The sequence below is a fragment of the Poromitra crassiceps genome (assembly GCF_964638095.1).
Source record: "Poromitra crassiceps genome assembly, chromosome: 2".
NCBI lineage: Eukaryota > Metazoa > Chordata > Actinopteri > Beryciformes > Melamphaidae > Poromitra > Poromitra crassiceps.
Genome location: NC_139624.1, coordinates 59,712,957 through 59,846,383, shown reverse-complemented (window position 1 = coordinate 59,846,383; position 133,427 = coordinate 59,712,957). Strand labels below are relative to the sequence as shown.

Here is a 133,427-nt window from a genome sequence, read left to right as displayed (position 1 = left end):
CATCAGGTTGTCTGATATGTCTGAAAGAAAATGGGCTAAGCACCTATTTAAAAATGTTAGTTTAATTTCCAGTTTTGACATACACACAGTGTAAGCGTGTGTGTGTGTGTGTGTGTGTGTGTGTGTGTGTGTGTGTGTGTGTGTGTGTGTGTGTGTGTGTGTGTGTGTGTGTGTGTGTGTGTGTGTGCGTGTGTGTGTGTGTGTGTGTGTGTTCCCTGCAGTATAAGTGCTGTGGCCTTATGAATGGCTTCCAGGACTGGAACTCCTCCATCCCAGACTCCTGCTTCTGTGACAAGGAGATGGCAGCACTGCATGTGTGAGTTGCTCTCCTTTGAGCCAGCGCCATTGAGTACACGAGGTTAACAGATACAGAGAGAAAAAATCACACCAAGGTGTTGAAGTAAGCGGTGCAGGTTTTGCAGGTCGAACCCGTGCTTGCATCTGTGCGTGTGTTTATGCGTGCGCCTGTGTGTGTGTGTGTGTGTGTGTGTGTGTGTGTGTGCGTCTTTCATCTCTGACCGGCTTGGAGCCGCAGCACCTTCTGACTCCACTCTTACTTCCTCCTTGTACGTTTGAACCGGGGGAGAGGCCTAGCCTAAATCTCATCCACACATCCCGTGCTCACACACCCAGTCACTTATAAAAGCAGCTGCCCCGCTTAAAATTTGTATTTAAAAAAATATAATACTAAATGATGTTCAGAGGATCTATAAAGAATGAAACTAAAGTAGACTAGTCAAAAAGTCATTGTGAAATTCACTCTGGGAACTAAATCATTATCCATCACATATCTCTGTCATCACAGCTTTCGCATGGGGGGGGGGGGGATAAAAAAGAAAGAAAGAAATATATATATATATATATAAATTAGAGATGCGCGGGCCGCAGTTATAACCTCGCTGACCGTGGATATCCCGCGGTCGGGGCGGATCATAAAAATAAACATTCTGATTAATAGCGGTCTGATTAATAGTGGATGGGTTGCGGGCGGGTGAAATGATGTATCATTATTGAGGAAAAGTAATATTAAAGCCCCATTCAGCAACTTTTCCAAGTTTTGCTATTGGAGAAACTGCGCCCTCTGCGTGCAACAGTATCGATATCGATATCGCCGTTCAACGTCAACAAAACACAGCGGCAGAAAGCTCTATGTACATGTTGTGACATCGGGTACTCACCACGTGATGAAATAATAATCCATAGTTACATGAAACGTCATTTTCGTAGCAAATCCAGACCGAGTTACTTCCTTGTTTTACTGAACACAACGCTCCCGCTGTACTGCGCACATCTTGCCTCCGGGACGCAGGCACCAAACTGCTTAGTCCCAGGAGAGGCCTTTGGAGGGCGGTGACCAATAGAGGTGACAATTCTCCCTGTTACAAGTCACTCTACCATCCTCAATGACTAAAAAGCTGTTATATTAAGGTGAAAAAGTTGCTGACTGGGGCTTTAACTAGAATATCTAAATTTCAAGATTCAAGATTCAAGATTTTTATTGTCACTCCGTGGTACAAATATCACGTGTGAAATGATTGTGCTGTGGACTCCGTTTACAACATAGTACAAATATAACAGGGCATATGAGTGCAAAAACAACAAGAGACACAACAAGCAATAAGGCAGTAGAGTGATACGACAAGTCAGAGACAGTGGCATATTCACTGCACATAGGTGCACATGTCATGTGCATACTTTAGACATGCTTAAACATTTTAAATTCGATGTATTTGATGTACAGGTGCAAATAGCATATACCTAATTAAACATACAATTAAACATTAGACATACATAATGGTAGCAGCTACAGTACGGTACATTACAGCTACTACACTATTTGTGTATGTTAAGGAGTCTCGTGGCCTGCGGGAAGAAACTGTCCCTCAAGCGATTTGTGCGTGCTTTTGGGACCCTGTATCTCCTCCCTGAGGGTAAGGGAGAACAGGCTGTTGTGGGGATGGTTTGTGTCTTTGATGATCTTCAGGGACCTCCTGAGGCACCGCTGGTTATACAGTTCCTGCAGTTCTGGCAGCTCACATCCTGTTACGTGCTGGGCCGTGCGTCTCTTCGTAGCGCCCTGCGGTCCATGGTGGTACAGTTCCCAGGTGGTGAAGCAGCCAGTCAGCAGGCTTTCAATGGTGCCTCTGTAGAAGTCCCTAAGGATTTCTGGCCTTAGCCCAAATTTCTTCAGGCGCCTGAGTCCGTGTAGTCGCTGTTGGGCCTTTTTGACAACAGTGGCGGTGTGACCGGCCAATGTCAGGTCCTGGTGGATGTTGACTCCCAGGTACTTGAAGCTGTCCACCCTTTCCACCACTGTGCGGGGGGGGGGGGGGAGGAGGGGTGGTGGGGGGACGGAGAGGAGGAGGGATGATGGGGGGAGATGTGGTGGGGGGGGGGGGGGGAGAGGAGGGGGGGAGTGGGGGTGGTGGGGGGGAGGAGAGAATGGGGTGATGGGGGGGAGGAGAGGAGGGGGGGTGATGGAGGGGAGGAGAGGAGGAGGGGTGATGGGGGAGAGGTGGTGGAGGGGGGGAGGAGAGGAGGTGGAGGGGGGGGTGATGGGGAGGAGAGGTGGTGGAGAGGGGGGGTGAGGTGGGGGGGTGGTGGGGGGGAGAGGGGTAGGAGAGGAGGGGGGGAGGAGGGGGGGGGCGCTCTGGCAGAGGGGTCAAACCTAGCGTAGAATGCGTTGAGTTCGTCCGGCAGGGAGGGTGATGTGTTGGGGTATTGCTGTTTCTCCCCCTTGAAGTCAGTGGCAGCATGGAGTCTTCTCCATAGATGCCTGGGGTTATTAGAGTCCAGTTTGGACTCTAGCATATTGCCATATTCTCTCCGTGCTCTTTTTATAGTGGTTCGGAGGGCATATCTTGTCTGCTTGTATTCCTCTGGTGTTCCAGAGTTGAAGGCGGTGGTCCTGGCGTGGAGGGCTGCCCGGACATCACTGTTGATCCATGGTTTCTGGTTTGGCATTAGTTTGATTATTTTTTGGGGGATTATATCCTCTGTGCATTTTTGTATGAAGCCTGTTACCGTTTCTGCATATTCGTCCAGGTCTCCTGCAGCCTTGAACTCTTCCCATGCTGTTTGGTCGAAGCAGTCCCTCAGGATGTCATCTGATTGGTCTGACCAGCAGTGGGCGGTTCGGAATGCCGGGGGGTGTTGCTTGAGCTTTTGATGGTACCTGGGAACTAGCAGGATGGAGGCGTGGTCTGATCTGCTGAAGGGGGGGCGGGGTGTGTAGCCTTGTAACAGTATCGGATGTTCGAGTAGCACTGGTCCAGTGTGCGTTTTCCCCGTGTGTGGAAATTGATGTGCTGGTGGAGTGTAGGCAGAATAGGTAGAATGTAGGGTTCAGTGTCTTGCCCAAGGACACTTCGACATGCGGAGTGGAGGAGGCGGGGCTCGAACCACCAACCTTCTGATTAGTGGACGATGGTGTTGGAGTCGAGACCACCTAACCCGAGACCGAGACAAGATCAAGACCGGGGGTAGGCGAGACCGAGACAAGACCAAGCCGAGGGGGGGCGAGACCGAGACAAGTCCAAGACCGAGGGTGGGCGAGACCAAGACCAAGACCAAGAAGACCAGATAAATGCGAGACCATTTTCAAGACCATTTACCATTTAACCTTTACACCATTGCTCTGCTAACAACGAAATAAATCAGTATTTAGGACTTATAGTAAAATATAAATGGCTGTACAGTATATACTCAGTGACAGAATGCAATCCTTTGATCTGAAACACTTTAATTCCATATCACTGACCTTCTGAAAGGCTCAACACAGTGGACAGAATGAAGCATAAAAACACCTTCCTGCTGCTAAATTATGATGGACGACATCTCTCGAGCCACCTTGTTGACCTGTATTGTCTTCTTTTGTGCATGAACTTCACCTTCACGTGAGGGGAGTGGCTACAGCATTAGAAGCTTTCAACCTGCAAGGTTATTGGTTGCGATGGAAGGGGGGATTTTTACACCCAATCACAGTAAAAAAAGATACCCAGGCAAGTAATGATGTCACTGCAGTTGTGGTCTCGGCTGGTCTTGAAATAAAATCCTGAGTCCGGCTTGCCCGAGACCGAGACAAGACCGAGACCGATGGAAGGCAAGTCCGAGACGAGACCGAGACCATCAAAATGTGGTCTTGAGACCGGTCTCGAGGCCAAGACCGGTCTCGAGTACTCCAACACTAGTGGACGACCCGCTCTACCTCCTGAGCCGCAGCCGCCACCATCAGGTCAATATGTGTCATTTCTTAGATCACAGCAATCAGTAAAAGACTGCGGTCACGCCATCCGCACATTGAGGGAGCGTAGTCGCGCTATCTGCACGTAAAATCCATTGAGCGTCTACTTCGCTCTGCACGGTAAAGAGTGGGTAACCTCGCGTCACCAGGCTCTTCTCGGCGAGAAAGAGCCTGGCTCCCGCCCACAATTGATTTTGTCACCCTACTGGTCCCGCCTAGAGCCCGCCCTAGACCGGATGGCAGCGTTTCTAGCTCGTCAACTTTCACGTTAACTTGACAATTTGACCCAAGTATCAGAATCCTCTTTCACCGTTTTGACCGGTGTGTCAGGCGGTGGTGGCGGAGATGCCATATTGCATAAACGTTTTGTTTTATGTAACGCTAGCTTTGTTTTGATCAGACTCTAGTTTAGGTAACATCACCGCGTCAAGCTAACGGCAACAAAGACGTTGTTAGGCGCATTGCCATCCGGTGTTAATTCTGGGTCCGGGGTTTACGCCCCCACGACAAAAAGCGGGGTGGAAGGTGCCCAGACTAAAGAGTGGGTGAGCCCCTCATGGTGCCTTCAGGTACGCCTCGTACACCCAGAAAAGGCTACTAATGGCCACAGATATTGTTGTAAACAGCACAGATAATGTTTTTCTTATCACTTTCCCCTGTTGAAATGCATACATCTGTCATTAAGGCTACTTTATTGTTCTTCAAGACAACATTTTTAATAATTAACTGTCAATGAGGTTGTTTGTGGTGCCATTTGTCTGTCTGTATGTCTGTTTATTTGAATTAGACAAAATCTAATATGCACATTTTCATGAAACTTGGTGGAAGGGTGAAGCATGGACAAAGGAAGAAGGCATTACATTTAGGTACAGATCTATGTCAGACTGACCTCATGGTGGCGCTATAATAGCCCTCTTTACATAGGCTGATTTTCAAAAGGCCATGAAAACTTCAAATCAATTTGTTTCCTGCAAACTCCACCAGATTCTTGCTCAGTACTCCCCAGTCTACCTACCTGGTGATTTTCAAGTGGTTTTACTGCAGCATTTTGGAATAATCCAATGACAGTCATATAGCTACATTATGCATAATATGACACATTGGCTCATTATCAAAAGGCCATGAACACTTCAAATCAATTTGTTTCCTGCAAACTCCACCAGATTCTTGCTCAGTACTCCCCAGTCTAGCTACCTGGTGATTTTCAAGTGGTTTTACTGCAGCATTTTGGAATAATCCAATGACAGTCATATAGCTACATTATGCATAATATGACACATTGGCTCATTATCAAAAGGCCATGAACACTTCAAATCAATTTGTTTCCTGCAAACTCCACCAGATTCTTGCTCAGTACTCCCCAGTCTACCTACCTGGTGATTTTCAAGTGGTTTTACTGCAGCATTTTGGAATAATCCAATGACAGTCATATAGCTACATTATGCATAACCTGACATAGACTGATTATCAAAAGGCCATGAACACTTCAAATCAATTTGTTTCCTGCAAACTCCACCAGATTCTTGCTCAGTACTCCCCAGTCTACCTACCTGGTGATTTTCAAGTGGCTTTACTGCAGCATTTTGGAATAATCCAGTGGCAAAGTCATATAGCTCCATTACGCGTAATATGACACATTGGCTCATTATCAAAAGGCCATGAACACTTCAAATCAATTTGTTTCCTGCAAACTCCACCAGATTCTTGCTCAGTACTCCCCAGTCTAGCTACCTGGTGATTTTCAAGTGGTTTTACTGCAGCATTTGGGAATAATCCAATTACAGTCATATAGCTACATTATGCATAATATGACACATTGGCTCATTATCAAAAGGCCATGAACACTTCAAATCAATTTGTTTCCTGCAAACTCCACCAGATTCTTGCTCAGTACTCCCCAGTCTACCTACCTGGTGATTTTCAAGTGGTTTTACTGCAGCATTTTGGAATAATCCAATGACAGTCATATAGCTACATTATGCATAATATGACACATAGACTGATTATCAAAAGGCCATGAGGCTGCTTGAGAGAGACCATTCCACACCAAGTTCCCTGAAATGGGCAAATGCAGTTTAATTTCAAATGTCATTTGGGTCAGTCATCCATGTCATATTATGCATAATGTAGCTATATGACTTTGACATTGGATTATTCCAAAATGCTGCAGTAAAACCACTTGAAAATCACCAGGTAGGTAGACTGGGGAGTACTGAGCAAGAATCTGGTGGAGTTTGCAGGAAACAAATTGATTTGAAGTGTTCATGGCCTTTTGATAATGAGCCAATGTGTCATATTATGCATAATGTAGCTATATGACTGTCATTGGATTATTCCAAAATGCTGCAGTAAAACCACTTGAAAATCACCAGGTAGCTAGACTGGGGAGTACTGAGCAAGAATCTGGTGGAGTTTGCAGGAAACAAATTGATTTGAAGTGTTCATGGCCTTTTGATAATCAGTCTATGTCAGGTTATGCATAATGTAGCTATATGACTGTCATTGGATTATTCCAAAATGCTGCAGTAAAACCACTTGAAAATCACCAGGTAGGTAGACTGGGGAGTACTGAGCAAGAATCTGGTGGAGTTTGCAGGAAACAAATTGATTTGAAGTGTTCATGGCCTTTTGATAATCAGTCTATGTCAGATTATGCATAATGGAGCTATATGACTTTGTCATTGGATTATTCCAAAATGCTGCAGTAAAACCACTTGAAAATCACCAGGTAGGTAGACTGGGGAGTACTGAGCAAGAATCTGGTGGAGTTTGCAGGAAACAAATTGATTTGAAGTGTTCATGGCCTTTTGATAATCAGTCTATGTGTCATATTATGCATAATGTAGCTATATGACTGTCATTGGATTATTCCAAAATGCTGGAGTAAAACCACTTGCAAATCATCAGGTAGGTAGAGTGGGGAGTACTGAGCAAGAATCTGGTGGAGTTTGCAGAAAACAAATTGTATGTTTTCATGGACATTTTAATATCAGCCTATGTAAAGAGGGCTATTATAGCGCCACCATGAGGTCAGTCTGACATAGATCCGTACCTAAATGTAATGCCTTCTTCCTTTGTCCATGCTTCACCCTTCCACCAAGTTTCATGAAAATGTGCATATTAGTTTTTGTCTTGAAGAACAATAAAGTAGCCTTAATGACAGATGTATGCATTTCAACAGGGGAAAATGATAAGAAAAACACTATCTGTGCTGTTTACAACAAGCTATGTGGCCATTAGTATCTGTTTCTGAGTGTACGAGGCGTACCTGAAGGCACCATGAGGGCTTCGCCCACTCTTTACCGTACGAAGCGAAGTAGACGCTCAATTAATTTTACGTGCAGATAGCGCGACTACACTTCCCCAAAGTGCGGATGGCGTGACCGCAGTAGTAAAAGTGGGGCGAGCCAAGGAAAACTGGGAAAAAATAATTTTGATTGTAGAAGCTACAGTTCCAAAGTTATGGACCAAAACGTAAAGATGGCTGTTATAGCGCCACCGTCAGATCAATCAGTGTAATTTTTTAGGCCAGCGTAGAAGAGTACTCTATGAACAAAAGGATATATATACGACTGTGTATTGTACAATGTTATGAAGGTCCGTTTCATTTTAGGTTGACTTCTTCAACACTACGTTGTCCTCCGATGGACAAGCCCGACAGCTGGTTTATGAAAAGGTAAAATACAACTGCCCGTTTATTAATCTGACTTGAAATATCATGCAATATCCCTCATAAGAATAGAAAGAGATGAACTGTGTGTGTGTGTGTGTGTGTGTGTGTGTGTGTGTGTGTGTGTGTGCGTGCGTGCGTGCGTATGTAGCCATGTCTTCCTGTAGTCTTGTCCCTTATGGATGAACACAGTTCCACATTTTGGACGGTCATGTTATTTTGGGTAAGCAATGTTATTTTTAATATAAGGCAGATAATTTCACTTGCATCCCTTGATTTAAGCCCCCCCATCCTCCCATTTTCTCCCCAATTGTACTTGGTCCTGCTGTCCTGGTCAATGCTCCACCCCCTCTGCCGATCTGGGGAGAGCCGAAGACTAGCTCATGCTTCCTATGGTACATGTGCAGTCCCCAGCCGCTTCTTTTCACCTGACAGCGAGGCATTTCACTGGCAGGATGTAGCGCGTTGGAGGATCACGCTATCTACCTCTAAACTACCCAGACGCCCCAATTTAACGCGTTTATCGCGTCCTTACATAGATAATGAATTGCAGAAAGAGCTGGCAGCTCAAATGAGCGCGTTGTGTGAACGCCACCTTAGTAATTTGTTCCAGTGCACTGCATCATATCAGTTGTTCTGATATTGTTTTCCTCCCCTCTTCAGATCGTCCTTTGTGGCTCCATCGCTGCCTGCTTCTCGCTATTATTGACCATAACATTTGCAGCAGGCTGCGTAAGTACTGTAGGCCTACCAGTGATCGTGATAACACATTTAGTTACTAGTCCGGCATTTACATAGAGTGTATGGTCAACCAACAAACCTAAACTCATACTGTATCTAATGTAATGCCTGTCTAACTGGGACTGGTAAATTGATGTAAATTCCATGCACATTAATGCCTATTTAACTTAGCCTGTAAATTTCATGTACATTCAATGTAAACTCTTATCTAACTCTGACTGTAAATTCATGTAAATCCACTGCCTATTTAACGTATATTTAACTCAGTCTGTAAATCTCATGTAAATCCAACATAAATTCATATTTATCATCCACAGAACACTTCACCACTCATGTACATATTGTATATATTGACTCGATTTGATTGCACTTGCAACCTTGCGATTGCCGTTAGTTATCTTTCTACTTCTTATCCCTGTATATTGATGTAACCGCTACGCTGCATACAGACACTTTTCTCGTATGTAACTTGCATACTGTGGCAATAAAAGTGATTCTGATTCTGATTCTGATTCTAAAAAAAAATAATTTAATCGTTTTTCCCTGTTCCCAGGGTGTATGTGTGTACTTCGTTTGTGTAATGGAAATAGTATCGCATCTCACTAGGGACAGCTTCAAATCTCATGCAATAAATCCCTGCTCTTCACTCTGGTATCATGAATAATCTCCCCAATGCCCCAGGGCAGAGACAAGGACTCTGTCCTGTGAGTGAGCATCATCCTTCCGATGAGACGTTAAATCGAGGTCCTGACTCTGGTCATTACAGATCCCATCGTCACTCTTCACAAGAGTAGGGGTGTAACCCCGGTGCCCTGGCTAAAATCCAACACAGGCCTTCCTTCATCATGGCCACCTAATCATCCCTCCATACTTAATTGGCACTTTCAGTGCTCAACTCTCCACCGTGATAGCTGATGTGGTGAGCATCGTGGCTGTCGTGCATCACCCAGGTGTTGGTGGATGACAATGTGTAGTCATACACACACACCGCACGATATCAATTATTAGTACTAGAAATTCTCATTTCTAGGGTGGAGGACCACTTCTAGATCATGGAGGACGAGGGAGCTATTAGGACGTGTAGATGTTTTGTGTCACTTTTGTGTTTTGTGTCACTTGAATGTGTATGTGTGGTAGATACAATCACAGGTATATCAACATAATATGCTATGCTCTGCTGTGGAGGGTTGTGGGGTAGGCTAGGCGCCTATTCTCTCTTTCTATCCGTTATATCGTGTACAATGGTTGAATGATAGCAGTGAGATGTAGGCAAGGCACATTGGGGCTGGTCAGCTGTGGATATTGTTGAATAAAGATCACCTATATTTAAAATAAAACTATGAACTATTCTGCACTTACTCAAAGTTTCTGGTGTTTGTTTTTCCTACTTGGCCAAATCTGTGGTTCTCCAGACTGTAAATGTCATTCCCACTCCAGTGTCTGGTATTAGTCCACTTTGGACATATCTAGTTTACGTTCTTCCAACAAAGTCTGACAAACGTGTGGCCCTCTGATGGGAAATGCTGGTGTGTTCATAGGTGGTTGCCTAGCAACCCCACTGATTTCCCATCATCCACTTCAACTAATCTACTTAACATGGCAGGAACCTCTGGCTGACTGCAGCCCGTGTAAACAGCAGCAAATCAAGCAGTGTGTTTGTGTGAGGGAGAGAGAGCAGAGGGGAATTTGGTTAGCGGTAAATGTGATGTATGTATGTCATCTAGGCTGAAGAAGCGTGGATGAAGGGACACGAACATTTCCCCCCATGCTGTCCAGACCTTTATGCCAGTTCAAAACTTTGCAAAAGCTGAGAAAATATCAAAAGTAACTTCTATGTTTTTCTTCCAGACTTTTCATACTTGTGTCACAAGCCTATAGTACTTGTGTCATAGACCTATAGTCTTAGTGGCTGACAAGCCACAACACCAGTTAAAGGACATGTAGCATATTAGTTCTGTAATGAATGATGCTTAAACACTTGCTGCATGGAATCCAATGTTAAAACTATATTAGGTCATTAAATGACCTAATATAGTTTAATCAAGAATACATTTTATTCTTGATTCCAGTTTAGTCATAGCAACACCAGGCACTCGTTTATCCCATCGACATAGAAAAGATAGATTATATTATAGATTATTATAGATCAAAAGATCATATTATATCTCAATGGTTTATCCCCACTGCAGCAAGATTGTTCAATTTCTTACACAATTAGTCAGAACCAGATCTGTGCGAGTACTTTGTGTTTACTACCGTGTGTCAACATGATGTCACCCATGTCAGCCAACAAAATTTCCCTTATGAGGTAAAATATTTGAATGGATAATATGAAGCCTGCTTATTGCTGCTCTGTCTGTAAGTGCAGCTGCTGTCTTGGTCAGGCGTTCCAGCAGATATCCTTGATCTCAGTATTAAACCAGGTTAAATCAAAGTTAAATGAATAAATACAAACTTTGAACAATGCTGTGTTTACTATTGTGTGTTAATAGTACTCTGACATCGTCATCATATAAAAGGGAGCAAGTGGGCTCTGTCTGTCCCACATTTGTGTCCCACTGATGACATCACAATGTATGACATCATTGACAAAAATCATCTTATGACATCACTGATGTCATAGGCACTGATCATTGAGTTATGGCACTGATGCACAATGTCTATGACATCAGTGACATCATTATTGACCAAAATCATCTTATGACATCACTGATGATGTCATAGGCATTGTGACATCATCAGTCACTCGAGCAATTGTGATGTTTTTATAAAAGGGAGAAGCAACGGCCTCTGAGCAATTGTGCGCTGTGCATGCCAATAGAGCAGGCGAAACCGCACAGCATCCAACCTGCAGGCGAGGCCGCGCAGTGGGCGAGCTGCATATACTGTATATGCGAGGTGCAGGGCCAGCTCGACGAGCTGCAGGGCGGGCAAAGCCGTAGCGAGCCCGCGCAGCGGGTGAGCCTAGGAATCAAGTACGTGAGATGCCTAGTGCCATACAAGTGTGTAATGGTGTGTACACAAAGCTGATTAGCTGTGGCTCCAACCACCTGCCACTGATTACAATCAGCTGTCATTAATTAATTAGTCATATGTAAATGATTATAGTCAGGTGTGGAGAGGATTTTGAAAAAAGGATTTCGGTGTGCAGATCCTAGCACTCTGATACCTTAAAAGCTTAGAAGCTGATCGATCAAATCATTACCTCCGCCAAGGAGGTTTATATGTTTTCAGTCCAGTTTGTCTGTTAGCAGGATTACAGGAAAACTACTGGGCCGATTTTCATTAAACTTGGTGGGAGGGTGTAGCAGGGGCCAAGGAAGAATCTATTAAATTTAGCCGTGGATCCGATCCGGGGCGGGGCTATGGAAAAGGGGCTGTAGCTAGGGATAGGAAGGTCATAGAGTCGGGTTTGAGGGGTGGGTAGGGGGAGTGGCTAGGTGTATCTAGGTGGTGGGAAGGGGTGTGGTCAGGAGAGGGGTGGGGCTAGGGAAAAGGGGCTGTAGCTAGGGATAGGAAGGTCATAGAGTTTGAAGGGTGGGTAGAAGTGGCTCAGTGTATCTGGGCCCGTATTTATCAAGCGTCTCAGAGTGCCATTTTAGTCGTAAGTGCTGAGAATTTGTGAAATTTAGTCCTACTCTCACACTTAAGAATAAAAGCTTTTTATCAACCTTCTTAAGACTAGAAAACACTCCTACTCCCCTAGCTATTTAGGAGTCCTCAGGAGGTGTCCTAAGTGGTTAGGAGTTGCCAGCAGGGCAATGTTGACATCATGGCATTCAGGAGACAGAGACGTGCGCGAATCTTCAGAGAGCGGAAGGATGTACTTGATCCTCCCTCCAATTCGGCTTTCTTTTGGATTTCATGTTTGCTCATCATACAGCCTATAGAACCTGGCTATATAGGGTAGTCAATTGACAGCACACCAGTTTCGAGTCAGTTGTGGGATTAGGTAAATTGGGTGGATTAGGAAACATTTAGCCTATTCTTGAGTCATTTTCAATGTAGGCTATCTTGTATTATTTTGTTGATAATTTCTTCTGAAATTATTGGTGAATATATGCTACACTCCCATTGTGCATTTCACTGTTGAATCATCTCTATTTAGGATATTCATGCATAAGGGATTCCATTCAGCGATTGGCCATTCCTGTGTACTTGGAATTGCGTCATCAACATTTCCCTTTACGGCACACACACCTGTCGTAAATCAGCTCTGAGATTGACACTTAGGATTCAGTCCTACACCTCGCTGAAAGAGGGAGTGAGATGCATAATAACTGACTTTTAAGTGCAGCTTTTGGCTGGGAATTTTTTTGCTCATAAGTGTACTCTTAGCAGTGTTCTTAGGAGTAATTCTAGGAAGCTTGATAAATACGGGCCCTGTTCTGGATGGTGAGGGGGTGTGGTTAGGAAAGGGGGCGGGGCTAAGGAAAACCAGCCATAGCTAGGGATAGGAAGGTCGGGGTTGAGGGGTGGGTAGGGCGAGCAGCTGGGTCAAAGTTCTGATCCGACTTACAAAAGGTCTGCACTCTATGAGTGCACTTCTAGTTACTTTTATTACTTTGAAAGAATCCTCCACATCCTATGCTCCAACCAGTTTACCCATGCACATTAGCAACGACCAATAAGTGAAGTCACATCCGATAACAGAAATAAATCCTCCATCAAACATTTCAAGTTTGATTTGAATGCTTCTGCCAAACCTTTTACACTCAAGAAACAACTGAAATGTGACAGCTGATTGGTGCTTAAATAAAATAAGTCTGCCTAAATAAAGTCTCCAAATGCAACATTGTATTTGGAACTAATGTAATGTCAAACACATAAATACTTGTAAAAAATACATCTAAAATAAATACATTGTTGACATTTAGCTATAGTATTTGTCCAGATCGACTTACGAGTACAGTAGAAAAAGCTTCAATTCCTAGATCGTCAACAAGCAACCAATAATAAAGACTGCAAGTGTCAATGCCACAGTGTCCAGACAAAGAAGAAGACCTGAGCCCTTATCGTTACGTCAGTGTACTTGTGCTTTGATTAAGTTACTTTTAAATCAAATAGATAATAATAATAATAATAATAATAATAATAATAAAACATGTTATTCAGAGGAGTTCAACATCTTGTGTGACTGCCTGCTATGGCTGTAGCCTCAACCCCACGGAGCTTCCAGGCTTTTGTTTCATGGCTCTATATTGAATAAATTGCAAAGACACTGGTGGACACACACAGATACAGTATCACTAACTGTCTGTGTGGATGTAAAGGTAATCAAAGTATCTACTGAGACATCCAGATTTATCGTCAGAGTGAATCTGGTCCTGTTCTCTCAAGCATAAACATCTGTAGTCTGCATCCATTAGACAGTGTCTGTGTAAACGTCTCTAGGTTGTTTCTGCTGCACGTTGTTGGTCCTTCTCCATCCAGCCCGTGTTGAGAAACGCTACACAGGAGAAACGGTCTCCAGCTGTATCTACAGTGATGGACAGCTTCCCGATTCTGAAGAAACAGTCAGAGAGGTTACATTGTAGAAATAAAACTATGCATGTGACTTAAAATCTTTAGGTGTAACTGTTTGTAAAGCACTCTCCAAATGGTAATTACAATGAGGTTTACAGATAATCACTGCTTTTTCCTGTCTTGTGGTAACCAGGGAGAAAGTAAGCGATCTATATCCAGGTGTCAAACGTGACGATCTATTACACTATCTAACATGATGGTTAACACACTGTGGAAATGTGTCGTCGTTCTTCTCACCCATGACATCCATGGATTCCTCAGCCAGGAAGTCAGCGTTTATGTACTTGCTGCCAAATATCCGCACCAGCTGGTCGAAGAACTTGCATTCCTGCTTCTCTCCTCTGGAAATATGAGGCAGAATGTCAGACCTTGTCACAAGGTGATAACACCATTTCAGCACAAATTAAATGTGTGCAAGAGTAGTGGATTACATGTAGTGAGATAACGGTAATTGCATTACAATGACTTCGAAAGATCATTGACTGAGAAACAGTTACTTTTCAAAATACAGAATATAGTGTTAGAATTATACAGAAACATGTTTAATGGGGACATTTAGATTCTAATACATAATTTTACACATCTTGGGATACTAGTTGATGATGGTTATACATGATGTAAAAACACCATGCTATTCACACAGTAAAGTGCAATACACTTATGTGTTGTTTTATATTATTGCGCCCCCCCCCCCCCCCCCCCCCCCCCCCCCCCCGTTTTCCAATTCTGTTAGCCATCTTAACACATTCACTGCCAGCCATTTTTTTTTTTACTGTAGGTAGCTTCTGCCAAGCCGTTTTTTGAGGATTCTGGCTCATTTTACAAGAGCCGAGGATAATTTTCTGCTTGGACTTTGTGAATACGAAGTTCACAAAAGTACTAATAGAATGTGTGCTTTCTCTGTCTAAAAGAGTTAGTTTGTAGAGTTAGTAGTTATGTAGATATTAGCCGTTGAGTACAGCATGGTTTGAGCGTCTGAGACAGGAAGCTGAGATAATCGCAGTTTTGTGAAATTCAATCAAACAGGCAGAACAGTCACTTTAACCATTTATTTTTGGCATCAGTGAGAGATCAGACATCTGAACAATATAGTTCTGAACACCCTCTCCTTTAAACTCCTCCCTCCGTGGGCGTGTCTGGTGGCGTTTGTCACAAGCCAGTTTCTCCTGCCTGTCTGAGCAGTGAGCAGCCTCCCTCTCTGGCGGCCCCTCGTCGGCGAGTGTGGCGAGTGTGGACTGTGGATGGGACTCAATCGTTTCTTGGATTTTCGGTTGAGAGCTTTGATGAAGCTTTGTGCGATTCTAGGCTTTATGCTGCCCACCCAGTCTATTTTTGGAACCCCCCACCGTTGTGCGCCGGTGTGCAGCAGCGTGAAAGCGTTTTCGCCTACAGTATGAGAATGAGGCTCGTTCGTTTCTGGGTTTTCGGAATGCGTGCGATTCTGGCCTTTCTGCGGGTGTTTCAAAGTGTGTTTCACCCATAATCTATTATGCAAATTTGCAATCCCCCACGCCAGCACCGCTCTCCGCTCTCGGTGTGCTGCTGCTGGCGCGGCCGCTCTCGGGCGAGTCTGGTGACTGATGACTGTAAAATCGCCAAGCCATTTCCTTGAGAATGGCTTGCTCCCGCGGCTGTTTTTGGTTGGCTTTCTCTCTGTCGGGAGAGCACTGTCGCCACTTAGTTGGTCGGTAAAATAGATTATACACATTCAATACTTCCAATATTTTTATAGGAGACGGGGGGAGCGTTAATCCACGCCCGACCGTCAAAATTTTTTTTTTTTTTTTTTAAGACGAGATATCTCGTCTTTGGCACTCAACGGTTGGATTCTGTAAGACGAGATATCTCGTCATTGGCAGTCAACGTGTTAATTATACCAGCTGATAACAACCATTCACAAATGCTGATTTAAATAGCAATGGTCATGCAAAGCTAAACTTAAACCAATGCTTCAATATTCTGTAATCAGCTGATGTCTTGAGTGAACACCAACAAAAGGACAATAAGTAAAAAAAAATAAAAGGAATCATTTACACCAGCCAAAATGGTTTAAAGAGCTGGCTGTTCAGCTTGCACGTTGGCTACATTAATCTGACTAATTAAGCGGCGACTCTTCCCAGAGTGACTTATGATGAGTGAGCAGGTTATCAGAGCTTTTACTTTTTTCCTTCTACGAACTGGCGGAAGTTGGCCTTCAGCCTCTTGATCCTGGTCTGACACTGTTCAGGTGTCCTCAGGAAGCCCTGGTTGGCCATGGTCTGGGAGATCTGGATGAAGATGTGTTTGTTCTTGGTGCAGCCCCTCAAGTCCTCCTGGATGTCCTCGCTCCCCCAAATGTCCAGCAGGACCTCAGTCTCCCCGTCGCTCCAGGGCAATTTGGAGCCGTCAGCCACCCACTGATTAGCTGAGTAAACAGAATTATTAGAATAAGAAGAAAAGCTATAGAGGCAGTTATACGGACTTATAGAATTGCTTGACAGCTATTTAGAGACTAATCTGAATTTGATGACATTTACTGGATGTAATGTTGAGCTAAAGTAATAAACAGAGGATATGATTATTTGTCCATTTTTGTTAGGGGGGAAATAGTCTCAACACCTGACCCATGAGAGTTCTTACACTGATAGACTTCAGTATGTTACTGCATGCTGTAGATCTCTCACTGGGTCTGGGACACTCCTCTCACCAAAGTGGGGATGTAATATTGGCCAGTGATTGGTGAGTGGTGGATTCACCATTCACCAATCAGTAACGACTTTGCGATTAGGGAGGCCCACCCACTAATTTATGTAGTATGCGGGAGGCGCACTGGCGCAGCCCATTTTTTGAACCACTCTCTCATTGGTGCTACGACCTGTCACCTTTAGTCGCCTTATGTCTTGTATTTCTGCCAACACTTTCCATGAACTTGGTGATCTTGTGCTGTAACCACCAGTCCAGACAACAGGATGGGAAGCACATGGAGATAAAACTGGGGGATCACAGAATGTGTCTGAAAACTAGCTTATGACAGAGATTTCTGTGGTTAAACTAAACTGTAATTGCAAAAAAAAATTGCAACTGACAGAAGGGCTTATTATTTTTGGAAACTTCATTGTGTTGTGAATCTTTTATAAAGTGGAGTTCATGGAAAGTGTCACTGTATTAGATATTTAATGTCCTAGGGATCCAGTGGGGTACAGATTCCAGTTTTGTTTTGGTTCACCTTTCTTTTGGCCAAGCACAGGTGTGCAGTCAGCATCCTCCTCTGTGGGGGAGGCATCTCCGGCGGAGTCATCTACTTTCAGCTCCCTCTTGAAGATCTCCTCCATCTCATCAAAGAATTTAAACTCCTCCCTGAACGTGAACAACACCTCGCTTAGCCAATGATGCACTACATATCTACAACAAGGTTCCTGCACATTTTTGCTAAACAGATTCCATGACTTTTCTGATTGTTCTATTACATATAATACATTTTCAATAACCAATGTTTGTCAGAGACTATCATCACATACATGCACATTACACGCATTGCTGAATAGCTGATAAGATAACAAGTTCCCAGGTCTTACTTTGGCTAGCTTCTTTTTTATTATTTGTTCAAGTCATCATCTGTATACCTTCCTGCTGCCATAATAATTAATTATTATTCTTATTCTTATTATTAATAATAATAATAACAATAATATTTATTTATTTATAAGGTAGAACACTCATAGTGCTGTCATCACTGACTTGTCATGGAGGAAGCCAGATTTCAGGCGCTTTATGCGGCTGTAGCACTGCTCTGTGGTCCTGATGAATCCTCGAGTGCTCATCTTCTCGGAGACGTACTCGAACACGTGGCGGTTCTTTAGGCAGCCTCTCAGGCTGACCTGGACGCTGTCTTCACCCCAGATCTCCAGCAGGACCCGGGTCTCCCGGTCCGACCAGGGCATCTTTCTGCTTGACTCAGCCAGCAGGTGACTGGTCGAGGCCTGGTCGTCTAGAAGGAGGAACAGTGGCTTTATTTCAGGGTATTCACCTGTAACCACACAATAATACTCTGTACATACTTGGCAAAAATAAATAATAATTTAACAAGGGTGTGACAACACAAATGGCATTTACAACGTGCCGTTGTCTTATAGATATATAGATGGTCCCCAATCATTCAGTGTGCTCTATCATGGTTTTAGGATTTGTGTTTGCTTGTGTCTGTGTAAACGGTATTACAGTGCTTCTGTGCAGACTGCATTTTAAATGAGGTTGATCTGATATTGACATACACACGTCAGGATCCTTGTCCATAGGGGGCAGCATGGTGCCGTCACAACCACTGCTGTCTACATCAGCGTACAGCGAGCCCTCGCCAAGCACAGGATCCAGGAGCTGGAAGTATCTAAACAGGATGGGCTGTCCTCCGCTTCTGGAAGACACGCATAAGCACTTATTTAGGAAAATGGTGGGCAGGGAATGGGATGTGACCAGGACACATAAAATAGTTAAGTATGACAACAGTTTTGCTGTTGTCTATCACTGATTGATATTTAACACAAGAGATGGCTGTCTGGTGGGTGTTTCCGCGGAAGCAACCTCTGGTGCACAGGAGGTGATGTGAGCAGCAGAGCCAGCAGAGGTTTGTTTGAAATAAACAGGAGAAGGATAGTTGGCATGAGCAGTTATAGCATAGCCACCATGGCTGAATGGATCCACAGGTCATCCACAGAAAAAGACGCCACAGTGGAAACTGACTGACAAGCAATCTCTGGGAAGTGCAGTGGAGAAACACCACAGCAAAGAAACACTTAGCCACAAAGATGGAGACAAAAATGTTATTATTTCATAATCATATTACCATTTTAATTGTAATTAAATTAGAGATGTGTTCCCAAGTGTGTCATCAGCTATGACTGACTGTTGTCCTTCCACTGACGACTCTGGAGGAAGTGATTACTTTTTTATAGAAATAAATTAATGGTGGCTAGAGTTTTGCAATCTGTCAATCATTCTATTTACCTCCGGCTGTTGCAGAAACGCCTGTATGTCTTCCTTAACCTTTTGACCCTGGAGTGGCACTGCTCCGTTGTCCTCAGATATCCCAGCGAAGACATCTTGTCTGAAATGTCGGCGAAGATGTGTCCATTTCGGACACAGGTTTTCAGGCTGTGCTGCACCTCATCCGCAGCCCACAGCTCGATGAGAGCGACGGTCTCCTGCTCCGTCCAAGCCGTGTATTTTGTCCCGTCTGCACCTGCTTCAGGAGGCAAACTGGGTAAATATCCCAACAACTGGTTGAAGTGGACATCCGGGTAGTGTAGCAGGAGATTCCCTGCCTATTCCCTGCCTACAACACGAGGGTCACAGGTTCGCGGCCCTGTGTTAACTCCGGCTTGGTCGGGTGTCCATACAGGCACGATTGGCTGTGTCTACGGGTGGGAAGCTGGATTAGGGGTATGTGTCCTGGTCGCTGCACATGGTGCTAGTCTATGGCTCTCCCCAGATCGGCAGAGGGTGCAGCAGAGACCGGGGCAGCAGGGGGGAAATTGGCCATGTACAATTGGGGAGAAAATGGGGGGGAAATCGGAAAAAATAAAAATAAATAAAAATAAAAGTGGTTGAAGCAACATTTGGAAGAGAGAAGACATTCTACCTGTGATTGAGTGTGGGGTGGTGACTTGATGTATTTCTCTAGGTAAGGACTGTTGTTTGTATGAATGAAAGAACGAGGACTCTACCTGTGTCCTGGTCTGCTTGGTCGTCTTTTTCATCATACTCATCAATAGAAACAGCCTCCTGTCCCAGTATTCCTTCCAGCTGGTTATAGAATTTATACTCAACTTTGTTTCTTCCAGACCTAAAATGAGACAACATAACAATAAATCATTATTTAAAATTTAAGAGAGATTGGGTTAGTGCAAATATTTTCAACCTAAGCACACAGACAGGCAGGTGGATAGACAGATCGATCTCACTTCTTCCTGTCATAGCACTGGCGAAAGTTGTTCCTTAGTGACTTGACTTTCCAGCGGCATTGCTCCGGGGTTTTAGAGTAACCGAGGTCGTGCATCTTCTCTGATATGTCGGCGTAAACGTGTCCGTTGTGGACGAAGCCCCTCAGTGCCCTCTGAACGTCTTCGTCGCCCCAGATGTCAATCAGTGCTAGCGTCTCCTCATCTGACCAGGAGCCAGGCGCTGCCTTTTCCGAGGACGCGCTGATTTCTGCTTCACAAAGGCAAATGTATTTATTTCAGTAGTGATTTTGGAATGTGTGAAATATGTGTGATCTGATGTAATGGTTAGGGTGGGTCAATGTTAAAATTCAACTAAATCAGTTACAATTATACAACAGGTAGTTTCAGCCAGGAAATCTGGCACTTGAATTTCCATCGATATATGCTATCTGTGCTTTTAAAAGTTCAATTAGTTGCTATAGAGACACTGCATGAAATAGGCCACGCCCATCACAGGGGAAAGGCTCCGTTCATTTCCACTCACCAGCGTCATTTTCCTTGAATTAAACATAGCTAAAAGCTGTTGTGTTAAAAGCTGCGCAGACAACAAATGTAAAAAATCGCCAGTTAAAGTTGTTTTGTACTCCTGAGCAAAACAAGGAAGCCATTGAGAATTGGCGAGAAGAAAAATGTGGATCTAACTGTCAAGGAAGTAAGTTGGAGTGTTCATCTTCCGTATATACGATCTTTTTCTGCAACACGTAACCATGCACGTGACATAGGAGAACGCCAGGATTGGAGGGGGGCTTTCTGTTTTCCCCCGTCTTGGGCGTGGTTTCTGAATGATGACGCGTTACGCAGTGTCTCTATGCTATCTCTTGTGGTATCCAGGGAGGTTTTTGCTTTCCCTTGTTGTTGTTTTTGTACCCTACAATGAAATTGGGGGGAAGGACTATGGATCAACCACAGTCCATCCATCTGTACATCATGCACAAACACTGATCAGATTTTGGCAAAACGTCAGGGAGCGATGCGACACATCTGTTACTGATTTGCCAACCATAGACTGTATAAAAATATGGATGCAGCCACCGTGATGTCACCCATTGGTTTGTGGACTCCGTTTTGAAGCCTCAAGTTTGACATTTTGACCATCGCCATCTTGGATGAGAAGAGCTGCAGCGCCGCCTGTTATTGGTCCGTGATCGGTGAGCTGCGCGATCACTGTGCAAGTGACCTGTCAATCACACTCGAAACCGTAGTCTGCTAGCGTACAGTTTATTCTACATCGGATCATAATTTACTAAATGAACTGTAGTGCTGGACTGAAGGAGACTTGAAACTAGCGATTGAGACCATCAACTCATTAGGAAAGTGTTTACTGAGGTAATAAATTAAGTGAGAAGTAGGGTCATTTTCCCATTGACTTCCATACAATCAGATTTCTTTTTTACCATAAACGGGTGAGTTATATAAAAATTCATCCCCGCACATGAACAGTGAAATTAGCTATACGAGGGATCAGCCGAGCAGCATTTTGGTAAACAAACCGCGTCACTGGGTGGCAACGGCAATGGAACCCTATGGAGCCCAAGTGGCGCGAGGCGTGAGTGTCTGACTCTAGCCGGCTAACTCTTGTTTACATTTTAAAAACTGCGATAGTTCAAACAACTTTAACACGACATGCATATATTATACATCAAACTCTTGAGCTAATTCTGCACTCACTCAGAATGTCAAAATATAAGCGATGTGATGTATAGTTTTTGAGATATTAACGTTTGTTTGGAACAACTCATACTGCCGCGGGGTTCCGCATTTCTGGGTGGCAAGTGACGTCACGCTGATTCGTCCTATAGAGACCAAAACCATTTATTGACCCAGGCTGTAAAGATGTAAAGTTGGGTATTTTAACATGGGAGTGAAATGGGAATGACTCGCTTTTGGAGCCAGCCTCAAGTCGCCATTCGAGGAACTGCAGCTTTTGGCAATTCCACGTTGGTTTCATTTTCCGAAGATGAAGGTTGCTGCTTGGAGACAACATGTTTATTGCTGCCTTGTTTTTTCCTCATTCTTCTGTAAATCTACACTACTTTGAAGAAAACCTTTCAGACAGTAGAAGCCACTACAGTCATAATGACTGCCACACTAAGCACTGCACTGAGCAATACATGACCTGTTTCATTTACTGAGTCACCACTGGAATCCTCTGATATCTCAATGGAGTCCGTCACCACAGTGGAAGTTGAAGGCTGCTTTTCCAGGATTTGTTCCAGCAGATCGTAGAACTTGAAGTCGACTCTATCAGTTCCAGTTGAGCTAAAGACAGTAAGGACAGAGTTTGATGAGTCTCACGAGTCTCACGTGCGTGTGCGTGTACGCAGGCACACGCACGCACGCACGCACGCACGCACACACACACACACACACACACACACACACACACACACACACACACACACACACACACACACACACACACACACACACACACACACACACACACACAACATTGGCAAAAACTGGACAAACCTGCAATGCAAAATGTCTCCACAAGGGTATACACAAGATGAATGTTTGTGTGCAGTGTTTACCTCATGTTTTCCTGACACTGCCGATAGCTAGCTTTCAGACGTTTGATCCTGGTATGGCATTGCTCTGCACTGCGGGAAAAGCCACCGGCACTGAGTTTCTCTGATATGTCAGAGAAGATGTGACCGTTGTGGGGGCAGCGCTTCAGGTTCTTCTGGACCTGAGTGGAGGTGAACATCATATTCATAGCGGCAAGGCTATGCAGCTAAACCCTAGTAAATGTTTAGTTGTCCCATGTAAATTTTTCCCCGCCATCCACTCCTCCTAGCCCCCCTGGTTCTGAATGACCACCATCTAGAAGTGGTGTCCTCAGTCAAGGTCCTTGGCCTATGGATCCAAGGGAACTTGAAGTGGGACCAGCAGGTCAACCAAATGCTTTCCACTGCCAACCGTAAGCTGCACGTCTTGCGTAGGCTTAAACGTTTTGGTGTAGGCAGAGCTGATCTAGTGAACATTATTTAAACGTACATCTGGCCCACCATAGAGTATAGTGCTCCAGTGTGCTCCAGACTACCAATCCAATCAACTGGAGAAAATCCTTTCCTGTGTCTGAGCCTGTTCATTTGTTTTGTTCGTGTATTGTTCTAAGTAAAATTGAAAAAGAAATATTCAAGCATAGCTTATCTTATTTCTAATTTCTAAATCAATCACAGTTAAAACATGTTCATTTTCTATCATCTCCACCACACTGTTGGCTGCTATGTTATGTAATGTAGGCCTACTTCGCAAAAACTTTTCAAATAACAATGCCCTATGGCAAAAGACAAAAAAATTACATATATCAATATATCAATCAAAATAACATGTATTACAGTCATATTAGGCCTATACTAACATTTGATGTTACAGTTCAACGTCCTCCTGTTCTGTCATGTCAACAACATCAATTGATTGATTGTCTTTTGCCATATGGCATGATTGAAGTACTGTAAAGGCTTGATGTTCAAATAGAAAAACCACCCCTCCACTGGCACTGCTGGCTGAGCATTCAGACGGACGGTGCGTCTCTCTGGCTCGCTCGCTCTCGACCGCACACTGCCTGCAGTCACAGCATGCCGTATCCATACAGGAGCATTCTGCATCATTGTGCGCTTCAGCAAGAGCATCGTGTCTACGCTCCTATTGGCTAGTGTGTGTGCTCCTAGTGTGTGCTTGTTAGGCATTCTTGTGCAGTTCATCCGAGCGGGGCTGTGGCCCCCGGCCAGTCAGAGCTGTGAACTTGCGTGAAGCCCCGTCATGCTGTGACGGTGCCTACAGCAAACAGCCCTGCTGCACTCAGACAGACAGACAGAGACAGGGCAGAGCAGAGCAGAGCAGCAGAGCGGCTCGCTGCTCCTCTGCTTACTCACTCGTTCAGTTAATAAAGTTGATTAATATTGGACGTCACGTGTCTAAATTGCACCAAATCCGACACTGCAAATTGCAGTAACGTTAGAATGCAGAAAGTTAACTGGTTATTTTATGGGGGCATTTAAAGCCCCCGTCATCCCAATTCCAAGGGCAATTATATATACCGTAAATTCCGGACTATAAGCCGCGGCTTTTTTCCCGTTTTTTGGCCTTTTTTGGCCCCTGCGGCTTATATAACGGTGCGGCTTATCTATGGATTTTTTCAGCAAACGGCCACTCGGGAACCTCCAAAATCTATGGATGTTGGTATGAGGCAGAACGAGAGCAAGACAGACATCACGAGAGCGAGACCCTGATTGGATGATGTTGCAAAAAATGTGCCTCGCGACCTGATTGGAGCACTGTGCCACTACGCTCTCTCAGCCACTACGGTAAAACACCCTCCCTCCTCCCTCGCTCCGGGGGGAAAATGGCAGCGATTGAGCCTGAAAGACAGTCTGAATGAAATTGAATGTAACATTCCCAATTCTATGTATTACATTCTAAAAAACTAACGGCAACATTTTGGAAGGCTAAGCCACACAACTAGCTCGTTGTAATCTAACATCATGCTTCAAAAGATGGAGAACTGGCTGTGTTACGACGATGGCGGCGAGAAGAAGAAGGAAAGAAGGAAATCGAGCAGCAGCACGTAACCTTGGCATCAGGGTGTTGACACAGAGAGCAGACGGCCGAGGTGCCGTTCAGATCCGACTGAAGGCTCAAGTTTGCCAGTGGATCCTGACAGCGTGGAGGAGTGTCAAAACATCCACGATCACCAACGGGTTCCGAAAGGCTGGACTGCTGCGTGATGAAGAGGAGGACGCCGCCACAGCTGAGGGCCTTCAGAGGCTGTTCGATTCCGACAGTGACGAAGAGGAGTTCGTTGGTTTTGAGAGCGACAACGAAGGAGAGAGGAGAGTGGCTGACGAAGCCACCCTGAGCCTGTTCGTTTCCGACACTGAAGATGAGGACTTTGGTGGTTTTAGTACGCAGGAAGAAGACGAAGATGAGGATTAATGACTTGACTTTTCTGGTTACAGCCGTGTACTGCACCTTAGCCTAAAAGATGAAGACGAGGATTAATGACTTTTCTGGTAGGCTGATTACCGTATATTTTAAGCAGCCGTGTTACTGCAACTTTAGGCTTACGCGCTTACTGTCGTGTTACAGGCACTTTATTTTGCACTTTAAAAAAAACACATTTAATTTAGCCATTGATATTGCCTCGTCAAGCGCTGTAAGCTTTGTTTTTTGTTATGGTACTACTGTAGGCTATAATGTAGATCAGTGGTTTTCAACCTTTTTCATGCCAAGGACCCCTAAATTTACACAGCACAGTACATGTTCTGTAGCTACTATTGTACTAAATGGTAACACTTGAATACGTTATGCAAATATGCAACTTGTTTTGTTGAAATGTTAATAAATGGGAGCTTCCCCAAACAGCCATCTCTTTCCCGACAATCCCCTCTGTGCACGAACCCTTACATATGGTAATTAAACATCAAAACACCCGCGGCTTATAGTCCGGTGCGGCTTATATATGTAAAAAACAGTCAACTCTGCAGGTGCGGCTTATACACCGGTGCGCCTTATAGTCCGGAATTTACGGTATATATTTTGCTGGCATTTTGCCCTGAACCCCCGCTAATTTCCGACCCTGGCAAGCACCCACATCCTCCATTTTGGAATGGACTTCTTTTCCACCTTTATTTTCAACAACGTTAACATTAACTTTAACGTTAACTGTGTTACTTCAGTTTAGATTGTTTAGATCGAATACCGATACCGAGTATTTAATTAGGGGTCGACAAAGTGTTTTTGTTACGCCTTGTGGTTAATTAAAAGATAACTTAAATATGGGTTTTAGTCATTTTCTTTAGGTACTCCGTTTTCACAAGACCACACAAATTTCACATAATGGGTATCACCTGTTCTCTTGATGCCTTATAAAACAAAAGTTTCCCATTAAATATGGAAATAAGGTTTCCCATTAAATAAAGAAGTATGCTATGAATCAACCATTTAAACCACATATCTGTGCATCTCTTTTATATTTGTTCTGCTGGTCTATTTTCATTCGAACATTAAACTAGAGGTTCCTTGTGTTCTCATGTTCATTATGTTGGGTCTAATAGTTAGATTACTACTTTAATGTTTATTGTAAAAACGAACTTTATCATGCTTTTATTTTGAAGGCAAAACCAATAAACCGTAAGTGAAATTGGGAAAATGATTGCTAAATTCACGGACATTAACGTTACACTTTTAAAACGTTAAACTTTAAGGCAGCATGGATTACGGGACAAATAGCACGTATTACAACGATCTGGTAAGCCTTTGCTTGTTCCACAGCACTGTTGTCTGCTAGAAGAGCAACTAATGTTAACCTGTAAGTTGAACAGAAAGTGTTTTAGCTTGTTGCAGGCTACGCGGCTAACTGCAGAGCTAATCAGTCAGACAGTGAATAGGCGAGCAATGCGGTTCAGGCTGTAGCTCTCTCACCTGATTACTGAGCTGATAGCTTTTCATTTCTCCTCACAAAGTGCTCCAGGCAGAGATGCAAACAAACAGGCTGTTATAGTGAAGCTTGTCTGCATGCATTAACAGCTGTGTGAGCCTGACGCTGGCTTGCTACTTTGAGGTTAATGTCACATTGCATGCTGTAGCTGTAGGTGTAAAGTGGTATCGGGCGTGTGGCTGTGTCAGCATCGGACGAGTATGAGTACAGCAAAATAGGCCAGTATCGGCTCCGATACCAATACCAGTATCGGTATCGGGACATCCCTAGGGTTAACCCATACAGTTGTCCCAGGCCCTGGATCAGGGGGCCTAAAAAAATGATCTTATGATGATGATTTTCTTGTAATACATTTACTTGTGAAGATCATCTAGTCCTGGGCACGGGGAAAGCTGACGGCGCCCCTGCTCACAGCTGCACTTTGCGTTTGAGCCAATGACCTAAATAATATGGACAAACCCATCCACTATTTTTTGGACTCACATTTTGTGTGTTCACAAGTGTTGTCTGTCGTCATCTTGGGGTCCTTGCGCAGCTCACATGAGATGGGGGGTTTCCCAGAGCCGCAGCTCCTCCTGCTATTGGTCTGTGATCGACAAGCTGCGCAATCACTGGACAGGCAACCTGTCAATCACACGTGATTTCTATTCGCACATAGGATAAGCAATAACCACGCCCTGTGGCACCGGGATTGGCCAGGAGCATTGAAGCTTGGGACTAAAGCACCTGGGGTTTTTCATCTTTTAAAATAAAGAAGTTTAAAAAACTATTGCTTGTTACATGTTCAGTGCTGTACCTTTTTTCTGGGTAAGAATTGAGCTTGAAATTAACAATATGATACATTATATTATATGAGCTATGAACGTGAACACAACACCGTTTATTGCATGTTTTTGTAGATTGTGTAGCCTACATTGTGTAGATTACAATTATTATGCTTATTATTATTATTACTATGCTAAGGAAGGTAGGTGACCATAATTCATTTCAATGTCCGCTCTCAATGTTCGCTCTCGAAATCGCTGTCCGTTCTCAAGAGCTATTCAGTTGGTTCATGAAATCGCTGGGCTGCGTGCCCTCCAGTGTTGCTCCTGAGTCCTGGCCAATCCCGGCGCCACAGGGCGTGGTTATTGCTTATCCTATGTGCGAATAGAAATCACGCGTCAATCACCCCCTTTTCTATCATCTATTTTACTCCAAACGGGCGAGTTATATAAGAAATGACCCCCCTACAGTTGTTATGAAAAGGTGAAATTAGCTATAGACCAAAACCGTGTTTTGGACCAGGCTGTAAAGATGCTTAATCGCTGTTACAAGTGGGGCATTTAACATGGGGGTGAACGGTAACGACAAGACTTCTGAGTCCTGCCTCAAGTGGCCATTTGAGGAATTATAGCTTTCAGGGTTACTTCCGTCCGTGTACTCGTGGGAAAACTTCAGAGCTTGCCCACTGGTTTGAGCACGAGAAAAACATGTCCTGTGTGAGTACAGCCAATAGTGTTTTATACCACATCAAAGGAAAATGTAGAGTTCAAGAGTTTTCATAAATCAGATTGCAAGTGATGTTGTTCACATAGTCACAGTATGATGTTCTGCTGTACCTGGTGCTCTCCCCAGATCTCCAGAAGGATGAGAGTCTCTCTGTCTGACCAGGGAACCTTCTTCCTCTCTTCCTGAACACCCACAGTAGGCTCTGATAAGGAAAATGTTCAGAAGAGTTAATTACACATTTTAGACTTCACCTCAGTTGACACTTTTAACATAATCTATGCACCAGCCACTGACTGTTCTACTCCTGCTGTTGATATTACATTCAGTTTTATTTTGTCCATACTGCTCTTGTTTTACTCTTGTTAGGAATGTGTCATGACAAAAATGGTTTTTGTTTCACTATGTGAAGTTGAACAACAATAACATCGAACTGAATCATTATTGTGACAACCCAATTGCTATTATAATACTGTGGTCAAATGAAATGCTTATTGTCACTAAAGGAGCTAAATACAATTCAGAATTTACTTGGCCATTTAAAGTGAGGGTATGTTAACATGTTCTAGATGAGCATGACAGAAAATAACGCTTTTTGGAACTTTCTAAGCTCATGCGAAAATACCAGAACCTTGAGTTACACTGATGTGGGTTTTTGAGTTTTTATCCTCTGACTAATGCTGGAGGATTGAAGGATTGAATCCAATATTTTGTGCCAATAATCAGTATCTCCAAATTTGAACTCCATCATATAGTAGGCGGAGGATAACACTAGCTGACCAATATCCCATTGCTTAATAAAGGCAAACAGCTACAGTAGAGTACAACAGCCTAACTCTATCTTGAACCCAATGGTCACTATCTAAACAAAGTCATTAGTGGCTAATTAGCAACAACTTTGCAGTAAGGGCTACAATTCTCAATGGCTTCCTTAATTGTCGATTTTTTACATTAATGTATGCGCAGCCCACCACACAACAGCTTTTAGCTATGTTTAATTCAAGGAAACTGACGCTGGTGTATGGATGTGAATGGAGTGCTTTCCCCCGTGATGAGCATGGCCTATTTCACGCAGTGTCTCTATAGATTGGGGCTGATAGAAAGTGCTCTTGAATAAAGACACACAATAGCAGCTTCATGGACATGGTGTTGCTCTGTGGCTGACCTGACTGTGACCTCCTCATGGAGGTTTATGCACCCCCATCCCGGACATACCAATCTCCTGATGAGAAAAGGCTAAAAAGTCTTCGTCTGTTGGCTCTCCTGGTCCGGGATCCAAGTCCAAGTCGTTGTTGCTCTCTGCCAACAGCTCCAGTGAAGGCAGGTCCTTAATTAAAATTCTTGCCAGTTCATCGTAAAACTTGCACTCAGCTCGCTCCTGTCCCTTCATGCTAAGGTTTGGGGATGAGAGGAAGAAAAGAGGCTCAAGAGTAAAAACAAACCAACAAAAACTTGGTGAATACCACAGTCCTGTGTTCCTGTGTTTTAAGGTTCAAAAGCTGAAAAATGATTTAATCTTTTAGGGGGTTAATAGTAGTTATACCCAGTTGATTTGAACAAGCACTGCTCCTACCAACTTACTAACAACAGACTGGTACCAATTTCTCAGAAACAAACAATATGTGGTGAAAACATTTCGAAAATCACAAGAGATGATTTGATTAGAGATCAACAGGGCCGGATCTAGAGGGGGGCAGGGGTGGGCTATGCCCACCCAAAAATGAATCTTGCCTAAATCTTGCCCAAATTAATCTTTTTTTAAATCCCCCTTTTTGAATTCCAGGCGACCCTACTTAGGGTCGCGACCCGAAGGTTGGAGACCACTGGGTTAGTTAGTTTAGGGCACCTAACAGTAGTTATAGCTTTAATTTGATTTGAGAAATAAGCTCATCCAATGAAAATAATATTATGGAGTTGATTATTTTAAACTATGGATGAAGGATTGTTATTTATTTTTTAGGGTAACAAAGTTAATCTGCTTTCAAAGTTTTAATTTCAGTTTGAGTTTGAATAAGACTAAAAGTCTTGTAAATATAGGTTTGAAGGCTAAATGGCAAATAGTTTTTAGCTATGGTTAAGTCTCACTGCACTAGTCTTTAATTTGATTTGAGAAATAAGGTCATCCAATGAAAATAACTGTTATGGAGTTGATTATTGAAATTATGGATGAAGGATGTTATGGTAAATCAATCTGCTTTCAAAGTTGTTTTATTTTCACTTTTAAGACTAAAAGTCTTGTGAATATAATAACAGTTTTGTAAATAGTTTGTTTGTTAGTTAGTTTGTATGTACAGTTAGTTTGCAAATAGTTTTAATAATAGGAGTTTTGTCAACATTGGCCTGTCCCCTGAGTGAAAGTTCATACTTAGGTTACCCACAGCACAATGTGGACACCTAGTGGAACAGTTTAGTGTTAGAATATAATGCAACTTAATCCCCATCCCCAAACCAAGAACCTTTGGGCAACCTACCGCCAAAGATGCAACAGGCTAAAAACGGACCTGGTACCAGCTACTGTATGGCATACTAGCTTGTCGGCAATAATGTTCCAAAGTTAGGCACATTTTTGGCGATTTTCTTTTTGGTATGGCTATTTTCATTGCCCCCCCCCCCCCCCCAAATTTTCAATTGCCCACCCAGTAACCTCACCCTAGATCCAGGCCTGGAAATCAATATGGTACAGTATGCGTATGAACCTCTTGAACGTCCCTTTCATACAACCGCTGTAAAAAGACATACTTGTTCTCGTGGCACTGCCTGAAATTCGATTTCAGCCTCTTCACCCTTGTTTGGCACTGCTCTGCTGTTCGGGAGAAGCCCTGGGCAGCCATCTTGTTGGATATGATGGAAAAAATGTGTCCGGTTCTGTGCATGCCCCTCAACTCCTGTTGTATCTTGTCTTCACCCCAAATGTTGATGAAGGTCAGAGTCTCCAAGTCTGTCCATGGAACGCTTCTAGTTCCTTCAATGACAAATACAAGTACAATACAATAAAATGTAGTGGAATCTATGCAGACAGATTGAGACATACATAATGTGTGATCTAAGCAGGGCTTCCCAACCTTTTTTGTACCATGGACCGGTTTAAAATTGACAATATTGCTGTGGACTGCTGGGGGGGATTGGATGAAAAGCATAGCTCATATTTGGATACAGTATCAAATACACAGGAAGATGATGTGTCTCCCACACACCACACAGCCTGTTTATTTTTTATCTTTCTCTCTCATGTCGGATTATGTGATTATTATTATTATGTGATTACGTGATTATGTTTCTTCAAATTGATAGCCTACATATCATTGTGGATTGCCATCGGGCACCGGTCCGGGGCCCGGTGGTTGGGAACCACTGATTTAAAAAGTCTGCTCTTCTCTTTGAGTTTGCCATCAAATAAACTAAACTAAAACAAAACAAAAACTCTGACTCTACCAGCCAGGTTTGTGGCAACTTCACATGTCTAATGCCTTTGCTGTAACTGTGCTTTCATTAATTAAGAAGAATAAAACCACGAAACCGTACCAATGTCCTCTTGACCTGTGTGGCCAAGGAACTGCCAATCTTCTGCCCCGTCTTGGGATTCATCCTCATCGATGACCTCTTCCACATCATAGGTGACCTCAGAAACAGCGGAGGGAGCAGCGGTGCCAAGCACTCGCTCCAGCTGCTCATAAAACTTACACTCCAGTCTGGGGTTCCCTCTGGTGTTGGATCAGAGAAAAGGCAAGGGGCGGTTTGTGAGGAAATGACCAGTCAAAAGTTTGGACAAACACATTTTTTCTTTATTTTATTTTGTTATATTTTTCCCACATTTTAGAATAATAGTAAATGCATCAAAACTATGAAATAATGCAAATGGAAGTATGCAGTGACCAAAAAAGTGTGGAATAAAAACGTAATAAAAATCATATATTTTAGATTCTCTAAAGTAGCCGCCCGAGGCTTTTGGAAAAAAATTCAGACATAGGAATCAACTTCACTATTTACATTTGTCTAAGAAACAGATTTCAAGCATTTAAGCATAAGCCTTTAGATCAAAATGGCTTTAAGATAATGACAAACCCAACAATCAGGTGTGTTCATATGTTTGACTGGTCGTGTACAAGAGTGACTTGCTATTCTACAAATCATTTGCTTACAAATTGCGGCATTTTTTGTCAAGTTCAAGGGAAATGCAAGCCTAGGATGTCACTAAGTTGCGCTGCAATGGACAAGAGAGACAGACAGGCAGGAAGACAGAGAGACAGACAGGCAGGAAGACAGAGAGACAGACAGGCAGGAAGACAGAGAGACAGACAGGCAGGAAGACAGAGAGACAGACAGGCAGGAAGACAGAGAGACAGACAGGCAGGAAGACAGAGAGACAGACAGGCAGGAAGACAGAGAGACAGACAGGCAGGAAGACAGAGAGACAGACACTCACTTGTTTTTCTGGAGAGACTGGCGGAAACATTTCTTCAGCCGTTTGATCCTGGTCTGGCACTGCTCCACAGTTCTCATGTAGCCCCTCTCCGCCATCTTCTGCGAGATCAGGGTGAAGATGTGGCGGTTTTTCAAGCAGCCTTTCAAAACCCGCTGCACCGAGTCCTTCCCCCAAATGTCCAGCAGGTTGAGGGTCTCATCATCCGACCAGGGGACTTTACTGTCTGTTACAACTGGGTAAGACGCTCCCTGCGGTTCTAAGATGAGACAAGGAGAGTTACTTAATAAATAGATAAAGGCCCAACGTTAAACCTACGCACGCACGCACGCACACACACACACACACACACACACACACACACACACACACACGTCTGTACATACCTGTATATTCTCCCCATATGGATATTAGAGGAGACTCACTTGAACTCTCAACATCCACTGAAGAATCGCTGTAAAGGTGAAACATGCATACGCCCATGCACGCGTGCGTGTGTGTACACACACACACACACACACACACACACACACACACACACACACACACACACACACACACACAGAGACTGTTCTACAAACCACTTTTTCTATCCAAGCCCACCAAAATGCATTAAGTGTGGAACTATATTTTACTCACATTGCTATCATCATATCTCACCAATTGCAACAACAAACAACACATTTTGAGTTATTTCTTACTCACTAGACTAGACAGTACACAGAGGAAAGACGGGCCACAGAGTCCCTAAGCCCAACAGCCATGTTTTCATATACAACAAAATGAACGTTTTCCAGTGGAGGATAATCTTACAGGAAAGCTGATGCCACCATAGGCTGCTTTGAGGGAACCTCCAAACCGCCACTCAGCTTCCTCTTCCTGAGGACCCGCCCTCCTCTCAAGCTCTGGCTGTTCTCATTGGCCGCTGAATCCAAGACCGCAGGCTCTTCGGAGGGTGAGAGGTCTATAATGGCACTCGTTTTGTCATGTGGCAATGTGTTAATAGAGTTTTGCGCTCCCCTCTCCTGGGAAATACTCCCGGTCCCGCCTCGGACCTTTAGCCGGCAATTGGCCGAGTCATTTTTCTGTCTGATCGTCTCAGAGCTCCTCCTGTTGGGATGTACTTTTTTCTCCGGAAGGGGCGAGTCAGTGTTGATGGAAAGTTTGGTCACGGGAGGTAGAGACAGGGAGGAGAGGATGCAGTCATCCATCGGTAATAAACTAGGATCTGCAATTGAGAGGAAAGATGGTTGATCAGGCCCTGGCCTAGTCCAAAGATAAATAAATAAATAAAAATCTGATTTCCCCCCGTCTTCTCCCCAACTGTACTTGGCCAATTTCCCCTTGCTGCCCCGGTCGCTGCCTGCTCCAGCCCCTCTGCCGATCTAGGGAGAGCCGTAGACTAGCACGACGCTTCCTCCGACACGTGCAGTTGCCAGCCGCATCTTTTCACCTGACAGCGGGGAGCTTCACCAGCAGGACGTAACACCAGTTCCCTTCCGCCCCGAACAGTCGCCCCGACCGACCAGAGGAGGCACTAGTGCAGCGACCAGGACACATGCCCTTAATCCGGCTTCCCACCTGCAGACACAGCCAATGGTGCCTGTATGGACGCCCGACCAAGCCGGAGGTAACACGGGGGTGCAAAGATAAATAAATTAAAATAAAATAAAAAATTATGTGCTACACAACTCAAGTGTAAAAAAAAAAGTCTGTGGTCACTGTTGTACACAGCTTCAACTCTGTAATACATTTTAGTAACTTGTTCAAAAGTAATTTTAGTTTTGTCTTAAGTGTGCTCACATCATCTACTCTCCCTTCCGTGAGAGTCGTCTGGCTGCACGGAAACAGGCTACTGGGATAAGCCCTCCCTTGCTCTACAGCTGCTCCCCATTGGAGCGACTGTTTCAGTCGCGGCCGGATGTCTGCTCCCCGCTTATTACAAGCTCTGTCATTGGCTCTGACCATGTCAATCAGAGCGGCTTCCGCTCCCTCCTCCCTGTGTGTCGCTGTAAACAGTGCCCTGCCGCCTCAGTGAAAGCAACAACGCTAACTATCCAGAAAGCTAACGGCAGAAACCTACACGCTAGCTCGTTGCTACGCGCTGAAAATGGCAAGTTGGATTGTTGGAAACTTTTTTCCAAGGGCACTGCCGCCAAGCTCCACCCATCGCAATTCCACAATGGAGACCTGCGCCGCCAGACTCTTCTCACGGTAGGGAGGGGAGGCGGGCCAGCGAGACTAGCGCCGAGATGACGCGATGTGCAGCGGGCTGACACGGCCACAATTAGGGCTTTGCGCGGCGCTATTCCAGCGCAAAACGGGCGCTAATGCAAAATTACCGCCGTTGCGAAGATAGGGCCCTTAGTGTTTGGAGGAGTGTTGACCCTTCATTTGGCTAACCCAAGCCATCAATTATAGAGAATCTCACAGCAAAAAGCCCAAATTACCCACCAGCACGAACCTACCTTTCTCTTCAAAATGGCCGAGGTTCCTGTGGTGTTCCAGCACAGCCTTCATGCCTTCTGATGGGGAAAAGGATTGTAAACAGTCATCTAGGACTGATGGAGCGCCTCCGAGCCAAGCGGCCATCTAAGAAGAGAAAAGTTACTATCCGTTATTTCCCTGGCATCCATTCATAATGTGCTGGTATTTTGATTTTATATTGCCTTATGAAGACCCGCATTGAGTTTGGTTTTTATTGTTTTTCTCCAAAGTGCTTGGTAAAGTACTGTGGCGAGCAAGGGAGGGATTGAGACTCGTGAGGAGACAGAGAGAGGCGGGAGCGCCCCGTTGGGACACTGGGGTGCACCTGGGCCTAGTTAACCCTCTTCTATATCTGTCTCTGTTTCACAGGTGCAGACAGATGAGGCCCTGGACTGAGCCTGTGTGCAGAAGCCCACACACCAAACCGCTTGAAATGGCTTTTCAGTTGTATGCACTGCTGCACTCAATCCTGCTGAGGCATCAACTATGTTGTATTTGGCTTCTTTTGGTGCCAAAATAAAAGCCACACACACAACAAGATGCTAGATCTTGTGTCCTAAAAACTGTTGACTCCATACTCTCTTCTCTATCATCATGCGTTCATGCAGGTGGGCGCCGCCCGTCACCCCTCCTGCTCTGCTCTCCTATCCGTCTCCAAACTCATGTTTGATCACATGAACTCTTCCTCAGTGGGTAAACAATCGCCGTAATCGTTGTTATACAGTATTTGGGTTCCTCACAGAAGGAAATATGACGCATCATGCGCAAGAACAGAAGGGAGCTGTCCACATGGTGCAGGGAGGCACGCTCCAGTCAGTGCTCCAGATGGCTTGCAGGTGCTTAATAGGCTACTGAGAGGAAATTAATGAATAGGCATTATAATTGGAATGTCACTATATTATGGACTAGAAGGGCGATGTCCTGGAATATTGATTTTTATTATGTTATTTGTTGTGAAAATCTGGTAAATGGAGCGGAGCACAGTAGGCCTACTATGCGTGCGTAATGCGTAGTGCGTAATGCGTAATGATCTCGTTCTGCTCAGCATGGCCATGTTAGAAACAGAGTAGATATTAGTATGAAGAGTTAAGTTAATCGAATTAATTGCAGCTCAATCTGTCTAGAAAACATGTGGACTCTTGTTTATTGATCATTATTTTGCAGTTAAGACTCAATAATTTTGGCGCATTGAACCAGATGACAGATAACAACCAACATGATAGCATAAAACAACTACGGTTTTATTTTTGCATGATTTGAGCAATATACCTGCGTGTGCCACTTGTAATAATACAAACTACCGGTACATCTCAAGGAGGGCAAACATAGGCTATTAACTTAAGCCTATAAAGGCATCCAAAATTACTTTGGTCCCACAAAATTTAAATCCTGGTGCAATGGGTGTGTTGTTGTGAATCAGTCTACCCGAATAGATCTTCTTACTGACATATTCTACCAATTATGCTGTTCGTTGTTTAGCATAACTTTGTAGACGGACCTCTGGGGGCGGCTGGGGCATTTTTGTCCAGGGGACTACCAAAAGTAGGGCTGGGTGATATGGTTGAAATCAATATGATAATCATAAGGAAATCATAAGAAAATGAGCCAATATTGATGGCTAAGACCAACATCACAACAGTGTAATTCTGATAATTTAAAATGAGATAGGCCTATTCCTTGCTAAATCTTGCTTCAAACGTAAAAAAAAAAAATATATACTGTATATATATATATTGCCGGTCGCCGACGAAGGTCCCTTCCCCCGAAGTCTCACTCCTAACTTTTGGTGAAACTTGGCAGCTCTGATATTATTGTTGTTGTTGCCAAGCTGCAGTTCAAACAAACATGGCACCTGTGAGATGTCTGGAACTGGCAGCAGCTCCTCCAGTCTTGATATGAACTCCCACACCAGCATCTCCAGTGCTGTGTCATACTTTGATCCAAAGTGTACAGGAAAGATCTCCTGCCAATGAGAAACAGATATAGACAGAGTGGGAGAGAAAGAGAGGGAGAAAGAGAGAGATCATTATGCTGCATGTATTGAAAGTGAGAGGCAAACTTGGTTGAATGGTGGAAACAATCTAAAACTGTCTCTTCGCTACAAGGGTTGCCGGTTTGCGCCCCCGTGTTACCTCCGGCTTGGTCAGTCGTCCATACAGGCACCATTGGCTGTGTCTGCGGGTGGGAAGCCGGATTAGGGGTATGTGTCCTGGTCGCTGCACTACGATACGAAATACTTTATTAATCCCCCAGGGGGGAAACTGAGTGCCACCATACTGTACATGCAAGACAAACAGACAATGGTAAGCAGTAAAGACGGTCGGTCGGGGCGCCTGTTCGTGGCGGAAGGGAACTGGTGGGAATAGCGTGATCCTCCCACGTGCTACGTCCTGCCGGGCAAGCTCCCCGCTGTCAGGTGAAAAGAAGCGGCTGGCAACTGCGCATGTGTCGGAGGAAGCATGGTGCTAGTCTACGGCCCTCCCCAGATCGGCAGAGGGGGTGGAGTAGCGACCGGGGCAGCAGTGGGAAATTGACCAAGTACAATTGGGGAGAAAAATGGGGGGAAGGGGGGGCAGAAAAGAAAGTCTCTTCTATAGCTTTTTCTTGACATTTTGTGCAAAGCTCTTAGGTCAATAAATGTTCCATGGTGCGAAAAAGACAAAGATTTGGGGCCCTATCTTCGCAAACGTGGTAATTTAGCGTTTGCGCTCGTTTAACACCGCGTGCAATGCAAATTGGGGGCGTACACAAGCACATGCCTGTTATAATTGTACTGGACATACTGTAGGCGTGCCACATGCCAAACCAGGCGTTTTAGCGCAAAAATGTGGGGATAGATGGCATTATCCTATCGTCAGCAGCACACAATTACTTAGCGCTAAGAGTAGGGGTGCACCGATCGATCGGCACGCAATCTGTATCGACCGATTTTGACCTCAAATATGTGATCTGCTGCTGCAGATATTTCTTTATTGTCACCGATTGCATAGCCGATCATGCTGCACGTGAGAAACATGAGGCAGCCCATTTTCATGTCTTCAATGTCTATCGTTTAACTTTCATATTGTGCTCTAACGTTTATATCATTGTGTTGCAAAGCACACGCTTTGCTTTCGTCAGTGTACTCACCTCCACACACCACACCAGACTGTCAACACACCCCTTGCGTCTTTGAATCACACACATCAGCTGGTGATTAGAGCAGACTCAGCAGAGAGAAATCTCCAGTCCTCCCGCCTACCGAGGCATTTGCATGCTGTTAAGTCCGTGTTTGATCCATATTTGCGTGTATCCTCCTAACGTTAATAGCTCCGGTTAGCGTTAGCCGCTTTAGCTTAATCGATAAAATAGTTTACTTGGGTCGAAGTTATTTTTCTTGTGTAACAGGGAAATCCCGGAAAATGGAGTATTTTTGTTGAGTGAACTGAACTGAAGATTTTTGTTCTTTTATAAACTGAACTGAGGGAACTGGACTGAAGTACTAGCCATTTAGTTCAACACAGTCTTGTGCTCCAATTATCTCACACACAAAAAATCATGTTGGCGGTTTCCTTTAGCCTACACAGTATAAAATATTGATGTAGAAAAAAGAAAATGTGCTGCACTTTCAATTTGATGCATGAAATGTAGGCCTATATGTAAAATGGACACTGTTCTATAATAGACTGCTATAGCTGCTTACAAAATAAATAAATAAATAAATATATATATATATATATATCGGTGATCGGTAATCGGTAATCGGTGATCGGTGATCGGTCGATGATCGGTTGGGCAGATATTTCTCATAGGTGATCGGCAATCGGTGGCAAAAAACGTGATCGGTGCACCCCTAGCTAAGAGCTTTTAAAAGCACTGCTTATGCGCTAAAGACCCCACTGTGCTTGAGCGCACCATAATCTCCGTGCTGCGCAGCGCAGTGCAAAGTAAAATTCCTTTTGGATATGTCATTACGCACACAGCCTTGCCATGCCAGGACATCAAATTCTGCTGTTAAAATTGGGTATTAGCAGATAATTCAGTGAGGCAATCAACTATAACTCACTGAGAAACTTTTATCACATCGCAAAGAGGGAAATTAATTGAGAAAACTTGTTGGACAATGGACATAGGCTATTCACCTTCACCTATCCCATAACCCGGAGGATCGTTGGCACCACAGATGATCTGTCAATAAGCTCTCTCCATCTCTCTCTGTCGTCGGCACGAGTGAGTCCACTCTATTACGCATGGAGAGAATTACAGCATAGTCCTTGCCTCGCACACACACAGCGATTGCGAGACGGGAATCTGATTGGTTTGTTTGATGTAACGCCCAGGCATTGCCTGGCCTGGCCACACCTGTGAATAATTCTGGTGCTTAAGACCGCCCAAATCCCGTTTGCGCTGGCATTTTGGGGGCGCAGATGATTTGGCACGGCTCTAATTTGCACCTGCGGCAGGTGCCGTGAACGTTTCCGCATCCCCACCGAGAATTGCATCCCCACCATATTTCGGGGCTGTTTTAGCTTATAAAACAGGGAGGTCACGTCTACCCAGACAATTATATCACTTTTAAACAGGTACATTTCTGTATAAATCATTACAATATACTCCCGTGAGGTGGGGATGCGTTTAGCTGCTGCCAGGCGGGGGTGCAAAACTCGGCATAACATCTGGACACTTGCGCAAGGCGGTCTGCTAAGGAACGCAAACAGGTGCGCAAGCGCAAATAGGGGATATCGCCTGTACCAAGATAGGGCCCTTGGACTTTTGAATTTAGGATGGGTTGTGGCCTGTGGGCAGTTTTATCAGCACCCAACTACATGAGATTAACATTTAGAATAAGCTACATTGTTTTTATATACACACTAATGTTCTGTTAATACGTATGATATTGAAGTATTCCGTTTATGAAGCGGTACATGTCAACCAGTGTTTCCCACAGGATTTTGAGAATTTGTGGTGGGGGACCGCAGACCCCCCAGGGGGGTCCGGGGGCATGCCCCCCCGCGAGATTTTTTTAAACATTTTAAAGTAAAATGCATGAATTTGGTGTACTTTGAGAAAGCTTAAGAGCAAAATTAAAAGGCTAGATCTATGAAGAACATGTCATCATTACTGTGCTGTGGGTTTACAATGACAAACTAAATTCCTCCCTATAGGTCAGGGATACTCAACTTGCTTTGCCACTTTCGTGAAATGATAGAAGGCGAGGGGCCAGTTAATAAACAAACAATATACATTTTTCTGTAGCGGATTGTAGGTTTTTGGGGTGTCAGCCGGAGTTTAGGCTGACAGTGTTGTGCACACCGGATAGTTAGTTAGGTTAAGTTAGTTAGGTTAAGTACATACATAAGTGCCTGGGTAGCGAGCAGATGGCGGTATTTGACAATTTAGCAGCTAAATCATAGATTATTGAAAGATATTCCATATTCCAGACTGAAATGCTATAACAGAAGTATTGGCCAGAATGACATGAACATTTATTGGACACTTATTCAGCAGATATCTTGCATGTTGCGTTCAGGTGCACTGTAAAAAAAAAAAAAAAAAACATCTGGTCAACATCTTATTGTGGCGGTCAAAATATTATTGTGGCGGCCCGCCACAAATTCCTTTATGTATGGGAAACACTGTGTCAACAACACAGTCTGTTGAAAATAACCTGGCTAAACCCAGTTGTAAGAAACCTGTCGGAATATACTGATGTTGCATGTCAAGCCAATACCTGACCCAACCTGTTGGGTTTTGTGGTCTGTGTAAGGTTTGTTTCCATCGTAGTATTCTGAATATTCTGTTAGCTTGTACAGGGACATGTTCAATCAGAATATGAAGATAATGAAGCCGATCCTGAATAAGAACTTGATGGAAATATGAAATGCTCCAATGTTTCTCCCAGACATTTGTCTTGGTGGGGTGGATTTAGATCATGTAACTATTAGATACATTGCAAACAAGCAAAAAATAAAATCCTGTAGGGCGACTCACATTTCCCATTCAGTAGTGGAGGGTGTGTGTGTGTGTTGGGGTGATATATATGGACTGGGTGTAATCTCACCTGGAAGAAGTGTTCTCTCTCAGATGGGTTTTCTAGTAAAGTATGGACCAGCTCTACAAAGTTAACCTCAGATTCCTCCACCTGATTGATGGTTACCTGAAATACAAGACATGTACAAACACATGTACACATATGTACCCCCCCCCCCCCCCCCCCCCCGACACACACACACACACACACACACACACACACACACACACACACACACACACACACACACACACACACACACACACACACACACACACACACACACACACACACACACACACACACCACAACAAGCCAATGGAAAACATGGTCAAAACATATGTACTACTCACAGTACTCTCTAGGCACTTTGGACTAGATGGGATTTCATATATTGCTGGACACAACATCTGAACCAAAATTATCCAACTCTGTTTCAACAGTTTTGAATGGCCCGATGGTCACGAGACTCACTCACATAAATAAACTTTGAATTCTGGGAAGAAACATACAGTAGTACTGGGTCTTACTTACATGGTGGTCCTTGGCAGTGCTGATGGGAGCCTTGATTCGGTCCAGATGAGGTTGAATGGTCTGCAGATCGACTGGGTGCTCGCCACCACACAGCTCCAGAACTAACTGCTTTCACAAAACACAAATGACATCATCAGTGATGTCACAATGCTGATGATGTCCCTGATGACATTATCAGTGATGTCACAATGCACAATAGAGAACCGCAGGAATGAGTCTGGAAGTATACTTCCCGGTTCGTCAGGCAAAAAGTGAATGGCGTTTAGAATGGGGATTTCACTTAAATGCATGGTTAACAAAAGTTTATGGGAATGCAAATGTGGGTTCAGCATGATCATCTTCACAAATGTGAATAACTTCTAAGCCTTTTGAAGCGTATTTGTGAAGATTATCATGCTGAACCCAAATTTGCGGGCCCATAAACTTTTGTTAACCACAGACCTTATTTTATGCATTTAAGTGAAATTTCCATTCTAAAACCCCATAGACTTTTCCACTGAACGAAAATGGTGGCGATTTCTGGATAAGCCTACAAAAAGTCATCCCTGCGGTACTCAGACATCACTGATGACATCATCAGTTGGACAAAAATTTAAACAGATAGATAGATAGATAGATAGATAGATAGATAGATAGATAGATAGATAGATAGATAGATAGATAGATAGATAGATAGATAGGATCCCCCATTAGCAACTATTCTTCCTGGGGTCCACAATGACATCACATTACTTTAAGAAACTTTGCTCTTGGTCAAGATTCACATAGGCCTTGCTTATGAACTTGCTGGTTTGATATTGGATTACAGTATAGTGGAGCATTTTTTTCTTCTTACTTTACTCTCTCTTCTAATATAATGTATTTTGTACATTGATGGCGTTTGACTGCAACTAACCCAAAGAGATTACAGGTTTGTCCCAAAGCTTTACAGCTTTACAGAAGAACAAATGACATAAAACAAGAGAAAACACATATGGCAAATTGTTAGAAACAAGGCAAGAGCTTGTGAGTGTGTGCGCTGTGCATGTGCGTTAGTGAATATGAGAGCAATGGGGTTACACCAGGGTCGTCCAAGCCATAAGTTATGAGCTGCACTGTCTATGGTTGCATCACAAAATTGCATGCTCTCTTTCGTGTCGAGATAATCTCGCTCCACTACATTTTAAATATAGGTATGGGATTATCCTTGATCAGCAGCAGCTGACATGAATTATACTCCTGCATAAATTGTTATCCTGCCAGCTGGAGTGAGGGAGTCGAGGGCTCTAGCATTTCCTCACAAACATTCAGCCGCAGATGGAAAAAGCCAAGAGTAGTGGTTTGAAATGACCAAGAGAGGGCGCAGTCTCAATCATCCCATTCCCTGAATGTGGCTGTCAAGTGTGGGTTGGCAACGCCCTCCCCTGCAGCTACAAGGCAGGGGACAGAGTGTTAATCCATGCGGGTTTCTCGTCGCCGGAGTGTTGGCAATTTGTCCACGCGCATAGTTGGAAAATAACTCTTCTGGCAGCCGCTCCTGTCCTCTCCTGCTGCAGCAGGCAGGAGTCCCCTTTCCTTCAAGACGGAGGGCATCATGGGCATGTGCAGAAAGAACACAGCCAGAGAGTAATCAGTTTCATCGTTTACATCAGGGATACTCAACTTGCTTTGCCCGGGGGCAACTTTCATGAAATGATAGAAGGCCAGGGGCCAGTTAATAAACAATCAATATACATTTTTCAGTAGCGGATTGTAGGTTTTTGGGGTGTCAGCTGGAGTTTAGTCTGACAATGTTGTGCACACCGGATAGTTAGTTAGGTTAAGTACATACATAAGTGCCTGGGTAGCGAGCAGATGGCGGTATTTGACAATTTAGCAGCTAAATCATAGATTATTGAAAGATATTCCATATTCCAGACTGAAATGCTATAACAGAAGTGGAGTATTGGCCAGAATGACATGAACACACACAGGAGCTACCACCTCCCCTCTGACACCAGCTCATGACTCGGGCAGCTCAGGCATTGGAGATAGAAAGTTGCTTTGATGAAGCACAGCACACTTTTCTTCTATGCTTTTTCTAACTTCTGGAAGACAAGCCACGCTTAGGCTTTGCTTGTCCCAGTTCTGTTGGGGACCAGGGTAACCGAGAGTTTGTGCAGATTGTGCCCCTGGCTCTTCTGAACATGCGCCCAGTGCTCCATGCCCCTTCGGTGCATGAGGACAGGTGCTGCTTATTGCCTGCTCCCCACCCTAAGGTCTGGTCAGTGACCCACACCGGTCAGTCTATTGAACTGCGCCCTGTGACCTTTCCACCATCCTCAGGAGGATGGTAAAGCAGGGCTGAGTGGGCATCTCCATCGGACACGTGCCCACAGGGTGACGGACTCTGTCCATTACAGGCCTAGCTGCCTTCGGCAACCAGTCTCCAAGGCCGGGCTCTCTCATTGGGTTGTGGATACAATCCAACAGGCGTGGGGGTTGTCAGAGCGGGAACTATTTTCCTAGCTCCTGGAAGACAAGCCACCCTTAGGCCTTGCTTGTCCCAGTTTCATTTGGAGGCCAGAGTGATCTGGAGATTGTGCCTCCGCTTCTTGGAGTCGAGGGCTTCCACAGGGCACATTGAGCCTCGGCTCTTCTGGACACGCGCCCAGGGCGGTGCTGCCTCCCGAGTCTTGGATCTCGCCTGCAGAGAAATCTGTAAGCACACAAGCTGTGCCTAGCTCTCCGTCTGTGGGAGGAGCCAGCCGCTTGACATAGGTCAATGTATGTATGTGTGTGTGATTGTGTGTGTGTGTGTGTGTGTGTGTGTGTGTGTGTGTGTGTGTATGAGCTGCATGCCCCTTTGGCGCATAGGACTGCTGCTGCTTATTGCTGAGTGATGCTGGGGGGGTGCTGTGCCCGAAAACTGCATTCCACCATAAGACCTGCATGGTTCTTCATGACACACAATGTAATACATTTTGAATATGGAATATGCATTATAAGAATATTCTTAGCTACACAGTATATTGACTGGAATGTCCTAGAGCAGAAAGAAACCATACAGTATGAATCTTTAAAGCAGACCTGGGCATTATGTGGCCCGGGGACCGGATACGGCCCTCATGATGGTCCTGTCTGGCCCAGGATCGGTCTAAGACAAACCACACCATTTACTTATGAAGCTAGAAAAATCTAATAGGATGACCTAAATTGGCTTTTTATTTTGAAACACTTGTGTCATGAGCATGCTTCTTCCTGAATAAATGCACAGTATGTTTTCTATAATTTAATCAAGTGATAAAATTAGAGGTTGTGGCATGACAAAGAAAGAAAATTGCCCCCCGGTGACAATCTGGGTTTCTCATGTGGCCCCCAGGAAAAGTAATTGCCCACACCTGTTTTTAAGGAAACGTGGGCAGAGGGAGCAATGTTACTGACCCTGGCCCGGAGTCCAAGGGTGAGCTGTGCCCTCTGACTGTAACTCATCAGCTCTGGAACCAGCTCCGTCACCATGGTAACAAACTCCTCCAGCATCCCATAGTGATCCACGAGTCCTTGCTGCACAACTTGCCACATTGCAGCTGAAAAAAGCTGCAAGGGTGGGGCCAAAAGGCGAAGATAAGAAACTGGAAGATCATTACCTGTGAGAGTGGAGAGAGAGGAAGTAAAGTTAAAACAGGCGTAGAATCACAAATGATTGCACATTTTCTACTTAGCAATTAAAACAATGCAGAGTCTCTTATCCAGAGTGACTTACTACAACAGCAACTGCAACAGTCAGTGTGTCATGCATCCTAGCAAGAACCAGGGATAACAACTCAAGGCTGGGGTTCCTTTACTATTTATAGTTGGGTTGCATCAAGTCAAAATGACATTTTCTTAAAATGTTGTTGCAATGGAGAGTTGTACTGGTAGTCAGCCTACATGTTCTGTTTCAGCTCTTTTCCCAGGTCAGCTAAGGAAAAACGTTAAATAGATTATGAATGTGATTAACTGGACTGGTTTGACAAAATATTGAGTTACTGGCAGGAGGGGGCGAGGACAGGAACCCCATTTTCACTGGTTCTCATTACTAGCATCAGCTCCAGTAGTAGCTACTACTGGAGCTGATGACTGTTTCTGATTTCAAAGTTTATAGATAGCCTAGATGAGTCACTAGCTACAAAACTGGTCGTTTTTTGTTTGTTTGATGGTTTGGGCACAATGGATGATTTCTTTTTTTACTTGCAGTGTGTGTGTGTGTGTGGGGGGGGGGGGGGGGGGGGGGCAGTGGTGAATGATAACACTTAATTCCATTCTGTCTGAAAAGTGTCAGCCTGCCTGGTCCAGTTTTTCTATTGATTGGCCTGAATTTCATTGGGTGCAAGAGGAAAAAATGATCCAAAGAGGACTTCAAAAGGTGAGAGAGCCAGTGTGGGTGGTCATTGTCTTTAAGGGAATTTTAATTAATGACACAAAATAACATTGCTGATGTTCTGTTATCTTCTGTTGATGAAGCTACATCTCTTAATTATACTGTACTTTGAAGAGGTTCATCAACCCAGCACTTTATATCTTACAAAGAGCACATGATGCAAAATGGTCAACATGATTTGATGGTGGCAAGGTGCCTGGTGAAATTATGGCTTGATACTTGGCACTTGCCCTCACACTGACAGCATCCACCATGACCTTACCTGCCGTAGGATGTAGTAGTAGGCAGCCTGCCTAACTATTAATCTCTGACCATTTCTATTGGGGAAAAATACCTATTGTAATCTTCAGGTATATTTTAAAAGCACTCTACAAATATCACAGATAAGCCCCTACACTACAGGATGATATTACCATAGACATGGAAATGTACAATTAGGTACGATCCATCACTAGTCTTAACTCACTGGAGTACCAGACACACATAAGTCCTCATATAAATATGATAGGAATAGTGATATCATATAAGCGATAATAAACATAGTAGGCTATAAGGTAATTGTAAACTCATTCAGTACACAGACACTGTAAGCATTATTAAGGTGATTTTCAGTTAGGGTTCTCAAAATCCACGCACCTCTGTCACTTTCAATTCCGCGTTTTATTTCCATTTAGGAAAATCCGAGGGGAAGAGATCTGTTCCCGTGGGTTGCTCCGATCAAAAACAACACACGATATATTTGCTATTTCCTATATAAAAACACAATATCAACAACCCACAAACATGCAATATTAAACATGCAAGCGAAATTTCGCAAGAAGCCCTGGCAGGCCAGTGAGAAAGAGGGTCTTCTTTTTATTCTTGTTGCTGGAGGAGAGAGAGAACAAAGGGGTTCTGGTCTCATCCGCCTCAGTCCAGATCACGGGAAGCCCTCTTTCCTGGTTGGCTGACGAAGACCGGATCAACCAGCCTGCGAGCCAGCCTTCACGCCGCTAGATGGAGCCAGCCGGTGGCTTTCCAGCCACCCACACTGTGCAATGTGCACACTCCACACCACCATGGTCCACACACCATCCACACACCATGATCCACACACCGAGCAGGCGTTTTCCCCACACTTCCCATCCACAGAGGGAAACTGGAGTTTTCAAAGTCTGAGACTGTGGGCCTCGATCTCCTCAGACAATGCTTGGAAAAAGGTGCCCCCGCCCATAGATTATCCCATAGACACTCAACAAGTGTGCCAAGATAACCTGATAGCCTACATGGGCGGAGTTATTTTTTTGTAAAAAAAAAAAAAAAAAAAAAAATGCTCACCATTGTAAATCTCCATCTCTGTCTGGCTGAATATGATCATATAATTTATATCCACTTTGGCAAGAATCACAGGTATCTCTTTGCTAAAGCTGTGACAGGGGGGCCTCTGACAGGGCCTTGCTGCAGCCGCCCCCTCCCTCTGGAATGCCCTCCCCAGTCACATCTGACAGGCCAAAACTCATTGTCTTTCATACTCATTATGTCATCTTTTGACCTATAATATTTCTCTCTCCCCCTCTCTCTCATATATTTTAATATTTTCTCTCTTTATTCAAGTTGTTTTTATCCTGTAGGCTATTTCTAAAGTGTCTTTGAGCACGGTCAAAAGCAACAGTGAACAGTGAAGCACTATATACATTACATTACATTACTAAACATATATACAATAATGAGTATTAATGTTCTGTAATTCTACTCATATTCTAATATTTCTTATATTTCCATTCTTATAGGCTACTTATTAAACAATAATTAGAGAGAGACCATGATGATGCCAGCCTTAAAATGAGGTAGGCTATTCCTCTAAATCTGGCTTCAAACGGGTAAAATTTCAAATGTAAAACGCCCCCAAAAAAAAATCTGAAGCGTGCCGGCAAATGTGTGTCTCCTGCACGACGGAGTTTTAGGGCCATGCATGATGAAAAATAAAAATTACAGGAGGATTTTTTTTTTGTTTCCCAATTATTATTATTTTCATTTTGAGAAAAAAGTCAAAATTTCGTGAATAAAGTCGAAATTTCGTGAATAAAGTCGAAATTTAAGCACCCAGACAGAAGGGGGAAAAAATCCGAGGAGCAAGTTTTTTTTTTCAAGAATAAAGTCCAAATGTTGAGATTAAAGTCAAAATTTCGTGAATAAAGTCGAAATTTCGTGAATAAAGTCGAAATTTAAGCACCAGACAGAAGAGAGAAAAAAATCCGAGGAGCTTTTTTTTTTTTTTCAAGAATAGGCTAAAGTCGAAATGTTGAGATTAAAGTTGAAATTTCGACTTTAATCACGAAATTTTCAACATTTTGACTTTTTTCTCAAAATGATTTTTTTTTTAAACAAACAAAAATCCTCTTGTAATTTTTATTTTTCATCATGCATGGCCCTAAAACTCCGTCATACTCCTGAGAAGTGGCCCCCCAGAGCTAAAAGTCAAACTCCGCCTATGATCATGAGGGGGCACCTTTTTCCAAGCTTTGTTTGAGGGGAGGCCTGCACTCTCAGACTTTGAAAACCCCTGGCCTGCCCTGAACTACAGTAGCCGACTAGATTCTGATCATTCTGATCCACACTCCATACCAGGTGGTGGCGGTAATGCACAAATTCGTTGTCAACCGCCAAGTTAATCTTGTGTATCCGGTTTATTTCAGCAGTCGACAGAAAAACAACATGGCCCCGATCGAAGAGAAACTGGCTAAGGAGGTTCGCAAGTATGTTTATTTGTATGACCCCGCCGCAAGTTATAAAGATCGTGGGGTGTCAATGAGAACTTGGAGGGAAATATCAAAGGCCATCGGGCTAGACACCGCCGAGTGCATAACGAAATGGAAAAACATGCGCGACAAATTTGTCCGGGTGAGGAGGAGACTCCTGCAGGAGAAGAGAAGCGGGGATGGAGCAGTGAAGAGAATACCTGCCTCCTATCATTTCCTCTCCTGGCTGTCTCCCTACATTAAACATCGAGACACGGATTTAAGTTGCAACGACAAGGAGGTAATTACAATTTGCAAGCTTTCCGACTCCGCTGGTTGCAAAATAAGTCAGATTGTATGGAAGTCGATTGAAAAATGACCCTGAATTTATTACCTCGGAGCACTTTCTTCCTCACGAGTTTATGGTCTCAATCGCTAGTTTCAAGTCATCTTCCATACAGCATGATGTTCGTTTTATAAATGTTGGTCCCGTTTCGAGTGGAATAGATGATAAAGTTTAAGCGTCAGATTATGTTTTGGGTAGGGTGACCAGATCCCAACTAGCCAAATGTGGGACAAAGAGTATGTTTGTGTGGGACAATGTGGGACGCGTTACCAATGCATCAATGTAGTCTAAAATGTTGATATAAATGTCTCTAACTTAAAAAAAATAAACGTTTCTATTCTGCCCTTAGCTCATAACATCTCTATACTTTGCCCTCAGGTTGATTCAGTAGCACATAATATAGACTATGGAAATAACAACTTAACAAATGTATTTTATTTAAATGCAACTTTACGTTCCATAAACACAGTAAGCATGAAGCTTAAGTTTCACAGTGCTTCTACACACCTGACCTGACTAAACTGTGTAGCCTACAATAAAACAGAACAGTCAAGGCTTAGAACTGTTCTTTCAAGTAGTACTTAAAGTGCTTTCAAAAGGGTTTGTCCTGCCTGTACTTTCTCAAACAACAGACAGCTTGTTAGCTTACTGCCACAGTCTTCTGACCTGTATGAGTGGCAGTGTTGCACCGTGTGGTAAACGGTAGTTATTTCAGCTGCTGTTACCTTATCTGTGTTGGAATCCTGTTTGGGTTTCAGTATGAACGTATCCATAGACTGGAAAGCCTCCTTTTGAGCAACACGTTTCTTGTGAGTCTTGCATTGTTTGTGTCGTTTCACATCGTATTCACCTCCGTGTGCAACTGAAAAATCACTTCGGCAAACGTCGCAAAACACTCTCTGAGAATCGCCTTGCACTGGTTTCACCCATGGGTAAATAGTGGTCCAGTCCTTATTGTAGCTGCATCTCCTTTTCTTGGCTGTAGTCGCAGTTTCTTCCCTTTCTTCTTTCTTCCTTCCTCTCTTTCCATGTTTCATATTCCGCGCGCAGCGTCAAATCGACTCGCTGTTCTTTTCCGTGTTGTGGTGGTGTGTGGGCGTACCCTAACCGGTTGCCTGCATTATTTTGATTTGATCCCAGGACCTCGTGTACCCGCTCCAGTTTGATTGACATGTGACATCAGACATAGCCCGCCCCGTCATGACAGCTTTCTCTCCCTGCTTTCTCCACAGACCACACACAGCCTTCATAAGCCAGACTTTAGAAACGCGCATTTGAAAACTGGAGCCAGACGATCAAAATGCGGGACAACGTCTCAATTTGCGGGACGCTTGAAAAATCTTGAAAATGCTGTGCAGTCCCGCACAATGCGGGACATCTGGTCACCCTAGTTTTGGGGCGTGATTTCTGTGATTGCGTCACAGCTGCTGCTGGCCATGAGTGCCCAGCGTAATTTTCGTGGTGCCCCCCTCGTCCCAAGAAAAACTCACAAATGCAACCGTATGTATATATATATATATATAGGCTATATATATATATATATATATATATATATATATATATATATATATATATATATATATATATATATAGTATATATATAGTAGCGAATCGGTGTTACACGTATTGTGGGGTTTCCGTGTGCTCACCTAGGAACTGATATGTGTGGGTGTGTTCCTAGGGGGAAGGGGGTATATGGGACCAGCGGCCGCGTGCTGGATGTCAGTCTAACCATGAGAGGGGGTTGGAGTGGTTGCATGAAGAGCTAGCAGCGAAGCTAGCTGCTAGGAGCTATATTGTGAAGCCAAGAATAAAAGCCTGTACCAACTTCAAGTCTCCGGTTCCTTGTAACGAATACCCGATCCGTTACATTGGTGTCTAGGAGTGGGATCGATAACCCTCTGCGACGGCCGACAAGGGAGAGGGTGAGAGGAGGAACGGCAAAAGAGACTGTGTGCGGTGCGGCTTTTGTCTCAAGACCTAGCGCTAGTAAGTTAGCTACCAGGGGTGCTAACTGCTAACTGCTAGCTGCTAAGACCACGTGTGATGGTGCGCGAGGAAGAATGGCCATCGGTGAACGGGAGAAAAGAGGAGCTGACGACGGGGATCAGCTCGGTGCTGGCGGGCATGGAAGCCTGTTTGTTGAGAGAGGTCAGATGGCTGGCGGAGGCGATTCCTGCCTGGGCAGTGAAGCTGTGGATGGCGCTGCGGGAAGTCGGGCAGCGTGTGGACAAGTTGAGCACAGAGGGAGCGCAGTGTGGAGAACGGCCGGAGGAGCCACAAAAGAGACTGTGTTGGACATGTGGAGAGCCGGGCCACGTGGCGAGGTGGTGCCGAAGCGGTCCCGGGAGACGGACCGGGTATGCGGAGCAAAGGTACTGGGGACAGCAGGGAGCCTGCTGGGCATGCGGTGGATTGGGGCATATAGCCAGAGAGTGTCGAGAAGCTGTCGGGGACTGGAAGACAGCGGGAGAAGAGAGACGTGCAGGCGGCGGACAGGTGAGACTTTGTTGGACGTGCCGGTCGCCTGAACATTTAGCTAGAGACTGCACTAAGAGTGCGAACGCTGGAAGAGACACACAGCCGGGGGAGCAGCCGGAGCAACAGGCAGAGGAGCAGCGGAGTAGCGGAGCAGTGGAGCAGCCTGAGCTACAAGCAGCGGAGCAACGGGGCAGTGCAGAGCCGGTTGTTCTGGGCAGGAGAGTGACGTTTGAGCCGGCCCAGGCTAGCTGCTCTGCATACCAGCCAGTAGTGGCGGAGATCATCATCAGTGACGAGACAATCAGGATAATGGGGATTGTGTTGAACAGCCAGAAGGAAGGGAGAGACATCACCTGCAATGCTGTTACAGTCGGGGGAGCGGCGCTCGTGTCCCCGGGTGAGCGAGAGGGGTCAACGCCGGAGGAGACGGCCCAACCAAGCCGCTACACACCCCCCACGGCTGCACTGCAGGAAGCCGAGGTGGAGATCGACGCCGATGGTGTTTGCCCTGCTGTCCTCAACACGCCGCCCCCTGGGGGAGCGGGACGGGAGGACGAGCGAGTGCAAGAGCTGGACGACGACGACAGGGTCATCTGGGATGTCGACGTGTATTAGTGGAAACGCAGGCAGGCGGAGGACGCTGACATCGGTCCGGTGCTCGCGTGGGTGGCGAACGGACGCCGGCCCCCTGTGGAGGAGATCCACAAGTGTTCCGGTGCCACGAAGGGACTGTGGAACATGTTTTCGGACCTGCGTCTAGATGAGGGGATTTTGAAGAGAAAGGGGCACGGAAGCGCGGGGTTCCAGTGGCTTGTACCTAGTTGCCTGCGGAAATTGGCACAGGGTGGTGCACGTGGACCCTGGATCCAGTCACTTTGGGACTGAAGAGACACTAAGCCGCATCCATAGAGTTTACTACTGGGGAAAACAAAAGGAGGACGTGCGGCGATACTGCAGGGAGTGTGAGGGCTGTGGGGCACCGAGGGGGGGCCGTGCTGAGTTACACTGCAGAGGACTAACCCCACTGGGGGTTGAGCGGGACTAGTGTGCTTCAGGTGGGACAGAAGCTGTAAAAGGGGGGATGGAAATGGGGTTTAAATGAAAAATTAAGAAGTTGCTGGGAAAAGAAAAGTTAAGGAAAATGTGGGGGCTTGTGTTTAATTGAAATGTGTGTAAAGAAAAGAGGGAAAACGTAACGGGCCATTGTGTTGAATTTAAATGAATGTGTGAAAAAGAAGGAAATAATGAAAAACTAGACATTATGGATTGCCTAATGGGAAACTAGACATTATGGGGGTACCTAATGGAAAACTAGACATTACGGAGTACCTGATGCAAACTGGACATTATGGCGGGGGTGTTGGAAAAAAAGAAGGGACTAATTGTGGGGAATTGAAATCTTGTGGGGTTTGTGGGAATTAGATTTTGATGTGGTGATGGGAAAAATGTTGTGTTGGGTGTGTTTTGGTACAGGGGGATATGTGTGGGTTGTGCATGTCGCGTGGAAGCGACATTAAAGTTGGGTGGGGGAAATGTAGCGAATCGGTGTTACACGTATTGTGGGGTTTCCGTGTGCTTACCTAGGAACTGATATGTGTGGGTGTGTTCCTAGGGGGAAGGGGGTATATGGGACCAGCGGCCGCGTGCCGGATGTCAGTCTAACCATGAGAGGGGGTTGGAGTGGTTGCATGAAGAGCTAGCAGCGAAGCTAGCTGCTAGGAGCTATATTGTGAAGCCAAGAATAAAAGCCTGTACCAACTTCAAGTCTCCGGTTCCTTGTAACGAATACCCGATCCGTTACAATATATATACAGATCCTTTCCAAAAAAATTGAATATCATGGAAATACCATGGATAACCGTGGGCTTCAGCGGATTGTCAAGCAAAGATGATACATTTTTTTGGCGGAGATTCAGAGGGAGTGGACTGAGGCTGGAGTCAGTCATAACTGAGAAGTAACTGCTGATTTTCTTCACACTATTCTAATTTCTTGAAATACTGTTTTTGGGGGTTTTCTGGAGCTGTAGGCCAAAATGATGAAAAATGAAACAAATAAAGGCTAGAAATATTTCACTTTGTGTGTAATGAATCTATAATCTATGAAAGTTTCACTTTTTGAAAGGAATTATGGAAAAAAACAACTGTTCCAGGATATAATTTTTTGGAAAGGATCTGTATATATATATAGCTAGGGATAGGAAGGTCGTAGTGAGTCGGGGTGTGTAGGGGGAGTGGCAGTGGTTGAGGGTGTGTGGGTGGTTTTGGGGTAGGGGTTGAAAATGACTAGCCACGTTTTTGAGGTACTCTCAAACATTGCCTAAAGCGCTATAAAGCAGAATGGCCACACCACTGTGCTGTGGGCTTCAAGGTATTGTAATAATCCGCTCCCAGGATCATTAAGGAACGAGCAGAAGAGGCGATACTTTGTGCTTGTATGAATCCTGATATAGCCTCAACGCGAGACTCAGTCATTCTTCTTTCAGAGTCTCGGATGCGCGGTCCCTATAGCCACGATGTGGGTGCCCTGGCACTCTCAAATAGTGCGTACTTTCCAAAACCGAGCACTTTTTCACATGCCGGAGCCGATGCTCAAAATTGTAAACTGCACTACACCCTCCCAACCACTGAGCCACGAACTGATACATCCGGCGCTGTGGAGCACCTACAAAATTCGGCACTGGCACGTGAAAAAGGGCTCTGGATTGGAAACAACGCACTATTTGGGAGTGCCAGGGCACCCAGATCATGGATAACAACATTGTCTCGGAGGTGCGTACAGTTTTATTGTGATTGATAGTGTGTATATCGCGTGCAGCCATTTAGCCGGCGTTGCAGTGGCTATAGGGACCGCGCATCCGAAACTCTGAAGGAAGAAGGACTGATGAGTCTCGCGTTGAGGCTAGAATCCTGACAGACACGGATGGAGACTGCTCACTTGGAGGAGGCATACAACCGTGATGCTTTTTAAGTTTTGGTCAGAGTGAAATGTTACATGTTACATGTGTTACATGTGTTACATGTAGGGCTGGGACGGATCACGGATAATCCGTGACCCGTACGGATCAGCCCCCACGGTTCGGCACACGGTTCGGAACGTCGTGGTCCGCGGACCCCCCCCACCCCCCCCCGGTTTGTTTAATTTAACGTTTAACGTTGGTGTATGAGAACGCCTGCAGCGCAGCCAGACACAGACAGGCATCATCATGGCATGCACAAGTGAGCTTCCTCATCCCTTCGCTGTAAAGTCTCTCTGAAGGCTATGGCTAGTGGCTACTAAAGACAGCGTCACACAAACTTATTTCAACACCTCTGAAAAAGCACAGGAATGCGAGCAGCATGTTGCGCGCTGCACAAGATAGCGAGAGCCACAACACGCACACACACACACGCGCACACGTTTCACGAACACATATCACCGGACGGTGAAATGTTTCCTTGGACACATAACAACAAAACAACACGTGGGGCCACCGAGTAGCATAACGTAGCATCAACGTTATGTTTCCAGACTCACCCGGTCTGGTCTGTACCCGTGTCATGTGACTACGTTAGCACGCAACAGCCAGGAAGTTAGGCGCAGTGCCACCTAAAACAGGAAGTTGGGTTGTTTTGCCTTCAGAGTAAAAGCATAAATTGTGCCATGAGAAAAAAATATTTTTTGAGCTGTGCAGGGCAACAAATGGTTAGAGAAGTATAATAGTATTAAAAATTCAAATCGAAAATCTAATTTTGAGAGAAAAAATCTGATATAGCCTATATATATATTTTTTGCTGATCCGAAAAATCCGTGATCCGTGGCTCAAAATCTGTCACGCGATCCGATCCGTGGGTTTTCTGATCCGTCCCAGCCCTAGTTACATGTATGGCAACCATTTTAGGGCATCCTCGTCATTCAGAGGTTTGGCTGTCATTCCTCAGTCTAAGCGTTGTCAGTTGTCATGTCTCCTAGTAAACCATGTCGAGTGTGCTCTGAAACACCTTCAGTCCTCACACGAAAACGCTGTCATTCTTCCTGCATTACTGTTTCACTCCTCACACGTCAGTCATTGCACAATACGGCGTCACTCGTCAGTCATCACTCGTCAGTCATCACTCGTCAGTCATCGGGGAGTAACATTACGGCGGCTGCGATAAATGAAACCCTGCTTGGCCACCTGCCCAAGGAAATGTCCCGGTGTAGCCAGGCCTGGCGGAGCTGTTGATAGCTAGGGGGATGTTGATGGATTGATTCATAGTTTGCTTGTTATGTCCAAGTCACGTTTTTCATCAATGGTCAAATTCATTTTGACAATCCGTTGCTCATTGATATAATTGTTTTACAACTGCCAAATTTAGGGGCACTTTACACGAGGACGGTTTCCTATGGAAACGGGGAATTATTTTATCGTTAGTGCCTCCCGTTAAGACGGCGACGGCAAATTCGCGCTTAGGAAACGACACATTTTGAAACCACCCTCTAGAGTGGAATTGTTGGTGACGCTTCCCGCTGAGCGCTCCATGTAATCGGTTAGAAACGATAGTCTTCTCAGAAACTCTGACGTGCCTGCACACGCAACACACGCTTGGCAACATTGCTACACTGCGGCCGACTTCAGTTACATGTTCATAGCGTTACTGCTGCTGCGAGGAGCCGATGGCTGTACCCGGTCGGCATTTAACGTTAAGCAAGCACATCGACAGTGTTTTCTCACTGCAGCCTACACAGTAGACATTGTGTCAGCACAGCCAGCGCTCCCGATCCTCGCTGCTCGTTAAAGATTTCCAAATAGGCTTATTCTGATAAACTGGTCACATCTATGTAACGTTCTCACCCGAAGAATATTACAACTTTAAAACAGTTTGGTTTTTTTTAGCTTGAAAACAGCTTTTTGGCAAGTCTAAAAATTACTACGGTAGCCGTAATCTACTTCCGTGTCTAAAACCCAGAAAGAAGATTACGAAATGACGTCATGCAGAAGCGTCCGTGGAGTGACGAGCAATGCCCCGTTGACCATCACAATGCCACCTAGCGACCTGGCATGTACATTACGGCGTTTTAAAAATTCAACAGCGCTCATGTAAACGGGGAGAAGGTGTGAAGGAAAAGGTGTGAAGGAAACGCTATTGTGTCGTTTCTTCCAGAGACTGTCCTCGTGTAAAGGGCCCCTAAGTAGCCAAAGTAGAGATAGCCTGCTGTGTCTGTTTCTGTTATGCATGACTACTACTAGTGCAGTGCTGCCGCCGGTTGCCGTGGACACCTTGGTCTCTAGTGATTGGTTAGGGAAGACTGAAGCCCGCCCCCTCATAGAAATCCTCTGAAGTGACTGCAATCTCAGACTAGAAGAGGAAATGAGTTTCCGAATTGACGATGCAGTCTGAATAGCAGGCTAAGCATGTTACGTAATGTCTATGGAAAATAAAATGGTGGATGAAATCCCTTGGTTTGTATGCCTAACTCAGAAGACGGCGTGACTTTCACACTCTATAATGATTCTAGCTTAGTTGTGGGTACTCTACAGGATCTGTGCTTGTTGTTCTTGTAGCAGTATATTTCAATTTAGAATAGTTTGGATTTGCCTGTGTCACATAATGCTACTATCATTATCTTTGTTGTGAGTATTGAACGGTCACCCAGTTTGTTACTGTAGGCTAGGATTAGAATATCTATACCTATTTTTGTACTGCTCTAGAAAAGTTTGTGTTTCTTGGCCTTCAGTTCAGGGCTTTGAGTAAATCTAAAGCTTAAACAGTGTGTTTGAATCCTGACACAGTATTGTCTTTGTTTATCTTTAAAAGGTCAACATCGAAGTGGACTCACCTCTCACTTCAAGTGGTGTGTGTGAGGTGTGGGAGAGAGGTAAGAATAAAGCGTAATACTCATAACAAACTGTGAGAGGCAGCAATACGCCATCAAGTGTCTAGCCCACTGGTTCTTAAATGGGGGTCCGGGGACCCCCAGGGGTCCTTGAGGGGGTTCCAGGGGGTCCCCAGGCCAAAAGGGGGGTCATTTATTTTAGCTAATTCCATTAAGTAACACAATGACTATTTTGGTCATGGGTTTTATACACTTTCTGTAATAAAACATCTAAAAGCATCAATCTTATTATCATATGGGGGACCGTGGGACAAAATCCTATCAAATGGGGGTCCGTGGTCTAATCTTTGTCAGTTTAGGGGTCCTTCATTTGAAAAAATTTGAGAACCACTGGTCTAGCCTGCAGGAAAGCCACAAAAAGAACTGGAAGTGCTTTATGTGGCTGAAACAGGGAATATAATGATCCAAATCTTTGTCTAAACCTTTTTTAAATTTGCCTGCAAGGCAAAATTAACATTTAATACAAATTCATATTGTCAAGGAATTCATAAATGTGTACCTAACAAAGTTTCTATTGAGTATATATAACTTTACATATACGACCATGTTTTTTTCTTATTTTTTTCTCTAAACTAATAGACGTGGAGCAGATCGAAGTGAGACTAGCTGAGGAGGTTCGCAAATATGTCCATTTGTACGATCCCATGGCCCCAAATTATTTAGAGCCTGCCTTGTCAGTGGCATCTTGGCAAGAAATATCCAATACCATCGGGCTGGATGCCTACGAATGTCGCCGGAAATGGAAAAACCTGCGGGACAAGTTTGTCCGGGTGAGGAAGAAACTGCAGCAGGAGAAGACAAACGGGGATGGAGCAGTGAAGAGGATACCTGCTATCTATGATTTCCTCTCATGGCTGTCTCCTCACATTAAACATCGATTGACTGAGTCAAATTGCGACGACAAGGAGGTAATTATAGCAAGCTTTAAAAATAAATAAATAAATAAAATATTTACTGAGCTTGAGTCTGACCGTCCAAGCTTCCATTGTTTACCTGTCTTTTCGTTATAGACCTCTTCCACATTTGTAGGGGGAGTTGGAGCAGCACAAGACCTTCGGAGGCCTATACAACCAAAAGCCCCTGCATCAGGGCAAGAGTCAACATCTGCTCAACAGGTAAGCTAATGATAATTCTAGCTTTGTTGGATGCAAACCATGTTATCTAACCCAAGAAATCCACGGACTGAGTTTTAGAGTACTTTGTCATTCTTGTCAGAGTAATGGCTCATTTCCACCACATTTTACAGCCCTGCACAGCTCGTCACCACTCGGCTCTACTTGTTTCAACCCGATGGACGTTTTGCTTCCACCGCTGGTCATCTGCCCCCGCCCACCCCCGGTCGTCATAGCGACCGCATATCTGCCCTCCGCCCATAACCGAAGTAGTAGTAGTATAACGTTAAAATTAAATCCATACACAGAACTTTTAAACTGTTTATGAAATACTGGTGCCTCTAAATGACCTACAGTGGACATGGGCAAATGTGACAATCGGCCAGGAGAATGGATATCACTTTGTTGTTAGTCAAACTCACATGCATGTGCTGCGCGAGGGATGGGGGTTGCGCTACAGAGTGAAGCCTCTACTCCGGCGGCCTCTCACCAGGCAAGACCGCGGCTTCACCAAAGCCCCGCCTGCGGCCTAGCGGAGCCGACGCTGCACACAGCTACAAAGGGCTTCCTGAGGAGCGGATTTTTCTCTCTCTCAAAACAATTGAAAACCACCGTCATGTTAAGCTGAGTAAGGAGATCGCTTTTATTTCACCAGAGCCGAAGGCAGCAACACAAAAGACTGATGGAAATAACATAACAGAAGAAGTTAAGCCCCCTGCCCCACTAAACTGGTATGCAGCTTCAGTCAGTAGATTAAACACGATTCTGCCTGACCAATCAGTCGTCTGCAGTGTTTTCACGTCACCGTATGAACCCGGGTTCACAGCGCTGGAACCTCAACAGAGCAGGGACTAAAAGCAGCACGACTCAACCCCGACTCAACCCGGGCTGTCCACATTTTTGATCGGTGGAATGAGACAAAAAAAGCGAGACGAGCTGGGCGGGGCCGCGTTGATACCAGCGGTGGAAATGGGCCATAAGATTTCAATTTAAAACGGTTTGGTTTTGTCTGTGTAACACTATCATTGTTGTGAGTATTGAACGGGCACCCAGTTTGTTGCTGCTATATAAAAGCTTTAGCTGTAGTCTGCGTTCATAGGCCTTCAGTTCAGGGCTTTGAGTAACTCTAAACCTTAAACACATCCTGACACTATATTATCTTTGTTTGTCATTAAAAGGGCAATAGCGAAGTGGACTCACCTGTCACTTGTGAGACGTGGAACGGAGGTAAGAAGAAAACATAATACTGTGAGAGGCAGCAATACGCTAGCCTGGTAATCCAGCAGGTCACGTGAACTCACATTTCATTTCGTTCTACCAGACCATCTGGCCTCAACTCTGGGAGGGCTTTTGCAGAAACTGCAAAGCGTACGAGCCAATCAGCGACCCGCCTCGTAGTTGACATCGTAACCGGCAAATCAGGAACGCCGCTGGGAAAACAGTAATGGCTTGTCCGCCTCGAGGAGTAACGTGAACGTTCATCGAGTTTAAACAGCCATAAAGTGCAGTTATTGCAGAAATAGACTCAATAACAACAATTAAACAAGTACAGGAGTATGCAACAGCGGAGTTTCACGGTGGAAAATATGTTTTTGCTGTTCTCCCGAGTGGATTTGGGTTTGACTGGATCCAACACTGATTGGCTGAAGGAGTTGTTTAGAAAAAGAAGGTTGCGCTTCAACAATGGGTTTCTCAGTGGAGTGCCAAACCCAAAATCCAAAATATGTTCAAAAAAGGCTGAAAGGGTAGCACATCTCAGTTTTCAAAGTCAAGGAGGACAAAATACTCACATTTCACTTGATTTATTGGCTCACATCACACAAAAACAAAACGCTTACGCGTTTCGGCAAAGAGCCTTCTTCAGAGCGTTTCAAGAGTACACATTCAGTCTGTTAATATAACAAGGGCAGAGAATACACACAGCTGGAAGTTGGACCCAATTATTTAGGAGCCAATCACCATGGATCTAGGTATAGGGAGGACAAATCACAGCATGAAGCATCACAGAAGCATCACAGAACATCATTATACTTTGGATGAAGAAAGAAACTAAACACACAAACTAAACTTTTTTTAACCCAAAAAGCATTTTAAGCTGTAGTCATCATTGAGTCCGTTTGGTGTCATAGTATTGAGTCTGTCTATCCAGAACATTTCTCTCTGGGCCAGTTTTTTCAGGAGATCGCCTCCTCTTGTAGGCATCATGACCTTTTCAATCCCATAGAACTTTAGTGAAGAGGGTGAACCATGGTTTGCTTCAGCATAATGTTTTGCAATAGCATAATCCATATTGCCTGTACGGATCGCAGTTTTGTGCTCAGATATTCGTTGTTTGAGGGGCCGCTTGGTTTGTCCTACGTATGCCAGACCACAGGGACAGATTAACATGTAGATCACATGCGTTGATTTACAGTTGATAAATTCCCGGATGGGGATTTTCCTCCCAGTCTGAGGATGGTTGAATGATTTGGCATTTGTTGTATTGTTGCAGCAGGCACAGGTACCACACCTATACATGCCTATAACGGTTGTTGTCAGCCATGTGGTCTTTTTTTGAGCCATATTTTTGTACATGACATGTTTTTTTTTTTTTATTGTAGGTGCTCTCCTGAATGAAAAAAGGGGAGGAGCTTGACAGAAGTCCTTCAAAGATCTTTCTGCTTGAAGCACATGCCAGTGTTTCATAAGGATCCCTTTTATTTGTGAAGCACAGTGGTTATATTCAGTGGAGAAACAAGCCCGACTTGGATTCTTCTCTTTCTGTGTACCGGTATTTGACAGGAGATCAGAACGAGAGGTGGCATTGGCCCGTTGTATGGCTTCCTGAATGGAGTTACATCTATAACCTCTTTCCTTAAACCGAGTGGCCATGTTTGCTTGTTTGGATTGAAAGTCCTCTGGATCTGAACAGTTGCGTTTGAGCCTCAAAAACTGACCCACCACTGGGATGTTGTCCTTTAGATGTTTGGGGTGATTGCTTGTAGCATGCAGTATTGAGTTGCGTTCCATGTCTTTTCGATAGATAGAAGTGTGAATGGCTCCAGTTTCATCCTTGAATATGGTTAAAGTCCCTGGAAACCAAAATCCACAAAAACGTTCTAACTATGTTATTTAGGGTCTTATGTTAGTAATTATATGCCTCCGAAATTATTATGCATTACCGTAATTTCCGCACTATAAGGCGCACCTGAGTATAAGCCGCAGCAGCAAAATTGCCTGTTTGTTACATATATAAGCCGCACCGGACTATAAGCCGCGGGTGTTTTGATGTTTAATTACCATATGTAAGGGTTCGTGCACAGAGGGGATTGTCGGGAAAGAGATGGCTGTTTGGGGAAGCTCCCATTTATTAACATTTCAACAAAACAAGCATATCCCGCTGGGGATCTTTTCTTTTGGCATTGTGAGACGCTTAAAAATCACCATCGGCGGGAGCTTTACTCCAGATGCTGTGCAGCCAAGAACACAAGTGAAATTCGTTCTCTCGTGACCTGTGGTTCTCAACGTGATGGACGATTCACCTTTGTAATTCAAGTTTGTAATTTTCTCCTGGTAGTCGGGAGTGAGTTGCTGACACACAGTCGTCCGCGCCCTGACGGACAGTCCCTTTCGTCTCATAAATCTGAAACACCAGGATGGTCCACCTCTAAAATGTTCAATTTTCATTTCCGTGGCGACTGTTTTGGCCTTCAGTCGGATCTGAACGGTGGACACACCTCGGCCGTCTGCTCTCTGTGTCAACACCCTGATGCCAAGGTTACGTGCTGCTGCTCGATTTCCTTCTTTCCTTCTTCTTCTCGCCGCCATCGTCGTAACACAGCCAGTTCTCCATCTTTTGAAGCATGATGTTAGATTACAACGAGCTAGTTGTGTGGCTTAGCCTTCCAAAATGTTGCCGTTAGTTTTTTAGAATGTAATACATAGAATTGGGAATGTTACATTCAATTTCATTCAGACTGTCTTTCAGGCTCAATCGCTGCCATTTTTCCCCCGGAGCGAGGGAGGAGGGAGGGTGTTTTACTGTAGTGGCTGAGAGAGCGTAGTGGCACAGTGCTCCAATCAGGTCGCGATGCACATTTTTTGCAACATCATCCAATCAGGGTCTCGCTCTCGTAATGTCTGTCTTGCTCTCGTTCTGCCTCATACCAACATCCATAGATTTTGGAGGTCCCCGAGCGGCCGTTAGCTGATAAAATCCATAGATAAGCCGCACCGTTATATAAGCCGCAGGGCCAAAAAACGGGGAAAAAGCCGCGGCTTATAGTCCGAAATTTACGGTACTTTCAACCCAAAGCCTTAAAATCGACACTTTTCTACAAGATTCTACAAGATACTTCCTCATTGAAGAGAGCAGTGCGCAAGGTGCTAAAATGCAGGAGCTTATGACGTCATAAGCTCTATATAACCTTTGTACACGCGCGCAACACGCAGTCCCGCACATTCTGCCTCCATCTCTCTTCAGAGTTCTAGTGGTCCCACACCTTTTTGCAGCTAGCTAACTACGCATTGCGTCAACACAAAGGCTCTTTTAAGAACCAACATCTATCTATCTATCTATCTATCTGTGTATCTACAGTATCTGTCTATCTGCGAGTTTATCGCTTAGACTCGTCGGCGGTGTGTTGGAACCTTGAGAGGGAGAGCTCTCTCCCCTGCCTGCTGCGGCGCTGCTGCTGTGTGTGTGTGTAGTGTGTGTGTGCGCGCGTGCAGACAGATATAGACAGATGACCGTCAGTCAGTACGCTATGCGCTGCGTGGAGCAACCATAGGGAGCAACGCGCGAACACACACACACACACACACACACACACACACACACACACTTTATTTCCTTCTCTCTCTCTCCTCTCTCCCTCTCGGAGCAGAGGAGAGAGGTCTTACGTACACACCATGAAACGCTCGGCGGCATGCCTCCTGTGAAAGCCGCTTTGACGCTGCATCTTGATAGGCTGTCTTGCTCTATTTCCGTGTCTGATTGGTCCATTTCAACCTCGCGCCCCCTGCCGCTGGAACCGCCCAGCGTTTCGCTATCGCAGAGGGACATTTCCCTGCTGCAGACGGGACACGCCCACACAGTCCGCGGGAGAAAATACACTCTAAAATATAATTGATTCTCATTACTTTTGGCATGACTGTCAAACCTAAATTTATATATTTTGCGACGTTCATCATCGTTCAAATTTGGCTGGTGGCTTATTCTGGTGGCTTATTAACATAGATTCCTGTGATGTGATGAACTCAAAATGCTAAATAATAATAAAATATTTCTGGTTTCCAGGGACTTTAAGTCCAAATACCGGTAGTTGATTTTTTCAGTGCTTTGTTCACAAGTGAATTTCAGGAAACTCGAGCTATTGTTAAGATATCTCACAAAGTCAATCAACTCCTCCTGCGTCCCCTCCCAAAATATCAAGATGTCATCAATGTACCGTTTATATAGTTTTATCTTTGGGTGATATGGATTCTTACTAGGGTCATGTATAACTGTTTCCTCCCATTTACCCACAACCAATCCAGCAACAGAGGGTGCTGTTGCTGTCCCCATTGCAGTTCCAGATTGTTGGAGGAACCAATTGGAATTATATTGTGGGGCGGCTTTAGCTCAGGAGGTAGAGCGGGTCGGCCAATGACGCAAGGGTTGGCGGTTCGATCCCCGCTCCCTCCCAGCTGCTGTCGCTGTGTCCCTGGGCAAGACACTTAAAGGCCTAAACATGGTCGTCCGTCAGAGCCTCGCCCCGCCCTCCCCGTGTGACGGCGGGTGGAGCCCCGTCCTACGGGGAGGGGGCGCCGTCGGCTGACGGGGGCTGCTCGAAAATGTGACTTCACGGCGACGATACGTGCGTGACGACAGCTGCAGGAGAGTTGTGATTGGCCGTTGCCCTGGCTCTTCGTCGTAAAGTCGCCTTTCAAAGCATGATGTTAGATTATAACAACTAGTTGTGTGGCTTAGCCTTCCCAAATGTTGAGGGTCGTTTTTTAGAATTTAATACATAGAATTGGGAACGTTACATTCAATTTCATTCAGACTGCCTGGCACACAATCTCCGCCATTTTCACACGGAGCTTCCGCGGGGGGGGGGGGAGGGGGGGCGTAGTGGCGTCCGAGCATGTGGGGCTCGCTGGCGCCGCCAGACGGCGAGACGGCTCCAATTCGAGGCGGACGGACGACCATGTTTAGGCCTTAACCCTCCTTGCTCCCGATGGTGTGTAGGCACCCTGCGTGGCAGCCTGCCGCCATCGGTGTATGAATGGGTGAATGTAGACTATCTACTGATTGTAAAGCGCTTTGGATAAAAGCGCTATATAAATGCAGGCCATTTACCATATATTGCATATAGTTGTGGCTCAGAACAAGGTGTAGCAGTTCCAATAGAAATTCCTTAGGAGGACTTTGTGTTATTTCTCTCCTGGATAGGTAATAGGCTGCAGAGTTCAGAGCATCTTCATGGGGAATGCAACCATATAGATTTTCAACATCAAGTGAGACCAATATTGTGTTCTGATTCAGAGTACACTCAGTTAGACAGTTAAGGACAACTTTTGTGTCACCAAGGTAGGCAGGTAAATCTTTCACAAAGTCTTTCAAAAAGAAGTCCACATATTTCGATAGTGGTTCAGTAACTGAGCCTCTTCCTGAGACTATTGGCCTGAGGGGGGGCTCTGTGGGATGTTTGTGGATTTTGGGGAGGCTATAAATAATGGGGGCAACTGGGTGCTGGTTAATTAGGTAGGCATGCTCCTTTTTTGTGATCCAGTTTGATTCAAGCGCAACTTTCAGTAGATTGTCAATTTCAGATTTAAATTCATTCATAGGATTTCTTTCAAGCTTCCTGTAGGTGGGGCCGTTCAAAAGATCAAGCATTTTCTGATTGTAGTATTCCGTGTCAAGGACAACCACTGCTCCTCCTTTGTCAGCAGGACGGATAGTGATCTCTGGGTTTTTCTCCAATTCTTCTAGTGCATTGCGCTCCTCATAGTTCAAATTTGAGTACTTAGGGCCCTTATCCTTTTTGAACATTTCAAGATCTTTTTCAACTATAGTTTGTTGAATGTCACAATTACAGGACTTAAGTTGGTTGAAGGGCAAAATTTTGACTTTGGAGCAAAGGGAGAGGGTTTCTCTGACCCAGTTCCATTCTCTTCAATTTGTGATGATTGTTCAGGAGAATATGGCACACTTTTATGAAGAGGAGAGAAAAAATGTGTCAAATGAAGTTGTCTCATGAACTTATACGTGTCAACTTTTAGATTGAAAGCATTAACTTTATTAGTCACTGCAAATGAGAGACCTTTACTAAGAACTGAGGTTTGTGGAGGGGTAAGTGGAACTTTAGACAGATTCACTACTGGGGATTGACATGTCTTGGGGATCTCTTGAGCCGCCCCCTTCCCCCGCTTGCCCCGCCTCGTCCTGGCCTTTATTGTTTCAAGTTTCTTATAGCGCTCAGCTTTTGACTTTTCAATCAGAAGAATCGAAGATTTGTTTTTAACTTTACTTTATTTGTTTATTTGGACGGGACAATGCACAACACATTGAACATGAAACAGATACAGTCACCTGAACATGGTAAAAGTGTAAAAAGTGCCGGATTTAGCACGAGGCTAGTTTCCATCCGCAGTCCCCAAACAGTAAGGACTACATAGGTAATAAAATACACTCAAAAAGAAAACATAGATAACAGAGTACACTCAAAAATACAAAGACACCAAAATTATCTATCTATACTATAATTCCGGGATCGTCTGTCTCTGTCTGTCCTTCGCGTATCTCGAGAACCGTTGGTCGGATCGTCTTGAAACTCGGGGGGTGCGCTGATGGCGACCCGACGGAGGGCGGTGCCCTGTTTCCGTGCGATTCGGACGCGAAACGCGTTCGATATTTGAATATTTGTCTTCAGTTCTGCTCCTTCAGTTCTGCTCCTTCAAGCCCTAAGCCGCAGCCCCAGCTTGACACTAATGAGTATGAACAGTAGGGCTGTTTGACACCTACTGAGAGAGTAAACAGAGGAACGACCCTGTCGTTAACTAAGTCAACATCAAGTCCTTGAGATTGAATGGAGGGGGGGGGGGGGGACATTTGAGAACCACTGCTGCAGGGCAACACCACTTCCGCATCCTGTGTAGGGTTCCCAGAGTAAAACCTGGCCATTTCCACCACTGCTTATGGATGAGCATCATCTGCTGCATGCCATCGAGAACCGTTGGTCGAATCGACTTCAAACTTTGGGAGTGTGCCCTATTGTGCAGTGCAGTGCCCTGTTTTTGTGCAATTCGGCATAGCGCCACCTACTGGCAACATAGAAAATGTGGTTTATCTCAAGAACCATTTGTCAGATCGACTTCAACTTTGGGGAGTGTGCTGAGGGGAACTCGACACAGTGCAGTGCCGAATTTCGTGTAATTCAGCACAGCGCCACCTATTGGCCACACAAAAAGTGGTTTATCTTGAGAACCGTTCGTCCGATCGACTTCAAACTCGAGGAGTGCGCTTAGGGGGACTCAAGGAGGTGCAGGCAGCTGAATTATGTGCAATTTGGCATAGCGCCACCTACTGGCAAGACAAAAAGCGCTTTATCTCCATAGCCATTCATCTGATCGACTTCAAACTTAAAACCCGGGGAGTGCGCTTAGGGGGACTCAACGGAGTGCAGGGAGCTGAATTCCGTGTAATTTGGTATAGCGCCACCTACTGACAACACAAAAAGCGGTTTATCTCCATTGCCATTCTTCTGATCGACTTCAAACTTGGTAAGTGTGCTGCTGGGAACCTGACATAGAGCAGTGCCGAATTTTGTGCAATTCGGCACAGCGCCACCTACTGGCAACACAAAAGGTGGTTTATCTTGAGAACCGTTCATCCGATTGACTTCAAACTTGGGGAGTGTGCTCCTGGGAACTCGAAGTAGTGCGGCGCCGAATTTATTGCAATTTGACATAGTGCCACCTGCTGGCAACACAAAAAGCAGTTTATCTCGAGAAACATTTGTCCGATTGTGACTTCAAACTTGGGGAGTGCGCTGCTCGGACCCCGATGGAGTGCGGTGCCGCATTTCATGCAATTTGGACTTATTCCAGGACTGTCTGTATGTCTGTCCTTCGCGTATCTCGAGAACCATTTGTCGGATCGACTTCAAACTTGGCTTAGCCTTAGGGGGACCTGACAGTGCAGTGTGTGTGCGGGGGGAAGCACCCACGGGGTGGTGCATGGGGGAACGGGCACTGCACTAGTACTACAAAAGTTCACATGTCTGGTTGGCTTTCAGCCATTGTTTCAGTTTATTTCTAAAAGTGGTCAGGTTGGGGCTTTCCCTTAAAGAAACTGGGAGACTGTTCCACGTTTGGCTGCCTTTTATAGACAGGACGTTTTGACCAAACGTGGTCAGTCTCTTTTTAATATTGTGAAGAACTTGAAGTGCTTTATGTGGCTCAAAAACAGGGAATATAACAATCCAAGTATTTGTCTTTTTAATTATGTTTTTGTTACCACCAAGGCTAAATAACAACAAGATATAATAAGTATTGAAAATGAATTCATAAGTCAACAAATTCACAAGATTTCAAGTAGCCCCAAAGGGAGGCTAGATGGCATTGCATTACCTACTGTAACTTGTTGATGTACCTAACAACACTTCTATTGAGTGTATATACAGTAGAGCTCAACAGTCTCGTGACTTTTCTCAAATTTCCGATTTCCCCCCATTTTTATTTTTGCTCCAAGTGACATGTTTTATGGTCACGATTCAGTAGGTCACAGGTTTGGCTACGCTTGGTTCCCTCCTTAAAACTCGTTATATAGGAATTTCTCTAAATGTCTATGGAGAAAATGAATGGGGAACTCTCTTTCGGGGCTGGAAACGTCACAGAAAGTCACGTGACTGTTGAGCTCTATAACTTTACCTATTCATAGTATTCCGATGATGTCACAAGCCTTTTTCCTACCAATATGGCGCTACAATACACACAGCTCATTGGCTGTAAGTGTCACTTGATTGTAATCACCTGTTAATTGATCACAATCACCTGTTGTTTTCCTACCAAAATGGCCGTGTGGTGATGTAACAGAATACTATCAATACAATGTGTGTGTGTGTGTGTGTGTGTGTGTGTGTGATCCTCTAGAGTCTAAACTAATAGAGGTGGAGCAGATGGACGAGAGACTAGCTGAGGAGGTTCGTAAACACGTCCATTTGTACGACCCCATGGCCCCAGATTACATCGATCATCAGCTGTCAATGAGAACATGGCGGAAAATATCCAAGAGCATGGGGCTGGACACTGCAGAGTGCCGAGTGAGATGGAGAAGCTTGCGGGACAAGTTTGTCCGGGTGAACAGGCAACTGCAGCAGGAGAAGGGAAGTGGGGATGGAGCAGTGAAGAGAAAACCTGCCTTCTGGCATTTCCTCTCCTGGCTGTCTCCCTACATTAAACATCGCGAGAAGGACTCAAATTGTGACGACAAGGAGGTAATTATAGCAAGCTTTGATTTTTGTGCTCAACTTTACGCACGTCCAAGCTTCCATTGTTTACTTTGGTCGTCTTGGTTGTTGTCTCTCCAAAAGGTCCTGTGCTGTGTTCCAATAGAATTCTCCCTACAAACGAGGACATCGATAACAAAACAAACAATGGAGAATTGCTCTTATCCAAACAGATGTCCATAATCCCTTCACTTGTCTACTTTCACCACACTGGCATGCGTTGCATCTCATTTACAGAAATACACTTATGGCCCATTTCCACCGCTGGTATCAGCGCGGCCCCGCCCAGCTCGTCTCGCTTTTTTGTCTCATTCCACCGATCAAAAACATGGACAGCCCGGGTTGAGTCGGGGTTGAGTCGTGCTGCTTTTGGTCCCTGCTCTGTTGAGGTTCTAGCACTGTGAACCCGGGTTCATACGGTGACGTGAAAACACTGCAGACGACTGATTGGTCAGGCAGAATCATGTTTACTGTCTACTGACTGTCAATGCATACCAGTTTAGTGGGGCTTACCTTCTCTTCTGTTATGTTATTTCCATCAGTCTTTTGTGTTGCTGCCTTCGCCTCTGGTGAAAAAAAATCGATCTCCTTACTCAGCTTTGACATGGCGGTGGTTTTCAATTGTTTTGAGAGAGAAAAAGTCCACTGCTCAGGAAGCTCCTGTAGTTGTGTGCAGCATCGGCTGCGCTAGGCCGCAGGCGGGGGTAAGTGAAGCCGCGGTCTTGCCTGGTGAGAGGCCGCTGGGGTAGAGGCTTCACTCTGTAGCGCAACCCCCGTCCCTCGCGCAGCGCATGCATGTGAGTTTGACTAACAACAAAGTGATATCCATTCTCCTGGCCGATTGTCACATTTGCCCATGTACACTGTAGGTCATTTAGAGGCACCAGTATTTCATAAACAGTTTAAAAGTTCTGTGTATGGATTTAATTTTAACGTTATATGTTATAGCCTACTTCGGTTATGTGCGGAGGGCAGATATGCGGTCGCTATGACGACCAGGTGTGGGCGGGGGTGGGCGGGGGCAGATCATTAGCGGTGGAAACAAAACATCCATCGGGTCGAAACAAATAGAGCCGAGTGGTGACGGGCTGTGCAAGGCTGTAAAATGTGGTGGAAATGAGCCATTAACGACATACACAAAATCCACGGCCTGGCGCAGGCACAATCCTAGATGTGTGTGTGTGTGTGTGTTTTTTAACTCTTTCCCCGCCATTGATGTGATAACACATCATTTATGAGACACCACTTCCTCGCCAATGACATAATAACGCGACAATCTGTGTTTTCACTGCTATATGATAGATGGGTCTGTTACTCAGCTTATGCAACACTACAGCACTTCCACAGTTACACAGAAGCGACCGTGATGGTCGGCCAAAACTAGGAGGCAGGGAAAAGCAACAATCTCCCATGAGAAAAACCTCCATCTTGCTCCTCAAACAGCGGGTACCTGTCGCACTATGTACATTTCAGCAGTAGATTAGCTCCAGGCCTCCCTCTCCTGGGAGCGGGGTGAAAAATGAGACAACAAAAATTGGGACCTTGTGAATCCTGACACAATATTGTCTTTGTTTCTCATCAAAAGGTCAACAGCGAAGTGGACTCACCTTTAACATCAAGTGGTGTGTGTGAGCTGTGGAATGGGGGTAAGAAGAAAGCATAACAAAAACACAACACAAAAACAACTCCTAACACACCATGAGAGGCAGCAAAATGCCAATGGGCATCTAGCCTGCCAGAAAGAATAGTTTTTTTTCAATACTGTGGATTAGAAGTGTGCGTTATATGACTCATAAACAGGGAATATAACTAGGCATGCACTGATATATCGGACGTATATCGGTATTGGCCTTGTTCACCGCAATCTTAGACATTGCCGTTTGCTTTTATTTGGTATGTTACATACAATTGGCTAAATTATTAGTTAATTCAGAGTTAGATTATATTGGAGCAGCCGGCCTTTTTCTTTTTCTTTTTTTTTGCCGGAAGTCATGACACGACCACACAACCGGGTCAAATGGGCATGGCTACATAAGGTGAATACAACGTGTGTGTGTGTGTGTGTGTGTGTGTGTGTGTGTGTGTGTGTGTGTGATCCTCTAAACTAATAGAGGTGGAGCAGATGGACGAGAGACTAGCTGAGGAGGTTCGTAAACACGTCCATTTGTACGACCCCATGGCCCCAGATTACATCGATCATCAGCTGTCAATGAGAACATGGCGGAAAATATCCAAGAGCATGGGGCTGGACACTGCAGAGTGCCGAGTGAGATGGAGAAGCTTGCGGGACAAGTTTGTCCGGGTGAACAGGAAACTGCAGCAGGAGAAGGGAAGTGGGGATGGAGCAGTGAAGAGAAAACCTGCCTTCTGGCATTTCCTCTCCTGGCTGTCTCCCTACATTAAACATCGCGAGAAGGACTCAAATTGTGACGACAAGGAGGTAATTATAGCAAGCTTTGATTTTTGTGCTCAACTTTACGCACGTCCAAGCTTCCATTGTTTACTTTGGTCGTCTTGGTTGTTGTCTCTCCAAAAGGTCCTGTGCTGTGTTCCAATAGAATTCTCCCTACAAACGAGGACATCGATAACAAAACAAACAAATGATGGAGAATTGCTCTTATCCAAATAGATGTCCATAATCCCTTCACTTGTCTACTTTCACCACACTGACATGCGTTGCATCTCATTTACAGAAATACACTTAACGACATACACCAAATCCACGGCCTGGCGCAGGCACAATCCAAGATGTGTTTGTGTGTGTGTGTGTGTGTGTGTTTTTAACTCTTTCCCCGCCATTGACGTGATAACACATCATTTATGAGACACCACTTCCCCGCCAATGACATAATAACGCGACAATCCGTGTTTTCACTGCTATATGATAGATGGGTTTGTTACTCCGCTTATGCAACACTACAGCACTTCCACAGTTACACAGAAGCGACCGTGATGGTCGGCCAAAACTAGGAGGCAGGGAAAAGCAACAATCTCCCATGAGAAAAACCTCCATCTTGCTCCTCAAACAGCGGGTACCTGTCACACTATGTACATTTCAGCAGTAGATTAGCTCCAGGCCTCCCTCTCCTGGGAGCGGGGTAAAAAATGAGAACAAAAATTGGGACCTTGGGAATCCTGACACAATATTGTCTTTGTTTCTCATCAAAAGGTCAACAGCGAAGTGGACTCACCTTTCACTTGTGAGACGTGGAACGGAGGTAAGAAAAAAACATAATACTGTGAGAGGCAGCAATACGCTAGCCTGGTAATCCAGCAGGTCACGTGAACTCACATTTCATTTCGTTCTACCAGACCATCTGGCCTCAACTCTGGGAGGGCTTTTGCAGAAACTGCAAAGCGTACGAAGCGTACGAGCCAATCAGCGACCCGCCTCGTAGTTGACATCGTAACCGGCAAATCAGGAACGCCGCTGGGAAAACAGTAATGGCTGCCTCCGTGCTTGTCCGCCTCGAGGAGTAACGTCAACGTTCATCGAGTTTAAACAGCCATAAAGTGCAGTTATTGCAGAAATAGACTCAATAACAACAATTAAACAAGTACAGGAGTATGCAACAGCGGAGTTTCACGGCGGAAAATATGTTTTTGCTGTTCTCCCGAGTGGATTTGGGTTTGACTGGATCCAACACTGATTGGCTGAAGGAGTTGTCTGTCAAGGCAAGTACATCCGCCCAACTTCCACCCACTGCAAACACTGTGTGAAAGCTTGAGGCCAGACGGTCTGGTAGAACGAAATTAAATGTGAGTTCACGTGACTGGCTGGTTTACCAGGCTAGCTAGCAATACACCATCAAGCATCTAGCCTGCAGAAAAGCCAGAAGAAGATTTGTTTTTAACTTTACTTTATTTGTTTATTTGGACGGGACAATGCACAACACATTGAACATGAAACCGATACAGTCACCTGAACATGGTAAAAGTGTAAAAAGTGCCGGATTTAGCACGAGGCTAGTTTCCATCCGCAGTCCCCAAACATAAAAACAGAAACATGTAAACAGTAAGGACTACATAGGTAATAAAATACACTCAAAAAGAAAACATAGATAACAGAGTACACTGAAAAATACAAAGACACCAAAATTATACTACAAATGTTCACATGTCTGGTTGGCTTTCAGCCATTGTTTCAGTTTATTACTAAAAGTGACCAGGGTGGGGCTTTCCCTTGAAGAAACTGGGAGACTGTTCCACGTTTGGCTGCCTTTTATAGACAGGACGTTTTGACCAAACGTGGTCAGTCTCTTTTTAATATTGTGAAGAACTGGAAGTGCTTTATGTGGCTCAAAAACAGGGAATATAACAAGATTCAAGATAGCTTTATTGTCTGTCACACAGTGACAGAAATTCTCCTTTTGACAGGCTCCATAAAGTGCAGCTCAAGAATATATTTCCACATTAAAAACACACATACATTAATACATACAATAAAAACAGACATCAGACAAAGCAGTGTTTAAAAAATGTAGTGCCTATTTAAAAAGTCCAGTCATTTAAAAATAATAATAAAACAAGTGTTATGGTTTAAGAAGCTAAAATGTCGTGGTTTAAAAACAAACAAACAAAAACAATGTGCCTAATTTAAAATGTTCAGGGCGGTGGTTGCAGATGGGATGAATGATTTTTTGTATGTGTTTTTCCGGGCCAGTGGAATTCTGTAACGGCGGCCTGATGGAAGTAGCTGAAATGATTGGTGGAGGGAGGGGGTGAGAGGGGTCCTGTGTGATTTGTGTGGCTTTCCTGATTAATGACCGGTTAAACCAGGGTTAAAATGTCCAAGTCTTTGTCTTTTTAATTATGTTTTTGTTACCACCAAGGCTAAATAACAACAAGATATAATAAGTATTGAAAATGAATTCATAAGTCAACAAATTCACAAGATTTCAAGTAGCCATAAAGGGAGGCTAGATGGCATTGCATTACCTACTGTAACTTGTTGATGTACCTAACAATACTTCTATTGAGTGTATATACAGTAGAGCTCAACAGTCTTGTGACTTTTCTCAAATTTCCGATTTCCCCCCATTTTTATTTTTGCTCCAAGTGACATGTTTTATGGTCACGATTCAGTAGGTCACAGGTTTGGCTACGCTTGGTTCCCTCCTTAAAACTCGTTATATAGGAATTTCTCTAAATGTCTCTAAAATGGAGAAAATGAATGGGGAACTCTCTTTCGGGGCTGGAAACGTCACAGAAAGTCACGTGACTGTTGAGCTCTATAACTTTACCTATACAACGTGTGTGTGTGTGTGTGATCCTCTAAACTAATAGAGGTGGAGCAGATGGACGAGAGACTAGCTGAGGAGGTTCGTAAACACGTCCATTTGTACGACCCCATGGCCCCAGATTACATCGATCATCAGCTGTCAATGAGAACGTGGCGGAAAATATCCAAGAGCATGGGGCTGGACACTGCAGAGTGCCGAGTGAGATGGAGAAGCTTGCGGGACAAGTTTGTCCGGGTGAACAGGAAACTGCAGCAGGAGAAGGGAAGTGGGGATGGAGCAGTGAAGAGAAAACCTGCCTTCTGGCATTTCCTCTCCTGGCTGTCTCCCTACATTAAACATCGCGAGAAGGACTCAAATTGTGACGACAAGGAGGTAATTATAGCAAGCTTTGATTTTTGTGCTCAACTTTACGCACGTCCAAGCTTCCATTGTTTACTTTGGTCGTCTTGGTTGTTGTCTCTCCAAAAGGTCCTGTGCTGTGTTCCAATAGAATTCTCCCTACAAACGAGGAGATCGATAACAAAACAAACGATCGAGAATTGCTCTTATCCAAATAGATGTCCATAATTCCTTCACTTGTCTACCTTCACCACACTGGCATGCGTTAGGGCTGTCACTTTTTATTCGAAATTCGAATTTAACTTTGAATTTTTGGGAGGGGGGGCATGTTCGAATGTAATTGACCTGTTTGAATTATTATTTTTTAATAAAAAAAAATAAAAAAAAGTTTTCTAACTTAGCATCGACTTACCCAGCTATCTTCATTGCCTGCTTACTGCTGCTTGCTGGTAATGTTAATCCCATGTCAGAAAAAGTCTCCAGATTTGTCGTGTTAGTCTCTTCTGCGAAAGATTGTCTCCAGGAGGGTCTGAAAAGTTGTCTCGAGTTGGATGCATCCAAGTTTGTGAGGCATTGTTGTGACTGTGAGCGTCCAAGCTAACACAGCAGCGGAGAGGAGCTGACTGACTGGACCATGAGGACAGCTGAGGATTTTTTTTTAATATTCTTTTAATATTTTATATTATATTATATATATTTATACAATGTAACCGGCAGGCGCGGACTGCATAATCGGGCACGTCGGGCCGATGCCCGGTGGCCTGGCCTGCAAAAATAATTAACCAAAATTAACCAATGTTCGAATATATTCGAACATTTTGCGGGCAATTAAAGTTTGTTCGAACTTTATTTTGGGAAAAAGTGACAGCTCTAGCATGCGTTGCATCTAATTTACAGACATACACTTACATACATACATAGACATACACACACAAAATCCACGGCCTGGCGCAGGCACAATCCCAGATGTGTTTGTGTGTGTGTGTTTTTAACTCTTTCCCCGCCATTGACGTGATAACACATTATTTATGAGACACCACTTCCCCGCCAATGACATAATAACATGACAATCTGTGTTTTCACTGCTATTCAAGATTCAAGATTCAAGATTTTTATTGTCACTCCGTGGTACAAGTATCATGTGTGAAATTCTTGTGCTGTGGACTCCATTTACAACATAGTACAAATATAACAGGGCATATGAGTGCAAAAACAACAAGAGACACAACAAGCAATAAGGCAGTAGAGTGATAAGACAAGTCAGAGACAGTGGCATATCCACTGCACATAGGTGCACATGTCATGTGCATACTTTAGACGTGCTTAAACATTTTAAATTCGACGTATATGACGTACAGGTGCTAATAGCATATACCTAATTAAACATACAATTAAACATTAGACATACATAATGGTAGCAGCTACAGTACGGTACAGTACAGCTGCTACACTATTTGTGTATGTTAAGGAGTCTCGTGGCCTGCGGGAGAAAACTGTTCCTCAAGCGATTTGTGCGTGCTTTTGGGACCCTGTATCTCCTCCCTGAGGGTAACAGGGAGAACAGGCTGTTGTGGGGATGGTTTGTGTCTTTGATGATCTTCAGGGACCTCCTGAGGCACCGCTGGTTATACAGTTCCTGCAGTTCTGGCAGCTTACATCCTGTTACGTGCTGGGCCGCGCGTCTCACTCTTCGTAGCGCCCTGCGGTCCATGGTGGTACAGTTCCCGTACCAGGTGGTGAAGCAGCCAGTCAGCAGGCTTTCAATGGTGCCTCTGTAGAAGTCTCTAAGGATTTCTGGCCTTAGCCCAAATTTCTTCAGGCGCCTGAGTCCGTGTAGTCGCTGTTGGGCCTTTTTGACAACAGTGGCGGTGTGACCGGCCCATGTCAGGTCCTGGTGGATGTTGACTCCCAGGTACTTGAAGCTGTCCACCCTTTCCACCACTCTGCCGTTGATGGTGATTGGGGGGTGTGCGCCCCCCCCCCTCCTGTAGTCTACAATGATCTCCTTGGTCTTGGAGACGTTCAGAGAGAGGTGGCTGTCCGGGCACCGTTGTTCCAGGGCCCCCACCTCCTCTCTGTAGGCCGTCTCGTCGCTCCTGGAGATCAGCCCCACGACTGCTGTGTCGTCTGCAAACTTCACGATGGTGTTCGAAGATTGAGTCGCCACGCAGTCATGGGTGTAGAGGTCGTACCAGAAGGGGCTGGAGACGCACCCCTGGGACGCTCCTATGCTGATGGTCAGTGGGGAGGAGGTGAGGTTGCCCACTCTCACCACCTGGCGGCGATCTGTCAGGAAATCCAGGATCCAGTCACACATTGCTGTGTTTAGTCCCAGATCCTTGAGCTTGCGTACCAGCCTGGAGGGTACTATGGTGTTGAATGCTGAGCTGTAGTCCACGAACAGCATTCTCACATAGGTGTCCTTCCCCTCCAGGTGGGAGAGGGCGGTGTGGAGCACGTGTGCTACTGCATCCGCTGTGCTCCTGTTGGGGCGGTATGCAAATTGTAGCGGGTCGTGGTCCGGGGGGAGTGTGGGGCGGATCTGTGATATAACCAGCTTTTCAAAGCACTTGCTGGCTATGGGCGTGAGGGCTATTGGGCGCCAGTCGTTGAGGCTGGTCACTTTCTGCTGCTTGGGAATGGTGATGATGTTCGCTGCTTTGAAGCAGGAGGGAACTTGTCGGAGGGAGAGGGACTGGTTGAAAATGTCTGTGAATACGCCTGCCAGCTGGTGGGCGCAGGCCTTGAGGACACGCCCGGGGATGCCGTCCGGGCCGGCCGCCTTGCGTGGGTTGATACGCAAGAACGACCGGCGCACCTCATCCTCAGTGATGGTGAGAGGGCGGTCTGGATCTGTGGGGGGGGGTTGGTGGTTAGGTGGGAATGGGAGGGGGTGGGGGTGCTGAGGGGTGGGGGGAGGAGAGGAGGAGGGGTGGTGGGGGGACGGAGAGGAGGAGGGGTGATGGGGGGGAGAGGAGAGGAGGGGGGGAGTGGGGGTGGTGGGGGGAGGAGAGAAGGGGGGGTGATGGAGGGGAGGAGGAGGAGGGGTGATGGGGGGGAGGAGGGGTGATGGGGGGGAGAGGTGGGGGAGGGGGGGAGGTGGAGAGGGGGGGGGTGGTGGGTTGGGAGAGGTGGCGGAGAGGGGTAGATGAGGAGGGGGGGTGCTCTGACAGAGGGGTCAAACCTAGCGTAGAACGCGTTGAGTTCGTCCGGCAGGGAGGGTGATGTGTGGGGGGATTGCTGTTTCTCCCCCTTGAAGTCAGTGGCAGCATGGAGTCCTCTCCATAGATGCCTGGGGTTGTTAGAGTCCAGTTTGGACTCTAGCATATTGGCATATTCTCTCCATGCTCTTTTTATAGTGGTTCGGAGGGCATATCTTGTCTGCTTGTATTCCTCTGGTGTTCCAGAGTTGAAGGCGGTGGTCCTGGTGTGGAGGGCAGCCCGGACATCGCTGTTGATCCAGGGTTTCTGGTTTGGCATTAGTTTGATTATTTTTGTTGGGATTATATCCTCTGTGCATTTCCTTATGAAGCCTGTCACCGTTTCTGCATAATCGTCCAGGTCCCCTGCAGCCTTGAACTCTTCCCATGCTGTCGAAGCAGTCCCTCAGGATGTCATCTGATTGGTCTGACCAGCAGTGGGCGGTTCGGAAGGCCGGGGGGTGTTGCTTGAGTTTTTGATGGTACCTGGGAACGAGCAGGATGGAGGCGTGGGGGTACGGTGGCGCAGTGGTAAGCGCTGTCGCCTCACAGTTGGAAGGTCCTGGGTTCGATTCTCGCCTGGGACACTGTGGGCCCTGTGGTTGTGTTCCCCCCCATATCTTCAGTGCCTACTGCCCAGGTGGGTTATCTCGTCATAAGGGCCTTTCTCTCTGTGTGGAGTTTGCATGTTCTCCCCGTGCTACCCCAGGGGGTTCCTCCGTATATAACCCCCCCACTAAAAACATGCAGAAGATCAGATCGTCATCGTCATCCGACCAGTGACGACAACATCCGAAGTTGGTCCCCGGGCGCTGTACGAGAAAGCGACCACTGCTCCTGGCCTGCCCCTCAGAGGAAAGGACATGCCTGGATGGGTTAAATGCAGAGGACACTTTTCACCGGCCACCGTCAGCATGAGTGTGTTGTGGCCGCATGCATGTATTGTGGTGTATTCGTGTGACAATAAAAGACGGGCTTGTCCGTTACGAGTTTTTTTTTTTTTTTTTTTTGGTCCGATCTGCCGAAGGGGGGGCGGGGTGTTGCTTTGTAGCAGCTATGGATGTTTGTGTAGCACTGATCCAATGTGTTTTTCCCTCGTGTGCTGAAGTGTATGTTCTGGTGGAGGGTGGGCATTCTTTTTTTCAGGTTTGCTCTGTTAAAGTCCCCTGCCACTATCAGTGCCGTTTCTGGCTGTCTTGCCTTCTGTGCGCTGATTGCGTGGTCCAACTCTCTGAGAGCGTTATTAGTGTCTGCTTGTGGTGGGATATACACAGCTGTGAGGGTGACTGTGGTATACTCCCTCGGACTGTAGTGAGGTACGCACTGAAGCATAACATACTCCAGGTCTGCTGAGCAATACGTCCCGATATTAGTGTTGTTGGTACTCCAGTTCTTATTAATCATCAAACAAACACCGCCTCCTCTCATCTTACCGGAACGTTTTGCGTCTCTGTCTCCCCTGTGCACGCTGAATCCAGGTATTGTGATGGCGTGGTCTGCTGTCTCAGGTGAGAGCCAGGTTTCAGTCAGACACATAACGTTGCAGCTCGCTATGTCCTATTGAAATTGTGCTCGTGCTCTTAGTTCGCACATTTTGTTTTCTAGTGATTGCACGTTAGCCAGAAGAACGCTCGGCAAAGGTGGCCTGTTTGCGCGTCTCCTTAGACGGGCGTTTAATCCTCCTCGCCTCCCTCTTCTCCGTTGCTGTTGTTTGAGTTCAGGGAATTTGGTGAGGTCCGGAGCCAACCAGTCCAGGTTGGGGTGATTTCGTGCATTTCTGATGTTTATTAGCTATATGATAGATGGGTCTGTTACTCCGCTTATGCAACACTACAGCACTTCCACAGAAGCGACCGTGATGGTCGGCCAAAACTAGGAGGCAGGGAAAAGCAACAATCTCCCATGAGAAAAACCTCCATCTTGCTCCTCAAACAGCGGGTACCTGTCACACTATGTACATTTCAGCAGTAGATTAGCTCCAGGCCTCCCTCTCCTGGGAGCGGGGTGAGAAATGAGACAACAAAAATTGGGACCTTGGGAATCCTGACACAATATTGTCTTTGTTTCTCATCAAAAGGTCAACAGCGAAGTGGACTCACCTTTCACATCAAGTGGTGTGAGTGAGGTGTGGAATGTGGGTAAGAAGAAAGCATAACAAAAACACAACACAAAAACAACTCCTAACACACCGTGAGAGGCAGCAAAATGCCAATGGGCATCTAGCCTGCCAGAAAGTTTTTTTTTCTTTTTTTTCAATACTGTGAATTAGAAGTGTCATAAACAGGGAATATAACTAGGCATGCACCGATATATCGGCTGTATATCGGTATTGGCCTTGTTCACCGCAATCGGAAATCCGAAAAAAATAAAAAAGATGCCGTTCACCAATTGCAGTGGCCGATATTTAGTCCCTCAGTTGGGTCACATAATTGGTAGTTTGTTTGTTTCATAATTACATTAGAATATGACTGAATTTGTGCTGATTCAAAGATAGTGTGATGAAGGACTCAAAAGACAGTTATTTGTTTACAATGAAGATTTTTTTGTTTCCCTGCTAAGAAAGGCGTAAAAAAAAAATATGGGTATCGGTTATCGGCCAAATTGTTATTTTAAACATCGTATTGGCCCAGAATTTTGCAATCGGTGCATCCATAAATATAACAATCCAAGTCAATGCCTTTAATGATATTTTTACTCACTTCAAGGCTAAATAACGACAAGAGATAACTATTGCAAGCTTTCGGCTAGTGCAGTTGAGTCCTGTTGTACTGTCATCAGATTGTGGATCATGTGATTATTTATTTTGACTTATTGTTTCTACTATTAGATCTTCAGCTCCCACTGTCATCCCTGCGTCTCCTGGTTCCTCCAGTGCGGTTGATGTCCGCATGTATGTGGCAGGTGGCCAAGCAGCGTAGCGTGGAGCAGTACGGAAAACTGTCTGAGTTCATCACTTTGGTGACAGAGATGGTCCCAGAGCTGATTAGTCCCAAGCAGAAGACTCAACTCATCCTGGGACTGAGAGCCCGGGTAGGAGGACGGGGATATTTAGTCCGTTTGTGTCTGTTTATGTGTCTTTTCCTCTGCTTTCATCTGCAAAGAAGAAGAAAAAAAACGTAGGCTACAAAGTGGAGCCAAGAAACAAAACCCAGAATGCTTACTTGGGTTTTGAGGGACAAATAAATTTATGACTTTGACCTAAAAAAGCATACTAGCGGTCAAGCAAATGAGTTGTTGTTGTTGTCCTCTGACAGCCTATATTTTTGGCAGAGGCTGTGTGGTTGTTTATAGCATAAATACTCCAGACTAGGCTATTGCATTTGTTGGAAACTGCTAGGAACTGCTAGGACTAAAACTGGAAAGTTTGGTGTATGTAAGTGCTACTGAAGTGGAGATTCTTTTGGCTCAGTATGAGAAAGGGAAAACTGCCTTTTTACTATTTTCACTTCCCATGTCTCACCTTAATTTATGACACATACTGGAAACCAAAATCCACAAAAATGTTCTAACTATGTTATTTAGGGTCTTATGTTAGTAATTGTGTGTCTCCGAAATTATTATACATTACTTTCAACCCAAAGCCTTAAAATCGACACTTTTCTACAAGGTACTTCTTCATTGAAGAGAGCAGTGCGCGAGGTACTAAAATGCAGGAGCTTATGACGTCATAAGCTCTATATAACCTTTGTACACGCGCAACCCGCAGTCCCGCACATTCTGCCTCCATCTCTCTTCAGAGTTCTAGTGGTCCCACACCTTTTTGCAGCTAGCTAACTACGCATTGCGTCAACACAAAGGCTCTTTTAAGAACCAACATCTATCTATCTATCTATCTATCTATCTATCTGTCTGTCTATCTGCGAGTTTATCGCTTACTCGTCGGCGGTGTGTAGAAACCTTGAGAGGGAGAGCTCTCTCCTCTGCCTGCAAGTGCACAGCGCTGCTGTGTGTGTGTGCGCGCGTGCAGACAGATAGACAGATGACCATCATTCAGTACGCTATGCGCGAAGCAACGCACACACACACACACCATCTCTCTCTAATTTCCCTGCTGCAGATGGGACACGCCCACACAGTCCGCGGGAGAAAATACACTCTAAAAAATAATTGATTCTCATTACTTTTGCCAGACTGGTCAAACCTAAATTTATATACTTTGCGACGTTCATCATCGTTCAAATTTGGCTGGTGGCTTATTAACATAGGCTCCTGTGATGTGATGAACTCAAAATGCTAAATAATAATAAAATATTTCTGGTTTCCAGGGACTTTAACTTGTCAACAACACTGAACATTAGTCTCTGGTTGAAGATGTTTTCCTGTATGTTTCCCAGCATATCCTAGAGTTGTTACAGAGAGTCGGCCCATTTGACTGTGAAGCTATCCAGGATCAACTGAACAGTTTCCAACTGTGGACAACAAACCACATGCATGAAGAGGTAAACAATGTTTCACAAATTAATGGTGAAAATCTTCTTGCTGGCTTTGCTCACTTCTCTGGAAACAAACAAGCGTGAATTCCCAATAGCTGCTAATGCTATGCTAATTTCCTAAATGCAGGATGCCAGGGGCAGCCCACTCTACTCTGCCAGTGCAGTGAATTTTGAAATTTGCCAATTTTAGCCAATTGGCTTGAACACAAACACACACCTTGACACACACACACACACTTGACCTCCATGCCAAACTTCAGCCTCCTAGGGCGAAAATTGGCTGCTAAAGTGTGGTGAACCTTTTGTGGACAGACCAACCGGCAGAGTGACTTATAGAGCTGCTGCTCACAGCAGTTTATTTCCAGGATCCAGCACCTGTCTAGGATGGCTCGTTGATGTACATAACAATTTTTTTCACTTATGGATAATAAGAAACTTTTCCTGGGCTTCATGACAGGTCCAAGATGGAGAGGTGGAGGTTTCAAAGACAAATTTTGTGGAGCTGGTTCGAAAACTGATGAACGACCAAACTGAAAAAGGAAAGTTTTTCAAGGTGAGCTCTGCTTCTCTTTTAATTAATTTTATGTAAAGCCATCAGTATAGGTTTATATCCGCTATGTCTGTCTATCTGTGTCTAGCTAGCTATTTGTTATACATTGTATCTATCTTATCCAATGTAGAGGTGAATATATGAAGTATTAATGCTGTTTTTCTCCTTATACAGGAGGTGTTCCCTGTTCAGTATGGAGACTGTTTTGATACAATGTTGCAGATCCTGATGTGGGAGTTCTTCTTCCGACTGGAAGAGTTTCTCCCTGTACCAAGTTTTTCTCAGGTAGGTAGCAAACTGGGAAAGTGCCACCAGCCAGTTAAGTTTTACCTGTTAGTTAAGTCTAGTCTTCCAGCCACTTTGGCAGGAAGCCAGCCATCGTTTAGAGATACTGTACTGTCGCTGTAGTATTTCACATCAATCCGCTCTTCTTTTTCCAGGTAGCCTCCGGCTTGGACCTTGCTCACCTTGACCCTCAATTTGAGCAGTTTGTCTCTGATCCTGAAGATCTGAGGATGCTTTTGCAGCATCGAAAGCACCGGCAAATGTTTGCTAAAAGTAAGAGCTTACTTTTTACAGATCATATATTTTTTAAAGACTTTGAAAGTAAGTAAGTAAGTTTTATTTGACAAATTTTTTAAAGCACACAATACTGCTTCACAGAAGACAGACATTATGAAAACAAACAAAAAAACTGCAGAGGATTAAGACACAACAAAGCCACAGGCTTATTTCCATTGTGGTCCTCTGGGGGAAAAGGAAGGGGGATGGCTGACAGGATTGTCAGGTGCAAATACAATACTTACGACTCACAATACATAAATACAAACCTACCTATAGCAATTAACATAAAGTACATAGTTATAAAATACAATATACATTCTCACCCTGATACAGTGCTGATACAGTACCTACCTATTCTAAGAGAGTGGATGCCAACAATTTTTTAATTGCCGTTTTAAAACTGCTCTGTGCCTCAAGCTTCAGTGATGCCGGAACTTTGTTCCATTCAATGGCAGCGGAGTACAGAAAAGTATTCTTACCTACTAGAGTCCTATATTTGAAAAGTCTGATATTAGTTGTGCTGCCTCTGGTGGCATAGCTGTGGATGTCCCTAAAACGGTTAAAGTAGTTGTAAAGATATTTGGCAACTGCATTGTGTATGATTTTATGGGTAAGTCCTAATTTAATTTGGATGATTCTTTTTTGAACTGGGAGCCAGTTTAGCTGTTGGAAATGTGCTGGGCCAAGGTGGGTCCTGGGAGGCAGCTTTAACACCACCCTGGCTAATTTATTTTGGGCAGTCTGAAGTTTGTTCTTCAAACACTGCGCTGTGCTGGTAAACCAGGAGGTGGCAGCATAGTCAAAATGGCATTGTACCAATGCTCCCGCCAATGTTCTAAGTGTGGGAGTTTCCAAAAGAACAGGTTTTTGGCCAAAAATTTAGTTTTTTGGCAGATTTTTTTAATGGCTTTATTGGCCATGGCATCCCCAGCTAGGTGTTTCTCCAGAATACATCCTAAATAATTTACTGAATCCTTAACTGCAATAATAATCTCACCTACCTTTATGTTCAAGTCAGAGGCCTTACCTAGCTTAATTCTGGAACCAAATAATATGGCCTCAGATTTTCCTAGGTAAAGAGACAGGAGACAGCTTGTTATCAGACAACCAGATACCAACATTAACTCATTCTCTGCCAGGGTCATTTCGGTCTGTGTGCTCCCAGTACCAGGATTTTGAGCATATTTCCTGATCTTCCAGGACCCACAGATTATTCTGTGCTAGGAATAAAATTACACAACATATCTCACAATAAAGCAGAGACTCTCTTCTTACCCCTTGTAAAAACCTGAAACTCTCCCATGTTTCCTTGTTTAGTTACAAGCAGTGGAAGTTAGCTTGTTTTCACTAAAAATGCCCTCCTTGGGAGATAAATATGAGAAAAAGAGGTTTTTAGTGAAAGACACCGTTTCAAGCAGAACTCTCTTTTGAGCCTTTTATTTTTTGCCTCAGTGACACATCAGACATATACAGTATTTGTTTTCCCAAATAAATAAATAAAAAATAAGAGAATGTATTTGAGGGAGCTGTGTCGGTCTTAGCTTGATAAAAGCATAAACAAATGGAACGAACCCTTATGTGGTCACACTCACACACTCTCACACACACACACACACACACACACACACACACACACAGGAATAACGAGTGCTGTAACGTTACCTGCTGTCACGTTACCTCTCATAACTAACGTTAGCACAGAAGATCACACAATAGCTACGTTAGTGCTGTAAACTTTGAAATGTTTATGTGACACATGTTTCGCCTTGGTTGCTGGGGACGGGTGTGTGACGCGGTTTGACGCGTTTGACGTATCCATGTGATTCCCCCTCCCTTGAGTGTGACAGGGCTCTCCCTTGAGAGGGAGAGCTGGCAAGAGGAAACGTGAAGCGAGTCATGCCGGCGGCATAAGTTATAAACAATGCGTGACAATTATACTCGAATGTTGTGTGTGTGATCTTCCTCGCCATCGTCGCCATCCGAGAACGACTGGGTCGGACTCTGTTTCGACCACAGGCTCCACCCATAAATACTAAACTAGCGGGTTCCTTTTATCAGTTTGACTTGAAACAATGTCACAGGCTGGGAAAGTGTCTGATGTAATGTAAACAGCCAAAACATGAAAGTACGTCCGAGTACGTCTTTGGCACAGAACGCCATTGTTAAAAGTACGTCCGGGTACGTCTTTGGCAGAGAATGAGTTAAGAAGCTCATCCCCCAGAGTTTTTTCAACCACAGCTACATCTTTATGAGACACCAGAATAGCTGAATCGTCAGCATAAAGAAACAGGTCAGAAGAGCAGGCATTTTTCAAATCATTGATATACAATAAAAAAAAGAGGCCCCAAAACACTCCCTTGAGGGACCCCAAAGCAGGTCGCTTTGGCTTTGGAGAATGTCCCATTCACATCCACAATCTGTGTTCTACCGAAAAGATAAGAATTTATCAATTTTAGGGCCTGCTTACTAAAGCCCATGGCCTTAATAGTCTAGCAGAATGGGCCCTCAGATTTTGAGATACCCCTACCCGAGGTAGAACAAATGACAACAATGATTTTTCTCATCTTTAGGGTCTCCCATTAATGAAATTGATTGTTGTCAAAAAGAAAATTGGGGGAAAAGATGTTTTTTTGGCTGTTCTTTAGAACTACCCCAATCCCTGAAAAAGAGCCAAATTAGGCCAGTCCGAATAGGGGAAAGGTGACAAAAAAGCCAATAACTTGAGAATGCTCACTCTTTTCCTCATCAGATTTGCTGAGGTATGAACCAGGTGGCTGCCCTACATCACCAAATAGTCAAAAAATGATTTACCTAAAAAGATAATGACTTATAGCGGAAATTGTACTTTGTGGTGATAGGAACATAGGACTCCATCACTTTTCTCTCATTTATCAGAAAAACTGAAATCCCTGAAAAATATACCATTACTGAATTGTGTAGGGTGCTATTGAACACTGACCAGTAGTTGTATGGAGATATCTGGTACAGTTCTATTGCAAATGAGATTTCTTTAGACATAGGCCTACTTCACTGAAACAGTCAAATTATTGTATGTTATTCTGAATGGGGAATAAGTGGCATAAAAGCCTATAACTTGGGAATGCTCACTCTTTTCCTCGTCAGATTTGCTGAGGTATGAACCAGGTGGCTGCCCTACATCACCAAATAGTCAAAAAATGATTTACCTAAAAAGATAATGAATTATAGTCCTGTAAACATAATAATAATACATTTTATTTGGTGACACCTTTCAAAGCACCCAAGGTCATTGTACAGTGCATAAAAGAGACATGACATTCTAAAATATCATACATAAAAACAAGCATTGCAAACACCAGCATCATTAAAATACGACGACCGTAGATATAAGAAAAGACAGGAGATACACACGGCAGGCGAATAACAGATTGAGTACTGTATATGATTAAAGGTAGTAGGCCAATTTGAACAGGTGGGTTTTGAGGTGGGATTTGAATGTGGTGATGGAGTCAGTCTGTTGGATGTGTGATGGCAACGAGTTCCAGAGTCTGGGTGCAGAGCAGCTGAAGGCCCTAGCACCCATGGTACTGAGGCGAGGGAGGCGGGACAGTCAGGAGGCCAGCTGAGGAAGAGCGTAGGGAGCGGGAAGGGGTGTATTCCTGGAGGAGGTCAGAGAGATGGGTGGGTGCTAGGTTGTGTAGGGCTTTGTAAGTGAGCAGAAGGTTTTTGAAGTCAATCCGGTAGTGAATGGGAAGCCAGTGGAGTTGAATGAGGACAGGGGTGAGGTGGTCAGATGATTTAGTGCGGGTGATGATCCAGGCATTTGGAGTCTGTTGAGCAATTTGGTGGGTAGGCCAGAGAGAAGAGAGCTGCAGTAATTAATCTGGGATGTAACGTGGATCAGGATGAGGACTTTGGTGCTGTGTTGGGACAGGGATGGGCGGAGTCTGGAGATGTTGCGGATGTGGAAGAAAGCAGACCGGGTGATGTTTTTATGTGGGGTGCAAAGGAAAGGGTGCTGTCCAGAATGACGCGGAGGCTCTTGACTTGGGTGGAGAAGGGAACAGGGAAGCTGTCAATGATGATAATCCAAACAAGTTCATTTCGTCTGTCTACTATTAACTATTAGTTTTTCTTATTGAAAGACTGTGTGTATTTTTGTCATACCTGACAGTTTCGAAGCAGGAAGCAGCAGTCGAAACTGTCAGGTATGACAAAAATACACACAGTCTTTCAATAAGAAAAACTAATTGTCAATGATGATGTTTGGGGCAGTGGTGATTTGAGCTTTGGAGAGGATACAGATACAGATACTTTTATTGCCACGCAACCAGGTTGGTGGTATTTAGTTTCAGTACATGATGATATAGCTCTGGCAAAACATGGAAACAGGACATTGATACATTTAGACAATTAACCAGTTACACCTTTCCCACTTCCAACAATAAATACATAAATACAGGATACAAGACCAACAGACGTAAAGTTAGGGTGAGGGGGGAGGGGGGAGAGGGAGAGGGGTGCTGAGGGAGTTCAGAGTCCGTATGGCTGTGGGAAAGAAACTGTTTTTGGAGCCGATGAGGAGGGCCTCGGTTTTACTGGCATTTAACTTCAGGAAGTTACTGCTCATCCAGCTCCTGATGTCCTGGAGGCAGGCAGTGAGGGAGGTGGGAGGAAGAGCGGTGGTGGGTTTGGTGGAGATATAGACCTGGGTATCATCGGAGTAGCAGTGAAACTGGACACCATAGTGTCGGAGGATTTTACCCAGGGGGAGGAGGTAGGTGATGAATAGGAGTGGACCCAATACTGACCCCTGGGTCAAATGGCAGAACACCCGGACGAGTGGTTCCCTATTTGGACAAACTGTTGTCTGTCGGGAGGTAGGATGCAAACCAGGAAAGTGCAACACCAGTGATTCCAATGTTCGCCAGGTGCTCCACAAGTAGTGGGTGGGAGATGGTATCGAAAGCAGTGGAGAGGTCGATGAGGATGGTGAGGAGTCCAGAGTCAGCTGCACGGAGGAAGTCATTATTTATTTTTAACAGGGCTGTTTCAGTGCTGTGATTAGGGCGGAAATCATATTGAAATGGTTCGTGGAGGTTGTTTGAGTCGAGGTGGGACTGGAGTTGGGCGGCAACCACCCTCTCAAGAGTTTTGGAGATGAAGGGGATGTTGGAGTTGGGACGGTATAGTGTTTGAGGTCAGATGGGTACTGTGGCCTATAAGTTAAGAATGCTCACTCTGATGGTCATCATATTTGGAGAGGGAAATACCAGGTGGCTGAACTACATCACCAAATAGTCAGAATGTGGGGAACCCAATAAAATAAAGTTGATCTAAATTACAAGCCTCTAAAACATAGAAATACAAGGTGTAAATATTGGAAGTTTTATTGAAACTGGAACATTAATCCAAACTATAAATCAGTAGTATCTCCTGTCTTGACATGATGGAATAATACAAGTATAATAGTAATCATAATACATTTGTTTTATGGTAGCCCCAAATCTCAGTGCTTCATTTCATTTCATGAACAAAAACAGGAGAACAGACTAGAAAACAAAATACTGCTTATTTGACCTGGCATATGGACACTTGTTTCACAGCCAAAGTCCAAATATCCAAATATGAAATACAGTATCAGCCCTTTGTTGAACGTATTATGACCGTACCAGATTATTGTGCCAGTGTTTGGGAGTCTGGGGCACATTCACAAGCTTATAATCCATGGACTGCAATTGTAAGGCTTGCAAAAGACTGATGCAAACAAACTGTCTAAATATTGCTCAGTCTGTAGGCAGCCTGTCTATCTGGAGACAATCATGTTTAATATATCCTTAGTATCGTTGTCCATTTGTCAGATTAAGCTATCACAATGTAAAAAATAATCCTCTTCTGTGTATCATATTGTAACCTTTTTCCGAAGTATTTGGATGTTTCATTGTTGCTGCGCGTACATAAGATGTGTTTCAGTGAGAGGTCAAGTATATAGATACTAGAATGTCAAATGTCAGGTTCCTCAGATGTTTGGGGACACATTTTGACATGCTGCACAGCAGGTGCAGAACTCCGTACAGGGGAGGCCAACAGAGAGGCACTGGCACTTTCCACTCTTTTAACAGTTTGGATCTTTGCAATACAAGTAAGTAATGTCTCTCACTTCTGTAGGTGCTGGGGGTTTCTTAAATAGGACTGGTTTAATGGCTCCATCTCTGACAATCCATCCCTTGACGATAGGACTCCATAACATTGGTTTGGGCATGTGACTGTGACACCATATCGCTGTCTGATACATTGCTCTTTGCACATGTTGTGCAAATGCATCCTCTGTTGGTGGCAAATTTGCAGAGGCTGCATATGTTGTTGATGCAATTATGAACCTCAGTTCATACAAGTTTGTGCACATCAGTCCATTTTCCTTTTTATTTTTTCCGTAAAGCAGAAGTGCAAATTCTCTTGCGACTGGCAAAGACTCTTCCAAGCTGGCAGTGTCCTAAATGGGCCAGATCTTTGAGCTCACTGAGATGGGTCTTGAGTTTGGTGAATGCTGTTGTCTTTCCTATTCTGTACAAACTACTTGTTGTGTCACAGCCAGTGAGTGCATGACATGCTGGTAGACAGCAAGAGCAATGTATCAGACACTGATATGGTTTCACAGTCACATGCCCAAACCCCTGTTATGGAGTCCTATCGTCAAGGGATGGATTGCCAGAGATGGAGCCAACCAGTCCTATTTAGGAAACCCCCCAGCACCTACAGAAGTGAGAGACATTACTCACTTGTATTGCAAAGATCCAAACTGTGGAGAGAGTGGAAAGTGCCAGTGCTTCTCTGTTGGCCTTCCAACATCTTATGCGCAGCAACAATGAAAGATCCAAATACTTCGGAAAAAGCTTACAATATGATACACAGAAGAGGAAAGAATGTAACATTGTGATAGCTTAATCTGACAAATGGACAATGATACTAAGGATGCAGTATATTAAACATGATCGTCTCCAGATAGACAGGCTGCCTCCAGACTGAACAATATTTAGACAGTTTTGTTTGCATCAGTATTTTGCAATCCTTACAATTGCAGTAAATGGAGTATAAGGTTGTGAATGTGCCCCAGACTCAAACACTAGCACAATAATCTGATAGGGTCATAATACGTCCACGAAAGGGCTGATACTGTATTTCATATTTGGATATTTGGACTTTGGCTGTGAAAAAAGTGTCCATATACCTGGACAAATAAGCAGCCACTTTTTATTTCTCTGTTCTGTTTTATTTTTGCCTTGGTTATTTTGTTTTCTAGTCCGTTTTTCTAGTCTGTTTTTGTGATTGTGTATTATGTATTATGATTACTATTATACTTGGATTAATGTTCCAGTTTCAATCAAACTTCCAATATTTACAGCTTGTTATTTCTGTTTTATGGTAATGGTAAATGGCTTGCATTTATATAGCGCTTTACAATCAGTAGGTATATTCACCTATTCATGCACCGATGGCAGCAGGTTAGGGTGCTGGCACACCATCAGGAGCAATTTGGGGTTCAGTATCTTGACCAAGGACACTTCGACATGCAGACTGGAGGAGGTGGGAATTGAACCACTTTGATCCAAAACGATTAGTGGACGACCCGCTCTACCTCCTGAGCTAGAGCCGCTCCAGGCGGTTTGTAATTTAGATAATCTTTATTTTATTGGGTTACTCACATTCTGACTATTTGGTGATGTAGTTCAGCCACCTGGTATTTCCCTCTCCAAATATGATGACCATCAGAGTGAGCATTCTTAACTTATAGGCTATTATGCCAGTGACCTAATTTGACTGTTTCAGAGAAGAGGTAGTAGGCCTATGTCTAAAGAAATCTCATTTGCAATACAACTGTACCAGATATCTCCATACAGCTACTGGTCTTTTTAGGTAAATCATTTTCTGACTATTTGGTGATGTAGGGCAGCCACCTGGTTCATACCTCAGCAAATCTGACGAGGAAAAGAGTGAGCATTCCCAAGTTATAGGCTTTTATGCCACTTATTCCCCATTCAGAATAACATACAATCATTTGACTGTTTCAGTGAAGAGGTAGTAGGCCTATGTCTAAAGAAATCTCATTTGCAATAGAACTGTACCAGATATATCCATACAACTACTGGTCAGTGTTCAATTGCACCCTAGACAATTCAGTAATGGTATATTTTTCAGGGATTTCAGTTTTTCTGATAAATGAGAGAAAAGTGATGGAGTCCTATGTTCCTATCACCACAAAGTACAATTTCCGCCTAAACTAAAGCTATATTTACAGGACTATAATTCATTATCTTTTTAGGTAAATAATTTTCTGACTATTTGGTGATGTAGGGCAGCCACCTGGTTCATACCTCAGCAAATCTGATGAGGAAAAGAGTGAGCATTCTCAAGTTATTGGCTTTTTTGTCACCTTTCCCCTATTCGGACTGGCCTAATTTGGCTCTTTTTCAGGGATTGGGGTAGTTCTAAAGAACAGCCAAAAAAACATATTTTCCCCCAATTTTTTTTTGGACAACAATCAATTTCATTAATGGGAGACCCTAAAGATAAGAAAAATCATTGTTGTCATTTGTTCTACCTCGGGTAGGGGTATCTCAAAAACTAAAGCCTTTTTTGAGGACTTGCTGCTAGACTATAAGCTTAAACAGCAGGATACCGTGATCCACGGTATCAAAGGCCTTTTGGAGATCAAACATAACCATACCACAGAAATTGCCTGCATCCACTTCCTTTCTAATGCGGTCTGTTAAAAATAACAGACAGGTTTCTGTGGAATGGGATTTTCTAAAACCTGACTGAAAATCATATAAAATGTTATGTTCAGTTAAAAATGTATTAATCTGCTCAATGATCTTCTTTAGGACCTTAGAGAGAACACTTAAAATTGAAACGGGTCTGTAGTTTCCCTTCTCAAATTTGTTACCCTTCTTATAAAGAGGGATGACTCTTGCCCTCTTGAACTCGGAAGGCACCTTACCTTGCTCAATAGAGAGATTGATTGCATGGGCTACTGCAGGTGAAATACACTCTGCAGCGTCCTTTAGGAATCTTGCAGGCACATTATCGAGGCCTGTTGATTTATCAACTCTAGATTAATAAATCTATCAGATAGATTTATGAATCTATTTTATAGATTAACTCATTCACCGCCAAAAACGTCTTTGACGTGTTATCAGGAATAGCCATCCACGCCAAAGACGTGTTTGACGTGTTTTTGTTTTTATTAGTGCAGCGCGTAGTTCAAACACTTCCCCAGCCTGTGACATGTTATCAGGTCCCTAGCCACAAAGACAAGCCGACAACACGCGATCAAACACATACCGCAGCTGTTGTTTTGAAATGAGCAGGAGGAAAAACAGAAAACAGAGAAACGCGCTTCCTTGTGAAGTTGTGCAGAGAGGAGAAACGCCGTTGAAACGCCCCTCGGCGCGCTGCACGAGCTGATCGGCTTGTTGCAGGGCAGCGGACATCGATCGTTCGCGGTAGTCAAACCCGTGACCAACATGATCGATCCTGGTCCCTTGACCCCGTTCCTGTGTCCCAGCCCGAAAGAGACAAGACGGAGTCACAACTGTGTGAGTTGGAGGAGAACAGCAGCCTCGCCACAGAAATGGCTTTCACACAGAGCGAAGCAGCACGGCCACTTTCCTGTCGAGGGCGAGGAAGACTGGATTCCAATGCGACAGGACCCGGATGATCTCGCGGTAAGGAGTGTGTGTGTGTGTGTGTGTGTGTGTGTGTGTGTGTGTGTGTGAGAGAGACTACACTGATCTCTGCATTCTATTCTATGATCACACTCACTCACACTGAGTAAACTGTATTGTTGAATGTAAAAAAGGCACTTCATGTATATATATATATATATATTTTTTTTTTCATTTGTGTCATAACGAATAATATTTACATGTCTGATGTCAATACAGTTCAAAATAAAAGAATTGAGAGCGAGTTCTGCCTGAGATTGTGTGATTTACAAAAATGCCATTTTCTGCAATTTATCTTCTCAGAGAGACCTTTTTGGTGAAAACAGGGTGTATATAAATGGCTATAAGTAGAGTACAGAACATGCTAAAAGCTCACTTTTTTTTCCGCTGGTGAACCCAGAGACGTACATCTTCATTTTGAGGTATTGCAAATCACTTTGGTGCTAATAGATAATTTACTGTGGGTCTTGAAAGATGACCAACAATTATGAAAATCTTTGGCCTGTGCTAAATATTGGCAGTCCTAAACTGGCCTTAATAAATCTATCAGATAGATTTATGAATCTATCTGATTCATTAATCAGATAGGCTATCCCCTTTTTCACTGCTGATATTGTTAAACTTTGTTTAAACGTAAGGATTTGGCTGATACCTCGTATTGATCTGATCGATTACAATTAGTGAACAATAAAGACCTAGACAGCGAGTTTGGCATCAATAGAGCCCGGGAGACAGCATTCTGGTATTGTTTTTCCCTATTGTTTCTTGTTTACAACCGTAACTCATTCATAATATTGGCTACAAGCTGGCATCTTGCCCTGTGTTCAAGCTCCACCACCCCACCACTGCAAGACAAATTATTGCAGCCTTTCACACAATAACCCCCACCCCGCCAATTTAAGGAAGCGGCCGCAAAGAAATTACTCTGACTCAAAGAAAACACCAGCGCAGGCACTGCTTGACCACAAAGAATATGGCCACATTGGGGCGTCCAGGTAGTGTAGTGGTAGATTCCCTGCCTACCAACACGAGGGTCGCAGTTTTGTATCCGGCTTGGTCGGGCATCCACAATTGGCTGTGCCTGAGGGTGGATAGCCGGATTGGGGGTATGTGTCCTGGTCGCTGCACTAGTGCCTCCTCTGGTTGGTCGGGTCGCCTGGTCGGGGTGGAAGGGAACTGTGGGAATAGTGTGATCCTCCCACGTGCTATGTCCTACCGGTGAAGCTCCCCCTGTCAGGTGAAAAGAAGCGGCTAGCAACTGCGCATGTGTCGGAGGAAGCATAGTGCTAGTCTCTGCTCTCCCCAGATCGGCAGAGGGTGGAGCAGCCAATAGGGCAGCATGGGGATAAATTGGCCAAGTATAATTGGGGAGAAAATGGGCCTGAAATCTCTTATATATATATATATATATATATATATATTATGTATTATGGCGTTATATATATATATATATATATATATATATATATATTAGGGGTGTCACGGTACACAAAAGTCACGGTTCGGTACGTACCTCGGTTTTGGGGTCACGGTTCGGTACGAATACGGTACAACGGGGGAAAAAAGCAACAAATCTGAATTCTGTTTGGCTTTTTATGCTCATTTTACCATCAGAAATAGTGTCTTATAAGTAGGGCTGCACGATATATCGTTTACACATCGTCATCGCAATGTGCGCATGCGCGATAGTCACTTTAGGGGTAGCCTACTGAGTGAAATGAGGTTCTCTCAAAGGAGAGAGACGCCCCGCTACTGTACTCACTCATTTAGTGCTTAGCTTCAACACAACAAACATGCACAGAGACCTAAATTGAATTATTTTTGCTTATGTTGCGTTGCTGACAGTAGCCCGTCTGTAAACGATGTGATTGCGGAGGCGGACTTGTCCACAGTTTGCAGCGCACTCGCATACAGCAGGCTGGCTGCTGTAACTCAACATGTCCGTGGAGTGGAGATAGGCTATTTACTCTTGAAACACCAAAAAGCAAGACCGCAACTTATAATGACACGAAGGCTAAAGTGATTACTGAGAAGTTGTCCGTGTATCACTGCGGCTGTCTCTCCCCTTCAGTCTCTGATATTGCATCACATGATAGCAGTAACGTTACGGTAGAGTTAATCATAGACATAGCGACTTATTTACACAAAACATGTCAGTGAAAATAAAAAGAGAAGAGACATATCTGGGCAATTAAATGTATATTTATTACTTTTCACGAATGAATTGTTTGTCACCGGTCGGCTGCATGTGAATCCTCGTCTCTCTGTACTGCAAGCCTTGCGCTCAAAAACCGGAACTCCGCAGATGCGGAGTGTACCACTTGGTCGTTTCTGGAGGGGGTTTCCGGGGGGTCAGACCAAGTGTGTAAAGTGGCAGGGGTGTTTCATTGTTGATTTATTGAAACGTTAGAAGAACGAAAGAAGTTGAAAGCAGTGATTATAATCAATGAAATCTAATGTTTTTCTGCAAATAGCATCATTGGGAGGTAGATTCTGGCACTCAATATTAGGGGTGGGCAATATATCAATTGTATATCAATATTGTGATATGAGACTATAATGGTCTTAGATGTTGGATATGGTAATATGGTGATACAGCATATTGTCTTTCCCTGGTTTTAAAGGCTGCATTACACTAAGTGAAGTGTAGGCTAGTGACATTTTAAAGTAGAATGTCATAACTCACTCACTTTTTCATGTATGTAGCCTAAGTCATGGAAATCCATTGGTCAAAATGTGTATGCACCCTGATAGATGACGCTCTGAGGCCTACAGTAGGCGACAGCCCAGTGGTTGAGAAACATTAAAATACCTAATTTCCCCTCCAAAATCAGATGGACTCCTCTACAAAATCATCCCAATCATTCTAGAAGTATTCTTTTCTTTAAAATAGAGCTATTCTGGTAATCTGGTGAAAATCTGTATTTTTTCATATCGCAATATATATCGCAGGGGCGGGGAATATCGCAATGTCAGTTTTTTCCAATATCGTGCAGCCCTACTTATAAGTGGGAATGATTAAATGTCCACTATTTAATAAGATCTAGGCAATCCACACAAAAAGGTTTTACTCGAGAGCAGTGATTTTCAAAGTGTGGGGTGCCCCTCCCTCTCAGATGTCTGTATTCCAGACACTTTAAATCTTTATTGTACACAAGTTTGTAAACAGAGCGCATGTGTGGAGTAGCCTAATACTCCCACCAACCCCTCCCCCACTGTCTGACAGACAACAGGGTTGGTTTCACTTTCCCAGTAAGTACGGGAAAGAACACTGACAGCGCCTTAACATTATTGGATGCGAGTTTTGTTTACCATAATGATTACGTTCGGTCATCTAATGGATTATTTAAACATGACAAGGAGTCATCCCCTCTTCCTCACCGCATCTTGCTTGTCATCCCACGCGATGTAAGTTGCTTGTTTACAAGTTAACAGCTTTGTCAGTGTTATGTAACGTTTAGCCACAACGCGCAACTATAAAGGACTTTGTCACGGCTACGTAACGTTACATTAGCAAGCTTACATCGTTGGCTTGATGTTGACAGAATTTGCAAAACAGCTTATCGCCTGAGTCATAAGTCATTAGGATACTGCTCTGCACTTTTTTGACGACGGTAACGGGAGAGCAGCTGGACGCTTCAATATTGTTGTGGTTTGTTCTGTCTGTTCTGGAGCGACCCCCGGTAATGTTTCCTCTCCACAAAACGTTACATTCAGTGAACGCGGATTTCTATGGTGTTGTTTTGGTGTGTCTTCTTCTGTGGCGTTTAATTTAATTAAATTCAATGGCGTTCAAACAGCGTTTAGGTGCTTTACTACCACCTTCTGGATTTGACGTATTCGTCGTGTCGCTTCACGTACCGAACCGTGATGCCCGTACCGTACACCCCTAATATACTGTATAAATATATATATATATAATAATCATCATCATCATAATATATATATAAATAAATAAATATATATATATATATATATATATATATATATAATGTACATGTATATACCGTAAATTCCGGACTATAAGCCGTGGCTTTTTTCCCGTTTTTTGGCCTTTTTTGGCCCCTGCGGCTTATATAACGGTGCGGCTTATCTATGGATTTTTTCAGCAAACGGCCACTCGGGAACCTCCAAAATCTATGGATGTTGGTATGAGGCAGAACGAGAGCAAGACAGACATTATGAGAGCGAGACCCTGATTGGATGATGTTGCAAAAAATGTGCCTCGCGACCTGATTGGAGCACTGTGCCACTACTCTCTCTCAGCCACTACAGTAAAACACCCTCCCTCCTCCCTCGCTCCGGGGGGAGAATGGCAGCGATTGAGCCTGAAAGACAGTCTGAATGAAATTGAATGTAACATTCCCAATTCTATGTATTACATTCTAAAAAACTAACTGCAACATTTTGGAAGGCTAAGCCACACAACTAGCTCGTTGTAATCTAACATCATGCTTCAAAAGATGGAGAACTGGCTGTGTTACGACGATGGCGGCGAGAAGAAGAAGGAAAGAAGGAAATCGAGCAGCAGCACGTAACCTTGGCATCAGGGTGTTGACACAGAGAGCAGACGGCCGAGGTGCCGTTCAGATCCGACTGAAGGCTCAAGTTTGCCAGTGGATCCTGACAGCGTGGAGGAGTGTCAAAACATCCACGATCACCAACGGGTTCCGAAAGGCTGGACTGCTGCGTGATGAAGAGGAGGACGCCGCCACAGCTGAGGGCCTTCAGAGGCTGTTCGATTCCGACAGTGACGAAGAGGAGTTCGTTGGTTTTGAGAGCGACAACGAAGGAGAGAGGAGAGTGGCTGACGAAGCCACCCTTAGCCTGTTCGTTTCCGACACTGAAGATGAGGACTTTGGTGGTTTTAGTACGCAGGAAGAAGACGAAGATGAGGATTAATGACTTGACTTTTCTGGTTACAGCCGTGTACTGCACCTTAGCCTAAAAGATGAAGACGAGGATTAATGACTTTTCTGGTAGGCTGATTACCGTATATTTTAAGCAGCCGTGTTACTGCAACTTTAGGCTTACGCGCTTACTGTCGTGTTACAGGCACTTTATTTTGCACTTTTAAAAAAACACATTTAATTTAGCCATTGATATTGCCTCGTCAAGCGCTGTAAGCTTTGTTTTTTGTTATGGTACTACTGTAGGCTATAATGTAGATCAGTGGTTTTCAACCTTTTTCATGCCAAGGACCCCTAAATTTACACAGCACAGTACATGTTCTGTAGCTACTATTGCACTAAATGGTAACACTTGAATACGTTATGCAAATATGCAACTTGTTTTGTTGAAATGTTAATAAATGGGAGCTTCCCCAAACAGCCATCTCTTTCCCGACAATCCCCTCTGTGCACGAACTCTTACATATGGTAATTAAACATCAAAACACCCGCGGCTTATAGTCCGGTGCGGCTTATATAAGAAAAAAATAGTCAACTTTGAAGGTGCGGCTTATACACCGGTGCGCCTTATAGTCCGGAATTTACGGTATATCATAATCATAAAAATAATATGACGACAGTGGGTGGGTCTCCAGCAGTGTTGGGGGTAACTCATTACAAAAGTAATGTATTACATGTAATATATTACTCTTAGCAGTAACTAAGTAATATAACTTATTACCAATAGGATTTCAGTAATATTATACCAGTTACTTTGTCCAGTAATATAAGTTATAAATTGAGTTACTTAACTCATTCTCCGCCATTGGCGTCTCTAAACGTTATTTTTTTTTAAAACACGTTTCCCCACGCTTCCCCCGCCATTGATGTCATAGGACGGCAATAAGTGTTTTCACCGTCATGTGATAGATGGCTCTCTTACTCACCTTGTGAAATAGTACAGCACGTCTAAAGGTGTACAGGAACGACCACGATTGTCTAACAAAACCAGGAAGCAGAAAAAGGCAACAATCTCCCATCAGAAAAGGTCCATAGCACACCTCCATGGCACGGCTCAAACGCTGGTCCAGCAGCTTTTATCGATATGGGTTTTTGGACTCCATTACAGCGGGGGGGCAACCTGTCACTCAAACGTGAAGGATTTTGTTTTCACCACGCACCACACAACCTGCACACAACACAAGTCACTTGTCCTCAGGAATTAGTAATCCAGTTCCAAAACTCTTGACGCCGTGTACATTTCAGCTGGTAGATTTCTCCTGACACACAGTAGACGCGTGACCCGGCTCGCCTCTCTCAAAAGCGGGGTGAATCTCTTTTCTCACACCGGTGTTACAGTGAAAGCGGTGCCACCATGGGCGAGTTTGACCGGAAGGGGATCATAGTTGAGTGTAACACTGCCAGTTTTCCGCCATCAAAGGCATTTATTGGAGTCAGGAGCCGTGAAGATGACTTAATTTACAAAAATGCCTTTTCCTCCGCTTTCTGGTCAGAGACTGCTGTTTTTGGTGAAAACGACCTACATTCAGGTGTCGATAACTAAAGAACGGATGAAGGTAGAATAAAACTTGTTTTTCCCTATGAAAATCGAGGCTCTCTTCTCTCTTTTGGGATATTCAGTATTTACATAGTCATAGAAGAAAATATTCTGTGGGTCTTGGACAATTAATGAAAATGATCAAAAACCCTGGCGGTGGCTAGTGACTTTTTCTGAAAAACTGTGGCGGCTAATGAGTAAAAAAAAGTAATAATCAAACCACATATTTAAACAAAGATACAATCATCTCCTAATCAAATTGTGTGTTTTTATGCAAATAACCACTATAGATGACAATAACAAGGATGCGGTTTACACTGACTTCAAGATGGTTTAAATTATTTTTCGGGATGGCCCCGGGCGGCGATGTCATTCTGCTACTGCAGTTATTTTGGTGAAAGTAATGCAAAAGTAGTGTAATAAGTAACAAGTTACTCTACACAGACAGTAATATTTTAACGTAACATATTACCTTCAAATGAAAATAACTAGTAATATGTAGTATATTACATTTTGAAAGTAACTTGCCCAACACTGGTCTCCAGATGCTTGACATAACCTTCCTGAGGACAGTGGACATAAGTGACTGAGATTTATTCTATTTATATCCAATAGAGAGATTTAACATCATTCTATGTACATATGGGGCAAACAGTCAATAACCCAGCTGCTTTGCTTTGATCTCTGACATGCTGCATGCTAAATGTTTAACGCTTTCTGTTCATCAGGTGAATTCTCCTTCATGTCAGACACTATCTTATCCACACTTGCATCTGAACAAACTTCAGTGGCATGTGAAGATCACATCGATCATCAGTCACTGGGAAGAAATGAAGAAGATGCCTGTGAGGATGGTGAGGTCACTGACGACAGTTCCAATGAGATGGTGCCTTCAAACTCCCAGCTGCAGCAGGACAGGCCATCACCTCTGACTTCCTCTGCATGTCGCGAAGGACCTGGCAGACGAGGTGACAGTGGTGAGCATACATTTAAAGGGATATCCTTTAAAGGCGGTCCTTTTGTGGTCCTGTGTAGGTCAATGGGTGGAGCATGGTGCTAAGACTACCAGGGTTAGAATACTTGCATCTTTACGACCCGATCGTGATTGAACAAAATGTTTGACCATCAAGATATTCTTGTCCCTCCCTTTAAGATGTGTGTGAGGATGATGAGGTCACTGACGACAGTTCCAATGAGACGGTGCCATCAAACTCCCAGCTGCAGCAGGACAGGCCGTCAGAAGCTGGCGGGGCAGATGACAGTGGTGAGCATCCTAAATCCCATCCATTTTACATGGGGGAAGTAATTACTAATGCAGCGGCTGAGCTACCGAGCCGGCACAGCGGGCAAGCCTAGGAATTGAAGATGCCTACCGGTAGTTTGTTTTTTTACATTATTGGTCAAGTTAATACATTATTGGGTTTTACTGTATTGAAAGGTATTGCATTATCGGTAAATTGTTATTACAATATCAGTCAGGCCATTGTATTACATTATTGATCAAGTTATTACATTATTGGGTTTTATTAAATTTTTGATCAAGTTAACACATTGAGTGCCAGCCGTTTTTTCAATCCTGTAGGTAAGTTGTGCCAGGGGTGTTTTTGACGATTCTGGCTCATTTTACAACAGCCGAGGATTATTTTCTGTTAAGACTTCGTGAACACCAATCATCTAAAAAGAACTAATAGAATGTGTGCTTTCTCTGTCTAAAAGAGTTAGTTTGTAGAGTTAGTAGTTATGTAGATATTAGCCGTTGAATACAGCATGGTTTTGGCCTCTGAGAAGGAAAGCTGAGAAAAATGCAGTTTTGTGAAATTCAATCAAACAGGCAGAACAGTCACTTTTCACCATTTATTTTTGGCATCAGTGAGACATCAGACATCTGAACAATAGTTGTTTTCAATAATGGAGGAATAATACAAATAATAAAATAAATAAATGTCAAAATAAATACAAAACAAGAGCAGACTCAGCTTTTTTTTTTTTTTATATAGTTTTTTTTTTTTAATAGTTTTTTTCGGTTAGTGATCAAACCGGTTTGGGCTCGTACACCGAATCCAGAACTGCTCCAAAATGTAATGGGTACTTCCTTGGCCCATGTTACACCCATCCACAAAGTTACATGAAAATCGGCAGGTACTTTTTTATGTATTCCTGCTAGCTAGCAAACAATCAAACAAAGAGCAAAAACAATCCCTGGCAGGTTTTTTTTTTTTACGACCCATGCCTACTCAGCGCCAGCGCCGCTGAGGAAGGTTCTTGTCTGAGTGGTACTCCTCATAGCAGCTACCCCTGTGTAATGAGACCCCACATTTGACACACATGTAGCGTGTCTCTTTTCTAAGCTTTTTCTTTGCACACATGCTACACCTCCTCGTTGGGCCATCTTTTTTGGGTGTGGCTGGTATGAGGACCATTACATGGCCCGCTAGCTTGACCTCCAGCCTGCATTGAGGGTCCAGGTATGGTCGCCGGGGCATGGTTGCAGGTTGGTCACTGCCCCCCGCCCCCACCTCCTCCCCGCCACCCCCCACCTCCTCCCAGCCAGACTAATATCATATTTATAAAGTAGTCATTTTGGGCATGTAGCCCCTTTTTTTAATGGGCCGTAAATTGACACTTGACTTCAAGAATAGAGCCAAAACATCAAATGTTTACCATTATGACACAAGTGTGTAGTGGCTTTCAGCCTCTTGCTCTCAAGCCTCTTAAAACCTGGAATAGCCATGGAATTTCAAAATCTTGTTTGCCAGACCTTAAAAAGTATGTGGGCTCTGTCTGTTTCAAGTTCTGTGTTCGGCCACAGCTATGCCGTTTTAAGTGTGATCGGGCTGAAACCTTCAGGGTGTGTAAAGGGCACCCGTGCGGGTGACCTGATGGAGCCAGATTTTTTAATTAGGATAATTAGCTAATGATGTGATGTCATCAGTGATGCTGTCATCAGTGATGATGTCAAAAGTTATGTCATAAGCACACACACACACACACACACACACACACACACACACACACACACACACACACACACACACACAGTGACAAGACTGCTCATTGGTGTCATATTATTAAAATTGACAACCGGTCCGTGACTTTTTTCCCCATCTACCTACCGGTCCTTGGCACAAAAAAGGTTGGGAACCCCTGTCATAGGGGGCACACACACACACACACACACACACACACACACACACACACACACACACACACACACACACACACACACACAGATGATGTCATCAGTGATATCATAATGGGACACACACACACACGGAGGCATTGTGACATCACTGATGCAATAACATTTAGTGAGCCACACACACACACACACACACACACACACACACACCCGCACTAATAGGGCAGGTGAGGCCATGCAGCAGCCATGCAGCAGCCAAGCATCGAGTGCGCGAGCAAGCACTAAAATCCAACATAAAGAGGTGTGTCCTATTTGTCCAGTGTAGTAATAATTACTGGTATTGAGTCAGTCACCCTCTCACATTACATGGAAATTATATTATGGATCCTTGAAAAGTCATGGGAAGGTTTTGGACATTTTATCCATAAAAATGTGTGGGAACGTGAGTTATCACTGTATCAATGTCTTATCACTCAAAACGAGTGACTACTCTGCTACACTAGACCATATCACCCTTGCCTTTTTATATAACTATTTGCACATTTCCTCTTGACAGATCAGTATTATGAGCTGCTATGGACCCTGAAAATTTCAAAATGTGCACTCAAATGACAAACCTAAATGATCTGGTTGTGTTACGCTTTGTGATTTTATTCTTGCAGACCATTCAGAGGACAACGCCACAAGACACTCCTGTGACAGTTGTGACAAGAGTTTCTGGAAAGAAGCGGAGCTGGAGGATCATCTGAACACCGTTCATTTGAAGGAAGAGCTGTCCACCTGTGGGCAGTGCAAGAAGGGTTTCCCGAACAAGCGAGGCCTGGAGCTGCACCTCACCGCCCATACGGGTGGGAAGCGGCGTATCACAGGGCAGCACAAGTGTCCACGATGCGGCCAAGGGTTTACACAGAGTCAAAGCTTAAAAGCCCACATACGTAGTCACACTGGGGAGAGGCCGTACGCCTGCACTTTATGTGACAAGCGATTCAATCAACTACATGTGCTGAAAGCGCATATCAGGAGCCACAAAGGGGAAAGGCCGTACCTGTGCAGCGAATGTGGGAAAACTTTTGTCAGCTCGGGTAATTTGCTGATACACTCGCGGTTGCACACAGGAGAAAAGCCCTATCACTGCAACGTGTGTGGGAAAAGCTTCATCACACTTCAGAGGCTTAAATTCCACCAGCTGTATCACACGGACGAGCGTGCCTATCTTTGCTCTAAATGCGGAAAGCGTTTCCATAACCCAACGGGGCTCCAACGGCACATCAGATGTCACACCGGAGAACGCCCTTTTAAATGTGCTGTGTGTGACAAGAGATTTTCACAGCGCTCCAACATGAGAATACATATGCGAAGTCACAATGCAAAATGACCCATGCCATATGCATAGTGACTTTTCCAGCGTGTACCATGTAACTCGCAGACTGACAGAGTTTAATAGTTGACTGGTTTTGCTATATTTGTTTATTTTCCAATAAAGAGGCTCATGTTATCGTGTAGTGTCACATGAATATTTCATATATTGTGTAAAATCTCACTTATATGAAAGACTTTGCCAATGACCACCACCACCCATTGTAATTAATTAAGCCTAAAGTTTGTAGCCTATTATGTTTGTTATTTTGACAATTCTTGTATTTGTCATTGGTCAAATGGTGCTGCAAGGGACTTTGGGATAGGAGCATCTTGCCTGTTTGTTAGCTGTTCAGTGAACACGTGAGTCCTCATATGTAAGAAAAAAAAATCGGTCTCCGGCCGCACATTGTCACCTTTTTTAGTCCATGACACAATGTTGGAATATATACTGTATATAGATTTGATGTGTCTTATTTTTAGTTTTGAGTTGTTTGAGTTGTGTTTTTTGATTTGTGTTTTCAGGCTAAAATGAATCTTTCCAGTTTCCATTTTGTTTTTGTTTTTAATTCATCTTTTTCACAACTGGAATCATGTTATTAATGAAAAATGCTTTCCTATTGTTCATAATTAATATTGTTTCTTTGTTTTAATAAAACCAGAAATGAAACCACAGATCATACATGTTGCACTGCTCGGTGCTTGGATAGTGTGTAAAGCCAAATATCTCTACGACATGAGGCTGCTGTTGGGTTGAAGCCTTGTAGCCTACCTCTAAAAAGTAAATTATACTTCCCTTAAGCACAAGGTTGTCCGTCGAATCGGGCTATTCGTGCGCCCTCTCTGCTGTGGCTATGGGTGGAAACCCGTAATTACACATCCAGAAGAAGAGAAATTACAGGCTCTGGCATTACAAAATGGCTTGGATTTGGAAACTACGCAATATAAAAACCCCCACAAATAGCCCGGTTTGGTGGACAATAACCTTGTGTTAAAGGCAAGTACTGTTTTATTGTAATTGCTACATGTATGAAAAAGTAGGCCCTTGGCAAATAATGTCTTAGACTGTTTTCAATAATGAAGACTACTTCACTAGTCAATGATTGTTTATCCATCCCATTCACTAATCCATGGTTCCTTTCCATTCATCTCTCTCTCCCCTGCAGCAACGCCCTCAGGTTACATCAGCCATTCATAAATATGCACGCCCTCTTTATCCCTGTCCAATCAATGTCTCCCACGCTTTCCCTCTCTTCGGCCGTTGGCCAATCACCTAAATTAAGTTCTATTTAAGACTCTTGCAAGTTGTAACTCACCCTGTTTGTTCACCCATATAGCTGCTGTTCCTGTGTAGCTGCTGCTTCGCCCCTCCTCCTCCCCTGAACACCACCAATGTCATGACTCCAGTAGAACTCCCTATGGGGGTTCTCTATCCTATAAATCACTGACGTCCTCCTCTTGGCTCAGAGGAGCGTCATCATACCATGGAGTCATTCGCCAAATCTAAGTGTTGTTTGTTTATCATTAAAGTTTATTGTACTTTCCTTCTAGTCATTATTGAAATGGTATAAAATACAGCGTCCTGTCTCAGCATGAGAAGCAGGCTGATTCACATTGAGGCTAGTGTAATTGCAATGGTAGTACAAATCCCATCTAATATCTATATTTTATACAGGAACAGCTGTAAAGAATGATCTTGAATTGTTTATAGTAAAGCAAATGCTTTGCTCCTCCTGGCTGAAACGGATTTACACAGCTGTAAGTAAGAACGTCATTCTGTCTCGAGTGGGGATTGGAGAAACGTAAGTTATGACTATGGATCTATGAGACCGAATGATGACCGTCACCACGGTCTTAACCCTATAAAGCCTGAACCATCAAAGAATTGAGAGAAAATTCAAATTCTTTGAATCTGGAGTCTATTGGTCCTGATAAAAAAAAATCAAATATTTTGCAAGTCTGATTTTCAAATCGTCTCATATATGATACATCAGGCCTTATAGTCCTCATGTTTTTTTTTCTCAACAAACAAAAACATAATAAAACAAGACAAGATTTAACACAAACTTTGTCCTTTAAGCATGTTAAATTAGGGATGCACGATATATATTGATCAGATAAATTATCGGCTGATATAGTCCATTTTACATTATTATTTATTATTCCGATAATGAAAATTTAGCCGATATATTGAGCCGATAATACGAAGCGAACATCCTGCTTTCACCTGGGCTTTCATTGACAGCGCAGGGCAGGCAGCACGCTGATGTCATCACTCATGATGTCAAACAGCTGCAGCAGGGCAGTTGCAGCAGTGACATGTGGTTGGCCGGTATGTATGTTTTTCACGTTTTCAGATTATAACAACGCTATTGACACGAGCAGACTGCAGCATATCATCCACTGTGCTGAAAAGGTGATCAGTTCAGATCACATCTTTATTGTCCCTTGAGGGGAAAATTGGTTTGCAGTAGAGGGCAAAAAAAGATACATGCAACCTGCCATCCCTTCACATCACTGATGACATCACAATTGCTCGAGTGACCATCACTGATCACATGGAGTGCTCGAGTGACATCACTCAGCGCACAACAACTCAATGACAGAACCCACTTCCTCCCTTTTATATATGATTAGTGATGCAGTTTACTAGAAAAAAATGAATGAACATTTGAAGAGTCAGAAGTGTTCTTTGTTTTGTGTTCATAATAGTGATATCCGTAAGATCTGATTAGGTCGACCTAAGGATCGCTATCGAATATTTAATCATCCATGTCACTTGCATCCCCATCCAGTATTATCTTCAGGGCATCTTCAACTGAGTATTTTCTTGCCATCTAAAAGGCATTGTGTAAAAAAGTACAAAAGTATACCGGTTATAAATATCTTAATTTTTACTCTAAATACACCTAATTATGTCATTAAAACCTTTAATTATTTTACTTGAGTAATAAAAAGACTATGTTGCTTGATTATATGCATCATGCATGAAATGCAATAAAATGACAATTGACCAATTTGCTGATAAATTACCTTATATACCTGCAGTATATAATTTAATACTCTACATTTCAACACTGTTTTACTAAAACACGGGCTATGATTTTTTTTTTTTTATAATATTTTTATTTGGTTTTTCTGATTTTAACAAACAAAAACAAGAGCATGGCAGCTCAGACACAACATTGATCTGGACAGTGACAGAAGGTGAAAGAATAAACAAAAATAAGGGAGAAGAAAAATAAGGTCAATCTCCAGAGACATGATGCGCTGCATGATTATTTGGTGCAAATTTCTCTTCTCTTAAATTTTTTCCTTTTCTGTTCCTTTATACCAGAACGAACAAACTCTGAAAGAAAAAAAACAAAAAAAAACAGACAACAAAAACACGCGTACACACACACTCCAATGCTACAACATGGTGATTGTGGTTGTAAAAATAGAAAAATAAAAATAAATGAATATTGTGAATAGGATCCTGTATAGGGGGATCCAAGGGAGGTCAGTCAGGCGAATTACCCGCCGTCCCTGACCACATCGAGGTAGGCCAGAAACGGGTCCCAAACAACAACATTTTTTCCAAGTGAGTTGGTCCTCAGGAACGTGAGTCTCTCCATCCGTATAACAGAAATCATATCCGCCAGCCACCGCTGAAAGGAGGGTGGAGAGGGCCAAGTAAATGCTTGGCCAAGTAAATGCTTGTAAATGCTTGCTCTCTCAGTTCCCAGTCACATAGTGACTGAGAACAGGTCTGAGAGCAGGTCACGTGGGGGATGGGTTTACCCAGGCTAGTCTCCATGCACCTCGTGCAGCACCATGAATGTGGTTTGGTTTCCGTAGCTCGTAGGCCATGGAATAAGGGGCCTGACGATTGGGTGGCTTTCCACATGGCTTAGACTGCTGCACTTGGTGGAGGAGAGGCTCTGCAACTGCTGTTTTTGTCCTGTAGTTTTTGTTCTTTTCAGTTGTTTGTTTATTTGATTTTGATTGTTTATTTTGTTTAACCCAATTGATCATTATTTTAGAGATTTCATCTTGCCAGTTACAGCATGGAGGGCGCCATGGTTCTGCAGGTGGTTGGTCACTGGGTGTGGGCTTATCCTGGGTCCCCTTAGTGCATGTTATAATTTGTGGTGCTTTGTTTTGCGTTCTAACCTGTGTTTTGTGTTGCAGTGAGTGTGCCTTATTGGTTTATTGGTGGTGGTGAAACCCCCTGACCCTCTTCCCCCTCACTCACCCCCCCTTCCACCTGTGGACTCCACTGTCACCCCCTGCTGTACTGGTAATTTTAGTCTATTTTGATCATTTTTAATCTGATTTATAATAAAGAAATTGTTTTAATTGTACTCTTCTCTTGCAGCTGCTTATGAAACATTTACTTGGCATGTTGCCTGAACAAATCTGCAGCTGATTTGAAACATTTAACACGTTCACTGTCAATGACGTATTAATCCGTCAAAAAAAATCCAACGGTTGACTGCCAATGACGTATTAATACGTCAAAAAAATGATTTTTTTTTTTTTGACCGTGGGATGTGCATCTAACCCTTTTACATCTCTTATATAAGTATTGGACGTGTACAACGTGTACAACCCATTCCACCGACCCACTAAGTGGCGACAGTGCTCTCCCAGACTAGAGGAAGGCAAGCAAAAAGCAGTGAGAGGAAGCCATTCTCGTGAAAATGGAAACGCTTTCGTTTTCGCGCTGATTGCTGGCGGTGCGGGATTGCAAATTTGCATAATAGATTACGGGTGGAACACACTTTGAAACACGCAGCATAAATAAGACCAGAATCGCAAAAGCTTCATCAAAGCTCTCAACACAAACCACAAGAAACGAGTGAGCCGATCCAGACTTGCACAGCGGCCGCCAGCAGACAGGCAGCAGCAGCAGAAGCAGTGAGCCTGGTGACGCGAGGTTACAGCAGCAGCAGCAACGAGCTTGTGACATGCCCGCTGCAGCCAAGAAGAACACACACGGAGGGAGGAGTTTGACGTAGAGGGGTGTTTCCTGCTGTTATGGAGGAAATTACTGTTCAAAACTATTGTTTAGATGTCTGACGTCTTACTGATGCCAAAAATGAATGGTTAAAGTGACTGTTCTATCGAATTTCACAAAAAGCCGTTTATCTCAGAATAATTTTTCTGACGCTGAAACCATGCTGTATTCAACTGCTAATGCTTACATAACTACTAACTCTACAAACTAACTCTTTTAGACAGAGAAAGCACACATTCTATTAGTTCTTTTGAGATATTGTGTGTTCACAAAATCTTAGCAGAAAAGAATCCTCGGGTCTTGAAAGATGAGCCAGAATCCTCAAAAAAACCCTCTGGCAGAACCTACCTACAGTAAAAAAAAAACGGCTGGCAGTGAATGTGTTAATTGGCAGGTCACCTGAACAACAAAATAAATAAAAACATTTTGTTGAACCTGGAAATGCACGTCTCTGCTCCATTCCTTTTATGAAACCTGATGTTGGGTATTCTCTTGACACGTTGATGTGATATTCTCTGGGTGAAATTCCCAGAGTGGCGTTGTCTGCATACTACTATTTGTCCGGGCCTTAGTGCCCTGGTTACATTGGCAACAATTGTCCCCTGTGCCAGAGCTTATGAAATTTAAGTAATTTTACATTGCATCAAGCTAGTAACTATTCCTATTGATGTTTCAGTAACAATTTGAATGTTTTTCTTACCTTTACCTTTTCAAAATTGACAAAGAGCTCCTTGCAAAATCACATGTTGGTTACTCCTTGGCCATCTTGGCTGTCGGTACAAGGCGAGTGCCTTGTGCACAAATCACTGCCCCCTAGTGCATTATCCACAAATTACATGTATTGTATTGTATACATCAGGTTTTTCAGTTTTTTTTTTTTGCACTTATGATTTAGAGGGCTCTAAAAATCATGTATCAAATATGATACGCTTGGCATTATAGGGTTAACAGTGAATGAATGCCATTCCTTCTGCTTATCCTTGAGATTCTATATCAACAAAGTCATGTGACTGACCTTAGGAGGCTGGACCCATAGACGGAGCCTATAAATACACCTAGGTGTCTGCACCGATTTCCTCTTGCCTGGAACGCCTCAGCCCGTTTCTAGTGACGAGATGGTGACGGTCATCGTTCGGTCTCATAGATCCATAGTTATAGTCATAACTTACGATCTATTTCGACCTCACTCAAACCGTCACCACGGTCTTAACAGAGCCAGATTAACACCCCCAGGGGCCCCGGGGCACTGAAGCTCCCAGGGGCCCCCCTACCCATCGTCCGGATGTTTGGATGTTTTTTCGCCATATTTAGAGGAATATCTCATTTTAAATTAACATTAGTATTATACTGTTATGTTATTATTCCGTTTGTGAGATTCAGTTTCTCACTCACTCAGGCGATTCTAGGCTTTGCAAAGAGGTAGCACCAGCAGGATAAAGATATTAGTCTGACTGGGGGGTTTCTAGGGGGGGCTATGCCCCCCCTGGACAAAGAAATTTTGTACATTTTAAAGTAAAATGCATGAATCTGATGCACTCTGAGAGCAAAAGGAAGAGGCTAATCTTCACATTAATATCCTCTTCACTGTGCTGTGGCTTTACAATGATGAAAAAATAATTTACATTACATTTCCAATACAAAACAGCAGAGGGTGCCGCAGCACCACAAGCACCCCCACTTCCCGTGCCCCTGGTCACCACTTGCCCATGCACAGGCATCCAATGAGACTAAATCATCAGACTTAATCTTCTTGGAAACACATTTTATTTTGTCCTGATTGGTCTTAGATTTGTGTCATAGTTCTGTGGAGCCCAACATGAGCCCGACCAAAAAAAAAAAAAACATTTTTTTTTTTTTTTTTTTTTGGAGGGCCCCTTCACCCCGAGGGCCCCGGGTTCACCTGCCCCGGTTGCCCTATGGTTAATCCGGCCTTGGGTCTTAACAGTGGATGACTCATACCATCAGGGTCGCCAGGAACGGAGGACTCCACGCTGTCACCTCTCCGTCCAGCAGCGGACAGTACAGCAGCCCCCAACGGTGCCGGTGCCGCCACGTTGACCCTGTAAAATCGAGCAGAAGTGCATGGAGCACTCCATGATGCTGCTGCGCAGATCTCTGCAATAGACACCCCTCTTAAAGCAGCCCAGGAAGTAGCCATAGCCACTAGTCGAATGTGCCACCAGATTACTAGGGACAGGAAGGTCCCGCCCGTCGTAGGCATGAGAAATTGTGTCGACCACCCAATGTGATAAACGTTGTTTAGACACGGGAAAGCCCAGTTTGTTACCACCATAACAGACAAACAGCTGTGAGTGTGAGTGCCTCAGGAATTGAGTGCGTGCCATGTAAGCCCTTAACACCCTTACTGGACACAAATGTTTGCAGGTCTATGTTGCCCAGCAGAGGCTGGCCCAGGCTGAAACGAGCTGATTTCAATCACTTGGTTCACCGTCTGGAAGTTCACGACCTTGGGGAGGAATTGGGCCACGCCGCCACAGTGACACCCCCCAGTGTCGTCAGCCTTCCACCTCAAACACTCCTCACTCACAGATACAGCGGGTAACTCACTATTTCTGCTGATCACATCGCCAAGAGGAACAGCGTCTTATGAGAGAGGGACTTAAAATCTGCTTGCTCCATAGGCTCATAAGGAGCCTGAGTCAGTGATCACCAAGGTGAGATCCCATGACGGAGCTCTCAGCACCCTGCCTGGCCGCAGACGGTACGTGCCCTTAATAAACTCTGACACCAAGCGGTGTCTCCCAAGTGACGCTCCATCCACCGCTTCATGGAAGCTGGAAATGGCAGCTGCATACACTTTAATAGTGCTAGATGCCCTCCCTGTGTTGAAGAGTGACTGACTCTTGAAGCGAAGACTCTTGAACAGGACAGGTGGCTGGGTCTAGCTGCCGATTGCGACACCAGCTGGAGAACACCTTCCATTTCTGGCTGTAGCTAGCCCGAGTGGAAGGGGCCTTGGTGCTCCGAATAGTATGCATGACCACTTCGTCTAGCTCCTGCAGAAGGGGCTGCGAAGTGGCCACGCCCACAACTGCCAAGTTGCCGGTTTGGGGTGCCAAATCTGACCATGTGCCTGGGAGAGAAGGTCCGCCCTGACCGGCAGAGGCCATGGCTGGCCATGGACTAACCGGAGGAGAGCAGGAAACCAGTGCCTCTCCGCCACCAAAACAATGTAAACGAAGAACTGGTTAAGGTGAACATTTGGTTTAAATGCAATAAACTATCTTTAAATGTAAGCAAGACTAATTTTATTGTCTTCCGCTCAAACAAGAATCAAAATAATGTTGAAGATGTCTGTATTAAAATAAACGATCAGGTTATTGAGAGAGTGAAGTCCACCAAATTCCTGGGGGTGAATCGTATTCCTGGGGGCTCAAGTACCACGTAGCCTACGTGACAGACCACCTGACCGACCACACACTGGTGGTCCGGACCATGGTCAGAGCGTCTGTACGCTGACTGATGCATTGTGACGAGAAGGAACGCTGACCGACCACGTGACAGACCACACTGACCACCTGACTGACCACACACTGATGGTCCGGACCATGGTCAGAGCATCTGTACGCTGACTGATGCATTGTGACGAGAAGGAACGCTGACCGACCACGTGACAAACCACACTGACCACCTGACTGACCACACACTGATGGTCCGGACCATGGTCAGAGTGTCTGTACGCTGACTGATGCATTGTGACGAGAAGGAACGCTGACCGACCACGTGACAGACCACACTGACCACCTGACTGACCACACACTGGTGGTCCGGACCATGGTCAGAGCGTCTGTACGCTGACTGATGCATTGTGGCGAGAAGGAACGCTGACCGACCATGTGACAGACCACACTGACCACCTGACTGACCACACACTGATGGTCCGGACCATGGTCAGAGCGTCTGTACGCTGACTGCGATGCATTAAGAGGAGAAGGAACACTGACGGACCACGTGACAGACCACACTAGTGGTCTGTGGTACAGTGACGGACCACACCAACTGGTCCGGACCATTCGCTTTAGCACCCCCTAGTGGTACTGACCAATGGTCTGTACAGACCACTAAAAAATGATACAACCCCCTCTCTTGAAATCTCTACTGCTAAATTTCTGCCTGGACCGGGTTTTTGACCACGGTCATACAAACCATGGTAAAAGGAGGGGGGCGCCGCCGAAACTGGATTCTGTATCCCTTTGCCACAGTAGCCAGTAGTACCCAAAGGTCTGACACATTTTTCCCAGCTGTCCAGGCGTAGCTGAGAAACTGCTTCGACGGCCTATGTGACGTTCCCCTGAGGTCCTGAACGTCTGGGGGGGCGCTTTCTTTGGGGCGTACCCCTAGAGTAAGCACATAACTGGTACCCCTGTTGGTGCTGTGGAGGGTGCTTTGCACCATCACCTGGGGCTGCAATTTCCACCCCCTACCGCCTGTCACACCGCCGAGACCACAAAGTCTGGTGTGACGGCTGAGAGAGCCCCTGGGCCTATACCTGGCTCCACCTGCTTTACTGAACGTGCGCTGCACACATTCCGACTGGCAACGAGGGTTAGCCAGTCCCTCCAGGAAATTGCGATTTTGCGATCGCAATAATTCATGCAAATTCAACCAAACTCTGCGATATTTGCGGGGGCTTGCAATTTTTCAAAATTCCCGCGATTTCGCCGCAAAAAGTTAGTAAAATGCTGCATCTTTACCTGGGTTTGAGATATGTCTGCGCTGTCATCTTGCCTGGTTGCTGTGGGAACGAGGGACAACAATAGGAAGTGACGAGAGTATGGGACGTAACGTAATACGTGATCGCATTGCGATGAGGAGGGCAAACCCCTCACATTTGCCAACAAAAATAACCGCAAAACAATTACCAAATGTTTTGCATGAAAGTGGAGGCAAACTATTTTGCACTCCGTGCAACAATGTCGTGGAGGAACACAAACGGAAATCGTCACTGATCATAACCCTGGCGTGACCATGGCGTTTGCAGCTTACGTTTTATGGGGATTGAGTCAGTGGGGCCACTTCTGAGAGGAGGAGACAGGGAGAGAAAACTTCTCCAGAGAGAAGCAATGCATATTGGATACACCACTTACAGACTGAGCATCCTAAGGGTTTAAATGAAGAATTATTGCTCTCTTGTTTCTTGTAAATGGTTTGATCCCTTGTTTTGATATGTGATGGGTCATGCTTACACATTTTGAGATGGGTTATCTGCTCCTGTCAAGCAGATTTAGACTGAGGGGTTTTCTTAAATTTTTCTTATTTTTCTTATAGGCTACTTCTAATGTGATTTTTCTTATAGGCTACTTCTAATGTGCTTTTGGTATTATGTATATCGTTGTGGCAGATACCATTTATACAGATTGACACTTGTATATATCTACAATTGTCCATATTTATCTACTTTTTTATTTGTCTTGATACCTGTTCACAGATTTATTTCTTTTAGGATCTGTGAGTGATTTAATCAGTCATGTTGATGTATTCTGATCAGCTGTGCGGTCATCTTATTTATTTGTTATGTAGGTTCTTGACCACTCTGTTTGTTCTAGATATGTTGGAGATTGATTGATTGATTGATGCATGCATTTTCCACAGCTGGTTTCATTCAGCATGGTCCTGGCTTCTACTTATATGGGTCACACCCACTGCTTGTAACAACGCTGAGGAAAGCCTGTGAGGCTGAAACGCGTCCGTTGTATCACTGCTGCTGTGCGCATTAAAAGTTAAAACTTTATAGACATCTGTGAGTGCTGTTTTTGATTTAATTTTTGTGATGTTTGGATCGGCACCCAGGAACCATCTTTAAAACGTTGGGTTGAGCACGCCAGTTCGTTGATTCCTGGAAGATCAGGAAATATGCTCAAAATCCTGGCACTGGGAGCACACAGACCGAAATGAACCTGGCAGAGAATGAGTTAACACACTTTTTTCAACACATTCCATCCCACCACCATCTCTCATGCCATGTACATTATCTTTTCTTTTCTTTACAGCCATTTCCAACCACCACCATCCTCTCTTTTTTTCTTTTTTTTTTAATATAACTCAAAGTCTCCAAAATGTCCTGGAGCCCGTAGCTCTCCACGAGGCCGTGTTACTCCCTGTGATTCTGTCTGCGGGACCGACCCCGCCTGCAGTGTCTCTGAGACCTCAAGTCCCTGGGTGGTGGCCGTCCGGTCATAGCCGGACGCCCCTCTCTGTGGAAACAGATTCCTTCTCCTAGCACGTCTAGGTGAGACCGCTGGGCGACTGAGATCTGGGGGAAGGGTGCACCCCCCCCGGTACGGGGCCAACCTGTCCCGGTGGAGTACCTTCCTGCCACCAAGTGGCATCTGCACTCGGTACACCACCTCCCCCATTCTCTCCAGGACCCTGCATGGCCCTGTCCAGTGACAGTCCAGTTTAGGGCATCGCCCTTTCTTCCTCCGGGGTGCGTACACCCAGACCAACTCCCCCTCCCGGAAATGGTTTCCCCTCGCCCTCACATCATAGTTCCTTTTTTGTCTCATGCCCACTTTCTCCAGCTGGCCTCGAGCGAAGTTATGAGCGGACTCTAACCGGTCTTGCAGCCTCCTGGCGTACTCTCGCCCCGGGGGCGCATCTAGTGCCTCCGGTGGTTTGCCGAACGCCATCTCCGCTGGTGTCCGCAGTTCTCGGCCCAACATGAGCAGAGCGGGTGTGCAGGAGGTGGACTCTTGGGCGGCAGATCTGTAGGCCATGAGGATGAGGGGCAGGTGCGTGTCCCAGTCTCTCTGGTGCTCCTCGGTGAGGATGGCCAACTGCTTCTTCAGTGTCCGATTGAATCTCTCCACAAGGCCATCGCTCTGGGGGTGCAGTGCTGTGGTCCGCGTTTTTTTTATGTTCAGTTTCTCGCACATGGTGGCGAACACCCATGACTCAAAGTTCCTCCCTTGGTCACTGTGGAGGGTCTCCGGTGCTCCAAACCTACTGAACATGCCCGCCACCAGTGCGTCGACCACCGTTCCCGCCTCCTGGTCGGGCAGCGCGTATGCCTCTGGCCATTTTGTGAAATAGTCCATGGCGGCCAGGACATATCGATTTCCATTCTCCGTGCGCGGAAACGGTCCCATCACGTCCACCGCCACCCTCTCCATGGGAGCCCCCGCTGCTAGCTGTTGGAGCGGGGCGCGAGACTGGTCTAACGGACCCTTGTACTCTGCGCAGAGGTCGCAACGGCGGCAAAAGTCTTGTACGTCTCTCCTCATCCTCCCCCAATAAAAACCCTGCCTAAGGCGACGGAGGGTTTTATTTACCCCAAAATGTCCGGCCCCTGCAGTTCCATGGCCGCTCCTGCACACCGCCTCTCTCAACGTCGTCGGCACTACTTTCCGCCACTTGCTCTCCCCCGTCGCTGGCTCTTTCCAGGACTTCAGCAGCACCCCGTTGCTCAAGCTCAGGGTTTCGAACTCTGACCACAGCCCCTTGGTTGCGTCGGTGGCCCCGGCCACCTCTTCCCATGGCGGCTTCTGGCCCTCTTCTACCCACTGCAGGACTGGCCCCAACTCCATGTCGTTCTCTTGATGGGCCCTCCAATCTGCCGCTTCTGCCACCTGCAGCGCCTTGCACACTGGTCCGTCCCCCGTATGGTTAGGGCATATCCTCGCTTCCTCTTGGAGCTCTCTCTCCCTTCCTTCTCTCTTCTTGCAGTACACACACCCTCTCTCTGCGCAGGGCCGTCGTGACAGGGCGTCTGCGTTGACGTGGCGCGCCCCTGCCCTGTGCTCTATGGTGAAGTTGTAGTCCGCCATCCTTTCTAACCAGCGGCACACCTGTCCCTCCGGCTCCCGGAAGGACCACAGCCACTGCAGCGCCGAGTGATCGGTCCGGATGGTGAACCGAGGCTGTCCCAGGAGGTAGTATCTGAAGTGCCGTAATGCTTCTACGACGGCGAGGAGCTCCCGGCGGGTGACGCAGTAGTTTCGTTCTGTTTTGTCAAACGTTTTGCTGAAGTACGCCACCACCCGCTCCCCGTCCGGCCCCGTCTTGGACAGCACGGCCCCCATACCCCCATTGCTGGCGTCAGTGTCCAGTAGAAACGGCAGTGTGGGGTCTGGTGCTCTAAGCACCGGAGACTCGGTCAGCGCTTTCTTGAAGGATTCGAAGGCTAGGTGGCATTCTGTCGTCCAGTGGAAGTCTGTGTTCTTTTCCTTCAGCCGGAACAGTGGCTCTGCGATTTTAGAAAATCCCTTTACGAATTTCCTATAGTATGAGGCTAGCCCTACGAAGCTCTCGAGTTCTCCCTTGTCTCTGGGGGTGGGCCACTCCACGAGTGCCCGTGTTTTCTCTTCCAGGGTGCGGATGCCCCCCGCGCCGATGCCATGCCCTAAGAACTCCACCTTCCTTTTCATGAAGTGGCACTTATCTGGGTGTAACTTCAGACCCGCCTCGGCTAACTTCTGCAGGACCTTTCGTAACGCCCCCACTGCTGCCTGAAACGAGCCCCCGTGTGTCAAGATGTCATCTAAGTACACGACGCATTCGGTTTGGGGAATGTCCCCCAGCAGTTTCTCCATTAGTCTCTCGAACGTTGCTGGTGCGTTGCACAGTCCGAAACTGAGTACTCGAAACTGCCACAGCCCCCCTCGGTGCGGAAGGCGGTCTTTGGCTTGGCATCGTCGCAGAGGGGCACCTGCCAGTACCCGCTGCGGAGGTCTAGGGATGAGAACCAGGATGACTCCCCCACCGCATCTAACAGCTCCTCGATGATGGGCAGCGGGTACGCGTCTTTCTTAGTCACGCTGTTCAGCCCCCTGTAGTCTACACAGAATCGCATCTTCGAGCTATTTTTCTTCTTTACCAACACCACCCCCGACGCCCACGGGCTCTCGGACGGCTCAATGATCCCCGCACGCAGCATGTTCTCTACAGCTTCGTTCGCTATTTCCCTCCGCGCTGCTGGGACTCAACAGGGATGCGACCTGATGGGCCGCGCCCCCTCAGTGTCTATTTGATGCTGCACCAGGTGGGTATAGCCTAGCTCATCATCGGACATCGCGAAAATGTCTTTATATTCCTCTATTACTCGCCACAGTTCTTCACTCTGTTGGGGTTCTAAACCCTCACTCTGGCGTTGATGCAATCTTCTCAGCACCGCTAACCTCTCGGTCTCCCCCTCCGCATGTAGCGGTGGCGGAGGGAAAGTGTTTGGAGGTGGGCCAGGGGCATGGTTTTGGAGAGGGGTTTGGTGCAGGGCAGGGGTCTGGGTTGGGGGAGGGGCTTGGTGCGGGGCAGGGGCTGGGTTTGGGTGAGGGGCTTGGGTCGCTGGGTGGGGCCCGTGCTCAACCGTGACGCGGTATACAGTGATGCTATTGACGTTTGGTTGCTCCCCTGGAGCGGTGGGAGGGTGGCCCATCTGGACTACTGGCCCCCCTGCGAACGTAAGTGTGCTCTTCCCTAGGTCTACTGTGCATTGGTTTAGCGTCAAGTAGTCCTCCCCCAAGATACAGGGCCCCGCCATCTCTACTACCCATACCGGAAAGTTCACTGTCTGTCCCCCCACAGTTATCATCACGGACCCCCTTCCCCTCATCGGCATCAACTCACCGGATACTGTCCTCAGCAGCTGTGCCGCTGGCTGCTCCAGAAGCGCTCCCTCTGGCATCATGTTGGAGTTCACCAGCGTTGCCGTACACCCCGTGTCCACCAGGGCGACACAGTACCTCCCCTGCAGGTAGACTGGAACATGGCAGCCGTTCATCGTGCGCGGCCCGTTCTGCATGCTGACAGCTCCGGCGATGTCGTCTACTTCGGGGGAAGGCGGAGCCCCACCTCCCCGTCGATGTCGATGGGCTCTCTCCCGCGATGACGTGGCTACGGGGAATATGACATCGGGGACCCGTCTCGCCCCTTCTAGACGGGCCCTGTGCCGTTTCCCTGGTTCCACGTTCTCCGGCGGCACTCTGCTTCCCGATGTCCGGGGCGCCCACAGCCCCAACAGATCATGCTCCCAGCCCCTCTGGTCCGGTTATTGTTCCGCGGGGTGGGCTGCAGAGCGGGGGTGGGCTGCAGAGTCGCGCTTCGGAGCAGTTGTTCTTTTAACTGCTGCACCGACCTGGACAGTTCTCTCACCATGTTGCCTTGCTCCGCCAACGCCGTCTTCCACGCTGGCTCTTCATGCAGCGGGCTCTCTGCCGCCATTCTCACCACGGGGGCGGCTCCCCTCGTGCCGCTGCTCACGGCCCAACCCTCCACTGTCTCTCTTTCAAGCGCCAACTCCAGCGCCACCTCCAGTGTCTTTGGCCGTTTCAGCATTACCTGATCGCTTAGATTTCGCAGTACGATTGCCTGGATAAAGTAGTTTCTGGCCAACTCATCCAGCGACTCTGGCGGCAGCTGGCTGTATACGCTACATTATAAAATGGCTCTCTCAAATCAAGCAATCTGATTGGTTCACAGCCATTGTATAATTCCAGTAACCGAGTTCAATAACCCATGGCCATGGGTTATTGGTTGCCATGGCAACTCTCTTACTAAAAGGCAGCGCTGCACTCGAGCCAAACAGCTTTCTCCTGATCTGCTGTATGGAGGGTCAGTAGTCGGACGCATGATGGCGCAACTCTCTTACTAAAAGTACCTCAAAAACAAAATGGCGGAGACAGCTTTTCAGATCCTTGTGAATCGATCTTCGCTTATAACTTTACTAATACTTCGCAGAAAATGATGTTTTGTACAAGAATAGACGCGGGCTAATGTCTTAACCCCTCTCTCGCGCGCCCTCACTCTTAACCCCGCATTTCTAAATAAGACGTAACGTTACTTGGTGTGGGCATATGGCTCTGGTGTCGGGCTTTGTAAAAAGTCCAGGCAAGCGCCAGGATTGGCCAATGTCGACTTCAGTCTCCAGAACGATCCAATCAAATCACCCGCACGTCCATCTTCTTGCTAGAGGTCCCGCCTTACAGTAGTGTTTCAACTGACTCTCAGAATACCATGCCAGTCGGACTTATAGTGTTATTATTATTATATTATTATACTTGGAACCCTTTTATAAAAGCAATAGCACTCAAGCAGCGTGTGTTGTGGAATATATCCCCCTGCTCAGTTGTTATCCCACTCGGCCTGCGGCCTCGTGGGATAACAACTGATCAGGGGGATATATTCACCACAACACACTTGCTCTCGTGATATATTGCTTAAATATATAATCTCGAGGATAAGTAGAAGGAATGGCATTCATTCACTGGTAAGACCGTAGTGAGGTCGAAATAGATCAGTCACACAGCAAACAAGTATAATTTCTGATACACTCTTATTTTGAAGGCGGTAAACAACTCTTATTTCGAAACTGATGTGGAAGTGCTTTCCTCCTTTTCCGGCGCAATGCTATGACGCGCGATGACGTTCCGGTCGGCGCGTAAATAACCAGAGCTGAATATTTACTTTATTGTTTGGGAGGGACTTTGTGCTTTGTATCGTGCAAGATGCATCACTGGCAAGACAGCGAGGTGATAGAGCTTCTCCTGATTCGAGGGAAAGATGAAATAAGGAGACAGGTTACTGGCACTGTGAGAGACACTGTGATTTACAACAACATATCGGAACTGCTGAGTGAAAGAGGCATTGCTCGCAGCCAAAGGCAAGTAATAAGCAAATTAAAGGCACTGAAGAAAAGATATATTGCCATTAAGGACCAGAGAAACAGAAGTGGAATGGGCCGTGTGGATTGGCCTTTCTACGAGCTTTGTCACAATATATTTGGCAACTCTGCATTGGCCAACCACATTAGTTCTTTAGCGACTTCTTCAGCTGCATTCTCATCGTCTTCATGTTCGCCCAGCTCTGCTGTGGAGGAAGGCGACGCAAGAGCAGAGGCTACGCAGGGTCTAGAAGCAGATGAGGAAGGTGGGCGTGAGTGGACACAGCCTTTACATCCAAACGGTAAGCAAGCAGCCCTTCTTGGTTGAAGAGGGAGTGAAACCAGGCAGTTGCTGCATTAAACAAAAGCATCCACTTAGTCCATGCTGATATGACTTTGAGACCCCTGATGGACACAAAGGAAACGTCACTTTCCTGCCACAGTTTGTTGCTGAGAGTCTTCCTACTGATTTATTCATGGTTGCTGCGCTGTGTCATGCTGGTCAAGAAGATTGATTGCTTTTAACTGTTAATGATTCATTCAGATGTCTAAGCATGACTAGAAACACATTTGCATTAACGTTCGATGACTTACGGGACTGTGAACATTTCTGTGAATTATGGGCCTGTAATTTTGAAATAATTTGTCCTTGAAAAGTGCTTGAAATCTATCATTACAAAGAGTAGCAACCCTGTTCGGTACACACCCAATGTTTCTTCAAAGTTGTCATGCTCAAGTCCCCCCCTCCCCGGGTAATTAGGCTGTAGTGTAAATATCTAGTTCAATTTTGTTCATTTATCGTCTTTAGTTGTGGCTAGACACATTCTCTGCTGTTCACATGCTTGTGATAATGTGATTTAGGGCTATAAATTAACAACCTTGAACTTTATTGTTATTATTATTATTAGGCTACAGTGTTCCAGTCAGAAGATGGAAGAGGACGAGGATCGAACACGATTCTGCTGCAATAACTATCGCCATGGCAGAGCTGAAGGAGATGGACAGAGCTGCAGCGGCACGTGACCATCTACACATGCAGAAGTTGATGGAGCATGAGAGGAGCCTCATGGAGAGGCAGGAGAGGATGAGCAGGGAGGACCGGGAGAATGAGAGGTCACTGTTTGAGCTGCTGCTATCCAGGCTCACAGGCTCTGCACCACTACAGGATTTTTGTCAAATGTCAGTTTGTGTTGCAGTATTGGAATAGTACTTATTCATTTTTTTCTACTTGCATACTGTTCTTGATGTTTATATTTCACAATGTTTACATTTCATTTAGTATATTTTATGTTTAGAGGGATAGTTCTGATTTTTGGAATCCTAGCCCTATTTGCCATGCACTTACCAATGATGATGTTGATTGGTAGATTCACAATCCATGCTGGTCCTCATAACTAGCTCCAGATAGTTAGCCACAAACCAATACAAGGTCAATGGGGTCACGCTCCTGTCTGTGCAAGCTGACTGAGGCTCACTGAAATCTACTTTGTGTGCACTGTGTGTGTGTGTGTGTGTGTGTGTGTGCAGTGCACTGTGGAGGGAATTTCAGTGAGCCTCAGTCAGCTTGAACAGACAGGAGTGTGACCCCCATTGACCTTGTATTGGTTTGTGGCTCTGGAGCTAATATGAGGAACAGCATGGATTGTGATGAGAAAGGAATCCAGGGTTTTTCCTAGGTCAGAATGGGCCTTTGGGGGTGACTATGCCGCAGGGATGGCATATTAGGCGTACCCAGAAATCGCCACCATGCTGATTCGTAAGGGGAAAGCCTAGGGGATGGGATTTTAGAATGGGGATTTTGGTTAAATGCCTGAAATAAGGTATGTGGTTAACACAAGCTTATGTGAGTGGAAATGCAGGAAAATCTTCACAAACAAGGACCACTTTTATGACTTTTTAAACATTTTCTGAACATCTCATAAAATCACATTTATGCTTCAAAGGTCATAAAAGTACCCTCGTCAGTGAAGATTATTCTGCCGAGCACACATTTCCACTCCCATAAACTTTTGTTAACCACAGAGCTTATTTCATGCATTTAACCGAAATCCCCATTCTAAAATTCCATAGCCTTTAACCCTTATGAACTAGCATGGTGGCGATTTGCTACTTCCAACTCATTCCTGCTGTACTCAGTAAGTGATCATGCTTACTGTCATGCATACATTTGATTTTTGGGTTAGTTTATAGTCAGCCACAGTGATTTCAAAGTGCAGAGCAGAGAAACTGGTGGAGACGTTGGATAGACGCTTGGGGTCATGATGAGATATTGAATGTGGAACCTATGATGCTAGCTTTATATGCTTGCTTTTTGTAACCACTCCATCTTTTACATGAGAATCGTGAATTATTATAATGTAATTGTTAATCTATTTGACTGCTTATTTCTACCGTTAGATCTTCAGCTCCCACTATCCTTCCTGTGTCTCCTGGTTCGTCCAGTGCAGTTGATGTTGATCACTTGGGTGACAGAGATGGTTCCAGAGTTGAGTCCCAAGCAGAAGACTCAACTCATCCTGGGACTGAGGGCTCAGGTAAGAGAATGTAGATAATCTAATCTTTTCATGTCTGTCTGTGTCTTTTCCTGTGCTTCCATCAACAAAGATATATTTCAAAACCATACATACAACTATGTATTCACCAGCGGGGAAACACCGATCCATTTTCCTTGGCGGTATTTTAGTGGTCGTGTGTAGGTCAATGGGTGGTAATACGACACACTTGCTAAGTAAAAACATGCATTCAAGGGGCCTCATTCACAAACAGCGCAGTCATGGCGTGTCCTTGTTGAATCCTCACCTCGGCTTCTAAGCGCCTCACCCACCCAATCGTGGGACGCCTCCCCCACTCGAGCGGGGGCAGAATCTGCATTCGGAATAGAGATTCATCACTAATTCAAGTTTGTTTATTTATATAGCCTTATATCACAAACATGTCTCAGAGAACTTTACAGAGAATATGTCTAGTTATATCTAATGTTCTATATCAGTCATAGGCACACCATCTTAGCTGTCCATCGTGTTCGATGATGACGCTTGCTCTGAGGGGGAGGGGGGGGGTGTGGGGGTTCAGCTGGTGCCACTTCTCGTGGGCGTTGAGTCCGATCCTTCAGCCGCACACCCGTCCGCAGATGGATCAAGGGAACCCGGATGCCAGGGGGGTACCAGCCACCCGCTGGTGTCGCTGAATGCGTCTCTCGGATCGTCGGTCTTGGTTGGTTTGGTGTATTTGTGATAGGGCTGTGAATCTTCATTGGCCTCACGATTCGATTCGATTACGATTCAGAGGGCTACGATTCGATTATGATTATCGATGCATCTCGATGCATCTTAAATCGATGCATCACTTTTTTCCGCAATACATGATTTATTTTTTCTCACTTTCTTTTTTCTCACTGTGTGGCTACTTTTAAAATAAAAGTGCATTTGGAATTGCATTGTATTATGATCCATAATTAAAATAAACAACTGCATGTACTTCCATTATATTTGATTTGATTATTAAATTATTATTATTATTATTAATTTTTTTTATAATAGATTTTTGACATTTGTGAATCGATGCAGAATCGTGCACGTCCGCATCGCAATGCATCTTATAATCAATTATTTTTGACACCCCTAATTTGTGAGACTGCAGTGGCACAGGTAACCTGCCAGGCTGATCTGTCGAGTGCCAGAGTCAAGCTGCATGGTATTGATGTTTACTCGCTTTAGGAGGTCCCTGGTGTAGTCCTTAAAGCGCCGCTTTTGCCCTCCAGCAGAACGCTTTGCGCCTCTCAGTTGGCCATAGAGGACTTGTCGGGGCAGGCGGTGGTCAGGCATACGAATGGTGTGTCCAATCCAGCGAAGATGTTTTTTGGCCACAGCTGCTTCCATGCAGATTGAGCCGGTGTTCTTGAGGATGTCTGTATGGGGGACTCGATCTTCCCAGGACAAGCCGAGGATCTTCTGTAGGCAGCAGATGTGGAAAGCCTCCAGGTTAGTGATGTGCCGGCTGTATGGGGTCCATGACTCTGCCCCATAGAGGAGAGTGGAGAGACATACTGCGTTGTAAACGGCAATCTTGGTGCTGACCTTCAGGTTACGGTTTTCGAAAACCCTGCTGCGTAGGCGTCCAAAGGATGATGAGGCTTTATTGATACGGGTGTGCAGTTCAGTGTCAAGGGAGCAGCATGAGGACAAAGTGGAGCCAAGGTAGGTGAAGTGATCCACTGTGTTAAGTGGAATGCCATTTATATGAAAACTGGGGGGTGTGGAGGTTGGGGTAGTGAGTTGAGACATGACCTTGTTTTTTGAATGTTGACCTGAAGACCAAAGGATTGATACAGACTGGATATAGTGTTGAGGGCGTGCTGCATAGAGTCTGGGCTGTGAGCTAAGACAGCGCAGTCATCAGCGTACTGAAGCTCACAGATTTGGCAGGTCTTTGTCTTTGTGTGGGCCTGGAGCCGACGGATGTTGAAGAGGCTTCCATCAAGGCGGTACTCCACCTGGACACAGTCTTCATGTCCCATGCCATGGTGGAAGAGGCACGTGATAGTAGAGAGGAGGATGTTAAAGAGCACCGGAGCCAAGACACAGCCCTGCTTCACCCCAACGTTCACCTCGAAGAGCTCCGACTGGGGTTCCCCTGTGAGCACGCTGGACTCTGGCTTGCATCCCGTCATGCAACTGCTGGAGGATGCTGAGAAACTTGGGTGGTACCCCAAGTTTGGAGAGGTGTTTCCAGAGCAACTCACGGTTGATGGTGTCAAAGGCTTTGCTGAGGTCGATGAAGGCTATGTAGAGGTCCTTGTGATGTTCTCTGCTCTTCTCCAGTAGCTGCCTTAAGACAAAGACCATGTCTGTGGTAGGCAGGCACACACACACACACACACACACACACACACACACACACACACACACAAATCTAATTCTCCTCTTATGTTTCCTGTCAGCAGAAGCGGCAGAGGATGGCGTCTTCCAGAAACCCGGCTGCTCAGGAATCCCAGCGCTGGGTGTGAAGAAACCTCTGGATCTCAGTAGAGGAGAGGAACCGTCCGAACAACACAGGATCCAGTGTTCTGCAGGGGACGCCGACTCTACCTCCCCCCTATTCAGTTCAAAACCAAAGAGCCGCTATGCCAGGGGCACCCAGAAACACGTGTGTCCGGACTGTGGCAAGAGCTTCAAATGTCTGTACCAGTTGAAAAAACACAGCAGCACTGTTCACTCTGTGGTGCGGCCGTTTCAATGTAGCCAGTGTGACAAGACGTTTAAAACAGAGACGTACCTGAAGCAGCATGGCATTGTTCACTCTGCAGAGCAACGCTTCCAGTGTGAGCAGTGTCAAAAGAGATTCAAGTGGCAGAGCGCACTAAAGCTGCATTTGCAACTTCATACCGGTGAAAGTAAATAAATTAATTTTTTTTTTTTAGATTCACTATTTTATTGCCATAGCAACCAGAATAGGCATATTAGAGATGCGCGGATGAACTTTTATGCCATCCTAATCCACATGTATGCATAAACCGTCCGCCCGCCATAAATCCACGCAAATTATTTCATACTATTTATAGATCCGCGCCCGCCATGCACCCGACATTTCACAACGCTATAAAAGGAGCGAACTTACGGTTTCTGTTGCCGTTGGTGCGATCGCTGCCGTCCAAGACTCCAAATAAACTTCCATGCTGTATTATGTCCAGTCCACCACTTGCCCTCATGTAGTTTACTCGCCTAACGCTATAGCTTTAAGTTTAGTTTACTGGATTGCCTCATTGTATGGGAAAATACGAACACGTCTTCAGCGGAGACTCCTTTTTGAGGGTGACATCATTGACCATATATGGACCAAAAGTGGAGCCTAGCGACCTAGCACATGGCTATTGTTTTGTTTACGGCCGTGGGTCCTTTGGGGGATCTACAATAGGCGACTAAGAATGTGCCTGACCAAAAATGTAGCTTAAAATACGTTTATAGACTAGAGAACGTAATTCATATTATTTTTCCTCATTAATGATATATCGTTTCAACCGCCCGCAACCCATCCGCTATTAATCAGAATGTTTATTTTTTATGATCCGGCCGGCCCGCGGGGTGGGAAATACGCGGTCAGCGCGGTTATAACTACGGCCCGCGCATCACTAAGGCCTACATAATTTAATTTGTAATAATTCCAATTCCAATGATAAAGTGTATTATTACCAAGTAATTACATTTATACACTACCAGTCACAAGTTTGGACACACCTGATTGATTGTACTATGTTTTTCATGATCTTGAAGCCATTTTGATATAAAGGTTTTTGCTTAAATGCAGTTGAATCTTACTTCTTAGACAAATATAAATAGTGATGCCCATCAAGGCAAAGGGGAGGCTACTTAAAAATAATCTACAATATAGGAAAAATTTTGGTCACAGCGTAATTCCATTTTTATTATTTCGTAGTTCTCTTATTCTAAAATGTGGAAAATAGTAAAAAATAAAGACAAATGCACGTGTCCAAACTTTGGACTAGTGGTGTATGTGTCACGGTGAGTAGATGGTGTGATGAGTGGACCCAAGTGCAGACAACAGCAGGAGGTGGATGATGAGTAAACCAAAAACGTATATTTAATTAAAGAACTGGTAACATATAATGACAGGTAACAGGGACAGAACACACGTGAACTTGATGATGACCAGACAAAGACAGAGGTGAACAGGAACCTAAATACACAGAGGGAAGTGATTACACATGGGAAACAGCTGAGTGATTACAAACAAGACACAGACTGGAGACTAACATAGATCTGCTGGACCTAGACAGTGAAACATGAGGAACCTGAGGGGACTTGAGACATAGGGAAAGTCTGACAGTCACAATCGTGACAGTACCCCCCTCTCAAGGGACGGCTCCTGACGTCCCACAAAGACCCGAGCCGGTCAGCGGAGTCACAGAAGAGGGCAGGGGGGCACGGAAGGAACAGTCCAGCAGCCAGGCAGGAAAACCGGCAGGGAAGAAGCGATGACCCTAGGAAACTTCCACTGCCACTCGGAAAGGAGACAGCCTCATTCCACCCAACAGCAATGGCCCCGCTGCGGGAAGGTGTCGGCCTCGCCGACTGCGGCGGCGACCACTGAATGTGAGATGACGGGTGGAGGACTTGAGGCTGGGCCGAAGGAGCGCTGGACAGCCGGCGCCCGGTCGGTGCTTCGAGGAGAGGTACCGGAGCTGCAGACATACCTCCTCCAACAGCTGCCCGGCCGGTGCTTCAAGGAGAGATACCGGGACTGCAGATGTACCTCCTCCAGGAGCTGCCAATGGCGTCCAATCGCCACCCCTTGCGCTGGCACCGAAGACACAACACAGGAGCGGCCCACACGGAAGACAGGGGATCGGGGAAATAGACAGGCCTTGAGGTGTCTGGGTGATGTTGTCCGCTAGGTCCAGGCATGGTCTGGTCATAATGTCACGGTGAGTAGATGGTGTGATGAGTGGACCCAAGTGCAGACAACAGCAGGAGGTGGATGATGAGTAAACCAAAAACGTATATTTAATTAAAGAACAGGTAACATATAATGACAGGTAACAGGGACAGAACACACGTGAACTTGATGATGACCAGACAAAGACTGAGAGGTGAACAGGAACCTAAATACACAGAGGGAAGTGATTACACATGGGAAACAGCTGAGTGATTACAAACAAGACACAGACTGGAGACTAACATAGATCTGCTGGACCTAGACAGTGAAACATGAGGAACCTGAGGGGACTTGAGACATAGGGAAAGTCTGACAGTCACAATCGTGACAGTATGACCCTGGAGTGAAAAATTCAGCCGAATCTGACCCAAGAATGTCCGGTCCAGTTGTCTTGTCAGGCTCTGCCATTATTGCCAGCTCTAGTTTTGATATTATTGTTTATTGTCTACCTCCAGGAGAAGTCTTCACCTGCAGCCTGTGCGAGAAGAGATTGAAGACCAAGGGGAGCCTTAGAGTTCACTTGCGAAGTCACACCGGAGAGAGGCCGTTTCTCTGCACGTACTGCGGCAGGAGGTTCGTGACATCTGCCATCTTGAAATCCCATTTGTACACTCACACTGGTGAGCGCCCATTCGCCTGTACTCTGTGTGATAGGAAATTCATACAGTCCCATAATCTCACGGTGCACCTCAGGATGCACAAGAAGGAGAAACCGTACCTGTGCAGCGTATGCGGCATGTCCTTCTATTGCTCTGGTGCCTTACGAGTGCATTCGCGCAACCACACGGGGGAACGGCCTCATCACTGTGACTACTGCAGCAAGGATTACTCCACATCTTCGAAGCTGACAGTACATCTGAGATACCACACAGGAGAGAGACCATACTCCTGCTCCCAGTGTGACAAATCCTTTCCCACCAATTCAACACTGAAGAAACACATAAGAACACACACAGGGGAGAAACCTTACCAGTGTCCCAAGTGTCACAATACGTTTTCCATGAGATCCAACATGAGAGTGCATCTGAAAAGTCATGATAATAGGTAGCACACCATTGTCTGTGTCAGGCATGTGCTTGGGGGGGGTTGAGGGCTGAGGGTGCCCAAGCACCTGCCCCTTTGCTCCTTGATTTCCAAGTGCCCTTTTTGTCTGTGGCCGATATTACTGTGTTTCAGAGGCTGTAGCGGGTCATTTTTGAAGCTATAGTGAATACTGTATACTGATGTCATATGAAACTAGAAGATGTAAGGAATCCATTGGTACCAACCAATGGTAGCTTGCCGGGAAGGGGGCTAAATAACACTCCAAAGTTAGGCTAATTTCTGGTGAGGGAAGAACTGGCATTAAGGGGGTCCTTTGACCTCTCACCTCAAGATATCTGAATGAGAATGGGTTCTATGGGTACCCACGAGTAATGTATCCCTTTTATAGACATGCCCACTTTATGCTAATCCCATTCAATGTTTTTTTTTGCATGCAGTATAAATGTGTTATTTTCTCCTTTTCTATTTGAATATTTCCGCATACTGGGGCCCCTAAACAATCTTGGAATTTGATAAATTGGGTATGACTACAAAGCTGAGACTCTTGTGTATTCAATTAGCCCAATTGTAATTCATGTGCGATGATCAGGGTTCAAACAAGGTCCTTGAAGTGCTTGGGCCCCATCTTCCCAAACGTGCTAATTTAGCGACTCTGATGAAGACGCATGGCGTCGAAACGTTAGTTTTTCAATAAAGTTTTTCAAAAAGGATCCGTGTGCTCCAGTGGCCTACTTTGGGTTTTTTTGGACCTAAAGTGTTTTCTTGTCAAGTGCTAATTTAGCGTTTGCGCTCGCTTAACGCCGTGCGCAATGCAAATTGGGGGCGGACACAAGCGCATGCCCGTGATAATTGTACTGGGCATAGGCTGCCACAAGCCAAAGCAGGCGTTTCAGCGCTAAAATGTGGTGATAGATGGCATTATGCTATCGTCAGCAGCGCGCAATTACTTTGCGCTAAGAGCTTTGAAAAGGACCTCTTACGCGCAAATATCTCTCTGCGCTGGGTTGCGCACCATAATCTCCGTGAAGCAGCGCAGTGCAAGTAAAATCCCTTTTGGATATGTCATTACGCACAGCCTTGCCATGCCAGGACATCAAATTATGTTGCTAAAATTGGGTATTAGCAGATAATTCAGTGAGGCAATCAACTATAACTCACTGAGAAACTTTTATCACATCGCAAAGAGGGAAATTAATTGAGAAAACTTGTTGGACAATGGACATAGGCTATTTACCTTCATAACCACCCGGAGGGTCGTTGGCACCACAGACGATCTGTCAATAAGCTCTCTCTGTCCTCGCACGAGTGAGTACACTCTATTACGCATGGAGATTTACAGCATTTTGCATGCCTCGCGCAAACAGCCATTGCGAGACGGGAATCTGATTGGTTTTGATTGACGTAATGCCCAGCCTTGCCTGGCCGGCCCACCCCTGTGAATAATTCTGGTAGTTAAGACCGCCCAAATTCCGTTTGCTCAGGCATTTTGGGGCGCAGATGATTTTGGCACGGCTCTAATTTGCGCTTGCGACACGTGCCGTGAACCTTTCCGCATCCCGGCCGAGAATTGCATCCCCAACATATTTCGGGGCTGTTTTAACTTAGAAATCAGGGAGGTCACGTCTACCAGACAATTATATCACTTTTAAACAGTTACATTTCTGTATAAATCATTACAAGTATGCTCCCGTGAGGTGGGGATGCTTTTTTTTCCTGCTGGGCGGGGGAGCAAAACTCGGCAGAACACCTGGCGGACGGCGCAAGGCGGAATTCTATCTTCCGTGCCTTAAGGCTCGCGCAAGCGCTATTAGGGGATAGCGCCTGTCGGAAGATAGGGCCCTTGGATTTTGAGGGGGAAGGAGACAAGTACTGGAATACCTTGAAAATAGCCATTTTTTTTAACCAAGTGCTTGAAAGGTCCTTGAAATTCAAATGAACCATATAACACTCTTATATTTTGACCAAAGTTTTGTTCATAAAGTGATAACTAAATTGCAAAATTCGCTCAGCTTTTTCTTCTTTTTTCTCCCATTCTTCCCTGGTGCGTCACAGTCACTCCCCAGCACAGCAGCACACCTGCAGCTGCTGTGGCATTTGTCATAACATTTAGCTATAATAACACAAGGCCCCAAACAACAATCGCTGCAATGCCTGCAGTATATACAGTATATAAAAAAATGATGCTGGATCGACCACTTCAAACTTTATCAGGCACATGACAGGTCAGTCATGGTAATGTCAAAGTTAATGTTAGCTCGTACGGACGGTTAGCAAACATGTTTGTCCCCATAGTAGCCATTTCATTGTAGTGAGATTTTTTTTTTTACTTGACCTCACTGTATAAAATTACCTAAATTTGTGACTTCTAGGATAACAGCCTCATGAAACTTTACAACCACAAACTAGAGACCTAGGGCATTCAGGGGATGCATGGCATCATATTCCCATCATAATGTTGTAAGCCCATACTCTAAACATTCAACATTTGAATAGACACCATGCAGCTTTATGACAAGAAAACACAGACACACAGTGCTGAGCTGCATCTCAAATTAACCTTCAGGTTCCCAGCTTTCAGATGTTGTGTACCACTTCTATGTGACATGTTGACCTGCTATCACACTAAAATATCCAGTCCCCCCATAAAAAGACAAAAAAAGAATATATGGTTGTATTGTTTTCTTCATATCTTACTTGTATGTTGAATAACTTGATGATATGGTGGGGATAATGACCATGTGCAAACTAAGCAAAGTGGTGTGAAAGCATGTGGACCAGGGTGGGAATTTCATCATTTCGTCAAGGCCACATGCCAGGGCACAAAGGCCATTGCTCTATTGACATTGTGAAGAGCATTTTTTCTGAGGTTAAAATGAGCCAACTGCACATCCTTTTCATAGGGCAGGCTACATTAACCTGAGATCACTGATGCTTTTAAAGCAACTGACCGTAGCAGGGTGCTAGCAGGACACTGCCCAGGTGGCCTAGGGATCTCAGTAGCCTGGGTAAACCCAGCCTCCACGTGACCTCTATGTGCTAGTCATGAAGAACTTACGCTACAGGCATAATCAATCAATCAAATCAAACCTTTATTGACAGACACTTGGTCCATAGATGTCACATACACAATTACAAAAAGCACATAAGAGCACAATAAAAGAACAAAAGTACATTATAAAAGAGAGTCATACCAGAGTTTCCACATATGTGACTGGTATGAGCCTGTGCCTGTGCCTGAGCCTGCATAGCCTGTGACGTCACGTTGAAGGCTGGGTTTACCCAGGCTAGGATCTCAGAGCATCACAGCCAGAGGGAGGGGCAACAGCGGCCATGGCCTCCATGTAATTCCCACCCTGATGTGGACTAAGTATTACACTTTTACTCAAAAATATTTTCGCAAGGCCTGCATGTGCCCCTTTTTTAGCATTGAGCACCTGTCCCTCTAAAACAGGGGTGCCCAATACGTCGATCGCGATCGACCGGTCGATCGCGAAGGTAGTGTGGTCGATCGCATGGCATTGAGGGGGGGAATTTTTTTTTTTTTTTTTTTTTTTTACTGTTTTTCCACTGTTTCCACTGTTTTTCCACTGTTCCACTGTTTTCCACTGTATACTCAGTGTATATATATATAAATAAATATGTTTGGTAGATCACTTTGACTTGGTCATTTTAAAAGTAGCTCCCAAGCTGAAAAAGTGTGGGCACCCCTGCTCTAAAAGGTCTCTGCACAAAAATCGATTATTAAAAAATAAAACATAAAAATAATAATAAATATAGCCGCAAGCGGCAATGGCAGGGGTTCAAGCCTTAAGCAAATTGAACACCTAATAGTCCTTGAGGCAAATTTGTAGCGCTCGTTCAGGTGAACATGTGGAAAAAAGTTGCGTGAAAATTGGAGAAACAGCCTGGGAGTTACAAACGGGTGTGAGTACAGCCTTTTTCGTGCTAGGCCACGGCCACTTTTTACATCTGCGGCGCCCCCTTTTGGTCAAATCGCGAAATAGCATGTCAAAAAAGCCATTCCAGATGAGGCTGAGAAGTTTGCAGCCGATTATGCGAATGGACTTGATTTACCGCTATTACATGCTTAGACCATAGACCCCGCCCACTTCCACAAATGGTGACAAAACTTCTGATTTTGTCTAGGACATCCTCCTTGATATATCTGCCAGGTTTCGTGATCATTGGACAAACAGGTGCGGAGTTACGGCCTTTTGTGTGTTAGGCCATGCCCATTTCTGGCGTTTCTGGCGCCCCCGTTTGGTCGAATTGCACAAAATTTGACACACATGGTCTGGAATGGTCTCTGAAGACCTGCAAGTTTCGTGAAGATTCCTTAATCGGTCATGAAGTTATGACAATTTAGCTGAGAGGCCACGCCCTCTCACAACTTTAACGATTAATATCTCCGAAACGAAAGTAGATTTCAAAGGTTTCA

The 133,427-nt window shown here is 44.9% G+C and overlaps 2 protein-coding genes across 3 annotated transcripts; one reads left to right on the top strand and one right to left on the bottom strand.

Moving 5' to 3' along the window:
• Positions 1–13,472: 13,472 nt before the first annotated feature.
• On the bottom strand, positions 13,473–45,079 carry LOC310800012 (uncharacterized protein; the record flags this gene model as incomplete). The annotated part of the gene is made up of 23 exons (XM_083662611.1): positions 13,473–14,159; positions 14,418–14,521; positions 16,341–16,584; positions 17,386–17,516; positions 17,898–18,147; positions 18,431–18,570; positions 19,161–19,395; positions 19,880–19,998; positions 20,117–20,363; positions 22,272–22,414; positions 22,690–22,847; positions 28,202–28,293; positions 29,304–29,479; positions 30,828–31,050; positions 31,611–31,789; positions 32,512–32,767; positions 32,895–32,962; positions 33,322–33,736; positions 34,977–35,100; positions 36,848–36,958; positions 41,036–41,131; positions 41,540–41,644; positions 44,942–45,079. 23 exons carry the CDS (start codon positions 45,077–45,079, stop codon positions 14,134–14,136), a joined length of 3,780 nt encoding a protein of 1,259 aa, XP_083518737.1. The 3' UTR covers positions 13,473–14,133.
• Positions 45,080–48,649: 3,570 nt separating this feature from the next.
• LOC310772260 (uncharacterized protein) lies at positions 48,650–105,421 on the top strand. Of its 2 annotated transcripts, none has more exons than XM_083632018.1 (19): positions 48,650–48,935; positions 57,237–57,297; positions 57,895–58,223; positions 58,326–58,430; positions 59,606–59,654; positions 68,547–68,890; positions 70,488–70,548; positions 71,014–71,342; positions 72,072–72,120; positions 74,264–74,517; positions 79,762–79,822; positions 80,512–80,714; positions 82,019–82,123; positions 82,575–82,670; positions 82,842–82,956; positions 83,112–83,225; positions 100,111–100,359; positions 100,536–100,646; positions 103,184–105,421. In XM_083632018.1, exons 1-19 carry the CDS (start codon positions 48,705–48,707, stop codon positions 103,894–103,896), a joined length of 3,579 nt encoding a protein of 1,192 aa, XP_083488144.1. In that variant the 5' UTR covers positions 48,650–48,704; the 3' UTR covers positions 103,897–105,421. The 2 variants fall into 2 exon arrangements, with proteins under 2 accessions (XP_083488144.1, XP_083488143.1); XM_083632017.1 differs by having other exon boundaries at positions 74,189–74,517.
• Positions 105,422–133,427: the final 28,006 nt, after the last annotated feature.

What these genes read in the sequence shown, in the direction of transcription:
- LOC310772260 (XM_083632017.1), top strand. Translation starts at nt 48,705, where the DNA reads ATGAGAACTTGGAGGGAAATATCAAAGGCCATCGGGCTAGACACCGCC. An exon ending in GTGTGAGGTGTGGGAGAGAG is followed by an intron (nt 57,298 to 57,894) that starts GTAAGAATAAAG and finishes CTAAACTAATAG; the next exon opens with ACGTGGAGCAGATCGAAGTG. An exon ending in GAGTGAGGTGTGGAATGTGG is followed by an intron (nt 79,823 to 80,511) that starts GTAAGAAGAAAG and finishes TTCTACTATTAG; the next exon opens with ATCTTCAGCTCCCACTGTCA.